This window comes from Sylvia atricapilla, chromosome 4 (assembly GCF_009819655.1).
Source record: "Sylvia atricapilla isolate bSylAtr1 chromosome 4, bSylAtr1.pri, whole genome shotgun sequence".
Lineage (NCBI taxonomy): Eukaryota > Metazoa > Chordata > Aves > Passeriformes > Sylviidae > Sylvia > Sylvia atricapilla.
In genome coordinates, this window is record NC_089143.1 from 49,519,658 (window position 1) to 49,641,553 (window position 121,896).

Here is a 121,896-nt window from a genome sequence, read left to right on the forward strand (position 1 = left end):
AGTAAAAAGGCGGAATTTAGTTGCAATGCTTTTATAATTTAAATGATGAAGAAATCTGAACCTCCACTAGGGCTGGTAAAAAAGATAAAGCTTGAAATATTTAAGTCAACATGAAGTAAAAAATTAAGTCTGCCTTTATGGCCATCATAGCACAGCACAAGGGCTAAAGGGTTGACAAAAAAAATCTACTTTGACAGAGACTGCACTAATAAAATTATTTTGTGTTTTCACAGCTGGTACATCAAGTCTTTCAGACAAAGGAGCAGAGGGCAATTGCAAAAGTGAAAACAGCAGAAACCTCTTCCTCTCAATGGACTACAGAAAAGATCCTGGTAGCAAATATGATATGATTTCACATGGAATAACTGATTATAGCACCTTCCGTGAGGTGCCCCATAGTAGTGCACTCCAAAGAGGAAGATCACTCCCTCTGCATTCTGCAATATTAAAAAGCCCTTCCACACATGAAGCTCATCAAAATAGAAACCATCCTCAATTAAAACAAAGACTCCTTGTGACTATAAAAATATCATTGTTTCACCCTCAGAAACAACAAAAAAGTAGCTCTGTAGACACAGCTGTTTCAGGATTCTCTAAGTGTGCAATCTGGCCACAAAGAAATGCATATATCTAAAGCTTGCAAGATGCATGATACAATAACAAACATAGTGCAACTTCTTACTTTTACACTTGGAACATAATGCACTATTCTCCAGCAAATTTCCACTTACAACCAAATCATTACAATGGATACCCTCTTCCCACACAGAGCAATGGATGGACTACATGATCTTAGGGAACTTCTCAAATGTAAATTATTCTATGATTCTCTATTAATTTTTAATCAAAACCTCCTGATAGCTCCATTCCATTGATTCTGAAGAGATGACAAGGGTTCTATTTTACTGTTCCCTACACAATTATGTAATATAGTCTAAAAATCAATAGAGTCTTTGAAAACAGACACTATCATTTCACTCTGTTATCCCTGGAAGCCAGGTCTGGGCAGACAGAGTTTTATGCTAGCATTAAAGGGGGCAAGGAAAACCTGATTTAAATAAACCATTGCTAAAAAAGTAAACTACTCTGTCTTCTGGACTATGAGCTCCTCTCCTTCCCAGGGGAGTTTTTAAGATTCCCACTAAATTAGATCAATTGGTAACTGAGCTACTTGAATTAAGATATTATCATTCTGCCCTCTTCCTGATTAATTCTGGAAAGATTTGAATAACTTTGTTTGAACAGCCATGATTTCCTTTGCATGCAATGCCTTTGAAAATCATTCAGCACACTTGCCTATGACCAGTTTAAACCTCACCACCAGATTATAGTTTTAAACTTTATGGTTTAAAAAAACCTTACCTTTAGTATTTTTGATTCATTTACTGTCAAGTTGATTTTTATTATTCAAAAAAATAATTTTTAGCTTTAATGAATTGGTATCTAAAGGCTGAATTAATACATTTATATTAAAAAAATTTCTTATCCAACAACAGTAAAACTGTTGCTATTACATCATCCAAAAACTATAGCCTGCCTCAACTTAATGAAGTTTCTCTATTCCCACTTTGTTTCTTGTTCAGTCTCTTAGTTCTTACAGATGCAAATAGAACATAAAGCTGAAAATGAAAAGTGAACTCGCTACAATTGCTTATGAAAGACCCCTTGCTGATGTTCATAAGTGTCTGCTGAGAAGTTACTGTGTTACCACTGTTGATTTCAACCAGTACACCACTTTCCCCTTCTACACTGAAGTAACCGAAAATTAAAATTGAAAGGGGAGGTGGGGGTTAGAGCCATGTACAAGTGCAAGAACAATCAAAGAAAGAAAAGGCTTTTTGTATTAATTTAGTTATTTAAAATATCAATAATTATTACTATATAGTAATACAATTCTCCTCAATGGATTTGAGATGTGAGCAGGCTCTGTATTTATTTTTAAAGTCTATAGGCCACATGCCTTCTGTTTGGATCCACATACAGGTACTAATTCAAACCTCTGTCTATAAAGACAGTTCATCTCCCAGCCTTTCCTTGTATTTACACTCAGTTAAATCGATTCTTTTCAGACTAAATTTATTGCCAGTGGGAAGCAATGCTGCCTGTACTACTAGCAACTCTCCTGTCCCCAGTTAGACAGCAACAATAAACCACATAGCATAACTCTACTCATAATTACTAAGCTTTAGTAGGGAAGGTTCATAGACAAGGTAAAATTTGGTGCTGCTGTGGGTTTCAGCTAAGCTGCTGTACTTTGTATCAGTCCAAGATCTGTCCTTACTCAGTGAAAAGCCTAGAAGAACAAACAACAGCTCAGGGTGAAATTTGACATAAACCAGCAAGTAGTCCTTAAGACACACATCTTTATTCCAAACAGGCCCTCAAATTTCAGTACTAATGACCAGTCTCTTGGCTTCTAAGGATTTGACTAACAGGGTTGCAAACAACAGAACAATCATCAGCTCTTATATTCCAGCATCTCTTCCTTGTAGACCAGATAACAAACAAAAGGTCTATCCCTTCACAAATATGTTGGACAAGAGTCAGTTAAAAGAAGATAACTCTGGATGTCATCACCTGAGCTGCCAAACTAAGAATTAATTGCAATTGTACATCTGTTTTCAACTCAAGAAAAGTAGAACACTCATAAGTCTCTCATTTAATGACTTTAACTTGAGCCCTTTTATCATAAAAGGTGAAAATAAGAAATGGGATTCCCTTTGGCTTCATCTGGAGTGCTGCAAGAAAACCCTCCTTAGACACTCTGTAAATCTGCAATATGATCAGTCTCTGTACTGTCCTGTAAATTAGCAGTAATTAAGCAGTTGCACTGATACTAGAGGCTGACATGTCACTGAGGCTGTAACCCAGTGTCTGCTATCATGAAGCCTTTATTTAATAGTTACAGATTCAGGCAGAGAATATTACACCAGTGACTCACACCCTGAAGATTTATGCCTAATCACAAGGATCATACAGTTGTTTAAATAAAGACTACACTCATCACAAGATACCCACTTATGTGCAATAAGACGTAATAATTCATTCAGCAATAACAACTTTGTCCTTTTTTCCTCTCCCCAGCAAAATCTGCATTCAAGCACTCCATTACATCTTCAATTGGAATGGACAGTTCTTCATCCACAATAAAACTATTGTATTTTAACAGTACAGCTAAGCTTTCAGCCCTCTCGCCAGCCTTCATGAAAGAAAAACACCTTGATAGACAGGCATTAAACTTTTCCTGAACACAATGGTACTCAAACTACCAAAAAGGAAAAAAATGTATGCATGAAATACCACTAATCATGAGAAAGAAAGCAAATTTAACACTTCTTGAGACAACAGAAACAAAGAAAAAGGTTTAAGTCCCTCACCCCACTCCCCAAACCCAAGTTTGGGGACTTCTAACCCTAATGACAAAAAAATGCACATTTCTCTTGCTGTCTTCAAAATAGTTCAAGTGCATCCTTTAGAGTTTTAATGCTGGGAGAATACATGTGCTAAAGATTTTTCTTCAAAAGTAAACAAGACATAATGGACACATAGATTCAGCAAGACAGCAGAGAATCAGCTGGCTATAATCTGTGTCCTTGCACATGATGCCATGCTGGTCCATTTAATTAAGGATTTAGATTGAGGCTGTCTTTATCCAAAAGAAAGGCAACATTCCTACCACAAAATGCTCAGGCATGAGGAATTGTAGCATTTCTTTAATTTAAATTTCATTTTAATTTTATGTTCTTCTTAATCACCTGTCTTTTACAAATGTTCTGCCTCAAACTGTCAGCATTACATGACAGCAATAATAAAGTGACTTATTGCTGACCTGTTATCTTAAAAGTTCCAGAATGTCAAGAATGGCTGAAAAATGGATTTTATGACATTCATTTCCCTTCTGTGAGAACAGATCAGACTTTTCTAATTTAGGAATTCTTTTTTCCACCAAACCAATCATCATCTAACTTAGCTGTTCATAAATAATGGCTCTTTCCCATTACTATTCACATATGAGGAAAAAAGTCTATTAAGAAATAATAACAAAAACAATTTAAAATGTGTATTGTTGCACAAACCACAGAACTGTTTAGCCGAGGAAAGGCAGAAACTCAGTAAGAATAGAATAAACTAAAGAAGAAAACAAACCAGGAATTAATTCATATGTGCAAAACCCAGAAAAACCTATTTCAACTAAATCGAACCTGAATTGACAAATACGTTGATATAAACTTTACCTCTGAATCTTTGGTATTTAAATGGCAACTCAATGCGACGTAACTTCAACCATGGCTTGTTGCTGTTTGAGATTGAAAAGTGCATTCTACACAGCAGCCATAAGGAACACCACACAGCTTGAGCTCACAAGGGTTTTCCAGGCGACTAGTGACAATTTGTCAATCTTTTTGATAAGTAACCCTTCATAGGTTACATGTAGTGCCACTGAGAAAAACTGAGATGCCCAAGGCTGACAGGGTTTAAAGACTTGGAGCTATAGGAGCAACAGGTCTAGACTAAAACATTTTTTTTGTTTCAGTACATACATGCATTCATCTGATGAATTTTCCAAAAGTTCATTACATAGCTCAAAGAAATTCCTCCCTACTCTCATAAAGCATTTCACAGCTTCACTTCCAGCAGCCATTACTTTTGCTAGCTTTGCATGTAACAGCAAGGTACCCTGCATGATCGTATTTTCCAGGATTTTAGTTGCTTTGTTACCCAGCTGGACCTTTTCAATAGTAGAATGTTACAGTCTGTCCAAAGTTTTCATTACTCTGATACTGTTAATTAAATTATTGGATCTCCAGGCATTCCACAAAGCCAGGCTCCATTTTCACCACCCTATTCTATCAATCTTTTTAAAAATCTCTTCTCTCTGGCTTACTTTTTCCATTTTGCCATTTCCTCTGTTGTCTTACTTTACCCTCACATCACAGTAATTTTTCACCCCACCATCATTATTGGTAATACCACTGTCATTTATAAACATTACAGGACTAAAAATTACTCCTCAGTCTCCCACTGAGACTGCTGCTTATTTTCCATTGTTATATTCCTTATGATACTTTAAAAAAAAAAAAACCTTATGATGACTGTCATGATTAGGCCTTACCATATAAACAAGTTGTTTTGAACTTTATCACAATTTAATTTCACACTTCATACCCAGCTGACATGGGTAATTAGCTCATCATGCAAGGAAACATGGTCTGCAATATTCAAGGGAAATAAACGCCAAGAAAGCAAACCTCAGCTGTCATCAGAAACCATGAAACCCAACATTATATGTTATGCTTTTAACTTTTCTTGTGCAGATTCCTTTTGTATACTATTATCCTATTCCTACATTAATCAATTTCTGCATTAATTGTCAGATTGCAATATTGTGCTGTTTGTGTCTTAAAACTAAAATTCACACAGAGACACACCTCAAAGGAATATTAATGAAGTTTGCTGATTACACTAAATCAGGAGGAGCTGTTGACTGTCTTAAGGGAGGAGAGACCCTGCAGAAAGATCTTCACCAATTAGAGAGATGGTCAACCAACAAGTGTACGAAGCTTAAAAAGGGAAAAGGTCAGATTCTGCACCTGGGGCAGGGCAACCCTGGTGGTGTGTGTAGACAGAGAAAGGAGAGGCTGGAGAGCAGTGCCACAGAAAGGGATCTGGCAGTCCTGGTTGATGGAATACTGAACACGAGTCATTGTGCCCCGGCAGTCAGGAGGGCCAAGCATGTCCTGGGGCGATCAGCCACAGCATTGCCAGCCAGGCAAGGGAGGGGATTGCACCACTCTGCTCTGCACTGGAGCAGCCTCACCTCCAGTACTGTGCGCAGTTTTGGGCTCCACAACATAAAATAAAGATACTAAACTATTAGAGAGCCTACAAAGAAGGGCCATGAGGAGGGTGAAGGGTCTGGAGAGGAAGCCAAATGAGGAGCAGCTGAGGTCACTTGGCTTGTTCAGCCTGGAGGAGACCGAGGGGAAATAGAGGGGCAGACACTGATCTCTTCAGTCTTGTGACCAGTGACAGGACCTGAGGGAATGGCTGGAAGCTGTGTCAGGGGAGTTTTAGGTCACTTATCAGGAAAAGATCCTTCACCACAGGGTGATTTGGCACTGGAACAGGCTCCCCAGGGCAGTGGGCACAGCCTGTCCAAGTTGAAGATGCATTTGGAAAATGCTCTCAGGCACATGGCATGACTCTTGGGGTGTCCTGTGCAGGGCCAGGAGTGGGACTCAATGATACCTGTAGGTCCCTTCCAACTCTGCATATTCTAACTTTTTATGGTGAGTTGCACTGGAGTCATTGCCCACTTGCTTTTCCAAAGCAAAGTTCATGCTAATTTTATATGCAAAAACTATGCTATGCCTTTTCTGTAAAAAAAAAAAAAAAAAATCAGTTTAAGAGAATGGCCTCTCTAGTAAGTAATATGCAATTAGCCCAAACACAGCTAGTGTCTCTGCTAAAAGGTTGTAGTAATATGCGTCAGATATTGCTTCATTGCATTTCATTAGAATATGGCATTTCATTAGAACATTGCTCTCACTGAGGTGTTTACTTATACTCAATATGTGGAAATAAACATAGGCCAGTCTGCTAGAACATATCATTGACAGAATGATTGCTTCAATCATTAGTTTAGTTCAGAGACCCTATAACTATAGCTTCAGGCTAGAAGTTCCTTCTCATTACACCTCTGTGTTAAATTCAGAAAATGTTTACACATATACTTCAACAGGAAATATTAGTTTACATTACATGAACAAAATTTGTAGCAAGTTCATTACCATAGATTCAGACCAGAATTAGAAAATTGTCTTGCAACATTTCCCACAAAATAATATTCTGCAATGCAGAAGAATAGTGCTCTTCGCCTTTAGTTACTAGTCCATGGGGTTAAATTGCTACCTGCCTTTTCTGTTGGCCTGTCCACAAAGCACAAACTACAGAGAGAAAAGAAAATATTCCTCTTCCTCCTAAGTCACACAGTGCACCTGTTAGCATTCACAACACAGTTGTGTGAATATAGTTAGTGTGCAGCAGCAGCCAACCAGGCTTTAGAATCTTTTCTGGTAACCATTTGGACAGTCTTCGAGTAATGTGGACATAGTGGCACTCCAGAAATTGATCCATTTTTGCTTTCTCTCTATACACAGCTTTACATATACTGACATCAATTGTCCATTCCAGGAGATGCAGGATAATGGATGCAATGGATCTATCACCGGTCAGGTATTTCACTCTAGCAAGCAACTAACAACACTTGGTATAAATCTAAGTTTATTGTATAAAGTGTGTCAGCCTCTGAAGAAAAACCTGCACAACAATTTAAAGTTTCTCCCATACTTTCAAGTTGGATTCTTGACTATTTATCTTCAATTGCTTCTTCATATCATGGTTGGTTTTCAACAGTTTTTCTCCTAGTATTTTGTCAGGAACATCTAGAGAGCTGGCAAAACTAGAATGCTGAAGAAGCAGCAAGCCTAAGGCCACCCCCTGAGCTTTGTCTGTAGGACAATATGAACAATCTTCGGCAACAAAATTTGAGAAGTGACCATCAGCCTACGGCACAAAGATGAGGACGGGCAGGGTTTCATTCCAAGAAACAGGGCTTGTGGAAAACAATCTATCCTTTTATCTTGCCAACAAAGAGTCAGGAGGTTAAAGGGAAGCGACAAAAAAGGATTAATTCTTTTGCTTACTTGATCTCCTTCAATCTACTGACCAGCTTCTGTATACTCCACATGAAGAACTTGGATCTACTCCACCTCAAAGGAGACTAAAGGCATATGAAATGAATACAAATCAGACCATTTCATTCAGAACTAACCAAAGCAAGAGACAAAAAACCATAAAAGTTTTGATCATTACCTAATAAACATTAAGCATCAGTTTTCAATACTTCAGTGGACTTGGTATCAAGGCAGGCTGTGATGGACCCAGAAGCTAATGGGACTTAGAAAAAGAAAAAGGAACCTGTTGGCTAGGTGGGACACAAGTCCAAGTTTTAGACTTCTTACAACTTTTTTGCTTTTGAATGTTTGCTTGTAAATATTGCAGTGAATCCTGGGTGAAATGTGAAATTACTTGTTCAAAGAGGAACTTCGATTGCTTCAGAGGACTAAAGAAAGCTGACACTTCTCAACCAGTGTCCAAAATGACAGCATTTTATCTGCTATCTGTAAACAGAAGAGGACCGAGTTTGTCTAGCGTGCAACTCGAATGTGAACTCCAAGTTTTTCCAGTACCACATGGCTTGATGCAATTTGTTTAGAGTATTGTTGATCTTATTATTTGGTTAGGTGTGAGAAATTAATGACGGAGAAGCAAGAGAATCTTATTCCATGTTCCCCAACTGTACTAAAAAATACCTGAATCCATAATTATTATTATGTCTATAATAACAGGAAATACATATGTCTATCTCCTGTACATTTTTATCAAAGAAATTATTTCTTAAGAAAAAAAGACAACAAAACAAGCATCTCAGGAAAGAAGAGACTTGACAACTGCTACATATAAAATCATGAAGTTTTCCTTTCAAAGACCTAAAATTCTACATTCAGACATATGGAATTTGGGAAATGATAGCATTCGACAGAACACATCAATTTAGGCCTTTATTTATCAATGACCTCTTGAAAAAAATGTTACAGATGTAAGATTGCTGCAGCTATTTGGAGGAATAGCCATCCCAAGGATGTCTTTAGGACTCAGGAGATCTGGTTATAACTCCCACTTTAGTCAGAGGCTCTCTGTAAACAGATATGTAAAATTTAGATAATCAAAATTAATGGAATAAAGACATTTAAAAGCATCACAGCTTCAGGGCCTCACTTTTTCAGAGCTCTGTCATCTAAGCATTCTCCTACTTCACCAGTGCTGAGAAAGAATAAATATATCAGGGAGTGAAAAGGGTTCATGTCATTGTGAATGCATTTTTTTTATATATATAATAATAGGGCTAGGCATTACATATAATTTGGAGTCTTATACATATTCCAATGCAGGGGAAATAGCAATTAGACCCTTACTGTGAAACACTGTAAACATACAAAGCACAATATGGTTCTCTACTAAAGAACTCACAGTGCCAGATGCTGATTCTACCATTAGTTATGCACAGCCATAACTCTTAACAACACAAGTAATCCATTGACTGATTTATGACTCCAACAAGTGTTTCTGCAATCAAACCCAAACTATTTGATGACAGGCAACAAGTGGATTACCACCTAGACAAGGAAAAATAATTTCTAAATCTTTTCTGAGCTGAAGCACATTAATAAAATCCCTTTTAAAACATTTTCGCTTTGATTTCCCAAGACACTACAAAATATCTATGCACCTAGATTTCAATTTAATGGGATTCTACTAACTAGCCGTCTCCCAAATGCAATCATGGAACTCCCCAGCACAGAAGCTAATTATCCAAAATACTGCTAATTGTGACTCTTATGCTACGCTAGTCAAAATGACTTCTAATTAATTTGTATTGCCTTGTCTGCACAGAAGCAATGAAGGAAGAAAGTTGCCATGTTGCACCAATGAGTATGAAAGGAGAACTTCAGCACCTCCAGCTATTTATGCACAGACAAGCTCTGTTCTCCAGGACACAGTGCTTCATGGGGCCTTCTCTGCTGACACTTTGTGGACCCCAATATCACCTTTACGCTCCCGAGCTGATGTTCAGATGTTAAAGCCTAACAAATCTCAAAATGAGGGAAGAGGCTAGGAGTTTCATTAATGACTCTTTACTGCTCTATTTATAGTCATAAAAATTATGCAATCCCTAATTTTCAGAGCAAGCTTTTTCAGTATGACTATTCTAAAACTAACATATGTTCACATCATAGAAACTATGGTCAATCATTTATCATAACTTTTTTAATGGATGTTTAAATGGATGCCTGGATGTTTTAGCACTTGTCAAAGTGAATTGTATTAGTGTATTGGTTCTGTTTGATAACCCTTCAGAGACAAGTCAAGAAATTCCATATGACAGTTACCTAGTAGCATCCATGTACAGATGCTTACTTCAGGTTAGTTTAAGTCCCCAAGACCAAGGTTTTGAATTTAAGCCAAACTCACAGGTTTCATCACCAGCCTCATATGCCTTACTTCCTTCACCGTTTCAAAATGCAGTTTACACAAAGCCCTAACTCAGCCTATCACATTCAGGCATTACCTTGCTTTGCTTCCTGTCTTTTGAGTCAGCATTTAATCTTAATTCATTCAAAATATGTCCTTTTAATTTTTTGTTCCAGGGAGCACAACAGAACTACCCTAAAAATAAGACTTCGAGACTTCCATCTTCAAGTGTGATACTTTTGAAACACAAGTTGACTCAACTTCTGTTGCAAGATGAAACCATTTTGTGTATCTGATGACCCATTGAAGATGCTTTCATTTATATTTTTTATACTGCTGATTTTTGTATAGACCATTATTCTGCTGGTTTTATAGTATTTACTTCCCAAATTACCGCTTCTCAAATTTTAAAAAGTTACTGGAATATAAGCAACCAGGAATTGAGAATCATCATACATCTGAACATACTACTTTAAGGGTGCATTTTTGTAAAAAATAAGAGAACAATTAAATGTAAATAGCTCACTTCAGAGTTGTTAAGTCCCTTGACAACGTAAACACACAAGGCCTTCCTTTTCCTATGTTATTGCTCTACCTGTCTGGCAATTTTAATCTACAGACAGCTACAGAACCACATCAATGTGCAGTGTGGTCTCCGCAGTGGCTGCACAGGTCAGTAGAGAGGATCCCAGAGCTGTGACTTCAGGAGTCTCAGATGATTCAGGATGAACGTCCCTGGAGTTCATCCTCATGCCTTCTGCTGCACCATGAGCTACAGCTCAGTGACTCCAGTCTCTGCTTTATTGGGACACCAATTAAGCACAATTCTGTGCTTACCCAAACCTTGCTGGGACTGACATGTTTGTTCTGTTACCCATCTCAAACACAGGGCTGAGATCTTTGAATGCCTGTGGCTAACAGCCCCCCAGATTCCTTAGCAGCATGATTAAGTCAAGGAAGATACTGCCATATGCAGAGCACAGAATTTTAGAGCACTCAGCAGAGGGAGTTAAGATTTGGGCTCCACATCTCTTAAAGAAATTAAGAATGTGGAAAACCACACAGGTGCCTTAAGATCTGCTGTGTTGATCAAGCTGAACTGAGACTTAAAAATGTGAGAAAAAAGCCTGTTAGTCTTTAAACACTTCATTTTCTTTGCATATTTATCAAAGTCAGGATGTGTTAGGTAGTCATTCAAACATGGAAATGAAATATACAAGAAAACCTGAGCAGCAGAGTAGGCGAACTCTGCTTTGACATGTCGTGGTCTTAGGAGGCATCTTGCTGAGGAATACAGATTGCTTTCATTTAGCTCAAAACTTGATAAATCTGGTACATCTGTGATGCAATTCCCATTTCTTACACAAGGAAAATTAAATTGAAAAAATCGGAGGCCACATTTGTTTGCTAGCTTTATGCTCATGCTTCAAAGCATAACACAACCTGAAGCTGACAGTGCTTATCTGACATACTTTTAATGTGTGCAGGGGAACAGAAAAACCCATTATTATATTGATTTTTCAAAATGTGTTAAATACCTGCCCACTGAATAATTGAACTGCATGTGGCATTTTAGCTGGTGGAAAACAGTGTTCTGCTCTCCTCTCCCTCTGAAGAGAGGGACTTCACAAAGACAACATGAAGGAAAACTTAACCTTTCGTGAGTCTGGATCAAAGCTTATTAAACTTTCACAATCTTTGGCTGCAAACTCCACAGGGATTTCTTTAGAAATCAAAGAAATAGCAATAAAGTCATTTTTCCCAAGAAACTGATAGTCAAACACAACAGCACCATGAAAGAAAACAGTAAATCAGACTCTGTGGCTGAGAAGAAACAGCCGAGTTAAACACCACTTTAGCACAACTACTGACATCTCTTTCTTTGCTTTCAGCAGCATGAAACATTTTCAAGAACCAGAACCTGAGCAAAGGATAATGATAAAATGCTGTCACACCAATCACATTTTGGCAGGAGGTCTTCACACCTTTTCTTATCAACTTAGGATGATAAGAATTAGGGCTTTCCTACCGGCTGTTTTATATTTCACTTTCCAGCTCGGCCACTATTATTATAAAGAAGCATCACAGCTACAAGCTCCAGCTGAAGGTTTCATTGAGATCTATTTGATTTATACCACCACTGGACATGAATTCATTAATAGCAGGGATGAGAAAGCAACTTCTACATAATCACCAGTACTAACTGTATCTTGCAATACTTCCATGTTCCAATGCAAGGTAACACCACTAAAATGACTTTAAAAAAAAAAAGGCTTGCTTTGCTGCTTTCTCAGAGCTGCGTGGTTTTGGACTCCACACAAGGCAAAACTGTTACTAAGCTACAAGTATTAAGAATAAAGTACTAATAAATTTCAAAGCCTTTAATCTACAGACAAAAAAAATCCAAAATAAACAAACCAAAAAACCCCAACTAAAACCAAACTCCTGTTGTGTCTCTATGTGTTCTTCTGATAAAAAGCATTTCTAAATTTGAAGATTTGATCAAATATCTTGCCAGCTTTACACAAGATTATTTGGCAAGTACAGAGCCTGAAAGCTGACAGCAGATAAAAAAAATATCAACATAATTTCATATTTTACTGCACTTCTGAGAAAACTCAGTTTGTATCTTCCTTGCCTGTAAACTACTAAAACCTATGAAGTCTTTTCAGGAGACTCATCCTGGGAAACAAAACATTCTTTTTCAGAGTAGTAGAATACTTGGTGATGGGGCAGGGTAGAAAGAGGATAACTCTGTTATTTTGAAGTTTTTTATTCCTACCTAAGTTCTAGCCAAAACTAGTTTCCAATTTGCTAGCAATTAGGAAATTGAGGATATCTTTTCCTTCCCTTTTATCTTCCCCAAGACACTATGTGGCTAGTTTTCTTCAAGCTTCCAAGTCCTGAGCTGAATGGCTTGCTATGCCCAGTAAACTGCACATACACATTTTATGCAACTCAAAAGCAGTGAGGTGACCTATCTTCCGTAATCGGTAGGGAGAAAAAATAAATAAAATTAATAGCGTATAACGGACAACAAGTAAAATTTCCCTACAGCATTTCTATCTCAACACAAGAAACAACAAAAACAATGATCAAGGATTGACCACGACTCCTGGTAACATAGGAAATATGTTACTGCAAGCTTTATTTGGATAGGTAAACTAGCAACCAAGTACTGATCACATTTTTTTTTAAGAATAAGCAGTTTCAGCAAAAGGGCTGGTTTATTTACAAAAGGGAAGGAAGTAGTAAAAGCTACCCTGAAACAAAATGATGCAGGCAATGGAGAATTACCTTATCAGGTCTCATGTTCTTTATGACCACACTAGTGAAACACCCAACACCTATACTCATGGTGGTACATTTTCATCTTTCAGTGGAATTATTTTCATGCTTAATTTTGAGTGAAGGTATGTCTGACCGATCTCTCATAAGCTGAAATTCTACCTGCTTTCTGGAGAGTTCTGCTCGCATTCAGCCAGTTGTGGTATGTGTGGTTGTGTGGGTGCAGCTTTCAACCATAGGCTCTGTGATGAGGAGGGTGCTGACGCGTCTCTGTCTGGCCCGGGTCTTCTCCAACTTCTCAGGTCAGGTCAGGTCCGGAGCCGGTTCAAACCTTGTGGGGGGGGGGGGGGGGGGGGGGGGGGGAGAGAAAGGAAGGAGGGGAAAAAAACAAACAGAAGCAGTGGGGGGAAAGAAAAACGGCGGCAGGGGCAGCCGGAGAGCAGAGCGAAGCGAAGCGAAGCGAAGCAGGCAAAAGCAGCCGAGCCAGCTGAAGCAAGAGCCGAAAACAGCCAAGAAGGAAAAAGGAGGCAGGAACTGCAGGCTCCTGCCCAAGAGGGCGGGATTCAGCTGCGAGACATAACAACATATCCAAGATATGGGATGGATATATGGGATAGGAGGCAGCTCAATCCAGAACAGCTGTGTACTCCTGAATGAGGGTGGTTAGCTCAGGCTCAGAACCACACTCATTGAAGGATATTGTTTTGGACAGCTTGAAGGGCACATGGGGTGAGATTATATCTGCAGGCAAATAACACCATGGACAGAGTATTATGTTAGATTAAGACCAGAGATCTGGCAGATCTAAGCTCTAGTTTTCAGACATCATGCCCCACAGGCAAAACTGCACATCTAGAGTTTATAGATGTAAAGCCTTCCTTAAAAGTCTTGGAAAGTTACCTGTCACTCATAGAGCAAAACTCATGATGGTCTTAATTTTCTTGCTGGAAATACTAATCCATCCTTTGGATAAAATTATATTTTTTTCAATTGCTATCTATCAGTTAATGTTCAGTGCTGCTCTGTGCTATCAGAATTGCAGCCCTATCCTATGAGGAGCTTTACAACAGAGATACACAACCCTATGTAGCTCATATTCAAGCAGAGCAGCCAGAAGGATGATAAGCTTATGAGTTCTTTGACTAATCATCATGATCCACGACTAATAAAAAACTGCTTATGTAGTTTAGACCAAATTTGAACTTGGAAGGATCTATTACAGCAATACCTCTAAATCAAGGAGACAACATAAGGCACACAAGGAAAGATTTTGGCATTTGAAAAAAAAAAAACCAAAGGACTGAATTTGGCAAAAATCTTGAAATCATACAATAATTAATCAAGATAATTAAGGAGCTAAAAGAGTGCATTAGCAAATCTCAGAAAAACTTAAGAATTGGTATCTTTCAGCTGGCATTCTAAGAAATGCTGTGTGTTCATAAAGAAAGTCATGATATACAATATTAAAAAAAAAAAAAACTAAGAAAAAGGCTCAGAAGTAGAGTGTGCACCGAAAGAATTTAAATCATGGGTGTAAAAATAAAAATCACAGTGGTCACCTGATGCTGATAGAGCCATTTGTCAGTGTGACTTTCAGGTTTATGTCCCACACATGCAGAGAACTGAGAACTGAGCACAGCAGTTCAAAACATACCTTGTACCAAGCCAAATCACTAACTGCTTTTTCCCCACCACTGAAGTCTCACAAGAAGTATGAAAGAAAAAAGAAGATACATTAAATATATTTTTAATTATAGGGAGGGGGTGTTTTCTTCTATATTGATGTTCTGTCAGTGTTCTTTTATCCTACACCAGTTCAAAACCAGAATCAGATCTTAGCCATGCCAGAACTGACTGTAAGGGAGACAAATTAAATTCACTGCTGAGATTCATAGGCACAGATGAGGCCTGACATTTTAAAAGCAAAATGAAAGTTAAGTGTATTCAAGTGCAAAGGCTCCAGGACAAGCTTAGACTTCAGCTACACCCCAAACACCCATGAAAGATACGGCAGAAAACTCCTCTCCTCTATGGCAGAATTAGGCTCTAAATTATGCTGAGAAACTATAACCAACACAGATAACAGAAAATAATCACATCATTCAAACTCAAACCAATTGAAAGTGCTAGGAGGCAGATATTCTCTACCCAGAGGACAGCTGTGGAGCAAAGAAAGGAAGACCAGGATGGAATCATCAAATGAATTCTCACATCATAATGGTACAAATAAACAACAACTAGCCACCCACATCTCTAATTTTTGTGGAAGAAAAACATCTTCCTTCCCAATACTCTCCCCAGAAAGAATAGTGTTCATATATCTTTTAATTCTTCTTTTATGTTCTGTAATAGTACTCAATGCTTGTATAGACAAACCAAAGATCCTTAATATTGGATTAAGGGATTACGTGCAGTGGGTTTTGCAACTATTTTCATTTTCTCACTTCTATTACACCAGTATTTGCCAAGCTGAAGTGGGCTGGAGGCAAGTTCAATTTCCATCTCTGCTCAGGGGAGTGATTAAATTTAGCTGATGCTGAGAAAACGAAATTCAGTGTGATGAACGTAGCAAGACTTGACTTGCAAGCCTGTGAGACAGAATTAGTACCACAAGCAAAGCACAGCTACCAAAACACCTGCAGAAAATACGGGGACCTACATTTACAAAAAGGGAGGAAAAAAGTATGAAGGAAATGGAATTTTAATCTTAAAAAAAAACTAACCAAAACAATTACAACAGCAAAACCCAAATGCTATCAGCTCAGGACTTAAGCACATTAAACTCAATTCTGTATTTCAATACCAAAGAGCATTCTAGTAAAATTTGAGTTTCATGAGAACCTCCTTTACTTTTGAGACAGTTTGGAATACATTTTGAGGTTTAGATTGTGTGGATAATATGCACCTTTCAACAGAACTGAAATGAAACCTAAGCGAATTCTACTAGTGCAGAGGATTCAAATCTTACAGGATTTATTTGTTCCTGGCAATAAGACATTAAATGGCTGCCTCTGTTAGGAAGAGCTATTCAAGCATTTGCTTGTGGCAAACTGGAATAACCTTTCCTATAAACTGAAACTTTCCCACTAACTGCAACAGCAGGCATATCTTCCCCCAAGGAAATCAATGAACCCTTCAAAACTAACCATTGCAGAAAAAGGACAATTTCTACTCATACAGTCAATTGAACACCTTATTTTGGAGTTATATATTAGCCTATTTTTTTTTTTTTTTTGTAACTTACTTAGATTCAACTGAGAGCACCACCTTGTCAAGACAGGCAAAAAACCCCCATATTGACCCAGCACAACTGTATTCCAAACTTTTTACTATTTTTACTATTTAGAAAGAGTGTGGTGTCATCTTAAGAACATAATGTCATCGTTGTCAGAATGAAGGATTAGAATGTATTTTCCAAGACTGAATCAAACATATGGAAAGAAGAGATTTTTTTTTTTTTAACCCTGCTTTTCCTGAAGAAGGAAAACACAAAAGGTGTTCTTGGATTCTTTTGGCTTTTTTCTTTTTTAAGAAAGCAAGCAGATCTTCTAGAGTTAAGGCCTTGTTAACTTGAGTAAAAGCTAAGGAAAAAAACAGACCCAAAATGTTTTGATTCAATTTTCATTAACTGTTGATTTTGAAAGCCTTCTCAGTTTTGAATTAGGAAAAATATAATAGTAATATAACAACTATATAATACATAACAATATTTTAATTAAGCTGAACTACTCATAATACTACGTCAGATACCAGCATATTAATATTAACAAAATAACCCTGTTCATCACAAACTGCACAGCACCATTTCTATTTAAAAGCAGGTCATCTTAATAAATTACCATCCACAACATGTGTGTGAATTTGTGTGTTTTAAAGAATGATCATATCCACAACACATTTACTAGTTTGCTGGTTTAAGTAATTTTAGTAGTAAAACTGTACTACTGCACAGCCCACCTACCTAAATAAGTGTTGTCTTATGTTTTGTCTTTTCATTTAGTCATTTAAGCAAATTCACTTGGTATGGGAAAAAACTATAAGCAGAGAAAAGAGTTCAGTTCAGCTACTCCTTCCAGATAGTATCAATGTGCTGTTATTAACATTAGCTATCTGCTCTTCACATAAGACTCAAGAATTAGACTTGAAGATGCTTGAAACACTGACCCATTGATCGACCATAAATCAATTCTTGCTACCATTCTGACAATCTCACACTAAGGATTAAACCCATTTCACCTGAAACTAACAGAGAAATGACAGAAATTACATATATTAAACATAAAATATCTTCTACAATAGAAGATAAGTATATTAGCGTATCTGTACTCTAACTCATATTAAGAGTGTTCCTGCCACAGTTACACAAGCACAGTGCAAGAAAATGCCCCATGCTAACACACGTGCCAGTTGGCCCAGCAGCTGCTGTAAGAACGAATTCCCATCTTCTACAGGTAAGATATGGGCGGGTGTTCCCATCTGCATGCACATTACCACCAAAAAATAAAGCAAATACACCTGCAGTCACAAATTAAAACTACTTAATGTCAAAAGGATAAGAGCTCTTTGGTTTTGCACACTGAGCCATCTGAGAAATAATGTTTGCTCTTGTAGCTCCCCAAAAAGGTACAGAGTTTTCCTAACTGCCCTTTGTATGAAGTTCACAAGTACATCTCTAACTTCAGCAATTCATCCGATTGGAAACTAATAAAATATTTTAATAATGAAATCTTTAATTTCAAACAGCATCACCTCTCAGCTCTTTCTCTCCTTATTTTGTCTCTCCTGTGTCTCATCAGATGGCATATAGATTATATGCCATATATAATAAGTCTCAAGTAATATAAAGAAATCTCTCACACTTTTCCCAGGAGGTTGAGTGAACTGTCCACTGGTGAGTTTTTTACATCATAAACATTTGTGACATCAAACCAGACAGTGAGCACATGTCACCCTAGTGAGTGCTATTTACAAGCTGGTGAAGGACAGAAAACATTTAGTTTCAGACTTACTTTCAAGTTACAAAACTCACTTAGCCACAGCAGTACCAGCCCACACTTTTAAACCTAGAACTAAAGCTAATCCTCTACAAGGCTTCACTCTGTCTGGGGATTCAAATCTCCCATGTAAATAAGGCATAGGATTTGCTGCCCTAGCCACTTCACATTAAGCAAGTGTGCAGTGCCAAATTTTAGAGAAACAAAACTGATTACAACGAAGTCAAGCAGAGAACTGTAAGGGTAAACATTCTAACTGGCTAAAAATCTAGACTAAATAAAAACTAAAATAAAGGCTGACATAAAATCCATAACAAGTAAACATTCTCTCACATAGCTGTTCCCTGTTCTATTTACTCCTGTGTATATGATATGAAGATTGAATACTTCCAAGCAGCTGATCTGTGGGGCTTGAGTTTTGGGAATCAAAAAATTTATTTACTACACACTTGTTAAAATATTTTCCACTCTTTCTCTAAAGGTATTAGCAGAAAAGTCTTTCAAGATTTTCCTTTCAAAGGTCCTTCTTCATAGAAGAGATATAAAAGCTCCTTTAGGACAAGTATTTGATACACAGAAACTAATGAACTATTATTTAACTTCATCCTAAGTGTCAGAAGCCTGAAGCAACAAGGCTTAATTAAGATGATGTGTGCCCCAAGTCTTCTCCCAGGAAACTGGTGAATCACAGCAGATTCCCCTAACTGCCGGATACATGCACAGAACTATCTGGACACATCTGTTAAAAATACATGAATAGTATGAAGTCTCCTGCTGTTAATTCAGATTGATTACTTGTTAAACACATTTAATTGAGGCAGAAGGGAGATTAACTGATGTTTACATAAATATATTTAAAATTATGGAGAAAAAGTACTTGCAGCATTTAAAGAGAGATAGAACATCAGATTTTATATGCGTTCAAATGCAACACATAAAATAACCATAAGAAAACTAACGTTTCCTTTTTATCTTTTACTCTTGTATATCTAATGATTTCAAGGCTGGAATAATATAAACTAGACACGGTAGATACTTCATTGTTTCTGACAACAAATAAATTATATTCCTTCATCAAGCAATGACTGTTTCTAAACTCTATTACTTCACTCTACAGGCTGTTTACAGAAACAAACGCATTACTAGACAAAACTTATGCTCCTGAAAGTAACATTACATCTAACCAGAGGAACGGTTTGTATAAATTTTGTGTCCTGTGTTCGTTGCCCTTCCATTGAATCTCAGAACCAGAAGGGATCTAGCCAGCTGAAACTGAAAGACTGCAAACATTCAGTTAGAGTCAAACCAGGTCTTTTTCAATTGCTGTAAACTGACCAGGATTTTGCCTTGATCCCTCTGGGCTAGAGCTTGGGAAACATACCAGAAAAGTTTCAGCTTCCTCTCTGGTAATTGTTGTTTATGCAGAAAGCTCTGATTCAGGAAATCCATTTTAGGAACACAGCTATTGTTACTGCAATCTCAACCTCTTTCAGGAATGTCACCTCTACAAGTAAAATAATATTGCCTTTATGTGCTGACTTTCAGGCAAGGTGTTTCAATGTCTTCTGGAATATTATTAGTCAAATCTGTTTGCCTTTCCTGAGACTTAATCAAACTTGTTAATAAAAACATCCATCACCTTGACACTTCAATCTCATCTTCTCATCTCAAAACACTCTTGATCCTTCACTTTGGAATTAAAATAGGTAGAGAAAGTTGGAAAGGAAAAAGATAGCAAGATAGTATTAAGAATAAATAAGGAGAGATTTTCTTCTACCAAAGGGATCCAGTTTTATGTATTGCAATAGAGCTGTTCTGATTCAAACCTGTTGAAAAATAGTCTTCTAATTACAATTGTATCCATTTAGAAAATATTATGGCTATTTCTCTCCCTCTCACTATTTTTGTCAAAATAAAATGTAAAAACTATTTTCAGTTACAAACGGGGTTTATTTAAATACAGTATCTTCAAAGAGTGGCACATTTACTGCTTTTTTTGCTAACAAGTGCTCTTCTGTTCTCGCCATAATCCAGGCAGTCATTTCTGTATAATTAAACTAGAATGAAAATAGGCAAGCTCTCTGAATGATTTTTCAGTTAACACTGGACCAAAAATCTCAAATCAGGGCAAAAGGTAATTTGTGACCTTACCGCAAGAAGAGATGAGAGAGGACAAACTCCATAACACAGTAACTGAGTTCTCCCTAGCAGGAAATGAATTATTCAACTTCCATTCCTCTCCCCACACATCCCAGGTGAACAGAGCTCATAGACCCAGAGTCACTCAAGGGCCAGTTCCACAGCCAGGAAGAGGAGACAGAAGATAGCTACTGGTAAATGAATTTATAACACATGCCTAGGAGGAATGAACAGCATATGGCTGCAGATGGAAGATTCACCTCAGTCAACAGAGGCAGCTTTCAAGAAAGGCCTAGGACCACAACTGAAAAAGGGAGGAGAGGTAAGGCTTAGGAAAGAAATACAACTTCTGGAAGATATCTAGAATTTCAGAAACTACACTATTTCCCAAAAATAAGATATCTGGCAAGTTTTGCCACTACTGTATTGATTCTTATTATATTTGGATTTCTATGGTTCTCATAATACAGCCAGAAAGCTATAAAATATCAGGATTAAGAGATGTAAAATTTAAAGTATGAATACTTGTATTTAGAAGCTTTTTTTCACCCCATTTTTCTTGTACTTCAGTATTAAGTAAATGAAGAGAAAGGTAACATGAACTGTACAATTTAAAACTGGACCTGATTTGGTTTTTTTTGAAGCACAGTGTCAAAATAATCTAGTTTTATTAATGCTTAGTTATCAAATGTTAACTTTCTGATCACAAAGTTATTTAATACACAGTGAAAAGCTGATTAAGAATACATGGCAAGAATTGCTTAATTATTAACCATACAGAAATCAATACAAAATCTATACCTCATTCAAATAAATTTCAAACTCTGGACTACATATTAAAAGAAGCTTTAGGTCTCTAAGATCTCAGGCTGAAGAAGTGCCTCTTAAAAACAGGTAGCATTCACAAACATGCTAATAAAACCAACTGGATGCTATTTTCATCTCCACAGAAAGAAGATTATTAATACACTGCGTCTTCAGGTGCTGGGTAAGCTAATTCAGAGTCATATGGTGAATAATTAAACCTATTAACTCAGAATTCCACAGCCATTATATGCTCTTGATTACAAATAACAGCATCTAAACCTATTCACAAAGGTTTTGATGCTTGTCTCAAAGCAGCAGGTAAAGCAGTACCTCACAAAACTCAGTAGCACTTTTATTAATAATCTCAGCCTACAGTACCAATTACCATCAGCTGTCAAGAAGAGTGGAAATGCAACACAGGTAGCAGGCATGTTAAGACTGCTGGAAGTTGTCCTGTTATGATTTATTTTCATCTGTAAATACACCACCTTATAAGTAAGAGGCTTGGCTTTCTTCTTTTAAACTCTAGCAATTATTTGTATTGCTTCATACCTACTTACAACTGTGCAAAAAGTAAGGATTTTTTTAACACATGAGCTTAGTGTGTCCTTCTGTGAAATTTCATAAATGAAAAAAAATGTAATGCAGATTCCTTTCAGACAAGACTTTGAGCCTTAACTGTCTTTCTGAGATAACTAGGCAACTCTACAAGGCAGCTTGGCCCTCTCAATGAAATCATGGTCACTTCAGGAAGCAAACCACTGTAGGACTCAGACTGTGCTTGGACCAAAATGCCTTATAAAGACAAATAAGCTCAATTGTGAATTATTTTAATGCCTGGACTTTCTGCTTCCCATGTTTTCTCCTTACAGTTATGATTGTATCCTGGAAAACCACTGTTGGCTGTGAAATGTGAGCACTCATTGCTTTCCTCTTTTCACTAACTGTACTGGAATAGCATACAAAATCACCCACACCTGTAGCCCAAGGCCATGGTTTTGCTTTATCAAAGATAAACATAAAAGCCTTGAATATTAAGCTAGGAAAAGGATAGCAGAATTTTGTAGTGTACCCAAGTCCCCTCAGACAGATCCAGTTCCCTTAATCAGATGAGAGGAATATGGTTTGAGTTTTAGCCTGAAGGGAATTGAATTCAGGTCTCACCCCTAGTGAGATCTACCCAGGCAAATATAAAGGGTTTGTGCCCCAGCACTTGCTCTTCAGAAAATGAGCCCTACTCATTCTTCTGGACAGTAAAAGAAAAAGCAGAAAGTTTCCTTCTCCAGAAGGAGATCAATAAATTTCGAGTCTGAAACAGACAATCGTGGCCCCTTTCTGTTATAAAGGCTAAAGCCTAAAGAGATGCATAATTTATAGCACATGATAACAGAATTTCCCAATTGTTCACCTAAGCAATCCTTGCTCAATGCATGGATTGCAATGTCTTTTTAAATTCCAAACATTTTACCCCATGCATATTAACTCCAAGCATCAAAGAGTTCTCAAACTCACTCCAGACAGCTATAAGTGAAATGCCACAGACCCAAAGTTTTATATACTTAAGGGCACATTTTCAGGTGCTCTTACATTTCCTAACCTGGAAACAATTTATTTTTTTTTTGTATTTTGACAAAGGAATACAAAAAAAATTATGGTTTATTATGAATGCTTTGAACACTTATTAACACTGCCAGCTAAAGAAGCGGTTTTCATCAACAAAGCATAGACAGAAACAAGTTTCAAATGCAAGTGAGCAAAATACTGTCCAGAATGGTTCTATAAATATTTTGTAAGAAAAGCACAGACTAATAGAATCTGTTGTACTATCTAAATTCACACTATATTTTCCACGGAAAACTTATTTACATGTAAAACAGGATGGAAAGTCAAGACATTACAAAGTTATTATAAAGCAAGAAGAAATATCTCTGAGATACTTCATAGGTACTCCCATTTACTTCCCCTAAACAAAATATTTTGAATGGTGATGCAAATTTTTTGCTTGTGCTTTCATAGAGGAGAAAAAGGACATGGTGACTAAACAACTAACTGCATATAAAAGCTCTATCCAACATAATAAACAGGAAAACAAAGAAGAAAACAAAATCAGTTTTCAAGTGAGCATGTTTGTTACTAGGAGAAGATTGTTTACAGGAAGTTCTACAAGTCTGGAAAAAAGAAAATTGTCTGAAACAATAGATACTGATCACAGACATCAAATTTACAACAAAAGAGTGTTTGAAATGGTAGAAATTATTTCCAGATAAAATGACTGATCTAATGGTATTCCATGAAAGCTCAAGGATAGAGATGGATTATTCTTTATTGGAAATAAAAGAAAATCCAATCAAACTGGAACTTCACAGGTTTACTTCCTCATTATGTTTTGAGCATTATTTCCAATTAAGAAAGCAATTGCATCATAAACTCAGTGAATAAAATTTAAACACACTATTTTGAGTACATTATCCTCAAACATGTCCATTATTATATATCACACAGTCAAAACACTGTAATACAGGACAACTTGATTGGGTGGTGTTGAAAAACAACATGGCCTGAAAAGCTGAATTTTTTAAAAGTTACATTCAGTAGCATGAATTTCATGGCAGAACTACAACATCAAAAGGGATTTTTGAGTAGAATTTCATATTTATGGAGTCTTAACATGGCAAGCTCCTCCCGTGAAGAATTAGGTTAAACTTACATATATTACTACAGCTAGTGAAACACTTAAACCTCTTCTATATATCCCTAAGTTCCACAAAACCCCACAGCCATTTCCATTTTCTCATGGAAACAATTCCATCTATGCTTCTGAAGGACTTGTATTTTAGAATATTTATTTTATAATTGGATTTTAGATTTTTTTTATAAATGGCAAAGGATATGCTTCTATCCTCCTCCTATTTGAAAGGGAAGCGTCAGGACTGATTCTCTATTTCTGCATGTTTTAGGTGGTTTTGGTAAAATACTGCTGAATCATTGCACCCTGTTTTACAATGCTGCTGCAGACTAGAGCGCTTTCCAGTGTAGGGGGCAAAATTAAAGAATCCATTCTCTCTACAATGAAAGTGCTGTGACACACACACAGCTAGGGAAAACCAAAGGAAGGACTGAAATTCTTAGTCATCTTCAAGTACTTGCACTTGCTCAGCTTCATGTAAGAATAAAACCTTTATATATATAAACATTGTAAAGGGAATGCAGTATCTAATAAATATAAAAGATGACTCTCAGAAATACAGCAAAATTTCCAAATCTGCAAAGTAAAATGTGAACCTGTCTTCTTGTAATGACAATAAATAATTGCTCCATTTTAACTGCTATTTAATTGACTCTTCACTGAAACAAAATCCCTAAGAGCTCCCACAATTAACAAAACCTCCCCTAATTCTAATCCATCCCCCCCAAAAGGAGAAATACACGTGCACAGCAAGGATAAAACAAGCCTGGTAAGGTTTCACAAGCCTTCAACCAGCCTGAGCAGAGGAGGGTACTTGACCCTAATCCCACCACACTACTGCTGCAGCAAAGGCCCTGAACTCCCACAGTCCAGTTTTGCACTGTTGAAACACAACAGTCAGGACCTATACTGCTCTGAGGAACAGACTGGGTGTCTTCAACAGCAACCACAGGTTCGGTTGATGAGAATAGTGCTGCAACATACAATCATGCATTGTCAGAACTTTTTAAGGGAAGACCCCATCCCACCAAGACATTCAGATTCCCCTACACACCAGTTGACAAGAACTCATCACAGAAGCTGAGCCTGCTCTATGTGGATCCAAAACAGGCCCATTTGAATCATGTGTCACATCTATAATGTGCTAGCAAGAATCACTTTGCCTTTCCTCCCACTCCAGAAAGTGTCACATGACTCCAAAATCTGCAGTTGTGACCTAAGAGACTTGTAGGAAATGGATGGCTCTGAGCACCAGCACAAAGCACCTCAGCTGGCAGTGGTTAAATTCAGCATTTATTAAAAGACACACAACTGCCACACTCTCTTTGCCAGAAACTTCAGCTTTCTCCTCTTAAGTATCAAAACCCACCACACTCTGATAGTACCGGCAGGTAAAGAAACAATAAATCAACATCAATGAAAATTACAATAAATTAGAGATACAGCACCTCTGAAGCACTAATCATGCAGTCCTGTGCAGTTTTTAGCCAGGGACACAGTGGCCAAAGCCAAAGAAACACCATCTCCTCCAATAATATAAACCACATGCACAAAGACAGTACATTCCAGAGTCTAAAAACTATGAGGTTCAATTTCCTGTGCTTCTCCTAACAAACATACTCACCATGTCACTGCAATAACTAAGTCTGAACAAAAGCTTAGTTTACAACAGAGCTCTAGAACTCAGATTACCTGGTGATTAAAAAAAAAATTCCTCCTTGAAACTTTAGTGGTCGATGCCAATGCACCATTATTTGTACCTCATAGTGATTTTCTGAACTCAGGGAATGTAAAATAGAGAATTTGCACATCAGGATGCAAAGTCACACTCCACATTAAGCACAAAAACTCTCCACCATAAATCAGAATTAAAACCAGTTTGTCTCCCAGCATATATCCTCACCTATGTCAAAACATGAAAATGAAATGACAAAGGACCTAATCTCACTTTCACAGAAGTCAGTAGCAAAGCTCCTGCTGACTTCAATAAGAGCAAAAGCCAGCACTAGAACTCCAAATATCATTATTATTTTCTTCACATTTCCTATCAGTTCCCTGCAGAAGGATGATGGTCTCTCAGCTTTTCCATAATATTACCTCATACAGAAAAGCATCTCAGACTGTCAGTGCTAATCTAATGTCTGTGACCACCTGAGGAATACAGTGTTACTTCAGCATACAGCCCAAAGAAGAGGAAAGAATCAGTCTCCCTTGTGAGAAGAAAGATGCATGCCTGCAGTAATGACTCAATGAAAATTTTGGAACCAACAGAACAAAGTTTGTCATATTTTAAGGAGAACATGTATGAGTCTCTCTTCCTCTCTACACAACAAACACATAAAATTCAAGGAATAATCTTTACTTTTACCAAGAACTTCCTTAGATATTTAGCAGGAAATTACTATCAGAAGTTAAAGATAAAGAAGAACCTTGACCAAATGGAAAACTATATCCTGAAAATTACACAGAAACATATTTTTATCCTCTTTGGGTTTAAAAAAATTAATGAAAGTGAAGACTCCACCACACAATTAAAAACACTGTAAGTTTAACCAAGCATAGAAATCACATGAGGTATTTTGGGAACTACCGAATGTCTCTAGCTTCTGAAATGATTATGTTTACAAAAAAAGAGATTAAAAAGTAGTTATGTAGTTAATATTCTTTTAACAAGAATTAACAAAGGCAGTAAAACAAAATCCATACTTTTCAAGTACCTTTTCTCTTGAAGTCATTTGGAAGCAGTCAGAGCAAGCATAAGTATTTAATCCATAAACAATGCAAAGGAAAAGCTGAAGATTATCTCCAGACCCTCTGGAACTGAGGTCCTCACCTCAGCATGCAGTTTGAAACCCATGGCTCAGGAAAGCTAATGAGAACCTACTATTTATGCCCTCCTCTTAAGAGACCTGCCAGCACACCTGCAACTACTTGATGAAACAAGCTCTGAGCAGAAAGCAACAGCAGCTGATTCCTATTGTATAGGCTGGAATTAAGCTAAATTTACCAGCTACACCAGCTGAGAGACCAGCTTCACCTCATTAGTTACAGGTGCTACTTAACTAGTCTAGAGATGAAGGCGTTTTTCTAGGAAGACACACGCGGGACCTGAATATGGGCTTTCCAATTCAATACTTGTTTGCAAAGAAATCAATAGAGCACATAAGGATTAGCAGCTAAAAACGAAAGCTTTCTTCACGTTGGCTGTCATTCCTTCCCAGTGCAAAATTCACATGTTCAAAATTCACAAATGAACCTCTGTAGAAATGCAACAGCTGTCCAGTTCCATGGGCAACATTTTATATCATCTGGATCTCCATTTCAAAGCCAGTAACAGGTAGGAGTTCAGTGGAGGAAAAAAATGAAAAAGGAAAAAAAAAGCTACGAAAAAGGAGAATTAATTCCATGAGACAAGAAACAATACTGGCCACAGCAGAGACAATACAAACCTCCTTTGGAAAGGGAAAACATTAATACTTTAGTTATTGTTCAGCTAATTAACCCATGCTACTGACAATAATCAGAGCATGATTATGCTGTAATATTGCACATATACATGTCCTACTTTTCTGTATCAATAAAAGACCATCCCAGCACCTTGGTGAAACATCCTTCTGCATTGATGCATTGTTTGTCCTGAGCCCTTACACATTTTACATGTGTCCTAACTTAAACAACTGCAACATAGGTGCCCCCAGTTCTCTTTCTTTGCTGAATAAAATTGAAAAGACAAAGCACTTGCCCTTTATTGAGCAGCTACTTCACTCAACACGTAAGCAGAAAGGTAAGAGTTCACACAGTTTAAATAGAAGTGAATTACTAAACAAGTTTTCCCATCAAGTATGAGATACGGAATCAAAGAGAATCCACAAGTAATTAGCAAGTACTGTATCGCCCTCTGCAGTCAATGGGTAAGTTCTGCAAAATTAACCTGGGCACATTCCTTGCAAAGATCAATTAAAAACCTCTACAAGTAGAAACTCAGCAGAACTAACCTTTTTTTTATAATAATTCTTACTTGTTGGAATCATAGGAACACAACACAGAAACTTTTTAGTTCTTGATATAAATGCTCCACCTGTTAAGGATGTGCAAAAGTATGTTCTGCTGCTCCTTCACAATCGGTCAGATTCCTCATTGATACTTCTAGCAATTATTCTCTCGAAATGTGACAAAAGTTTCTCACAGCTATTTCGTTTTTTTTTTTTTTTTTTCTGGTTGCTTCTAATAAATATCCAAAATAAACCACATTTTTTTAAAGGTATATTAGCTGATCCGTCAACGACAGAGAAGTATATTCTAGAGTTCAGGTATTGCAACACTTTATTTAACACATAACTTTAACAGGGCATTTTGCTGAGATTTTTACAGCACTGTATTAGTTTCACCCTGGCTGGATGCCAGGTGCCCCCCCAAAGTCGATTTTCTATCACTCCCTCTTTTGAACTGGAGAAGGTAGGGGAAAAAAAAAAAAAAAAAAAAAAAAAAAAAAAAAAAAAAAAAAAAGCACAACAGGTCAAGAAAAGAGCAGGAAGATCACTCACCTGTTACCGTCACGGGCAAAACAGACTTGGAGAAATAGACTAAATCCTTTACCAAGGAAATCAAAGTAGGATAATGGGAAATAACAGCAAATCTTTAAACAATGTAGTGTTTGAATACTGTTGCAAACGAAACTTAACTCACATTATGGCCACCTTAATTCTTAACTTGAATGTCTCCTTAATTCTTCACCTTCTCAGCCTGTGACAGGACTCAAGGAAACAGCATGAACCTAAGTCAGGGGAGGTTTAGGTCAGATATCAAAAAAGGTTTTCCACCCAGAGGGTGGTTGGACACTGCAGCAAACTCCGCGGGGAATTAGTCACAGCACCGACTCGGAGCTCACACAAAGCATTTGGACAATGCCCTGGGCACGGTGTGACCCTTGGGGTGTGCTGTGCAGGGCCAGGAGCTGGACTAAGCGATCCTCATGGGTCACTTCCACCTCAGCAGAATCTGTAATTCTCTTATTAACACTGATGGTGCTGCATGACAAAACTGCTTTCTATTCAAGCACCTTCTTTCCAACTTAAGTTATAACCCCTTGGGGTTTTTTCCCCTTGGGTCCATGAATAGAATCTTTTTTAACAAAGACCAGATTTTTCATTTTTTTTTCTCTTAAAAGAAAAACCTTTATACATTATGAACAGCATATGACCACTAAAATGCACACAAAAGTAAATGAAGGCAAATTAACAACCTTTTAAAACAAGATTAAACTTTTGAAGACCCACTCTCTTGCTCTCAGCAGGCGGCTGAAAGACTCGTATCACAAACGTTCGAGGGAAAGTGATAACAGCGTTTCATGGTTTCACAAGACAGGACTGGTTTGCCTTGGAAGGGACATTAGACATCACCTGCTTTTCACCTGGTGCCATGAGCAGGGACACCATTCACTAGCCCAAGTTGCTCAGGGCCCCCTACAGACCAGACTCCCTTTCCCCTCAGCGCTAAGTCCCGCTGACAGTAACACACAAGCGTTTATAAGCCCCCCGGACGGGGAGCGCGGGCCGGGGCGGGTCACTGGGGCTGCCCTCCCTCCCGCGGCCGCGTTCCCCCGGCGACGCCCCGCCCGCCGCCGCCGTTGCTGCGGAGGGGCCGCGCGCTGTCCCCGGGCCGGGCCGAGCCGAGCCGGGCCGGGCCGAGCCCCCGCCCCAGGGAAGGGCAGAGCCGAGCCCGCCCCTGGCCCGGACACGGGCCCCACGCCGCCCTCCCGCCGCAGCCGCACTCTGAGACCCTCATCAGCCCCAGAGGTCGGGACCTGCTCCCTGGGAATAGCAGGAGAGAAGGCGAGGGTCTGAGCTGCCACGAGGACTGAGGAAAAGCATCGCTCAGCCGCACCAGGACCCGCGCCGAGCACAGGGCCAAAGGGGAAGTGTCGGCCAGAGCCGTGCGGCAGCCCGAGCACGGTGTCGGTCACAGAGGCCGGTCCAGCAGCGCAAGCCGCTGAGCGGCTGCAGGTGCCGCGGCTAAACATCAGCCGGAGACGCGCCGGGACAAGGCTCCCGAGGCACCGCGGGCAGGGCACAGCATGGATGATCAGCCACCAGCATTAGACCCTCCGCAGGAACCAGAAAGTGCAGAGCCACAAGATGCCCATGGACGTGGCCATGGCCCTTACCAGCCACACGAACCGGGTTATGGTCTTGACCAGCCCGGATACAACCCGTATGAGGATGAGGTTCCCGATCCCCAGACTCGGATGCTGGCAATCAAGAATGCAAAAGCCTATTTACTCAAGACCAGCACGAAATCTGGCCTGAACTTGTAAGTCTGAAAAAGGATCACAGTCAAATAGGGTAGGAAGTATGAGGGGAGAGAAAGGTAAAAGGACAAAGGGAGGTACATATCGAATGGGATAATGTTACATCTGCAATATGTCATCACTAGTGATACTTGCATGTGTCCAACGTCTTTCACAACCAAAATTCCTAATGGAATTTTATAGAGAGTTCAAAAAGAAATCGTTATGATAGAGAGTAAGTTTAAATTCAGATTCAGCTAATAGACAGATGGGGTATATACTAGAAATGGAAGATGGGAATGCTCTTAAGTATAATCACCGTTGTTTTAACTCTAAATTGCCTTAATGTTCTATGATCCCCTTTCTTCTAACTATTCCAATGATTTCTCCAAAGATTCAGATGATTAGCCTTTACTTTTTTTTACTAAAATCATAATATTCTAAGACTTTTGTATAGTAAGCCAACAATATTTACATTTATATGACAGATACGATCATTTTGCTAATATACTAACAAAGGTCCTGGATGAACAGCCCACAAATACAGTAGACATAATTGAGAATATCAGCAAGGATGTGAAGTGGGCTCAGTTTCGGAAAAAAATGGACACTCTTCGAGATGAACCTCTGATCTCTCCAACATTTGAAGCTGCAGAAAAGTGTAAAGCTTTGTTCGTCAAGGAATTTGGAGATGAACATGAAGGAGTAGAAGAAGAGATGGTGAGTTATTATAGGAGTGAAACAGGTACCAAATATACCAGGGAAGACGTGGGCGGATGGTGGGAAGGGAAAGGAGAAAGGGAGGAAGTTGTGGTCTCTCCTGTAGTGCTGCCTCTCGTGACCATACAAATAATTGCAGTCACAGCTCCATGTACCCTCTTCACAGCTGAGCTCCTCCCATGTCTAGTTCCATAGGAAAAAAAAACCCCATCTGGTTACTTAATTGAGATTTTTTTCTTGTAGTAAATCTAATATCTTCAGCCTTTCTAATCAGGGATGTTTGAGAGGTGATAAACAGAAAGTAAGGTTTATAACATCTCCTGTATGCCAGTTCAGCACAGAACATTGCATCCAAGTTTATTTTATTCATATAAAGGGATGTTTCCTTATTGAAGTGACCATAGTTCTTGATACCAGTTAGACAATATTGTGCACAGCTGCTACTGTAAAATAGCAGAATGCAGAATTTTGTGATTCTTCCAGCTCCTGCTGTGGTTCCAGTCTGTCCTTCTCCAACTGAAACAAAATATGGTTTTAATGAAGAGCTAATACAATTGAAAAGCCACTTCTTAAAACAGGAGTTTTCATTATTCAGTTGCTTATATGCAGAAGCATTTTTACCCAAGGAAAAATGAGAATTCTAATAATGAGAAATATAAGAATATAAATGAGAATTATAATGGCCAAGGGGAATCATTCAACAAGATGTTGATTTTCATATGAAGTTAACCAGTATATATGCAAATGAATTACCACTGCAGAGTACAAATAGCAACCACAGAAGAGATAGTCCTTCATCTTTTCCATAGCTTGTTGTATATCTTGCATTAACAGTATAATATGCTGAAAATGGAAAAAAAGTAGGGTATTTCAGAAAGGAATTCTGAATTTTTCATACTCCTGTCAATCTTGCTTTGATATAAGAAATCTGTCAGATCCAAAGAAATTCCATATGAAACTAGGACTGATTCTTCCAAACTCCCTACCCTGTCATGTCCAACTTGTGATAACTCTCTGTGTTATATAATCACCTGCCTCCCCATTAAATGAGATGGGTGGTAGAGCAAAGGGAAATAATCAATTATTGATCTAGTTCTGCTTCTGCTGAAGCCAGATGGAGACTTACAATGGACTTTGATAAGAGCAGGGGGCAATATTTCAAAAAACTGCAGAGAGCTGTATGCCAAGCAACGTTCACCCCAGAGAAATGTTGCTGGTCAGGTGCCTAAATACAGAAAATCTGTATTATCTACAACACAAGGCAACAGAGTGTCACTGTTTGCAGGCATGGAGTGAGCCTCTTAGATGACATGCCCTAGCACTGAATCCCTTGTAGATCTTGTGTAAGAATGCTGACTTGCCTTATTTTGCAGTAATTAGGAGTTTGAATTTTGAAATCCTGTGTTCTAAGAGCTGCAGTTCATCTGCGTTCTCTTCTTTACCACTAAAAGACTTTTAATTTTTCTAAATGATAGTAAAAAGAGTAGTGAATGAATGTCTGCATAGCACTTTGAGATAATGAGTGGCACAACAGGAAAGTAAAGTATAATGTTCAGTAGATAACATGCTCAATTTTTTAAATTGATAATTATCCTATTCTTTAGCTCTAACTCTGAATCTTCTTTTCTAGGGACAGCCCACTCTACCAAATGTGATGGAAGCAGCCTTTTATTTTGAACAGGCTGGAATTGGCCTGAACAAAGATGAATCCTATTACATATTCCTTGCCCTTAAAAACCTGATTAATGTTCAGCCAATACAGACCTGTCGCTTCTGGGGCAAAATTTTAGGTCTGGAAATGAACTATATTATAGCTGAAGTACAGTTACGGGAAGGGGAAGGGGAAGAGGAGGAAGAAACAGGAGAGGAAGGAGAGGGAACTACTGCAGAAGGAGAGAAAGAAACAGGTGAGGCTGGAGAAGATGAAGAAAAAGAAGCTGAACCACCAAAGTCCACCTATAAACCCCCACCTCCGATCCCAAAAGAACCAAATGGGACTGGGACTAATAAATATGTCTACTTTGTCTGTAACGGGCCAGGCAAACCCTGGGTGAAGTTGCCTCCGGTGACACCAGCCCAGATTGTCTGTGCCAGGAAAATCAAGAAGTTCTTCACAGGTTGGTTGGATGCTCCTATTGTGAGCTTTCCTCCTTTTCCTGGAAATGAGGCCAATTACCTGCGTGCACAGATAGCTCGAATCTCAGCAGGAACCCATGTCTCTCCCACTGGATTTTACCAGTTTGCAGAAGAGGAAGAAGAAGAAGAAGAAGGAGCAGATACATATGAAGAAAACCCCGAGTTTGAGCCTCCTCCTGTGGCTGAAATGGTGGAGTCCCTGGCCACGTGGGCACACCATGTCAAGGGTATTCTAAAGCAGGTGTGTGCCAGCATAGCTCACATGGACCTTGGATACCATTCACATGCGCTTGTAGGGTTACAGAATGTGAATGACACTCCTCACCTGCACATGCAAACTATTCACAGAAATGTTACTGGGTTGAAAGATGTTTATACAGAAAATACATTTTATATTGTATATGATACCAAAATATCTTACACATAAAACATGTATTTTATATGGTATATAATATGTAAATATTTTGCATGTATTTGCATATACCATCTGTTTGTATGTACGTATGTGTGTGTGTATATATATATATATATACACGTATGTGTGTAGATACATATATGTGTGTGTGTATATATATATATATTTAGGAACCTCTAGGTTTAGTATGTTTTCCAGTGATCTGTTCTTGAGATTGAAACCTATCTTTAAATAACAGTATGGAGCTACACGCTGATGAATAACTATTATTTCTTGCAATCTTCTGTATTAGGTTTTCTGCTTTGAGATCCTTATTTGACAAAAATGTCAAATGTTCTCTTTTCTTGGGTAGGATGCTGAAAAGCAGATAGCTTATGCTTGTATGCTAAATAGAGCTTACTTGGTGTTTTCTTCTGGTTAGTTTTTTGTTTTATACTTTCTGCTGTGAAACATTCAAATGAAAAAACTTGAAAACATATTCTATCAGTCTAGTGCTAGAAAGAGGTATTACTAATTTGGTTTTCATTGCTGGACGGTTTGATGGCCAGTCTACCAGTTCAAGAATGCTAGTATAAAATAACAGCAAATGATAGGAAATCAGGTTTAAACTTACTACCAGCAAAACAATAGTTGTAAAAAATAAAATTTATATGCATTAGAATCTTAAGAACATTCTCTTATGTTTCTCTGACTGGTAGCCAAATAACAAGGCAGGTTTTAAAAAGAAGGGATAAGTCCATAGTTCATAGCAACTGGTAATCTTGCAAGAATAGAAAGCAAACTGGCCAGGAACAGAAGAATACAAAATGACAAAAAGCTGATGACAGAGGTATAAGGTTATTCTCAAACAGTACGCAGGAATGAATGAGGGGAGGAATGTGAGGAACATTCTGCCAGGAGGATCCATTATTCTGTTAACAATATACAGTTATGGAATACGTATTTTTCTTCTCCTTGTCCCTTTGCTGTGTGTGTGTGTGTCTGAGCCAATTGTTTTAATTAGTTTTAACTTGCATTCTTTCAGTGATCGCCTGTATTTATTACTTTTCCCCATCAATTATAGGGTCGTTGTGTTTGGATTAATCCTGTTCAAAAATCAGAGGAAAATGAAGAAGAAGATGATGAAGAGGAGGAAGAGGAAGAGGAAGAAGAACAACAGGAAGAAAGAGGACCACCCCTTCTTACTCTGATCTCTGAAGATGAAGGTATTCTTCATGGAATATTAATTTTTTGATAGAGAGTCACTAGGAATATTGTTGTTTAGCAGTAAATATTTGAAGTTATAGAACTCTGACTTCTTGGAGCAATGTACTTTGTCTGCAGTGTTTGAAATCAGTGCCTACACTTACTGTTTCTGACTTCTTGCTCTTTCTGTTGTGCAACTTAATTTAAACCTTGTTTGCATTCTGTGGAAGTCTTGTAGCTCAGTCTTAAATATTTTGTAGAGGCTCGTCAAGTCCACTTATTCATAGACAGTGTGTGTTTGGCTGTCTCCAGGCATGAAAGACATCCCTGCTTGGTCAACTCAGGCTTCTACAAACCTGATCCCGGAATATTCTGTTGCAATCCTGCAGTCTAACCGATGGCCTGGAGCTTATGCCTTTGCATCTGGCGGGTGAGAGTCCACCTGACACAGTTACAACACTGACTGTAGTGCTACACACAGGTGCCTCTCTAATACAGGCAGAGTTACTTCATTATTAATTCATTGAGTGAATTCTAACTATTCCAGAGAATGATGGGGAAGGCCACTTAAATGTGCACAGCAACAGTAAATATGTATTTAAGACTGAAAACAAATAATCAATGGAAAGGCTGGCATGAAGTTAATGGATATAATAACCATGTCAATATTTGAGCACAGTCCCTGATTTAGGATACATATTCTTGTGTCTGTGGGACTTTTTACAAAACCAGCTACATTCTGTGGTTCCAACGTTCGTTTGTTTCCACTACACGTGGTTATTATCTCCATGTATATTTCCACTACACAGTCATTCCGCCACACTGTACTGTAGTGCAGTGCAGTGACACTTCATCATTTTAAATAGAAGATGTATTAATAACCATTATAGCAGATAAAAAGAAGTGCCATGTTTAAAATTCTTCTGCTATAGGATATCTGCACCACAGTGACTTCTTGTGCAGCAGAGTAAGGATGCCTGAAAGTGTCTCTGCTAATGTTTTGTCAGGAGATGAACGTGTGATCTTTCACTTCTCTTCCTCAGGAAATTTGAGAATATTTACTTTGGCTGGGGTCACAAATACAGTCCAGAAAGCTACACTCCTGAACTGCCCCCGCCAGCAGAAGCAGAATTCCCCAGTGGGCCAGAAATCACTGAGACAGTAGACCCCACTGTGGAAGAGGAAATGGCTTTCAAGATTGCGCAGGAAGAAGCCTTAGCTGAAGCTGAGGAAGAGGAAGATGAGGAAGGGGAGGATGATTAAAATATGGAAGAAAACGAATTGATTTAAAGGTTTGAACATAAACAGCATTTTCATAATGTAGTCATTTATTTGCTGATCTCAAAAGAAATGCATTTGGAGCATGCCTTTTTTTTTTTTTTTTTTTTTTTCTGTAGGCTTTTCTTTGCAGCTATCATCCTCTCCTTCCCCACCCCTCAAACCTACCCACACTGGCATGAAGGCTTTTGTTATGTTTGTTTGACTAAGCAAACACAAACTTCCTAAACTGATACTGTTTTGAACTACCACCCACCAGATGTTCACACTGTCTTTCTAGCCCTCACTTCAATACATATATACATTTTACTTAAATAAATTTTTTTTAATTCCATGACAGTGTCATTTTTATGTGTAAAAGCGTACTATTCAGATTCAGTAGGCAGCTTATTGAGGTACGGGCTGAGGGCACGGCAGTGATACTGCTCATCATTAATGGCACTCGAGGGCTGCACCCCCAATCCCGTGCTCAGTTTTGGGCCCCCCACTGCAAGAGACATGGAGATGCTCGAGCGCATCCAGAGACGGGCAGTGGAGCTGAGGACGGGTCTGGAGCACGAGTGCTGTGAGTCGTGGCTGAGGGAGCTGGGGGTGTTTAACCTGGAGGAAAGGAGGCTCAGAGGAGCCTTCCTTATCCCTGTACAACTCCCTGACAGGAGGGTGCAGCCAGGTGGAGGTTGGCCTCTTCTCCCCAGTTACAAGCGACATGACAGCCTCAGGTTGCGCCAGGGGAGCTTCACATGGCATATTAGGAAAAAATCCTTAATGGAAAGGGTTGTCAAGCTTGGAACGGCCGCCCAGGGGAGTGGTGGAGTCACCAATCCTGGGGGTGTTTAAACGACCGGCAGTTCCTGACGTGAGGGCAGCGTTTGATTCCCGGAGCGCCGCCGTCTGGGCGCTGCCAGCAGGAGAGGGGGCGAAGGTGTCGCGGGAGAGCTCAGGGGCCGCTCAGCCCTCTGTGCCTGACCATGCTCCCCTCCAGCTTGTGCGAGTGGTGCGCTCCACGCACGGCGTGCGTCCCTCGCGGGCCAATAGGGAGCGGCTGCGGGCGCAGTTCAAACCGCGGCGGCGGTTGGGGCGGGCGCTCCGTGTTCTCGGCGCACCCGGCGTTCCCGGTCCCTCCGGTCCCGTCCCTTGTCCCTGTTCCGCTTCTCCTGGCCCGGGCGGGTATGGCGGACGAGGGCGCCGTCACGGTGTGCGTGCGTGTGCGGCCGCTCATCGCCAGGTGAGCCGCCGGGCTGGCGGCAAGGGGAAGCTCCCTCCGCACCCCTGGAGGCCGCCGTGCCGCCGCGGCTGGGGCAGGGAGGCGCACGGAGGGATCCGGAACGAGGGGCTGGCGAGAGTCGGGGTGAGGGGCTTGGGAGCAGAGTCTTCGCTCAATAAAGGTAACAGAGTGTCTCTTCTTTTAGAGAAAATGCCTCAGGAGATAAAGTGTCGCTGCACTGGAGAAGTGAGAATAATACTGTTTCCGAAGTGAATGGTACCAAAATATTTAGTTACGGTAAGAATGTGAAAGCAATTGCTTTGCTTAGATGCTTGCGCGGAACTTCGCCACTGTACTCTTGAGTGAGTCGATTGTGGTGAATGCCCTGAGCTTCCTGAAATGTCCCCCAACCTTCCCAGCTTCGTAATTTCGGAGTGTCATTGGGCACGCAAGATTTCGGGTGTAGGCAGTACTGGGATGTGCTTTTGAGGTCAGCTTCCTGATGGACGTTGTTTTCTCACTTCTGGTTCATGCTGTAGTAGCTTTAGAACGTGTGGTTTTTTTATCTGAAATCCAGTTACAAATGGACTAAACAAGGGCTAATCCAGAGCATTTAGAGAGAAAGGTATGGGAGAACCCAATCCCAAAAGTGACTAGTGTGAATGTTGTATCCTCATAACTAACTGGTTTCCTTTGAGTCTCTTCCTGCTGATGGACTCTACTTGTTTATGAGAACATAGCCACAACAAACATTTTTCCCAAAATACAGATTCAGTAAAAGCATGCACCAGGCTAGGAGTTTAACAATTAACCTGTATTGTTAGGCTTACCGTCCTTGCAGATTAATTAGCCAAAACATTTTAGAATTAAATGGGATGGCAGTTTGACTGTGTTCATCCTTCTTAGGGTTTTTGTTTTTTGTTTTTTTTACTTGTCTGTCATCTGTGTATTATGTCTTTCTTGGTTTTGTGCTTATTATGTGTTTTGAAACCAAATTTTTCAAGCTTCTAGTGGTGTTACAATGATATTTATATTTGAATTAACCTAAAAATAATTATTCAAGTTTACTGATTTTGAAGTCAGCAATACTGAATGACAGCTTGTTTTGACTTGCGATAGAGTAGATTCACATGCTTTTTTTTGTTTTGTTTCAAGATCGTGTCTTTCATTCAAGCGACAACACTCAGCAGTTGTATGATGGTGTAGCTGTTCCAATTATACAGTCAGCTGTGCAAGGCTATAATGGTAAGTTTTAAAACTCTGTTTAAATCCTTTTTGAAAAGTATTTCAGTGATAGTTGATAAAACTGAACCATCTTTCTAGGCACAATTTTTGCTTACGGGCAGACTGCTTCAGGGAAGACTTACACAATGATGGGGAATGAAGATTCCATGGGCATTATCCCTAAGGCAATTCAACATGTGTTCAAAATTATTTGTGAGGTGAGCAATTCTTTTAAACTGAAGTGACTGAAAGGGCCAATAATATCTGTGACAGTTACATAAAAGTTAATTTTAGTATCAAGAGGCTTACGAAGAAAATTAATTTATCTTGGACTATATGTTGCAGTTACTTTCCTAGCCTGGTAAAGATGAATGTTTCAAACAAAAAGCTGATGGGACTCTCTTAATTGAAATCAAATCAGAACAAAACTGAGGATGTTTCTTCTTAACCTTCCAAGGATGTTGAACTGATTACAAGTAAAAACAGGGACTCACTTGATAATGTAGTATATAAGATAATGTGCAGCTTTGTGTTTACTCTGCTGTTGTAAAAGTCTAAAAATTTAACAATTAAAGTCTTTTTTTTTAGTGGGAAGATATTATTTAGTTATTTCAGGCTTACAAAATAATTGCTAATTGCTCAATATTTATAAAAGTAAGGAGAAAATGTACATTAAAGCAGTGATTTCCAAAACATGATATGCGGAGTGCTTGCTTTTGCCTTGAGGGTTTCAGGTAATTGTTACTAGTGAAGTGAAATGATCATTGCTCCTTTAAGGAGATGCAGAGCACCATTAGAGGGTTTATAGAAGTAACTAAAGACAAGAAGATTTTCCTTGAGTCCATCGTGCAGCTTTTCCTCACCCCAATGTCCTCTACTGAGGAGGCAGGGGAAGAAGCAGCAGCAAAGTAAATCCAAGCAAGCAAAGAAAGAGAAGACAAGGTACTTCCTCAGAGAGGAAAGAGCCTAAGCAGGAGGAGGAAATTGGTTATGGAAGTGGCATTTAAGTAGGAGAACTATTGTCATGCTTCTGTAGGGCAGTTATCTTAGTTTTATAACCTGTTAGAAGTGGAATACCATTATTGCAGCTGGAAAGAGGTGGGATAGAAAAAATTATTCTTTATTGGTCGATGCTAATGTGCAGAAAGGATGAAGGGAAAGAAATCTGTGGAACAATGTCCAAAACTTTATCTCCAATTTAAGAATACTTGCATTAAAAGATATCCATCAATTAGTCTGTGTTTGTTTGTTTTTCTTTCAACATTAGATTCCAGACAGAGAATTCCTGCTGAGGGTTTCTTACATGGAAATATACAATGAAACAATTACTGATTTGCTTTGCGATAATAGGAAAAAGAAGCCTCTGGGAATTCGTGAGGATGTTAATGTAAGTGGATGTTATATATAAGTTTGTATCTACCTGGAGTAAAAGAAGTTGGGGAAAAAACAGTCTTCAGAAGCACACAGTGGAAAACTTTCCTGGGACAAACTATGTAATTGTATCTTCAGCATTAGCAGAAGGACACCTGATGTAGTATAATAATAGTGACTTTGGGCTTGCTATTGCTAGTTCATCTTTATAAATCTTTATAAAAGTAGACTTAATCTTCAGTTTAAGGATTAATGTTTTCCAGGGTGCTATATTTTATTTAACTTTCACAATAAAGACTCAAGAATTATTTAGCTAATGACACTTTTACAAAAATGACCTTAACCTCTATGTGCTACAAGTTTCTGACAGGTATACAGAGTTACTTTAGCATCATCTTCATATCATCTACCAAGTAGATACACTTTTCTTGTGCTGTGATCATAGAATAACCATGAGACTAGAACTACTCAGTAAGATGATCATTATAGAAAAAGAAATCTTTATTAACACCATCTTTAGTTTCTTTATATTAAACTGTGTCGGAAATAATAAAAAATATTGTTTTGGGCTTTGGAGTGGTTTTTTTCCTTTGATTGCCTTAAATGATCATGGGTTTGGAACACAGGAGAAGGGAAATTTACCTGTTGTATGACTGTGTCCTTATAAGAGTTACTGAGACATATACTCCTAAATTCTCTGAGAAAATGTCAAGAAGGATATTTCACTCAGTGGTTCTGTTTTTAGGAAACTTTCTCAATCTGTTGTTTGATTCTTGTGCCTTTAGGCCACAATTTTGGTCAAAGTCTAACCTTTACCTATCCCTTGCATTTGGACTAAAAAGACATTCAGCTTTTGAATAAATACCATAATAATTGCTGGTAATGTTAACTTTGTGTATTTTGGAGTTCAGTAAAATTTATTACTGTGTTTATTCTGTAGAGGAATACATATGTAGAAGACCTGATTGAAGAAGTTGTGGTTGCTCCAGAACAAGTTATGGCATGGATCAGAAAAGGAGAAAGTAAGTATTTAGACAATGTCAGCTGATAGCTTAAAAAAGTGTTGGTTAATCAGGTATATTTAGAACCACGGGGTATCCCCTTGGGTTTATATTCATAAACTGAAGTTTTCCAGAAAGTTTTAAAACTGTACTTTTAGTCTGTTTATCTCCAGTTTATCAGATTATAAGCAGAAGTATTCTAATACTGTTTTCTGACAGGAAATCGCCATTATGGAGAAACAAAAATGAACGAACACAGCAGCCGTTCTCACACTATCTTCAGAATGGTAAGAACTGTTTCACTACTGGGAGTGATTTTATTGTTTTCAAAGTAACAAAAACAAAACCAATTGTTCTTCATTGCATTTCTAGATCATTGAAAGCAGAGAACGAAGTGACCCTGCGAATGCAAACTGTGATGGAGCAGTCATGGTTTCCCACTTGGTAAATGTCTATTTAATACCTCCTTGGAGTACAGATTAGCAAGAGAATTTACTGTTACTGCCTGTTTGAGAGACTAATGGTACTTTACAATGCCTTAGAAGAATTCTTTGTTAACTCTGACAGATGTTTCTGTAGTATAGAGGGAGACTCCTCTGGCATTGTTTAGAGAAGATGTTCCCACCAGAGGGAATTCTACGTGACAATTATTCGTGCTGGATTGGGGAATGCTAGGATATTGAAAGAGACCATGTCAGAGTGTTCTTGCTTTTTGTTGAATATATATTCCCTACAATTGTTTCTGACCGCTGACAAGTCCAGCGAAATAACTTGTATCATGGGTAACCTTAAGACTTCCCTTATCCTCAGATTTAGTTGTTGTTAAAAGAATGGGTGGCCTACATGTGCAATTGCGAAAGATTCATTTTTTGTTTTCAGAAGTAACCCCACTTAGCATCTCTTTGGTGGATTACTGGTATATGAAATACCATTATCTGGGAGGAATACTATTGGATATCTCCAGGGAAATCTTCAGGTTTCAGTAGCCTTATCTACAGCCTTTTCTCCATTCTCAGAAAATTATTTGAAAAAACTGCATGAATGGAACCAATGTGAAACTATTTGAGCCTGCTAAAATCTGATGAGCACTCTTATTCAGAACTGGCAATAGCATTAAGTTAATCACATGCATTGTGGAAAGAGCTTTCTGTTTTGGCTTCATGTGAAAGAGCTCTGGGGTCTGAATGTGAACACTGCTCATGCAGTATCTCAACAAACTAATACCTACTTTTTGTGCTTACCATAACTTACAGTACCCACTCCTCCTGCACCACCTCCCTCTGCCCCATCTCAGTTCCCATTTTAGAGTAACCATGAATAACAGCAGTGAGGGCTTGGTCTGTTGCTGCTTGCTGGAGTTTGTACAGGATTTTATTCCTCTGAAGCAAAAATCAACTAAAGTGAGGGCTGCTTGCTCAGGCAAATAATTATGGGATGCCATAATGTTCTAATTGGCTTTGAACCAGGTTCAGAGTGGAGCTTTTCCTCTAGTAGTTCCTTTACTTATCTCCACAATGACAGGCAAGGAGAGACATACAACTAGCTTAGGACAGGACACTAGATAATCTCACCTAGGCTCTTTCCCATGAAAGATTCCTACAGCTGGAGTTAGTAGTTAACACTTCTGTATTGTGTAACTGTTTATCTTTTTGTGATGGAAAGTAGAGGTTGTTGCACTTAGAGTTTGAAACACTGTTTGAGATCGGATAATAGAGTTCATACAAACTTATGTACCATTGAAGGTATTGGTTGTATGTAGTAGCTATGCATCAATTCCAGTAATGACAGACCCCTTGCTTTTTTTTTTTTTTTTTTAAGCTTAACTTTATGAAATTCTTAGCAGAGATTTAGAATTACAAGGACTTAAAAGTAAATTTCCTCAGAACTAACCTGTGAAATATTTAATGAATTTGCAGAACTTGGTAGATCTGGCAGGCAGTGAAAGAGCTAGTCAAACAGGATCTGAAGGTGAGTGTTAAATGAGACTCCACTGACAACAATTTCTGTTAAGTAACCCTTATGAGAATCTGTGATAGAAAGGAAATTATGTGATCAATGTGCTATTGTGCTATTTATTGTTTGTAAATAAGGCCTTTTCTTCTTGGTAGGAAGGATCTACTCAGGAAAATACTGTAAATGCTGTGAAGTGCAAACAATTAAGTAGTAATATACCTTTTCTAGAATTGCAGGCCCAGCAACAGTCCTGCACTGAACTAATAGATTGGAGATAACTCAGTGAAGATGCACCTGTAATAACAAAATCACAAGAAGATTTTTAGGGACTTGTCTGTAAAGGTGAAGAGTGAATAGATGGCTCATTCTCTAGTTCAGAGGAAGCTTGTCTGTTAACAGTGACAGCATGAAGTTGCACATAAGTGCCTTGATCAGAAAAAAGTTATCTGAGAGGGACACAAGTAATGGTCTCTTACAAAGAATGACTAACCTAGAACTTGTATCTAAGACTGGTTTGTTACATGTGTACATGTGGGCATTTGGAAAATTTAACGAGGAAGCAAAATTGGTAGTTCTTATGGCCCCCAGATGCTTACTCTGTAAAGGTTCAAAATGTTTATTTTTGATTACTTTTTTTTATTTCAATGCATTTTGACTATCATAAAGGATTGGGTACTGCCTGCTGATGGGTCAGTAGTGCAGTGTGGCACTTAAAGTTTAATTCTTGGAACATCAATCCCTCTGAGCATAACATAGGACAAAAGCTTGACAGGTTGAAAATGTATCTTAATATTGTTTTAAATTCAAAATAATAATAATGAAATATGTGGTACCTAGGTGTTCGACTGAAAGAAGGCTGCAATATAAATCGGAGTTTGTTCGTTCTGGGTCAAGTTATCAAAAAGCTTTGTGATGACCCTTCTGGGTAAGCAACTGTTTGTATATCTGTTATAAGATAAGGCACTACTATACTAAGAAATTAAAATCCTTCATTTATAATCTTATCTAGGTAACTGTTTCAAATAACCTATTGCCTCTAGAAAGTATATTGTGTTTATGCAGAAATCTGAATTTCTTTTTGTTATTGCTTCTTTTTTATTAGCTTCATTAATTACAGAGACAGCAAGCTGACTCGAATTCTGCAGAACTCCCTTGGAGGAAATGCTAAAACAGTTATTATTTGTACAATTACGCCTGTTTCTTTTGATGAGACACTCAGCACTCTTCAGGTAAAGCTTTTCGCCTCTTCTCTAGCACGAGTCATTGTAGACAGGTATGGGGGTGGAAAATGTAATCTGCTGGATCTAAGTGACTTGGATCTTCTGAAGGGCCTCTCTATAAACTCAGACCTTGAAATATTTTTTTGTACACAGCATCTTTTCCCAGTCATGTTGTGCTAGGTTGTCTATCTAGAGCTTTTTGGAAGTTGGAACAAAGCTACTTCTCTCACTTTGTAGGCAGGAGATAACCACTCTTACAACATTTGCCTTTTCGAAACACAGGGAAATTTTTGCTAGCACAAGATGTTAGGCACTACAGGAATTGAACTGTTAATGAACAGTATATATTATTTAGGTAGGATTGTTTTCCTTTTTGATGATCTTTCGAGCTTTTTATTAAATAAAAAAACTTAGGATAGTCTTACTTAAATGTTATAGCTCATGTTTTAGGTATTAACATCAAGCAAGGAAAACTTAACCTTTTCAAAGTTGAGAATACATTATAAATAAGCTAATCCAAATATTTATACTCTATTATATCCTGCTCTTTATCTAATAAATTCTCCCTTTAATTCTGTTGGGAAGTGTGGGACAAAATAAGGTTTTTTAAATATTTGTTCTTCAACTATTGTCCATGAAAGACTGTTCTTTCAGTTTGCCAATACAGCCAAAGGAATGAAGAATACACCAAAAGTCAATGAAGTACTTGATGATGATGCCCTCCTTAAGAGATACCGCAAAGAAATTCTGGATTTGAAGAGGCAGCTGGAGGAAGTATGTAATAAACTCAAATGAATCAATCCTTAGTACTGATAGCTATTTGGAGACCCTGTTTTAAACCAAAAGCAGTTAAATTGGAGCGGAAGGTGAACTCTTTAAAGTGATATCTGCCATTTTTATTGGGAGAATAGAAATTGAAAAGGTGATGAATAGTCTAGAACAACTAATGATAGTCAAAATCTCTGTGCAAGCTAAGGCTGAATGAGATCAACTGACAGAATTGTTAATTGGCTACACCTAATCAATAGGTTAACATAATTAAGAAATAGAAATTTGTGATGCCTTATAGCACACTTTAACGGATTAAAAGAAATAGTTCATATAATTAATTAACCTAAGAAGTGATTGAACGTCTGTTCAAGATCCCAACTTCGTATTACCTCCCTTATTGATGTCTAACTTCAGTTTGAGTTGCAGGAAAGTGCAACTGCATAAATATCAGTGGCATAGCTTAGGTCATGTGTAGAAATTGTATTTATAAAATGAACAATACTAACTTCTTACCAAACAATGTAGTCTCTCATGTCTTTCCCTCACTAAAACCCACATTACATCAAAGAATGCACATTTTTTATTTCAAATTATAAATATCCTTAGAGAATTTTTAGAAAAATTATTTCTTATTTGTAATGATAATGAATCTACAACATTAACTTGGGAGTATGTTTCCTCTCTTTGTGATAGCAGGTAGTGATTTATTTTTGAAAGAATGCTTTTTTTATACCTAGAAAAATCTGAGGCTGTATGGTTTCTGGGAATTTCGACCACTTTTAAATACAAAGTCTGCAGTCAAACTGTAGATGAAATTGTCAGTTTCATTATTAAGGATTAAAGATTTCTCTTCCAGACTTAAAAGACTATATGTGTTGGTGGTGTTAAGTATCAGTAGTTGTGTATCTTCTGTAGGAGTGGTTTCTGCTCTTAAAATGTCAGCTTGATTAATATTCTCTTTATGGAAGGTGTCTTCAAAAACTCAGATTCATGCAATGGAAAAGGACCAATTGGCCCAGCTGTTGGAAGAAAAAAATTCCCTTCAAAAAGTACAGGAGGACAGAATACGAAATTTAACTGAGATGTTGGTGACTTCTGCTTCCTTTGACTCAAAAGAGAATGTTAAAGTAAGCACCTGTTCCAGATCTTACCTAATAACTCTGAAATACTTTGCAAAAGGTAATATTAAATACAGAAGTTTATATTGATAATGAAGAGTAAGTATGATGGGCAGTTTTCATTTTTTTTTTTCATATTTTTAAAGGCTTAACTTGTAAATTAACTTCGACTCTCAATTCAATGTTGCCTTATGGCAACACTGAGCAGACTTCAGGGACATTTTGCTTTCCAACTAATTTTGAGGAAACTGCGAAATACTGTGTAGTTAACTGCTGATACAGATAGTGATACAGAACTAGCCTGAGGCAACATTTACTCTCTACCTAGTGGCTTGGTTTTGTCACTTATTCTGTAAATACTTTTTTAAAGGCCAAGAGAAGAAGAAGAGTTACTTGGGCTCCTGGTAAAATCAATCAGGCAAACATGGGCTTTTTTGAAGTCTTTGAGAATGCAATGCCAACTGAAACAAAAAAAATGAAGTTGTCTCTGCCAGCACTACCAGATGTGGAGGACTGTAAGTAACTAGATTGTCTTTGACGTCCTTTCCAACCCAGACCATTCTATGGTCTATTTCGTTTTCTGTGAAATTCCTGATAAATAACTTTGCAAGCATTGCATTACATTTCCCAAAGAGAATAAGTTAATCCTTTGATAGCACAAGTTAACAAGGCTCCAAGTGTTCTTGTGCATGCTTTTCAATGAAAAATGCTTCTACCATCCCAGCTTCCCTGGAGATTAAGCTTTTAATTTCTTAAAACCAAAGGGGAGAGTTGTGAGGTAAATGGCAGGGTCTATGAACACTTGCCATGCAGCCTACCTACATCCCCTAGTTTTTTGACAAAGTGTTCTTTAACACAGACTATCCATTTTAACCCATGTTCTCTCCCCAAAAATGGAGAGGGGTGTGTGGGTGTGTGTGTGTGTGTGTGTAAAATCCCCAAATCCGCAACAAGAATAGGAAACCATTACTCAAAGATCAGACTGAGACAGAAATTCAAGGATTCCTAAGAGGAGTGAACTGAAAATTGAGCTGAAGACAAGAGGACAATTTAGCAGTACTGTTGCTGAATTACATCTTAGATCCTTTTTATCTCTCCTGTCAAACATATTTGCTTTTAAGTGGATTGTTCTGGGCTTTGGTGGGTTTTTTTTGTTTTTTTTTCCTGTATGAGGCTGAGGTGCTTTTTTTCCTTAAATCTTGCAGGTTACTGTTGAGTGGTTCTTTCTTTGACAGTCACACTTTTCCTAGCCTGTAATTAAGTATATATTCTGGGTTTGGTTTAGACACTAACATGTGATAAGATGGTCAACATAAGTATAGGTACTAGACTTCAGTGATGTTCCCTTTCATAACAGAAAATCATGAGAGTTAAAAGTCTTGCTCAGGGTGCTATGTTATTGCCATTGAATGATTGTTTCCAATTATGGTAAAATTATAAGAAAATTCTTGATGCTCAGTTTGAAATCTACTGGTACTTTTGTTAATACACCTTTCTTTTCAGCTGCCTTAGAAAATTCTGAGTATGACAGCCCTTGCCTGATGGGTCCTGATCCAATTTCAGAAGTAGAATGGATTGCTGGTCCGAACATGAATTGGGTAACATCATAATCCATTTTGACTTTCTGATACTGTGCATATGCATAACATGCTTCTCAGTGAGATCAGCCTTACTCTTCTGTAGAACACCAGTATTCACTGTCTGTAGAATATTAAATCTGGTTAGAAAGTCTCTTGGACATCTCTCTGAAGCTGTGGTATGGCTCTGTGTTTCTATGAGTTTGTAGCAAATGATCCAGTCAACTTTGGTCTTTAAACAGGACTAGCTGTGAAGGTAACATTTACCTCACTAGCTGTGAAGCAACAAGGAATGTAATACTCAACTTGCTTCATCTTGTAGATCTGCTAACTGAGAGTGTTTCTTTTTCTAGACCCAGAAAGACTTTGAAGAATCTGTGCAACTCTGTGAAGCATTAGCACTAGAAAAGGTAGATCTGTTCTGAATTTTCTAAAAATAAGGCTGACATTGCAGCAACAGCTTCTGAAGTTTCTTGTGCTGCTTCTTTAGGATATCGCTGTAAATGAAGTCAATGTCCTGCAAGCTAACTTCAATGACCTAGTGCTGGAAAATGAGCAGTTGAAATCGGAAATAAATGAAATGAAAGAGAAACTTAAGGAAAAAGCAGAAATAGATGAATTTGAAGCACTGGAAAAGCAGACACAAAAAGATCATGAGGTAAGGTGCATTGAAATAGTTCAATCTCTCTATCTATGCACAAAGGCCTTCTGGAGTTTATTCAGTGTACCTAGCCTTAAATGTTGATTCACAAATTGATGGTGTTATAAGCTATATTCAGCAACAGAATTAATGAACCCAGGATTTAAGCTGGATTTACCTGGAGTGCAGAATTCAGACAAATTTTTGGAGAGTTTCATAATGAAGCCTGGTTAAAAATGTATTTATGTGAATATGTATCTATATGTTATTTTTATTAATGTGTTTTGAATTTCACTCTAGACTTCTGTGAGGCAGTTGTTTTCTTGCTTAAATACATTTTAGAACTGTTTTGAAGTTAAAGTATGGTTGCTAAACCATGTTTTTCATACTTCTTTTGTGAAACGTCTTACATTCCAAGATAGCTTATTTTGGTAATCCATGGATGACATGAGTATTAACTTCCAACACAGTATTTAACTTAGTCATGAAATTATTTTTTAAATTATAGTAATAATAAAATCAAAACGTATTTTGTGCCAGGAAGTGACAAAACTGTGAAGTTATCTACTGGATAACTTAAAATATAGGAAATGCTGACTTTGAGTTCTCTTCACCTCTTTGTTGATGTTGTTCCTTGTTTGTCCAAATGTTTATATTCTGAGTCTGTAGTCTAAAATCCTTACCACTTGTATTAGGTTCTACCTGCCTAAAGACTGGACTGTGAAATGAGTTATGGCAAAAAAACCATCCCAAACTAACAGTAACTTGAGGTATTGAGACATAGATGTATTTTTCCATTTCTTTTCCTAGTACTTTTGTGGACATTACTTCTGCACATTAGTGTGTGTAATATCTTCTGATCATAATGCAAATGTTGAAGTTTGTTACATCCTTTTGCATTTTTTTATTTCAGGTTACAATTTAACAATATCACTGTTTATTTGCATTGTGTTCCCTACAATGATTTGTGGATCTTAAAGAAAATGGCTCCATAAAATGTCACCATTTAGCTTGTATTTAAGATTCTGTTTAGAACACCCTTTGTATGCTAGACTGAATGGGCTATCTTCCTTAGCTAATGTTTAACAAATCCTAAGTTACAGTTTTCCCTGCCAAGTTTTTGTGTATCTAATAGCAGATGTAATATCTGAAGTCGTTTCCACTTATAGAATTGCTTTTGGAATGACTTGTCTTCAGATATCTGAAGACAGTCAATCAAATATAAGCATTTATTGATACCCATGTAACAGAATAATTATAGCAATACTGAAAGGTCACATACTTCACCAAATACATTAGATGAAATATATCAATTTATACAGGTAAACTTCATAGGAATATCACAGGAGAGTACTTGTTTTAAAGCTTTTTCACTGATCTTTAATTTGCAGATTGCATTTTCTTACCTTTGCTTGTGGCTGTATATAAGTACTTGTAGATGTGTGATTATTGTAAAACTTTTCTAACAAAAGAAATTGAAAAAGCTCCTATATAATCTTCTAATTGTGACTTCTTTCAGAGAATGGCACTGAATGTGTTCATGGCTTGTTTTACTTCCATTTTGGCACCTTCTCATTCATTCCTGTTAGTGAATAGATTAAATCATAAATATCTACACTGTGTCATAAAAACCTGCTTAGCATGACTGGAATTTGAAGTGTTGTATCTGTACATTTTCTGCGTTAATTGCTTTGATCACATTGCTCTTGCTTGTCAAACTATTGCAGATTTAATTGGACTTGAATCCTTTCTAATTATTGGGAAGCTTAAACAGAGCTTTGCCTGTCATGTATCTATTTTGAAAGAGTATGTAGCATCTTGCTTTGTAGCTATTGAAGTAGATTCGTGAGTATATACTAATAAGAAAGAAAACACAGGATAGACCTGGCTTGGTTTCATGGTGTTGGCAACTAAAACTACTGGTGTGGGTGCTTTCTAACATCCTCTGCAATTTTGCTTTAATTTGCTCCACAGATTCAACTAATGCATGAAATTACCAGCTTAAAGAATCTAGTTTCAAATGCTGAAGTGTACAATGAGGAACTTGAGGTGAGCCTCTCCATGAATTTACAGGTAGTAAGGCTTGTGTGAAGTATGCTTGGTTTGTTTAGCTTGAAATACGTTGTCTGCTGAGGACAAGCTGGACATCATTGTGCTCTGATTAATCTTAGCAGCTATGAGAAAGATATGTCTAAAAACCATGAATGCTTTCTGCGTCGGTTTTGATAAATTCTGACCTGAAAAACCAAACTGAGCACTAGAATCTTCTTTCCCCCTTTTTTTTTTCTCCAACTTTTAGGCAGAAATAAATTCCAAACTGGAACAGCTAAAAGAGAAAGAGAACAAAATAAAAATATTGCAGAATCGTGTGGAGGAATTACAAAAAGCAGGAGTGGAAAAAAAGGAAACTTCTTTTTCAGTGGTAAACTTGAGTCTTCTATTGGGCTGAGAGATTACTTTGTTTTTTCTGAGTTGCGTTAAATTAGGTTTAGTCTTGGTATGATGAACATTTGCTTCCCTACAGATCTTGGGAAATATTGTTTTACAAAGCTTAAAATGCTGATTACTACATATCATAGCGCAATACCCTGGGGAAGTCAAGCTATGAGAAATGTTGCTGTTTCTCCCACTTCTCAGCTTACGTGCTACTCTTCCTCCGAAAGTAAATTATTGAGTTTTCTTAGCCTGCATTTACATTTTAACCACATTAAAATGAACGAGTTTGCTTTATTATGGCTCTATAGTTTCTTGCTTCTTTCTGTGTTGTCTTTTTCAGGGAGATTCTGATAAACTAATTGAAGAAATTCAGCAGCTGAATAAATCCCTCTTAGACAGTGAAGCCATAGCCTTGGATGCCAAAAAGGAGTCTGCTTTTCTCAGAAGTGAAAATCTGGAGTTGAAGGAGAAGATGGCAAGTACTTGTTGAACTGCATTTATAGGTGTACTAAATGCTGTTAAGGGCCTGTCTGCTTCCAGACTACTGAAGAAGGCCATCAGTGTGGTGGAACACACATCATAAGCTTTCTCCAAGTACTCTAAGTAATACTTTTATTATGCAATTTGTGGAAAATGGGTCTTCAGGAAAGCGATTAAAAGAAAGTAAAGGGGTTTTCGGTAGGAGTGGGTGGTTAGTTTTAAGTTTACCAGGAAAGAGAGAAAAGAAGCAGTCTTTAGGGTGTTATTAGGACATAAGACTTCAGACCTAATTTTACCAGAGAACGAAAGAGAATAAGAGATGTGGATCAGAAGTAGGATGGAGCTTACCTTAAGCTTTGAAAGAGTAAAGACAAAATAGTAGCAGCAGTTATGGCCCTGACTTCTAAGGCATGTTTTATTAGAGGACTCTGACAGGAATACAGTTGTTGTGCCTTATTCTGCCATATCAAAGCTGATAAATATGAGTCAGAGTGACAACAGAAAATGTACCAGATACATTATTTAAATGTCAAATACATAGACTTCTATTCTGTGTGTGACTTGCACATTGTATTGTTTTTCTGAAGAATGAACTCTTAAATAACTACAACCAAATGCAAAAGGATGTTCAATTATATCAGAGGCAAATAGAAGCTGGAAAGGCCAGTTACCAAAAAATGCAAGCTGACTTGCAGAGAGAGCTCCAGTCTTTATTTCAAGAAAACACAAGACTAACTTCACTGATGGAGGGTAAAGTTCCAAAAGGTACTGTTCCAGGTGGTGTCTTTTCCCTGGTCCTTCTCTCCTCCCTTTTCCCTGTAATGGTGGGAAGATAGGCAAGGCTTTGGCTCTTGTCTTGTTCAATACATGGAGATTCTGTCAGTATAAAGCAACCAGGGTATCTGGTATTGCTGGCATGGAGTAACTACTTGAGCACTTTCTTGAACATTCTGGAACATTCGAGCTTACAGAATATTTTGCACAGTCAAGCTAATGAAGATTGTTGGAGAAAAACGAAAATAAACTGACTATCAACCTAACAAGTACTGACAGAATTCATACTAAGAGCTTAGTTTTTAATTGTTGGCAACAGTAAAATGTACTTTCTTGAATTATAACAATATGATATTCAGAATGTGTTATAAATATTCTGCTTAATTTAAAACATGCCTTTTTTTCGCTTGCACTCACTCATTAGTCTAAACTTAATTTTCTAGATTTGCTTTCTCTTGTGGAACTGGAAAAAAAGGCAGCTGACTTAAAAGGAGAACTAGAAAATGCTTTGAAAGAGAATGTGCTTCTACAAAAGCAAGTAAATGAGCTATCAGAATCTCAATCTCTACCAAATACTGTTGAGATGCAAAAGAAAGAGGTAAAAAAAATATCTAACTTTTTTTATTGGTTTTTTGTATTGTACTTCACTGGTAATGTGCTAATGGAGGTTTATTGGATTTGAAGTTTTAAAGCCAAAAGTTGTCATCAGTCAACCAGAGATTTTTAAGTTTGTTAAATTGTTGATTCTCAGATATTTAATATGTACATAGGAATAAGTTTGTTTAGTTTAATATGTTTAGTCACAGATAACTACAATTAATCATGATTTCCTAATACAACATTTGCATGTCTAATTGCTATGGTCACCACTGACAACTGAATGCATAGACATAATTGTGTTTGACCCTGGACACTATTCTAAAACTGATTTTTTGTCTAACTGAGCAAAAGAGAAAATGTCAAGATCTCTTAGTAGAAATTCTGCTTGAGAAGTGTGAGATTTACCTTGCAAATTCTGGAAAACTTGTTAGCAAGCTTTTTTGTTTCCTGGCAGGTAAGGGGTTTGTAGGCTAAGTATACTGTCATGTTTTAAAGGGTTTGTTTGCAAACACTTTCTAGCTTTCTTTGTCCCAAGAACCATTTGCTACTAAGTATGCGCAGGGAAAATTATTCAGGGCAAGTAATCTACAAACTCATTAATGCTTTGCAAAAAGTTCCAAACCCTGCAAGGGTCTACTTCCACTAATTAACAAAACGTAATTAGGTGTTAACAACTTAATCTCTGTATTGATGCCTTAAGTTTTTAGCTTTTATATTTTTCAGATTCTGTACTGCATTAGTGTATAACTCTGAACTCTATGTAAAATGCTAGTTAGCTTTCTTCACCTTTCAGACTAAACAATCCTTCTGGCCTGGGAATCAAGGTCACACCAATTTGCCTCAGGCCCTGAGAAGTATAAACAAAAATCAGGTAGTGGGGAGAAGCAAACCAGGGGAATATGACTTAATTACCTGAAGCTATAATTGGACAATTAACCTTTGATTTGCAAATAGACCAAACTTAAAACCCTCTGAGAAAACCTGTGACTGTTGTGCATCTCGGATGTAGCCTCTACTAGGTTTTTGCACTGGACAAGGCATAGCCTTTGAAGGCCATTAATGAATACCTACTTTATTCTTCAACTCTGTTTAGCCTCTGTTCTACATAGCCAGGCCAAGGCATCAGTATGATGAAGAAAGTCTTGATGTATGTAAGTATGCCGTTTAAGAGTCTTAGCTCAAACACAGGAAACAGGAAGTATTGAAGAACATCCCAAGAATTACAAGAGAGATTTCAGGACTTGGCAAGCGGTTTGACTGCTTTCCTTCTCTTTTAGAGATGCTTTGCTAGACAGTTCCCTCCCAACAGAGTAAAACCCAGTGTATATTTGCCTGTACTTTATTTCCTATATCTTCACATGTACCTGTTTCTTATTATGTCATTCTCACAAATACTGATTTAGAAACCACTATATATTAGTATTGTTTTTCTGTTGGCAGATTCTTGAAAAATGTGAGGAGTTACGCTTATTAAAACTGGAAAATGAAAAGCTGCTTTCTGAAGTAGCTGATAATGAAATGAGACTTAAACATATGTCTGAAGAAATTGAAAAATCAAAAGACAGTCTCACAGATGCACAACTGAAATATGTGAAGTCTGATGAGGAATATGTAGCACTTAAACAGCTCCATGAAGAAATAGAACAAAAATATATAGCTGCATCAGAAACCAATGAACAAATGAAGCTCCAGATAGAATGCCTATCTAGAGAAGCACAAGAGTCTAAAACAATTTTGGATGAAGTGAAATTAGAGGTCAGTGTCAGCTTGCTCCTTTTTACATATGATACTTGAGGAATTAATGCAGGGTGCTAAAAAAAAGTTTTGGGAGAAATACTTATAAAGGTATAAATTACAATAGTACTGACTTCCTCTGGCATGAATGGGTATTACTTATTCCGTGCCAGGAGTATACTGAAGGATTAGTCAGCTCAATGGTCTCTTTTTGTAGTCAAAAAATATATGGAAATATATGCTGTCCCAGGTTCTTCTGTAATTGACCTTTTAATTCTTCTTTTCCCATTCTTAAATAATATCTTTATTGTGCAAGTTTTTTTCTATCAATGCTGCTCTCACCTACTTTATATATATCAAATCATAAACACAAAGTTTCCTCATAGGGAACTGAAGACCTTTTAGAATACGAGTTTGTCCAAACCAGACAGAATCACCACAGAAACTGGTCATTAGAATGGAAAAATAAGTATAAAAACATTAAAAAGTAAAGGAAGTTAAACATACATATTTTTAACAAAGTTTTGGGCACTACTCTGGCTGTCACATGCCAGCTATGGTTTTGATAACTCCTAAGCTATGCTACAGTTTCATGTGCATGTTTTAGTAAGACTTTTGCTGCTAGAGAGCCATCACAGGAAAGTTCCATTAAAAATGCTTATTTATTGTGGGCAAGAGTATAAGCAGTGACTTAAACAGAAATTATGGATTTGCTAGCTAGCATCTTTCATCCTTTCTAAGCTCATAAAAGAGCTGTGAGAACATGTACATGCAATGGGGTTCTGCACTACAATGAACATGTTTGTCCTTTTCCTTTGCAACCTAAAGCTCTCTAGCAAAATGAAAGAACTGGAAGAAAAAACAGCAGAGCAAAACCAACTTCTTGAGCTAAAAGAAAATCTTACTTGGACTCAGCAGAAGTTAAATGAAATGGAGCAATTAAAAGAGGAAGAAAGGATTAGTGAAATGAGATTGGAGGCCAAAGATTTGGAGATCCAGGCAGTCTTGCAGCAGCTTACAGAATGTCAGGAAGAAATAAAAACTCTAACCCAGGAAAGAGATGACCTGAAGCAAAAAGGGGAGTCTCTCCAAGCTGAGACAGAGCAACTCAGAGAGGATATAAAGGACACTGTTGCAATGGTAGGAATTTTGCATTTTTAGAAACAGATCATACATGTTAGGAGAAAAACTTACAAATGTATTAAAATATTTAGGAGTACATAGGAGTGGGAGTTCATGTGGTTGTTGTTAATCAAGGAATGCTTTCTAACAGTACAAAATAAATGTATTTTCTTTGTGGATTTTTCTTCTCTTGTATTCTAAAGAACATCATGGCACATGAAGATCTGAGAAATACACAAAGTTCTCTGAAGGAATCCCAGAACCTTGTCAAGAAGTTGGAAAAAAGTATTTCTGAAAAAGAATCTCAGATTCAGAGTGTTGAAGAGGCACTAGGAAAAACCATTAAAGAACTCCAAATACGGGTAAAACTTTGCAATAATTAAAACAAGCCCAGTTAGTCTGTTTGTAGTCTCTTCTACATGTCCTTAAAAACTTGCTGGGTTCTTGGTTGCAAGTGGGCAAGGAAACAGCACTGCCTCATCCAAGTCTTTACCACCTGCTGCTGTTTCTGTGGAGCTTCAAGGTGTAATGTGCAGTCTAATAAACCTTTCCTTAGCTTGTGTGCTCCGTGGTTGTGGATTTGAGTGGTGGGATGGGAAATGGAAGAGGAGATGAGGGTTACTTAAGTGTAGAAAGGAGGCTGATTTATGTTTAAGTTATGAATAATTTCATTATTTATAACAGTTCCAATGAGAAGTTGACACATGATTTTCAGTGGCAGCTCAGATCCCAATGTACTGCAAAAGGCTGCTATAAATACTGTAGGAGAGTGGATCAAACAAAACTTTGACATTTAATTTTATACTGAACCTTAACTGCTGTCTTTGCATATTTTTTATTAGATGTCAGAAATGACAGAAGAAATGAAAATCCTCACCTCAGAGAGAGATCAGCTTGCTGAGGAGAAATCAGAACATAATAGCTGTAGAGAAAGTGATCAGCTTCAGGTGCAAAAGGAACAAATCATTTTCCTTACACAAGAGAACCTTTCATTGCAGGAGAAGCTGGAGAGTTTACGTTTGAAAACAGAAGAATTTGGGGAAAGATCTTTGGTAATTATGCTAGAGCTCTAATGGGAAGCTTGCTTTATTTAAACTTTCACTTGAGTGAAATAAGTGCCAAAAACCCTACAGAAAAGGGTCGTGGTACTTCACTGCACCTCATTAAACTCGAAGTTTACTGTGGTTTATTGGAGATACAGGCTACCCATGTTGTTTATATCAATACATCTATATCTATATGGATGTCTAGTAGGAAAATGACTATAAATAGAATATTATCTTGATACACGATGGTCGTGATCTGCACAGGAATGTTCTATTAATAAGCAGATGAAGCTAAAAACTGCTCATCTGAAAAGGGTGGTTTGGCTCTTTTAAAGCAAATGTAGAATTGACTTTTTTCCAGGCAGTGAAAGGGACATTGCAACCAACACTTCCTGTAATTGGATGTGCTAATTAGACTTTTGTGTGTGTGCCTTTATAGCAGCGCGTCTGACTGTTATACATAATTAAGTTGTCAAAGGTGTCAGATATATTTTTCCTGAAGCTACTTCCTGAATCTGTTTACTTGTATCTCCTACAAAATAGATTCCACAGGTTCAAGGACAATCTATGGAGCAAGAGTTATCTCTTCTGAGAGAAGAGCTGACCCTGGCACAAAGGAAATTGCATGAAATGGAGGAAGCAAAGGCCAGTGACTATCAAGGAGAATCTGAACAAATGGGGAGAACAGGTGTCATTCCAAAACCACGTGACTCCCAGGAAGCCAGCAGCCAGACAGAAAGAGATGATGAGGAGGATTTTAAAATGCAACTGGAAAATCTCCAGAATGAGAGAGACCAGCTAAGAGGAGCTCTACATGAGACAATTTGCAAGGTAATGAAAGTTGTCCTCTTCCTGTAGGAGAACAGCTTTAGTGGATTTCTCTCTTAGATGTTGGAAGTGTTGTTCTGGTGTTAATGTATTTTAATTGTGTCCAAAGAACTCAGAGATGCAGGAGGAGTTGAGATGTACTCGAGAATCTCTTGGACAACATCAGGAGACGATTGTGGAGCTGAAAGGAAGCATTTCAGAGAAAGAAAACCAGCTCTTGAAGGCACAAGAGGCATTGAAGGAAAAAACTGATGAACTGCAGCAGAAGGTCAGAAGCAGTTCTCCCAAGAGAACAGAAGTTCTGTTGGGCTTGGCAACACTGTGTCTTCTGCAAACTTCAGTTTGTAGGGCTCCAGTAGATGTAATACAGAATCCCATTATTTATAACTCAACGTGTCTTGGTGTGGAATGGCTAAATATTATTCGGGGTCAACAATGCACTTTGGCCTCTCTGCATTTTCCTAGCCTTGAATTTTTTACAGTCCAATCATGTAAATTAGCTGTGTAATTCTGACAGCGCTTAAGCAACATTAGGACAGATTAGCATATTCTTTAATTTATTACACTATTATAAACGTGTTCTCTACTTTTTGTTTTCGTGTCTGAAGCCACTGTGGATTGTAGGCTTTGTGTTTAACTCACAGCTGATAGGAGACAGTAATGAATCAGTGGGTGCAGCAACTGAGGCATTTTTATGGATTTAGAATGTCATGCATGTTTTTCCATGTTTACTTTTGCCAGCCACTGAAACAAAAGCACTGACACTTGATTGGCTTTTAGCAAAATGGGGTTTTTTTGGGTTTTATACTTACTATAGTAGCAAACCATTGAGGATGTTATCCTTAAAATAGTCCTTTTATAACAGCCCATATGTACAGACAGTGCTTCTGAATGATGATCCAATAACATTCTTCCATCCAAACGTGGGACAAGAACTTTTGCGAACTTTGAGTGTTAGTGGTTTTTCACTCTCCCAAGCACCAAACTATTTTTGCCCTTGCGAGAGGAGGTTATAAATACCAGTTCTGGTTTTTGGTTTTGCAGCTCACTGAAGTCACTGAAAACCTGACTCGTGTCTCAGCTGAGTATGGCAACCTCCTGACAGAAAAGGAACAAGCTGAAAGGGCAGTGAATGAGCAAGTGTGTCAGCAGCTTGAGAGGATCACTTCACTTAACAAGAAGAGAGATGAGCTACAGCACCTGGTAGAGACTTGTAAAGAAAGGGAAGAACATTTGTTAAAGGCTCAGAGGCAGTCAGAGATTCTGAAGGACAGCCTAACAAGCAAGGTGAGTAGTTTTGGTGTTCAGTCACTGCTTTGTATTCTGGTATTTTATTACTGATATGCTAAACATTTGCACAAACTATTTAATTTTTAATTTGCAGCGCGTCACTTTTATGGTTGGTAAACAAACATGAACATGGGCAAAGAGTTTTGGTCGAAGTTTCTTAATTGATACTTAGCAATAACATCCTCAGTTTGTCTCAGCTTTGTGACCCGTTGGATTGGCCTGTCTTTGGAATGAATGTGAATTTATCAAATGTGTGTTCATGTTTAATATAATAATCAGTACTTGAACATGTATTCCAGCTTTCTGGTAGGTACTGGGTAGACAGCATGAACTTAACTAGGTTTTGAATCCTTGGTGTCTTTCACACTTTCTGAATACCAGACAATGTTTGAAAGTCTTGCACTTAGTTTTTGCCAACTCTTTCTTTTCTTAATGTGTACTTCTGACCTTTTCATCTGTCAAATTCTTCCTTTGTAGATCAATGTGTATCACTGCGGATTGCATCATTTTAGCAAATATTACTCTTCAGTGGAGGAAATACAAAAATATTGTCCCTTTTTTTGCTAATTTTCTATTTTATTTTAATTTTCTTTTATATAGACATGGGTTGATTGCCTTTTTCTTTGTTTTTCTTGCTGTACAGAAGACCAAAGTTGGCTGATGTAGGCTTTTTTGGTTGTCATGCTATTCCTTCTTGTAAATTTTTTTGTGTTATCAGAAACCATTTTTTAAAAAAAACTTTTCTTTTGGCTTGTGTGAATTTTAGTAATTAAAAATTGTGATTTTTGTATTTGACACAACTGATTTGACTATTGCATAGTGTGTATAAAGACCATGCCCAGCAAATTTTGTTTCTCCTCTGTTCATTGTAGATTCAACAGTTAACTGAGACACTAAATATCATATCATGTGAGAAGAACGAGTTATTAGCTGAAAGAACTAGTCACTCTTTACAACTTAAAGAACAAATCTCACGGGTTAATCAAGAAAAGGATGAGCTGCAAAAACTTCTTCGAGATGTCAGCTCTGAGCGGGACCATCTCAAGACAGAATTGCAAAGAAATTCTGAGATGGTGAGTTTTGCAGTTTGCATGCCTGTGTTACTCATAATCTTGAATTGGTACTTCAATATGTGTACTTTTATTTTAGTGTGTTGAAACCAAGGCAAAACTGGAAGATGCTTTAGAACAACTGAAGCAGAGAAACCTGAATAGTACGTCCGTTCAGGTAAACCCAGTGGATATTGCAGAGCAGGTGGCTGACAACGCCTTGAAAGAAAAAACCTTGAAAATTAAGGTAAGCTTATTTTTCTGCTTGTTTTAAGGATGCACATAGGAACTTAATGACATTTGTCATGGAGCATAAGCCTTTTGTGCATTTTGTATAAAATGGTTTGCACATCTTGCTAAAATGCTGCATACCTTGGGTTCAGTTGATTTGCTCTTGTTGTTCAGTAATTGCACATCTTGTATCAACTGACAAGTTTAATGTTCACAGAACATCTCTCTTGCTTTCATTACTGTCCAGCCACCCCAATGAAAATAACTAGTCACGTACAATCATAGAATCATTTAGGTTGGAAAAGACTTCTTAGGTTCTAGGTTTCAACCCTTAAACCAGCACTGCCATGATCACTGCTAAACTGTGTCTGTAAGTGCTGGATGTACCCATTTTTGGAATAGCTCCAGGGATGATGTTTCCACCACTTCTCTGGGCAGCCTGTTCAGTACTTGACAGCCTTTGCAAAGATTATTAGCAAAATTGAGAATGTTTTGCTAATAACCAGTCTAAACCTCTCCCTCTAATGAAAGTGCAATTTATCGCGTTACTGGAGAGAAGAGACTGACCCCCACCTGGCTACACCTTCCTTTCAGGCAGTTGTCAGGTGGTGATGTCTTCCTGCAGTCTCCTCCAGGCTAAACAGCCCCAGCTCCCTCAGCCACTCCTCACAGGACTTGTGCTCCAGACCCTTCCCCAGCTTCGTTGTCCTTCTCTGGACACTCTCCAGCACCTTACTGCTCTTGTAGTGAGGATTTGAGGCATGGCCTTGCTAGTGCTGATCCCTTTCCTAGTCCTGCTGGCCACACTATCTCTGACACAATCTGGGAAGCCCTTGGCCTTCTTGGCTGCTAGGGCACACACTGGCTCACGTTCTACCAGCTGTTGACCAGCACCTCCAGGTCCTTTCCTGCTGGGAAGCTTTCGAGGCACTATTCCCCCAGCCTGTAGCACTGCATGGTGGGGGCGGGGGGGGGGGCGGGTGTTGTGACCTGGCATTTGAACTTCAAATAGAACCACTTTGCCACTGTGGTTTTGTAAAATTCCCCCAGGTCCTCCTGTCCACTGTTCCCCATCAAATACATTTAGTATTGGTGACATGGTGTCACATAAATTAATTTCATTCAAGTGCTTCTGCCCTCAAAGTAAGCATTCCTCATACCTTTTGTTAGTTAGCTATCCTGAGTATTTTTTTACACAGATACGAGAAGTGCTAGTAACCTACTGAAAGCCAAAATAAACCAGGATTTATGAATGTGTATTGTTGCATGTAGGTCAAGCCTTATAAAATAAGAGCCTTGTTACCCTTGCAAAATCATGGCTCAGGCCTGCTACTTCTGCTAAGCAGAAGGGAACTGTGGGAGAGTGACTCAGCTGGAACAGGGGTAGAGAGATGTGAGAGACATAAGAGATGCTGCGTGGCTGCCTCATGTCCACATTGTGGTGTATGCTGGTTGGTTGACTTGGGCGTGTTGTGCCTTAAAACTATGTAAACTGTTTACCAGCTAACTGCTTCAAAACGCTTGCTTTTTGCAATAGAGGGCTCTTCTTTGCCTGCCTGGGGAGTCTGTTGCTTTGCATCATCACATCTGGCACCCAAACAAACAAATGAAATTACAATGAAAAAGTAAGCTACCAATAACAAAGCCTCACAAACTCAAAACACCAAAATGCCAAATTACAATGAAGAAATAAACCACAACTCAACAAAGCAAACCCTTATAACCCTCAAACTACAAACAAAGAGCAGAGTTCAAGCCCTACTACAACAACATAGAACTTTCTTTAAGAACCGCAATCCAGTGGAAAACAAAATACTAGCACAACTGATAATGAAGTTAACATCAGCTGATCCCTTTTAAGAGCACTCTCCCTTTCTGACTTCTGTAATAGACAGGATCTGGTCTGCCTTTTCCCAATGTTCCAATGTTTTTACTGTGAGGTGAAGAGTTAAGAAAACTAGTGAATCTTGGTTCTTTCAACTAAGAACCAATGATGGAGGGAGGGAGTATGTCAGGGAATTTTTATACTTAATTTAAAATGTGAAACAGACATAATTAAACATGATACAGGAGTTGCAGTTTACTGGGTCTTTAAGCCTGTAGCACTACTGAGCCTGCTCACTGCTTGTTCACACTCTCCTTTCCATGGCAGAGTGCTAGGACCCACTTCATGAGCCCTTTCCTTCAAGAAAGGAGAAGCAGATAAACCTGGGAGTCCATCCTGAAGGAAGGCCAGCTGGCGTTCTTGTGAATGAGCAATAATTTTTTTTCATGCCTGATTTACAAATCTTGATGTGGCTAGGCAATCTAAACCACGAAGACAATTTGAGCTTGTGAAATGACTTGCTGGAAAACTAAGAAATTATCTGGGTTTGTGCCTGGATTAGTGTTCTGTCATATCCCTGTGGCAAGTCAAAACTGAAGTCTTAATCGTAATAACTTTTCCTGTTGTAAAACCAGTACATACTGTAAGGGTTAGTCCTGGTGTCAGGTAATTAATTTTATGTTTCTGTTTATAGCTAATCACACTTCTCCTTATTGTGAACAAACTAATTTGTTTCACTTGCATTTAGGAGCTGCTTGAGAAATTCCCAAATATGGGGAAGAGATATGACTGTCTCTCTACAGCGTCTCTTAAGCTAAACAGTGAACTGAATAGTCAGAAAGCACTGATAGCTGTGATACTGCCTCAGCTTACATTGGAGCAGAGTAAACAAGTCAAAACACTTCAAACTAAAAATGAGGGAATGAACACTCATCTCCAGAAGTTATTGACCAAATTGAAGGTACCAACTTAAAATGCTGAATAAGTGGATGCTTCATATTGCTTGGATTTGGGTTTGGGTTTTTTTTTTTTTGTTAATATGCTCTCGATGCTAACAGCTAGGATTTTATATGCTCTATCTTTGGGTTTCAAGAATCCATACATTGAAGAAAATAACTTGATAGTAATTGCTTTACAATCTTAGAAAACTGGAACTACTTACTTGTGTAAATCAAACTTAGTTTTTAACTGTAGTTCAGCTGCTTTGCACAGAATTATTTCATTAATATTATTTTATTTTAATTGGGAAATGAAATTTTCTTTCTGTACTCTATAAATCAAATAATAGATGACTAAGTATGTATTTCTCTGTGAGGAAAAGAGACATACGAGATGGCTTGGAAATGCATGCTTACTCTGCAAAACTACCCACGTAGTTTGATTTTACAGCCATCAGTTTCTCCATTGGACTAAAATTATCAGCAAAAAGGTTAAAGATAGTTGTGAAAGAATTCCTGTTAGCATATGCCAAAGTACAGTAAATGAGAGTTTTTTCGATTTCTTTATTTACCATGAAATATTAAGGGCTAGGGTTTTTTTGGTTAGAGCATGAAAACATACACAGACCTAGAGAGAGGCCTGAGGCTCTTGAGAGTCAGTCATGTCTATAAATATCCAGTAACTGGGAAGTTGAGCTGATGTTCCAAAGAGCCTCATTTTATAACTTAGTGCAGCCGTTTTAGGTTTATTTTTTTCCATAGATGGCTTTTAACTTTCATGGTTAAAGATGTTTAAGATTCAACTAGCGAGCTCTGACAGAATACAGTTTTAAATCAGCATGGTGATACTATTCTCATAGATCATCTGCACTTTTCACAACTCCAAGAGAAAATAAATATAACAAAGAATGCATTACTTTTGTTTTTTTGAAGTTTAGATTTGTCTAAGGCTGCCTAGACTCCTTTGCTTTTTCTAGAGTCTGCAAAAAATAGCATACTGGAAAAGTGCTGTCTCAGCTAAAAGGCTTACATGCCATTACTATAACACACTTGTGAAACTAATTTTCCACATGTCAGCCACGTGTTAAGTTATCCTGGACATTTAGAGGCTCAGGGATTAAACAGGTTGAATTATAAAATACAGTGTTTTAGCTGGATACAGGGTACTGTTTCAAAACAGGCTTACTGATATATCCTGTGCTTCTGCAACAGTTTCTGTTCAGTACTGTTTGCACAAAGAAAAGAGAATATCACACTACCATTCACAAGTACGAAACGGAATTGCTTGAGGAAAAGAGAAAACAACATCACCTGCAATCCCAGATTCAATGTCTTAGGAAGATGAATTTGAAGCAGAATGAAGTATCATCTCAAGAGTTAAACAGCAGTGAAGGGCTGCAGAGTTTCCACTTGCATGCAGAGGTAATATTTGGGGGGAAAAAAAAAGACATCAAGACCCATTCCAAGGCATGGGTCATGTGTTGGTGGGAATCTAATGGCATTGGATTTATCTGTTAAAACTTCAATCAAGGAGGGGTTGAAGGAATAGATTTATTTTTTTATGCTACAATATCTATAATAAGAGGATTTTGCTTCATAAAGCAGCTGAAAATAAAATTAATAGGTTAGAAAACAGCAGGAATGTTATTTACTTGTTTGCCATCTACAATGCATATTATCCCATACCAAGATGACTTATTCTAAAACAATGGAATGAACTTTTGCTAATAAGCACTTTATTTCCCCATTTCCACCTGCCCCAAGAATGTAATTGTCTTCTTGCTTTCCCAGTAGTGTAGTTTTAAGTCTAGAAAAGCGCTTTTTGTATGATAATTAGATACTAAAACAGACTTCCTGCTGTACTGATAGCAGAGAGGACATGTGATAATCAAACCAGTATTTAATTTCTAATTCCCTTTTTTTTTTTTAAAGAGCATTCTCCAAGATGTATCAGAAATGGAACGTGAACTTCTCTGCATAGAAGCAGAGTTACAGCAGGGAGAAAGTGCTAGAAAAGAAACAATACAGTTCTGGGAAGCATGTTCAGGAACTCACTGGGATCCAGAGGAACTGAAAGAAGAACTAAAGAAAGATAATGAAAGACTCTTGCAAGTCTTTAAATTCTGGACTCCTAAAGTGAAGGTAAAATTAAATGTTCTAGAATCAGAAATGTTTTTTATGTAAGCACTCTGCAAATGCCTATGATTGAAAAAAAAGGCAAAAAGGCTCTTAAATGATCGTTAATTTATTATCAACACTTAATCATATATGAACTGTAAGACATAAAGGAATACTTAAAAGACTTAAAGATTCCTCATGTATCAAGCAGAGTTGGAAACTTGTTTTCTAAAAGACTTTCTAGGAAATATATGGGAGGGGGTGTGGGGTTGTTTATTTGGGGTTTTATTAGTTTTAATTCTGGAAAATGTTGCTTTTATTGCCAAACTTTATCAAAACTACTACAGCCATTTTTAAAACACAGTTAAATTTATATTTACACTTTTTTCTTCCTTATGCTTACCTCTTGCCTCTCTTGGAAACCTAGACAGCATTTTTCAGGGTTTAGTGCATCATGAACAGGATTTCACGAGATTTCATCTTTCTGATTAAATCTTATAATTAGTCTATTTTTGAAAGTTCCTCTTGTAGAGTCAATAGTCAGTCTTGTCTTCTTTGGGATTTTGCAGTGTTGGCAAGGTTTCTAGAAGAATTCCATGACCCTAATATTATGTCAATCAAAGTTTTTAACAAACAAAAATCTAGCCAACATTGCAATTTCCTGATAATTGTGAAGTTTTTATTTATCCGACATGTTAAACATGTGGGTTTCTAGAATAGTCCAATGTGTAGGTTTAATTTCCTTTAGTCAGTGAATACATTCTATTAAAAAAAAAAAAATCTGTGAATAACTATGGTTTTCTGTGGCTGACATTCAAGAAGTCTTCCCAATATAGTTCCTTTGTTTCTCTAATATTAGAGTTCGAGTTAACGCAGAAATACTTGTAAATCTGCAATACAGTATCATCTTCTCTTGTACCCCTTCCTGCCTCCCTCTTTTCTGGAAATGGAACCGTTCTTCTGAGTTATAATAATACCATTTCTGACAGCAAGCATTTTCAAATGGGACACTGAAACAAGAATGTGAAAATAATATAGGCTAAGGTACTTCCTCTTTCTTCACTTGCCGTATTTCTAGCAGATTAATAAATTATTGAAATTATTCTGTATGATACTGATTTTCAGATACTCCTTGAACTTTGTTCAGAGCTGGATGGCAGAACTGCCAACTATAGTAAAAATGCTGATGTCGAATTAAAACAGAGAAAAGAGAAAAATGAAGAGTTGCTTCAGGATCTAAACACTCTAAAAGAAAAACTGGCTCCTGGTGGCTCTGCCAGTCTGGCATTAGAAGAAGAAAATTATAGGCTTCATAATAAATTAAAGGTAGCAGAACAAGATAAAAAGGTAACCAGTATTTGTTTCTAAGGAAAACTTCTTTGATGTTTGCTTTCTAAGGGAGAGTACTCCAAAGTGAAAATAAGTATTGATAGCAACTGTAAATCCATGCCACCACAATAGAAATAGAGTATGCTTATTTTAGTAGCTTTTTTATTTCCAACGTGGAATTATGAACTCTTGCCTATAACATGATTATTTTAATTGCCTGATTTCTGTACAAAAATAGATTTCAGTTTAGAAATTAATTTACAAATGTTTTTATTTGCTTTTGAAGCATTGACTTTATTAGGGTGCTACTCTTGATGCTTCCTGTAAGTGTATGGTATTCATTATGTCAGACATGAAGCTGAAGAAGAATTCTCTAATCACAGGAATTGAGAACTCACATTCTCTCTCCTATTTTTTTTGTCACGGTTACCCTGCTCCAACGCACTTTTTCTTTTTTTTAGACTTGAGTGTTCTAGACTATTAAAAGGTGACCCAAAACAGTGACCTGGATATGAAGAGCTGCCATACAGCCTGTATTGTTAGATTTTTTGGCGTGGTTCGGGTGTTAGCTAGTTTTTGCCAAGAATATGACCATGTGCTGTTACTGTTACTACCTTTTGACATAACTGCTCATAACTGATTGGTTGATTGTTATATCTCAACAGGCTATGGAAGTAGAAATTCAGAAGTTAAAAAATGTAATAAATGAAGTAGGAGAAAGTGTCAAAGAGAAAGATGACAGGATAAGCAAGTTACAAGCACAGATAAGAATAAGAACAGAGACAAGTGAGCTCACCCAACTGCAAGCCAAACTGAATGAGATGGATAATTGCCTCAGGACTGCCTTAACAGAGAAGCAGAATCTTCAGGTATGAACAAAATACTTCACTCTTCTCTTTCTCTTCTGATGAAAGACACAAAGCATGCTTGACAAAAGTTGTAGGTGAAACTTAGCTCTCTGTAGTCAATGTATTCATTTTGTGTGGCATTCCTAGAGTAAAGCACTCCACTTGCCTGTTTGGCAGGCAGTTTCACATTCTACCAGTGGCAACATTTAGAATCCATATTATGATACTAGAATCTAAATGTGTGACTTGTATGTGATGCATTTCTGAAACATTTCAAATATTTAAAAACTTTTAAACTGAAGCATGAGGTATTTACTCAATGTGATATAATTGCACAGTTAAAATTCCCAGATTTATATCTGCACAGAAGTTAGCAAAACTTGCTAAAATGTGATTGCATGTAATACACAGAGTAGGACAACCAACTGCTACCATAGTGCTAGTTGGTAATGTGAGCCACCTTAGTGAAAAATAACTAACCAGTCCTGCTCTTGTCCTGCAAAATCTAGTCAAAGGAAAGACACAAGGGAAACAACCCTTAATTTCATTGCTAAGTAACGAGTTCTTATTTATACTATATATATATTTTATTATCAGGCAAAATTAGATAAAGGTGCTGAGCTGTACAAAGAAGAAATTGACCATCTCAAAACACAATTGGTAAAATGTGATTTGGAAAGAATGAAACAATCCAACGCCTTTGACGTGAAGTAAGTTCAAATTTTATCTTCTTACAATTCTCACTACTTTATTCTTAGCTTCCACTGCCCTCTTTATTTTTCCCACATAATAAGACGTAAGCATTCAGCTTGAGGTGTTGTAAATTTTTATGGTAGTTAGAGAAAGTAAAATCTATATGCACCTTGGGTTGCTTACAAAACTTCTTCCTCATACACCCACCACTATTTCTCAACCAACCACGTTCAACCATAAATGAAATAACTATTTTGACAAAAGAAGGCAAGTGGAAAGCAATAATTGAAAGCATTCTCTACTTCTCTAGAGAAGAGGGATAATTAGTCCAACTAATTGTCCAACTAATTAGTCCAACTTTTGGGTGCACTTCACCAAAAATGTTTGTGCACTTTACCCAAAATCTGACAGCCAGGTTTATCTTGTTTTCTTGTAAAACGTGGGTGTGTCTTGTATTTGATAGCTCATTGCATTTCAACTGAGACTGCAGTAACTATTCAACTGAGGTTTTCTTATTTTTCTCCTCCCTTCCTGCCTCATATAGACTTGCTAATTATAAAGCCCTTGCAGAACACCAACAACAACAGTTAACAAAGCTAAAAGAAGAACTGAGAAGAGCACACCAAGAGCAAGATGTTACTGGTAAATTCAAGATAAATATAAAGGACTCTTCCATGTTTAACATTGAGTTTTGAGGTTATATGAGTCAAGACGAGATTGATATGTAGGCCTTGTACTCAAAGGGTATGAGGAAAATGGGGTGCACTGGAAGAGGAGATGGAAAGTAGATTACATTAGCTGCATATGGACTGCACTAGAATCACGGTAGTTCTTGTGTTTTCCTCCAGCCACGTTTTCCCTAGTGGAGGGATAAGCTGCAGTGCTGGTAGCTCGTGTTGCCACTTTTTCCCCCACTTATGAATACCTAATTCTAATCAAAGCTATGACATACCTGGAACAATAACTATTTTACCTCTAAATAGCCCAGTGAAGAATCCGTCATGTTTCTAAATACCTGGCAGTGTGAATACTGGGAGGTGTGCTTTGTGTAGAAAAAAGAGTAATTTTTGTAATGGCACTTGTAACCTAGTGAGGTTTCACATGTAAGAACACAAGAAGGAATAGGCTAAAAATATATTGGCTTGGTTTTGAGCACTCTCCAGATAATGCACAAACACGTATAAATCTGTTTTCTAGTGCTGAAAGAAGCAAATCCTCAGCAACCCCAAATACCCCTAACTTGTGGTGGTGGCAGTGGTATTGTGCAGAGCACACAAATACTTGTTCTAAAATCTGAACAAGCTAAGCTACAGAAAGAGAACTTGCAGCTGAAGAAACAAAATGACCTTCTACTGAGGTAAGTGGACAGCTGACTAGCAACACGTCAAATCATTTGTTGTATTTATGTACATCATTAGTATTTCTTTCTGGGAGACCTATGGAAGTGAGTATCCATTAAGTTTAGATTTTACATCATACACTTTTATTTCAAGCTAGTTTTCTGCCTTAAAAAGTAAGGAAAGCCTTTTGAACTTGAAATTGCTTGCTTTCTTAAGAATCTTAAATGCTGAAAGATACTCTTGAGTTGCATGTTGGAAGGGATTTCAGCTTAAAAAAAGTCCTCTGAAACCAAGATACAGAGCTGTTGTATTGCCATGTCTGTGATAAGTCATCTGAAAATACAGGAACTGTCAGTCCTTCAGGATTTTTTCCTTAAAGAAACTGCTTTAAACTTTTCTTAATTGCATGCTGGGGTTCTTTTCTTTGCAGTGATGAACTTGAACTGAAAGAGGAACTCAGGAAATGGAAAGAGAGAGCACTAAAATGGAGAGAACGATCTTCAAGAGAAACTACTAGAGAGATTGTTCCAAAGTCTCCTAAGAAGGCAGTGTCATATTTCTATAAAGAGCAAACGCCTTCACCCTCTAAAGCAACTGTTTCTCAGGAAAGAGTGACTCAGGATGTACTGAAGCCTCTGACTGGTCCAACAGATTTCTTCAATAATTCCAACTTGGGTGTGCCAACAGGTATGTAACATAGCAGTAGTGTACTATAAGATTTGAAGATGCAAAATGTAAGGAATGGCCTGAGATCTGAAACTTGCATGTTAATAGTTTTCCTGACTGGTTTGTCATCTGACGGTTGAAAAGCTGACCATTTGAGTTGTGAAGCTCTACAGAGCTTCATTGAAATGCCAAAATGAATCCTTCACCCACTGGATAATATACCAACTCCTTTTTCCTTTTCTGCTGTGGAAATATTGATGAATGACTTCTAAAAGTGAATCAGCAAAATATTATTAGATAGCTGGTGCTCTAAAATGTTTTGCTTTTGAACTTTACATTGGTTAAGCACAGATTTCTGGTAAAACTATATAAAGTTAACTACTGGTTAACTTTTTTCTGAAGTTTTTCAAAATGGTAGCTTTAGGTTTTGATGCTGCATGTGCTACTCTGCCTAGCTCCAGCTGCAATAATAGCTGTTTTGATGATAACTTCTGTTCCTCAGCCTCACTTCAGATTTCTTATATCTGGGCTGCTGGACTTTTAGATCACCTTTTGCCCTCATGCTTCTCACAGAAGGCTCTTTCAGAAGGCCTCAGCAGGCATGCTGAAGAGTAGCCAGTTTTTGAGGTATTAGTAGCAGACTTCCAGAAAGAACATGACTCATTGCTGGCTTTGTGGTGGCCGACTTGGTAATAGCACAGCTTTCCTCACAACACAGTGTTCCTCAAAGGAAAGCTTTCACAGCTGATGTACAAAACACTAATCAAGATTAAATCACTGTATTCCTGCTGCTTGTCTAACTGAGAAGGGCTTTAACGTTCTTGTCTTATGTACAGATACACGACCTGCAGGCACAGAGTCCACAGAAGAGCATCTTAGGCGCTTGTTTGGGACTTCAGACGAAGATAAAGCCCCTGACTGTAGCACCCAGTAACAATGCTCTTTCATAAGCTGCCCTTACAGTGGCTACAGCCAGGATCTGGAGATACAAAAAAAAATTGCTTCAGATTAAAAACCATCAGCCTCTTTCATCTTCTTGGAGTTTCTACTTCCCTCACCTGGGAAAGCTGGAATATGAGGACAAGAATGGAAAACTAGCTGTTGCCCCACAACCTGCTAATCTGCTGATGTTCTATGTGGATATGTGGTTTTGATGGCAAAGAGAAGCTAATGTATTGAAGAAAAAAAAAATGGAAAAAGGAATGGATCATGAACTAATCTACTGTGAAACTTCTCAGTCTCGAACTTTACATTCTGTCTTTCCTAAAATAGCCCTTTTCTGGGGCTTGGTATTTGTTGGTATTTGTATCTTCAGAGTGCTGTTGACTCAGCAAGAGATAATTCCTTTTGTTTCTTAGTATGTGGTTTTTATACCACGCTTTCTTTAAGGTAACAGAAACTGCATTTTCACCACAATCTTAACTTCTTTGGACACTGCAAATGAAGTTACTGATCTTCTGTTTGTAGAGCACACAATCAAGGGTTCCTCTTAAAGTCCTTAAAAGTTTCTGCAGATGATCCAATTATGGTACTGTAACTGATTTTTGCATCACTTTTCAATATACCTGTCTGAAGTTGTGTATTGGATTTTTTTTTAATAGCAAGCAATGGACTTAACACTTTCCTGCTTCCATAGTGAAGGTAAGACAAACAAGATCATTGAGGAAAGATGGACTATTGTATTAACTTACTTATCTATATTGTGAGACCTACATTTTGTATGTTTTATATAAGAAATTTTAACTTGACAATAAAATTTTGTGTTAAATATGTAAAAATGGTCTTGCTGTTTACTTGTGCTATGATCCAAGGATGCTGATTACAACATTGTGGGTAAATGCTACTGAATTACTATATTTTATATTTCATCATTTCCATCATTGTTACGCTTCTTGATTCTGTCTTCTATAACATCGTGCAGCAATTACTTGTGCAGAAGTTTCCTGTTGTCAGATTTTTATTTAATTCTTTGAGTCTTGTCAAAAAATTACCAAGTCTAAATCATAGATCCTCCTCCCTTTCCTCACCTCCATGCCCTCCATTGCCAACTAAACAGGAATTGGGCACTCAGAACCTGAGATCAACTCCATTAAGGATGAAATCATCATCATGAGATGTGAAAGTCATACCTCAGAAAGATACCTGCATCAAAAGCATTCATCCTTGTTTTATAGGAATAAATCTCTCAGTGATGCTCGGTCCTCTTTGTGTCACCAAAACTGACAAGCAAATTGCTACACTGACCTGTTCCTGAACATTCAGGATTTACTGGAATTGAGGGAGTCACACAAGGATTATTTACCTGATAGAGGTACTTCTTTAATAAGAACCAACTTTCTATTTACTTTGAATGGCTGAAAACTGCCAACCACTCTACCTGCTAAGAAGTTCCAGGGATTTATCTCAATCTCTGGCCTGGAATGTAGTTTGGGAAACTTTTAAAGGCATGATGAGCCAAAAATACACAGGTTCTAAATACCATGACAGAGCTGGGCACTGCAATGTCTTTTTTCTGACTACAGCCACAGGTATTTATTTTCTGACAGGGATAAATGCACAGTGCTGGTGTGTTTGTGGCGGGGTTTTTTTGTTTTGTTTTGGAGGGTTTTTTTGGTGGTGGTTGTTGTTTTGGTTTTCTTGTTCTTGGGGTTTCTTTTGAGGTTAGTTGGAAGTTTTCTGGGTTTGGTTTGGGCTGTTTCTTGGTTCGATTTTGTTTTGTTACTTTTTCATTTTCCACTATGATAAAAGAGATTTCCTTTGGCTACCAGCATTTTGGTGTTCTAATAAATGAATTAGACTGACTTTTTTTCTTCTAGGATTGGGAAAGAAGTTGTATATATTGATCTACCTCTTCCATATACAATTTCCAGTGTTTTTTTTTTTTTGTTAATTATTACTTGCTTGGAACACTAGATTTGGTGGTTGAACTAAAAAAAGCAGAAACATATTGCAACAGGTCTGTGGCTGAATTCAGGTGGCAAAAGCTTAGGGGCAGAAGAATAAATGCTTTTAGCCAAAAAAGTCATCAAAGATTTTGTTTACTGGGGAGCTGATTTAAAAAGCATTAAAAGCTATCATAGTTCAGCACAAAAACAGGATAAACTGAACTTTTGTGTGTGTCCCAGTTTATCCAAGAAGTGGCTTTTCTGAGAACAAACTAACTGAAGTTTAGGTTGGACACCAAATTCTTTAATAATACTATCTGGTACCTTTCCGTCTGTCCTGAGCTTATAGCTAAATTAGTTTGTCCTAGAATTTTGTAGTCTAATGTTATTAATTCTGCTTTAACATATGCAAGTTAAAGCACTAGAAACAAAATATACATTGGTTAATTTCCAGTTTAACAATAAATTAAAAAATCACATAAGTGTTGTCCAGGTTTGGAATTTGACAGTCTATATTGCAAAAAGACTGCTTGGAAAAACATATTTGTGGCCTTTTGGTGGGAATCCTGCTGACCTCTTGAATTCCCATTGTAAGAGAGTCAGCTGATGCTGGTGATACTCTTTTGTGTCCTTTCTTGTGCAGAAGAAAAACCACAGTTTTTTAAAACCCTGAGTTTCACTAGATGGCAGCATCTCAATGTTTCAACAGGAAATTACGTTCCTATAGGGAAACTTAGCAGTTGGACTACAACTCCCAACAAGCACAGTAAAAAAAAAAAAAAAAAAAACACAAGCCTGTAGAACTTCCTTTCGTACAAGGGTCAGTAAATATAACAAAGCTGTTTGAGATCTCTTGGTGAGTGTCTATATTAATGTTTATTTGTAAATGCTTCATAGAATCGGTAGGGCAAATGTTCATAAAACCCGATTGTTAGATTGAAAAACGTATTTATAATGCATTTTGCTTCCCACGTGTTAAGGTGATTTGAGGAAGTAGTTAAACTGATCCAGGTGACTTTTGAAAAGAAAAGAATTTTTTCGTTGTGTTGCTTCAGAAGTCTAATTTGTAGAATCTGTAACCTTCAGGAAAACAATTATGCTACAGCTTTTGTCAGGGAAAACATCTAATAAAACTGAATCAATTATTCTTATTTTGATCAGAAATTCCAAGGGCAGAACACTAAATTTGACTCAGTAATCTGACTCACAGCGTGGGTTTGAGCATCTCTAAAGGACAGCATTGGCTGTTAACATAGGGAAGATTATGGCACCTTTATTTTAATTTCCCAGTGAAGGACTTGGTGTGTTGGATTTGTGTATATTTAAAGACTTTGTTCTTATGACACCTTTCTATACTCATATCTACATAGACCAGGTTGCTCAGAGGATTATGAAAATGCAAAAGTTTTGCTTATGGGAAACCCAATTTACAAACTCCAGATACTACACTGTGACTGGAACACAGCAACTTCACTTTTTAAGAAGTTCTTTGAGACATGGCGTTTGTATTTACTTGTTTGTCTGCATTTTTGCATGCTGTATTTCGTTAAAACTAACACAGCACCTAAACAGGGCTGTATTTTGTCTTTTGGCTGCTCCATCCAGACTGAGGTAGCAGCTCCGAGAGGTTCCCTGCTGCCCTAAAGTATGGTCAGTGTTCCTTGAGAGCAGGGAACAAGAGGCAAGACCGGCAGCTTCATTCCCCCTGCACTCTCCTGCTTCACTGGGACTGGAAGATTCCTGAGACAACAGAGGACAGATACCAAGGCCAGGGCTTTGTATGGAATTTATTGCAATCTAGGAAGTTAAGCATTTGTAGTTTGAGAGAAACAAGACAGACCTGCTTTCTGAGAATACCATGGAGATTGTAAACATTGGATTACAAACTATTGTACTGCAGTTTCATCTTGGCTATTTTTTTGCCTGTTGAAGAAAAAATCCAGTTTCTGTTATAATGAAACAACTTCTGAGCTCAAAGGCCTTTTGTCTGCTTGAGGTCCTTATGTATAACTGAAAAAAAAACCCCAAGGTCAAGGTAGCCCTGCCCCTCAGAATCCTGGATAACTGAGGGTGACACAGCAGCCAAACAGGCAGAGGTATCATGTCTAGTTTTGGGAATGTATTTGCATCTGATTCCCAGGGATGATGTTGGCTCATCTTTGTTAAATTTCTGTGCCATGTTGTGTCTGCACAGGTCAGCACCATGGGGCGGCTGGATGGGAAGATCATCCTATTGTCTGCGGCAGCACAGGGCATTGGCCAAGCAGCTGCCATTGTAAGTTGGAAAATGTTTATTCTGCTGTGCCTGTGCAAAGTCTCTCATTTTAGCTTGTCTAATGATACTAGCACCAAACAAGTTCTTGAATTAATTGACTGTAGATAAGGCCCGAACTACCCAGTGAAAAAATCAGGGAATAATGTAGCCACAATGTTGTATCATGCAGGCTTTGTGCTGTTTGAATTTATGAAAGTCTTCAACTCCTGAGTGGAGATGTTAGATAAGGATAACAGCAAGACTTGAGGATAGCTGCAGCTGCTTTTCTAACAATATATGGTTGGTATTAAAGGTACTGTCTGTACCTCTAGTCCAATATCTCTGTTGCTTTGTTCTGGGAGAAAATAGAGATGATAGAAGGAATATTTTCTGGTCTAAGGCTGGATACTGTGAGGATCCCCTACAGTAAAGCCAAGGTATTTTACCTATATTCATGACCAAGTTCACATGATAAGTAACACATTGTGAACAATGAGCAACTGTAAGAAACCCTTTAGAAATTTTGTTTGATTGCTGTTAAACAGAATTCAAGGTACATATTAACTTTTTAGTTAGCTTGTATTAGCTTGTAACTCCTTTTGACCAGTTCTTCTCCTGCTACTTCCCTTTTCCATGGCAAATAAAAAACCCAGTAGAGTTACCTCGCTGTCTCTGTAATGTAATCAACAACTCAGGAAAAGCTCCTGTAGCATTTTTACCAGACCAGTTAATTTCTCATGCATGTGGTTGAGAACACAGAAGGCTCTTGGCTCTTAGATAAATCAATCAGCCCAAGGAGCAGGTAATCTTCATGATGGTTTCACTTTGTAAATACCCAACAAGCCGTGGAAAACTGGTATGTTTAATGTCACTATCCTCTTAAGCTGCACTTAGGACACTTATTTTGAAGGTTAGGGGTTACAGTCTGAGATGTCAGAATACTTTTGACAGACTTCATTAGCTGTTGATTTATCAGTAATCACACTAAAAAGTGGCTTTTGAGGAGACTGTCAAGAATGAAGCAGTGTCTCTGGTTAAATATCAATAGTCATGCTGCTTTTAATATTGTTCTATTCCATTTATTTAGATACAAAGGACTTTATTAAAAATTTTAAAAAGTCCTGGTTTATGACTTCTGCCTTTACTTGGTCAAATATCATAACTTCATTTAAGTCTAAAAATACAGATAATTCTAGCCCTATTCCTTAGTAGTGCAGCTAATAAGGGCAATAATAATATCCATTATCTTAGTCTAGTTACTGTTCTACTTTATTTATGGATCCCTTCCTTTAGGGAAAACACCTGAAATCTATCTTATCACACAAAGTTACATAGTTGCGTGCAACTCCCTGATATGCCCTGAAGGAAAATTGAGAGATGAGCTGCCATCGGCTTGGCTTGGCTTCTATTTCAAGCCAAAAAGCACCAGAAAAGAAAACAGATTTTATTTCTGGTATGATCTGGAATATCTAAATATAAACTTCTCTTGTGTTCTCCAGGCTTTTGCTAAAGAAGGAGCCAAAGTCATTGCTACAGACATCAATGAGTCTAAACTGCAAGAACTGGGGAAATATCCAGGTAAATGGCCATACAGTAGGCATTACCTCAGCTGTTGCAAGTTTTGTGTAGCTGTCTGAGATACATTTTGAAGATAGGAAAGCTTGAAAAAGACAGAAAAAAGGAAAATATCCAGACTAATTATTTAGATGTTTGCATTGCTTTTTTTCTGTGGTGTGAAATAGCAGAAATACGGCATGTAAAATATTGCAGCATCACCGTGTCAGAGTATGTGCAATTCCAGATGTGGAATAACTGATTTTCTTGTGTCATAGAAGAAGCTGATACTTGTTTGCTAGAATGGCACCCATTTCAATTACCGTTTGGCATCACTAGGCTGATTATGAAGTGCATGGAATGCTTTTCTCTGATCAAGAGAACATCCCACTATACAAAAAGGTAGACATAGTGTCTTGCATTTCTATGGTCCATACTTGGCTTATCCTTTTAATGTGTTCCTTACTGTCTTGTAGAATCCATATGTCTTCAGAAATTTAATTCTAGCAACACTAGATACACCTCTTCTGCTTGTACAGATGTTCAGGCCTGAAGGTTATTTTTCTATTGACACCACAGGAACATTCTTGAAAGGAGCAGATTTTGCACAGATGTGTTTCAAAACACAAGTGACACAAGTGGGACATTATGTTAAAAAGTATTTTTTCAATATTGAAATTAAAAATGAGACTTGAATATAGTTTACAGCTGAAATTGCTTTTAACTTGATTTGAGAGAAGAAAGTGAACTTAATGAATTCCTACTAAAGGCTGACAGTAAAATACACAAAACCACAGCTGGCACAGCTTTTAGCGTGAATATCACTGCCAACTGGAATTCACCACAAGCAATGCCTTTGTGATTGTTTGGAAACTTGAGGGCTTTTCAGATTCCTTTTGAGGGTGTTTGGGAAAATGTTACATTTTTTCCCTCTGCTAGTATGCTCACAAGGAAAGAAATTTTCAGTCTTCAAATTTTATTCAGGAGAGGTAATTCCAATGTGGTGTTAATCGCCAGCTTGCAGTCAGATTGAATACACAAATCTCTTCAAAAGTGTTTCTATCATTTAACTAAGGCACAGAAAGCCTATTCATGGGCTTGTTGTTTTGGTTTCAAAAAAACCAAAACCCAGAGTTTTATCCATTTCAAATCAAACTCTCCTTAAAGTTATGCTTCAGATGCTTTACAGACAGCTTTACAGCATTTCATGGAATCGTATCTGCTGGGTGAGACTTCTGGAGGCCATGTAGTTCCATCTAATGCTCTGAGTGGCACTGGTTAAAGCAGGTTGCTCAGGGCTGTGTTTACTCAAGTTCTGAACATCTCTAAGGACAGAATTTCCTCAATAACCTCTGCAGGACCCTGTTCCAGTGTGACTGCCCTCATGATTTTAATAGTTTATGCAAAATTATTTTTCCTTATTAACTAAACTATATAAAGCTCATTTATGGTATCATCAACTGCACAAAAGAATGTGGCATGTAATGGCACCGTAAGACACATGTAACTAGTTCCAAGTGTTATTCTAGAGCATGAAAGTTCATTATGATTATATAGGTTCTATAATTCTTCTGTGTGAGAGTATAGTGGAATTCAAATTTATTTGGAATGTTTTTATGGTAAATTAAGCTAGCTCATATGGTCGTGTTATGCTGTATAACAATTAAAACAGTTGATCATTTTAATTCTCTCCTGAAATTTTAAGTAGCATGACATGCTGTCCCAGATTAATCGTTGCACTAACTTAATCACTGAGTGAATTGAATTGTAAGTGCTATCCTCAGCACATCAGAAAAATAATCAGCTAATCCTTAGTCAAATACATTGAAACCAATGCCATGTTTTTTCTAGGCATTCAAATACGGGTTCTGGATGTCACCAAAAAGGAGCAGATAGAAAATCTAGCCAAGGAGATTGAAAAGATTGATGTCCTCTGTAACATTGCAGGGTAACCAGATTCTCTTTGCTACTACTATTTTTCCAGTTTTTCCTGTCCTCCAGAACTATTTTCTGCTACTTCAAAGCATTTTATTTATTATGGTTTAATGGATTTTATACTCTTAATGCAAAGCTTTGTGTGTTTTCATCAAAACTGAACTTTTTTTTGCACAGCCACATAACCCAGACCAAGACAGAACAGCTCTGGAACTTATATATTCCTTACTCTATGGGTACCCTGTACTGATGGCTTTGGCCCTTCTAGCACAACAGTGAACAAAGCTTAACAGTCTGCTAGTGGTTTGGTGGTGGGTTTTTTGGGTGTTTGTTGTGGGTTTTTTTTTATTCTTCTATTGCAAATCATTTTGTTGCACATATTGAGTCTGCTTTGCATCCTCGATACTTACCAGAAGAAATACACTGCTGCTTGCATTCTTCAAAGGTGCTTTTATCCCACTCTTTCCAAGGTTAGGAAAGTTAATTACTACAAAATAGTGGTGGAAAAAGAGCCATGGAAATGTGAACCACAGACAGTAATCCACCTCACGCGCTCATTCTAGGTTTGTTCATCATGGAACCATTCTGGACTGTGAGGAGCAAGACTGGGACTTCACGATGAACCTCAATGTTCGCAGCATGTACTTAATGATAAAGACATTCCTTCCAAAGGCAAGGCTTGGCTGCCCATGACCTTTTGGTCTCTGCTGCATTGTTTGAAGTGTGAGAGATGAGAGTTGTTGCACTGTGACAATATACAAAATATAAACGTGCTGCTTTGGATAGAGGAGCTCTTTAGATTACAGTGATCCTATTGCAAAACATTCTCTGCATTGCATAATATTTCAAGTAGACAATTTATCTAAAGGATATGGTAGAGAAGATTTATTTGGGGAGTTGGCCTATGTAAACTAGCTAAGGTACTTCAGACTTTATGCAGAGCAGTGAGGGAGCCATTGCATTACAGTGCTACTGTATTATACTACAGCACACACCTGCACAGTACCACTGCTACAAAATATTTATAAATAATGTATACTGACATGAATTTTATACAGCTCTGGAGATTATGTTAAGACAAAATTCAGGAATGCTGATGCAAACATGCTGACTAGAGCTCAACAATTCAATGAATGTAGCAGCTTGAAGATGCTTCTGGGTTTTACATAATCACTAGGTTTGGGTCTACAAAAACTTGTGGTGTTTGCATTCCTGTAAATGCAAAGGCCAGACTTGAAATCTCTGATCATGACTGGATGACAACTACTCTTTTCAGTATTGTTCCAGTTCTTTTTGCTTCCTTGAGGGTGGGTTTTTCTCAGCTAAACTTAATTTTCAGAGTTTGGGGTTTTTTAACAACTTCAGGCATATCAGGTTTTAGGATGCCTAAAAATGTCATAAATTAAAGGAAGTTAGCTACAATTCATAGATGCTAGACTGTTGTGCTTTATTCTTCTCCAAAATGAGAAGTTTTGAGCGTGATCAGTGAGTTGCTGCTTTGGTAGATGGTATGGTGTCTGTGTGATGTAACTTACTGTCATGACAAGAGGGCAGTGACTGAGACGTGGTGACCTAGAGGGAAAAAAAAAAAAAAAACTTTCATGGCATAGTTTTCAATCCTGATATAGGTATGGGGAACTGAGTGAGAATTTCAGACTCTGCTTTTACTCAATGGCACGTACCCATGCCAGTTAAGCTTTGTTGCCCTGTGTATCAAGTGCAAGCAGGGCTGTCCTGTGAGTTGCTGTGGGCTACTTTGCTGAACATGCAGATGACAAAATAGTTTTCATTTGATTGACATAAGTACTCTTTTGCAGATGCTTAAGCAGAAATCTGGAAATATTATAAATATGTCTTCTGTGGCATCCAGCATCAAAGGTCAGTAGCTTGCTAGAGCTCCTTATATAACTTTTTAAGATGATGGCTATAAAATACATAGGTTGTGCAACTTTGAACTTAAGAGGACATTCTAAGTTCAAAGCTCTTTCTAAATCCTGTGGTGGGATCAGAAAAAAAACCCATGAACAAATTCAACTCAAACATGACTGCAAGGACACAGATGGAAAATTGTAGAAATTCCAAGATCCTTACCTCTGAGCTTTTTCAATGTTTTGTAGTATCATTTTTACTAGTATTTATTAACTAAGAAGGAATTGCTTCCAGTGGTATCTTGATACATATGTTCTTCAGAGATATAAGGAAGAAATTAGAATTACATAAGTGCTTTCAAAAGAAGCCTGATCATGACTAACAGATGGATTTCTGCTGTTTCTACATCTTTGCTGTTTGTTACATTTTCTAGACTAGCTCCCTAGTCTGTTTACACTACTAGTCTACTTACACAATTGAAAGATTGTGTACTTTCCTGTGGTGTGTACCTGAGTAGAATTCTGGCAGTTGGCATTCCAGCTAGCCTGGCCTTATGGAGAGGCTTCAGCTGCTACAGGAAAAGCTGGAGTCCAGAAGCAGGTGCATATTGAACAATCTTAGCTCTTTCTTTTTTTTTCTTCTTCTTCTTTTTAACTACGTTTCTGTGCTGCCTTAACACGGACCTTCTGTTAGGGGTTGTGAACAGGTGTGTCTACAGCACTTCAAAGGCTGCAGTTATTGGGCTAACAAAGGCTGTGGCTGCTGATTTCATTGAACAAGGCATCAGATGTAACTGCATATGTCCTGGTAAGTGTTCTTACATTATTCTGTGAAGGAGCAAGGAGCAAATGCTAGAAGGCCAGATTGAGTTTGGGCTTTTTAACAAAGAATAGACTTGCAAGTGGTAACTAAAGTTACCAGCAGTCTACAAGAACAGAGCATGCTTGAAAGGTTTCATATAGAAAAGTTGTTATTCTGTGGTTAAACTGGATTTTTAGTCTGATTAAACTAGTATCTGCACTTTATACATACATTACACAGTATTTGAATGGTTGTTTTCAAAGATGCAGTCTAGGAAGTTAGAAGCAGGTACAAACTAGCTAACAGTGTTTAACCATCCAAAAAGTATTCACTCTAATTCTCAAAACTCTTGCCCTCTACTGAAATTTAAAAATCTGTGCTCTATTGATAGTTTTGCAGTCTTTCTCCTGAATTATATTCCAAAGTTACACATAGGTGTTAAGACATACAAATAGAACAAATAAACTTTTATCATGATTGCTAATACAGTTGATTTTTAACATGAATTTTAATTTTTGCTTAGGAACTGTTGACACACCATCTTTACAGGAAAGAATTCAAGCCCGGCCTAACCCAGAACAGGTGAGACAGCAATTTATTAGCTTGGTCACATGCGTATATTTGTTTAACTCTCTTTAAAAAAAGAATATATAGCTGCACTTCTGCTCATATTTAAGAATGTCCTCAATCTCAGAGTACTTTGGATAACTTAATATTGCTGTCTCCTTTGAAAGTGTGGTCAGCTTGAAGTTGACACAGAAGCCTTAAGGCCAGACCAGAACTGACGCCTCAGAAGGATAATACTGCTTAGTGAATCTAGAAGGTCTCATCCATGGAAGCAACTCCAAGTGCTGGTTACAGTATCCAGTGCAAAAGCAGAGGACATTTTCTATTGTGGCACATGTCAGCCACAAGGTAGTGCAAAAACAATACAGACAGGGCATTCTGGCCTATGCATTTCAACCTTATTTGGGATGCTTAACCATCCTTACTAGATAATGGCAAGTTCTCATTTGAAGGACATGGGAATATTTACTACCAAAGGAAGAAGAATTCTATGTTGGCTTTATTCTGGAACTAGAGATTTAGGTGCTTTCTAAAAGTCTCCTAATTTCTTTCAACCTGAAATTCACATCCCTGTTGAATTTATGTTTTTCCAGCTTTAATTCCCTACTCAGAGCACTAAAGCAAGTTATTACTAGAAGCCTGTTTCCAATACTGCTCTGTACCCGTCAAGAGGTTAAAATAATAGCTTTTTTGTTTTTGATATACCAAACAATCTTGTATATCCAGGCATTGCAAGATTTTCTAGCCAGACAGAAGACTGGCAGGATGGCTACTGCTGAAGAAGTGGCCCATCTCTTTGTGTACTTGGCCTCTGATGAAGTAAGTATAGACAATAAAATATCCTGTCACAGAATCCCATGATACTTTGTTGCTTCACAGTAGAGAGAGTATTTGTTTCTGGATAATTTATAATTCTCTTTGGAGCTGGATTATTGCAAAAATAAAAACCGATCTTGTTTTACTGAGTTCATCCTGCAATACAAAAGGTATTCTGAATGTTGACAGTGATTGCAAGGCATTACGTATTTGGTGCCATAGCCTGGTGGTTTCATGTCACCTGAGCAAACTGATTGACCCCAGGTCATCCTGCATGGTGAAGAGAAATGAGCTTGTCAGCTTTACCAAGCCTACACCACAGATAGATCATGTTTTAAGGAGGTAGAAATAGTAGAGTTGCTTGAGATTTTAGCAAATGCTCAGGGTGAATCTGCCATTCAAAGTGTGGTTGTTACACACCAGACTCTTGATGACCACTGCAAACAGTGCCAACATTAATGAGCACACACCAACGTTATTTCAGCTGCTATAAATTTACTGAGATTAAAAAACTAGACAGGATTTGTCTGGACATGTCCAGCAGTCCTTATGTCCATGTCAAAATACTTCAATGGATTTTGTTCACTATTAATATTGCTATCTATCAGTAGTCTGTTTCTCTTGGGTTTAGTATTAATAAATAATATTAATATAAATATATTAATAAATAATATTAATATCATCTTGGGTTTAGTATTTTCATAATGCTAATAATTTTTTCCAGTCTGCTCACAGGGTTTTTAACCATGTGTAAACAGAAATCCATATTTTCAATATATTCAGCATGTTTCAGCACTGACATAGGGAAGAATGTCAACAGCTCAGTTATCCCACTATTTGTATCATCTAAGTTTTTAGTTAGGTCCCATTATAATTATTGGCTCATCTGATCAGATTCTGCTTAGCTGGGCAGACCTAATAACATCATAGTGTGAGGTATTTATTCCTGCAGGTAAGATACCTAAAGTCTAGCTTTTGTAAATTTATACTCTCAGGATGCATTCTCACCTTAATGCCTGTAATACTACTTTTGCCACACTTCCTTGAATTCAGTAAAAAAGCTTTAATTTCTATGTTGGTTTCTATTTAGATATTCTATTACTTACTCAGGTATTTTTGTAAAACAAAACAAAAATGTATAAAAAAAGCAGATTTTTTTAATTTAAAGAAAAAATGTTTCCCTGTAATTAGCAGCCATGAAAAATTACTTGAAATCATTGTTTATTTTATGTAATTTCAGTCTGCCTATGTGACTGGCAATGAACTAATCATCGATGGAGGATGGAGCTTGTGATTGACTCTACCTGCAAATGGAAATTCATACTCTGATGGGCAAAAAATGAGGATGGTGTTTCTTGCAAAAATTGAGATCATGCATATTATGTCTTTCCAAACAGATTTGCTGCTCTCTCTCTCTGATTGATCTTACTGATTAAGTTTTCCTTAAATAGACAAACTGGAGTAAAACATACTTCATGTGGCTTCAATTTATGGCAACTTGAAAAATATGAAAGAACAGCAGTTTAATGTTTAAGATTTCAGGAGGCCAAAACTATTAATCAAGTTACAAAATCTGAGTTGTGTTATGAGCAAAAGGAATTAACTATGATCTTTATTCTCATCTTACAAGGTATTTAGAAATTAATACTCACACTTAAACTTTCATGTACAGGAGCCACTATGCAAGGGCAGTACTCTAGCAGGTATGGATGAGGGTATATGTGAGAGGAGGATTCTTAAATACATTGCTGGATCTTCATAAATATGCTTGACTTGTAGCACAAAAGCAAAAGGAGTGGATTTTACCACTCTAGATAGAGCCAATATATTCCTCTCCAAAATTATGTACAAATATTGGACAAATTCAGAGTAAAATCTGTTGCTAGGCACTACACATTGATGCTCTATGCCTTATTCTCAAGTACCAATAGAGTTCACACTAAAGCGCAAGGCAAAATTTTTCTGAAAAGGACTGACTATGAGTATTCTACATGAGTATGTGCTAATGTCTTTATTGTGATAGCGCATGGTTTTGATGGTAGCTTTGATTCATGAAATAGAAACCTATTATTGTCAAGTTTCATATTCTGGGAAAAAAAAAGAGGTCCTGACCCGAAATGTAAGGCAATGAACAACCTGAATTCACAAAGCATTTGTTTTACTAACATACTGCTTAAAACCCACATAACTACATGGTGACTGCCTATAAATATGGTTACTTTTAACATAGCTCCATTTATCTAGTTCACAAATGAAACTCTATGTAATTTAATACAAATCTTCATATACATTATATACATATATATGTGAGGGAGGAATTAAGGATTAAATGCTACTGAATATGATTGATCAGTAATCAAAGCACAGAAAAAATATACAATATTGTGTTTCTGTAACAACTGCCATGTTTATAAAATTATTGCTTAAGCTTTTCAGTATCAGCTGAAGCATTAATCTAAGCTATTTGATTTCAAATATAATGAAACACATCTAGGTAAAATCTGGCCTCTTATTTTAAAATAATTGTATGTAAATGTAAATCTTACAAATGAGAAAAGTATTGTGGATGTTGACTTCACTGGGCTCATTAGGGGTTTAACATTTACCTTTAATCATGATTGTAGCATTCTGACCTTGTAGTTTCTTTATTAGAGAGAGATTTTAGAGAATCTAATATTTCAATCACATGACCCTAGCAGCCAAGCAGGAACAAGTTGGAGCACAAATCCAAAGTTATCCAAAATGGCTCCAAAAATGTTCACTGACATAAATTCAAATATTAAAAACTCAAGCTGGCAGGACACGGTTTCAATGGCTTCAGAGTTTAACATGAAGGCCAAAGTTGTCCTTTTGTAGTAGGTGCAGAAGGCTTACCTTGAAAAGAGAAAATTTCCCTACTGCAGTAACACAGAGAACAATATGTAGTGTGTGTTCTGAAAATACAATTAAGAATCTGAGAGAAAATTCATTATACTTATTGCATATTGACCATCATTACTTAATGTTTCTCAGCTCACTTAGAAGTGATTGTAGGTGATTGTAGTACACAGTTGCTGCTCAAAAATGGTGCCTGCTCTTCTTGTCAAAGCATTTGTGCAAGAAAATTAGTACCACCTGCCTTTAAACTGCAGTAAAGGCACAAAGGGCTTTTTAGTAGTGGTAGGCCAAGAATCTGCTGGACCAGAAAAGTAAAAATCAGCAGAGCTTGCTGCCTCTTGCCTTATTAGCCGTGCTTTTCATGGAGATGTTAACAGTTGCAACTCTGAAATGTGTTCCAATGTCATGAGTTTTTCAGCAGACTAGCAGGAATTATTAAAGGAAAATGCTTAATGCTCTTGTGACCTAATTCACTGATCTGTTTTTAATGGGACTGGGTAACTCTTGGTTTTCCTTCTACCTCAGTGATAATATAAAGAGGCTATTTGACTTTTCAGAGTCTAGGTCAAACTTTTCTCTTGTGGGGGAGGGAGGAATAGACTTCCCTGATTGTGTGTCCTTTTGGAAAATTTAATCTGATCAAAAAACGCTTTTATTTTCTCTTGGATTTGTAGTCAGCTTAGTTCTATGCGATGATACCAGGAGCAAAGTAGTAACATGTGGTATTTGACTCTGCTTTCACATGCACTCAGTGCAGCTTGCAAATTTAGGGTTGAGAAAAAGAGAAGATCTGTCCCATTACCTCATGTGCACTTACAAATAAGGTGGATAAACTTGCTTTATCTTTAAGAAGTTGGAATGTCGGGATGGGAACAACATAAATATGTAAGTTGTGTTTGTTTGGGGTGGTTTGGGAGATTGGTTGGTTGGGTTTTTTTTTTCAATTCTCATCTGCCCCAGTGCATTTTATCTGTGTGCACCCAGTGCAGAATCAGCAACAGCTCCTTACCCTTTCCTTGCACCAAATTTCCAACTCCTCCAGTGCCGTAGGCTTGGTTAAAGGATTCCGTGTAGCTTCCCCGTGCATCTTCCCACAGCCATGGGAAAGGCAGCACAGAAAAAGAAGCCTTTTTCGTCTGTACCGGATGCAGTGAATGTCATGAGGGACTGGCTATGAAAGATAAAATTCTGCCTCCTGTGTGCCCTGACGGGTATCCAGAGCCTTGGATGGGCTCGGGTCTGGTCCCTCACTCCCACCAACCTGTCAGGCCAGTCTCCTGCCGCCTTCCCGCGGTAACCCATCCAGCGAGGCGTGCGGGCGGCCCCGTGGGGCATCCCCAGCTGCGGCCGCGGAGGACGGCCTGTTGCAGCAGCAGCGGCGGGGAGGAGCCGGAGCCGGAGCAGCGGAGCTCCCGGCTGTTCGCTCTCGGTCCCCGCCTCGGGGAGAGGCTGCACGCCCCTTGCTCTGGGCCCCGCCGTGCCCCAGGTGAGTTTTCTGCCCCTCCTGTCTCCTCGCATCCCCATCCCCTGCAGCAGGAGGGGTGACGGGAGCGGGGCTGGGAACTGAGAGCAGGCTTGGCAGGCAGGAGGCTGCTCCCAGTTTTACTTAGCGCCTTTTTGTGGGTAATGATGGTTTGGGTGTTTTAATCATTATTTATTCTGAGTGCCAGTTGCTCTGGTGGTGTTTGTGGTATTTTGATTTGCATTGCTTTCTGTACCTTCTGTGTGCAAAGCAGAATGCTGAGAGTCACCGAGGCAGCAGAGCTCATGCCGTAGGCATGCACATGCTGTCCCTGTCAGTCAGCTCTCCCTCACTACCCATTCAAAAACAACTGAAATGAGAGGATCTAATACCGACCTTTCTGCTTTCAAAACGAGAAAAGTCTATTTTACAGGGAGGTACTAAAATAAGTCTATTATTGGCTGGTTTCCATGGGATAGGCCTTAACCCTGAGGTATAAATTCTGCTCACTGATTTCTCAATCACTGGTTTTTGTTGGCATAGAAAGTGAAATTGAAAAACCAAAACAACCCCATCTTCCCCCCCAAAAAACCCCAAACCTGTGAGCTTCCAAAAGACCCTGCTAACTACTCACTTTGGTCCCATTGATCCGAGGGACACTTGTTGAAAGTAGGTTCTTGATCCTGCCCAACACAGTGAAGACCTGCCACGAAACAGATAAGGACAGTACTGTTAGATTCCTCATTCATTCCCTGACACTATTGCTGTTAAACAGAACATTCAATATCCCTGCTTAGTCAATCTTTCCTGTCCCACAAGCTGCTGTGAACAGCACTTTCGGGAGGTGAAGCTGTGGTGAGGTGGACCTGCCTTTCTCAGAAGTGTTTGTGTATTTTGTGTCAACAGCTACGTGCCTGATCTGGGATGCTGCCTGTGCAAAGCTGGAAGGAGAACAATATCCTTCTGTCCTTTGCATGCACACAAACCAAGGGCAAAATTAACTATATATATCCACCCTGGGAAAGTGGTCAGTGAAGCAAAGGAGGGAGGCACTGGTAGGTTGCTGATACTTTCTATTCCAGTTAGGAAGACTGGCATTTGTGGATTTCCCAGCACCGATGAAAGGATGAAAAAAAGCAAACCCAAAGTATCGCTGATGTCATTAAAAAAACTCCTAAAAACATAACTATTTGGTTCTAAAAGTACTAATTAAAAATACAGAAAAGTACTGAAAATTGAGTAAATAAACACTTTACCTTTAAAAAGGAAAAGGAAAAAAAGCAAAACTATTAACATAGAACACACTGAAGGTGTTTGCCTATGGCTCTTTATTCTTCTGTGCCTTGGTTGTGCCTCTGGCCAGTTTCATATCAGAACAGCTCAAACAAAACCTCATAGGTGTTAGAATGGCCCTTCTTTATGATATCAGCCATTTCCAAATATCAAATATTTCTTTTTAAACCTGAGCCTTGGTAATTGTGAGAATCAGCTCTAAATTACTTCCAACCATCTAGAAAGAAAGGAATTTCTTGGCTCAGAAGTTCTGGCTTAACTTCACTGGTGTTTTATATGGCCAGAGTAATGTAAAAGACTTGAAAGAAATTTAGCTAGCTGATAAAGAATATATGCCAACCTTTGCTGTAAGAGATAACACTGCCAAGCCTTGTCTCCAGGTATATGCCTGCCTCCCTTGATGGCTCACACTTGTGAAACTACAGTAAATATGTGCACCAAAAAATACTTGACATAAAAATAAGTACGCTGCCATTTCTCGTTAGAATCTGTGGGACAAGTGGACTAGTTGGAGTGAGCAAATACAGTGTTAATTATCCACAAATTACTTGGATCTTATTTCCCACTCTGGGAAGTATCTCCATGGGATATAATCAGTAAAAAATAGCCCTGATTAATCAGGCTGCAAGCTCTGAAAAGTCCTGATCTTTATTCAAACAGGCATCTTCACTTTCATAGATGCTCAGTCAATGTGTTTGTAATTAGCAGCATCTGACAGAAACACATTCTTAAATTTCCTGTGAAAGTCAACCTGGATCAGTCAAGCTGAAGTTAGGGAAAAGTGTCTTCTCCTGAAACTTTAGAAACCTCTTAGAGTTTTAGAAACTACTGTTGTTCTAACTTTATTAAATGGTCACTTGCACTGACACGTACACAGGGCCTGTGACACTTTCAGAACTAATGGTCCTGCTAAGTGATGCTGACAGCAAATGACCTTTATTATGTGCTGAAAGGAGGCGCAAATAGATAAAGATGTATTACAGCCATACTTTTAAGAAGGAATGAAGATGTTAGCACAGATAATTGTGATTCTAAAACTTTTTTTTTTCCGTGCTTGAATTTTTAAGCTTAATACTATTCTTCAGTTAGTTTCTGTGTCCTGTTTTTAGGTACAGTATACAGAGGGACACAAAAACAAAAACCATTAAACTTGAAACTGGGCTGAGATAATTTTCCACCTGATCTGTAGGGAAAAGACAACATCACTGAGAAGTCATCCATTTGGAATATAGTGATTATTTGCTTCTCTTTAACTTTTCCACCATTATTTCTTTCTTTAGGTTTGCAACAATGGTAAAGGAAGATGTAAATGACACTGAAGATTCTGAACCATCAATATGTGAGAGAAAGGGCATGATTCCCATGCATGAGCAAAGTGAGGTAATTAACTAGGATCTCAAAGTATCATTCTAATAAGAGAGAACCCTCCTTTTTTAAAGAAAAAATTCTTAATGTAAAAGGCACTTAAAAGTAAGCATTTAGTATTGCGTGTATCTCATACAGGTGTCTCTATGGCACATCTCTATGCACATGGTGATCACGGGATTGTGGGGTGAATAAGTAACTCCATGCTGAAAGCTCAGGAGATTTGTGTTCCAGTCATGACTCTGAGTAAGGAATATATATATAAAGAGAGAGAGGGAAAAATAATCAGAAATGTGGAACTATTACTGGAGAAGGGCCAAACCACATTATAAGCAGAATTCCATGTCTACAGTATGACAATATGCTGACATGAATAATCATACAGGAAAGCAGATGATTAACTTGTCAAAAATTATGCTAAAATTAAGTGAGGCATATCCAAAAATGGTCAAAAAGTGCTTTGGTTATGAATATGGATAAATAGATGTACTGGTATAAGAGAAGAGCTTCAAGAGAATAGCTCCCAGCATAGTATGTCTCCATCTCTACTTTGACTTGCCAACTTGAGCCTTCCAGCAATGGATCATGTGAGTAAAGCTTGTGCTGGCCAGCTGTGGTCTTTCTTTCATCTTTGTTTTCTTATTTTGTTTCAAGGCTTTGCAACAGAAATTATTTAGGTGTTATATTAAAAGCTCCAACTCACTGGAATTATGCTAATCATTAACTGTATTGTGAAATCCAATCTGAATCCAGAACCTTTTCAAATTGTAAAAAATACTAATAAATGTTTAGTTTTGTACACAAGACAAGCTGAGCCTGGCCTGCTTCTTCATCAAATATGCAAATACTATTACTGCGCAGGTGCTGCATCTATTGGAACAGGAGCCCTGTCAGTTGCAGATATAAAGGCAAATGTCCTGCAATTTCTCACGTGCAGTTCTTTGTGCCACACAAAAACAAACACAGAGCCAAAAATGTCAAAAATACATCTAAGCTGGACATTCCTATAGTGGTTGTTTAGTTAACGTAGTCATCTGTAGCCAGTGTGGATCCAGTGCACCTCAGGTGTTGCACACTGCTTCAGATACATACAGTGCCACTTCTGAGGGAGTCTCCTTGTTTGTGTTTATCAGGGACCAACAGCAGATGCCAAAGGTACTGATGGGAATGTACAAACAGAAGAAACTGCTCTCTTGAACCACTGTATTCAGCAACCACCAGAACCAACAGCAGAGCCTTCAATACCTGCAAGAACATGGAGGCAAATGTTTGCTTGTCCTCCTCAGGGTTTACTCGCCCAAGCAGTGACAAATGGTAGGTAAGAGAGACAGAGTTTAATTAACATGAGAAATTGCAAATGAAGTACCTGTTTCTCTGAATGGGATGATATCTGTCCACTGTCCTTGAAAATAATGAATGGAAATAGCTGTGTTTTACTTATCACAATGTTGTTTGAATGTTTTAGCCAGAGGAAAAAAAAAAGAAAGAGGTTTGAATGTACAGTTTTTGTTTCTCCAGTCTCATGTATGTACTATGATAGGTGTGTTTTTGCACTGCAAACTATTTTTATCAGAAGAAAGACCTCCTAATTTTTGTCTTGATAGTTTGTTCTTAATACCACAGGCTTGAAAAGCTAAGAGTCCTCACTACAAGGCAAACTGATCTATTTCTAATCTATGTTGATTAGAATTTGTCCTAAACTAAAAACTCCCAAAAGAGATGCCTGGCTAGCCAAGTATTTAAGCTTTTTCCTAACAAAAGAGATTTCATGTGTCTATGACTGCTTCCACAGCCACTTGGAATTCTTAGGCTTTTATGTTTGGAAATCTACTGGTCTTTCCCACCTGTCACCCTCAAATAAGATTAAGAAAACTCCAATCTGAAAATGCAGGACATTTATTCAAGATAGTTTTTTCTTCTCCTTCAGTCTTCCTGTTTTGTATGTATGCATGTCTGTTCTGATTAGACAACTGTAGGAACAGATTTTTGAACCTTGAAAGAGCATAATATTTTCACATATTTTATAATACTTTCACACACTGTTCTTGTGATATTTTTCAGCATTTTTCCCCCTCTGTATTATCCTGCTTTGATTGCTGTGTCAAGGGAAGTATTTGTACTCCAGATGTCCAGAGACATGATCCTCTTCAGAACTTTTTTTTTTCCTCAGGGATAACAATGTATTGCACAAACACATTCAGCCAAAAAAATTATGATTCAATTCTTTTAAAAGTTAGACTGGAGCTGCAGTCATCAGCTTGAAGATATGCTAGGCTGCTCAGTAGTAGATTTTACTGTGGTTCTGAAGTAGCTGAAGGAAGATAAGGAATTGCAAGATAAATTAGTGCAAGTCTTTGCTTTATGTTTGGAACGTGTGAAGTGGTTTAAGCAGTAGTTGAAGGCTCACTAAATTTATTTTGATATTTAATGATGTTCCTGTTACCAGCTTTAAAGTATTTTAGCAATATTTTAATATTTTAGCATCTATAAAATCAGAATAAATATCTGTTTAGGGACCACTGTTATAATTAAACTAATTTTTAAGGTAAGTAATTTGATTTCTAAAAGTCATGGCTAGCTTTTTTCTTTAATAGCAAAACAAATATGATCTAACAGCAAAATTGTTTCTGAGAGATGATTAAATAGTAATTATTCTTCATTTTGTTCCAGTTGCATTTGTAGTCCTGGTTTGGGCTGTGGTTTGGTCCATAACTGGGGCTGAGTGTCTCCCAGGTGGAAATCTCTTTGGAATTCTGTTTCTTTATTTCTTTGCTGTCATCGGAGGTAAAATTTTTGGATTCGTTAAAATACGAACACTACCCCCTCTCCCTGCTCTTCTGGGTAAGATATCCTTCCTTCTTTCCTTCCTACATATTTTGTGTTGTTTAAGCCATCAAGCAGAATCTGTACGGTAGACGTGTTTGGATTGGAAATAAATAAACTGTGTCATATTCAAAATCTGTTGCTTTTCCAAATGACTTTTTCTGGTCCTCTCTGAAAAGATGCAATATTCCCCAGATTAGCTCAGGTGAAATCAACTAAGGATCTCTTCTTAATTCTTTGTGAGTCAGAGAATTGTATGCCTACAGACTCAAAGTTTATTGTCCTTCAGACCCTTCTGTCACAGTTACTTAAAATTTGGGTTTAATAAGACCAAACAGGAATCTTAATCCAGACATCATCCTACAGTAGAATAGTAATCTCTTTACAAAATTATTGCTGAGCTGTTTCTTTAGTATCTCACACAATGAAAATGTTTTCCAAAGAAAACTTTACAGCAATTCTCTACTACTAGTAGTCCAAAGGATTTCTTTCTTTTCCTTCCTTTATCTCAAGATAATTGAAACCTGAGAAAATAATTTCACAAGGAATAATTCTTCTGCAGAGAGTTATTCTGATTCAATCATAACATTTTTTTTTCACATCAACATCCTATTTTATTTTACATAGAAATGCAAACCAGAAATGGGAGATGAAAATAATGTTAATTCGGACATCTTTTCAAGCTTCTTTCCTAGAGGAGATATTATACTTGCTTAGATGAGTGCAGTATTTTGAAGTGCTCTGATGTTAGTGAAGCTGGTAACAAAGCTCCGGGTTCTTTTCACCAGCTGTATCCTGTCTCTTCGCTATGTTAATACATAAATGAGTAAAGCTGTTGACAGTAAAACTCCTTGGCAGAGTGGGCTTGCAGTGCCCAGGTGTGATTCTGTAGCCTGCACAGCCTGCACACATGTAGCTGTGCCTCATGCAGGAGCTCCACACACGGCTCTGTCCAGGCAGTGTGTGTGCTCTTGTGCTGCTTAATTTCACCAGAGGGAAAAGAATTCAAATGAGAGGGAAGGAGGTTTTGCATATGGAATGCATGCCTGCAATATGAACTCAGAATGTCACACACAGGGTGTCTGCCCTTTTAAAGTAAACACCCCTCTTAAACAAATAAATGTATTTATGACCATTTGGATTCTGCTTGTTTGAGAGTTTTTTAGTTACATCTGTATCTAAAAGTTATGAGTTGAGCATGAAACTGCTTGTCAAACAGGTAATACTGGACAACAGAAACTTCAGCATGACAGCACATGTCTCTTGAGTTGTTTAAGACAGAGTTCATTGTTCCAATCCTCAGTCTTTGAGGAAAATTGGAGAAATCTATGACTCAGACAGACAAGATAAACAATGTCTGTGAATATTCTGTTTAGCACCTTATTGTGATCCTCTCTCTCTCTCTCAGGACAAAAGAAGTGAAACTGATACTGAAACAACCACATAATATGTTTTAGGTGCATGTTGCAGAGAGGTCTCTGCAGCAGGAAACGGTGCAAACCAGTGAAGATATCCTTTGGGGTGGACATTTTTGCTTTGTTAAGTAGATTTCTAGATCAGGATAGCCCCAGTGACTCGAACCTCATGCAAACATTGCAAGGAGCATTGTGATCACAGTGCCAGCCTGATATAATTGTCATGAGGCACCACAGATTAATTACGACACTGTTTTTTTTCCAGGAGGTGATAGAAACAGTGTCTAAAAGTTTAGAGTGTCCCAGGACAAATCAAGTTCACAGTCAAGGCTCACACAGAGCTGGGACCAACCTGAGCACACTGATTTGTTTACTTTTTGTCTTTTTTTAGTTTCCTGTTTCTAAACATGACTAATATAAAATAATGCCACAAAAATGTATCTTTGAATCATCAGGACTCACAATGAATCTCTGTGAATCCATATTTAAAGTCAAGTTTTCCTGTACTTTTCCATATCCTTCCAGATCTGTGGCTTTGATAGCTTTGCAGGAAGTCTTTGGACAGTTTTACTAATATTTGTAAAATGTTGTATCTTGCAGGCAGCTCAAATAGAGGATAAGACAGTTTCTGATTCCCCTTCCCCTTTTTCTCCCCTCTTCATGTAAGAGTTTCATTGCTAGAGCACTTCATAAAATGTTTAAGTTAGTCCATGATGAGCTGGTTTCGATTATATTTCCTAATGAATGCAGCATTATGGTTCCCGTGATTCCTGCATTTCTTACTCTTAAGAGAATTTTTAACAGTTCCCAACTTCTGAGTTACACACAGAATATTAGATGATCTTATTTTTATATTAAAGCAAGCTAACAAGAAAAAATCTTTAAGGATGCAGAGGTATCTTTTCTTATGGTAAGTATAACTTGCACCTGGTAAACAAAGCCAAATTCTTTTGACTCAGACTAAAACTTTATATCAGCATGCTGCTGATTTATTCACTGGTGACCTGCTGTGTCAGATGTATTTCTCTCTTCTCATGCCTCCATCTCATTGTTAAAACATGACTAATAATTCAGAATCCAAATAGTTTCTTTTTCTCTCAGAAAAACATGATATAGTGTCTATTTTTAAGAGTGCTATGCAAGCTTTTCTTGCGCAACAAAAAAAATCATTTGACAGGAGCTTATTTATTTTGACTTTAGGGATGCTACTTGCTGGTTTCCTAATCCGAAATACCCCATTCATCAGTGACTTTGTCCAGATAAACCTACGCTGGTCATCAGCACTGAGGAATATTGCTCTTTCCATTATCTTGACCCGAGCAGGACTTGGCCTGGATCCAAAGGTATGGCACCATATGTGTGGTGGACTATACAACAGCAATCAAAAAAAAATCTGAGTAATTGTTCCATTAAAAATATTGAACTGCTCAGTCTTGGAGCATCTGCAGATTAGATCATTACAGAAAGCACTGTTTCTGTTGTATAATTATATGTTTATTAATATTGGCAGTTGGATTTGTACAATAGCCAAGCAGTCAAAAAAAAATCACCTGAAGAAAACTGATATTATTATTTTCATTTCCTGAATTTTGGGAGCAGAACAAATTGAGGATATGTGCACCATCATGGTCTGTCAGGAAGAGTTTACACTCCCCGACAAACTCTGTTAGTTTATACTGAAAATCTGAAGTAATGGAAGGGATCCTCAGTCCTTGAAAGAGAATGTTTTTGTGTGGCCAAAAATCAAAAAAACCCAACCAACCAAAGAAGTGTAAACCCTGTGTGACTTCTTTACTTTTTTTTTTTTAATCATTGCCATTTTAATGCAAATTTGTTAATGCAAAGATGAATCCTGCTGTACTACTGAAACAATAATTCTCATCATAATGAAGCCCATAACAGTCCTGTGAACAAAGAATAGTCTCTGCACCCTAAGAAACATGATATTTCATAAATTGATGAAGGTAGGATTTTGTTTACTCAAAATGAGCCAGCTGAAGTAAAGCCGTACCATATTTGCCGCTGCCTGCTGAAGGAACCATTCAGAGTTTATATAAAACTTAGGTATTGTATGAGTAGCTTAGAACATGTAAACTGATTTTTCTTAACCAAGAAAAAACTAGAGAGTTGCCAATGCTTCAGTTATTTAGGAAAATAAGGGCTTGTCAGTATTGGAAAATGTCTGTTTTCCTGTTATCATCTTATTTTCCAAGACACTGAGGCTTGTAGGAGCATGGGTGTTGTTAGACACAGCTTGGATGTCCAGTTCTGTGAGACTGCATTTCTTTCTATTTCATGACTTTTTTTTTTTTTTTTTTTTTTTTTTTTTTTTTTTTTTTTTTTTTTTTTTTGTTGAGGGAACTTCCTTTTTGACTGATTTTTCTTCCATGTGGCAATGAAACTCATTTGGACTCTGTGTGTGGCAGTGCTTTGATGCAGTTAAAATTGTTCCTCATGTAACTGAAACTGTAAAGACAAAGAAGTCAGTTTCTCTGCTCAACCCTGATTTTGCTGGGCTGGTAAACTGGACTGGTAAAAAGTGGAACTCACAAATTTTTTTTTTTTTTTTTTTTTTAAATATATTCCATGTCAAAATCAGGGACCTGTCCTAGCAGGCTCACGTTTGTGGCTAACTATTAAAGACAGCTGTTACAAGCAAATATGCCAGTTTAGAAAAATATTTTTAAAGTTGCTGAGCCAAAAGGAACTTAATCTATGAATGTCAAGTGAAAGACAGCTGAAAGATGTTTGCCTCCTTGTACCAAGTTGATGTAGTTCTACAACTTTTCATGGTTTGTTCATAGATTTTAGGACAGTTCTGGGCAGTGCTCATGCAACTTTTGGGATTATAGTAAAATCTTCTGTGGGTAGAGCAAATGACAAGAAGCCAAACAGAATTTTCTGTTACTCCTTCCTATGACATTCAGGAACCTTGTCAAACCTAGATTCACTGCAACACTTCAAATTTTATATCCAAATCTGACTGGGCTTGTGCCTATCTCTAGTTTAGGCCATGTCATGTCCTAGAGTGCAGCTCAGACAGGATTCTTTAACAAGAATCAGAATCCCAGATCAGATTGTAAATGTTTTTCCTCTGTGTAAGGACAAGGGTACTGACACTATTGTCTGTATGATTGCAGGCTCTTAAGAAGCTCAAAGCTGTCTGTTTACGGCTTGCTTTCGGACCGTGCCTCTCAGAAACAGGCACAGCTGCTGTCTTTGCCCACTTGTTCCTGCATTTGCCATGGCAATGGGGATTTATATTAGGGTAATGTACTGCCTTTTCTCGTGTAGGACAAAAGTGCTGGTTTTCAGGCTGCAGCTAAATGATCCAAGTGTTTTTAGTTCTCTGTGCCAAGCAGAGACCTCAGTTCAGTGCCATTTGGGAAGCTATGCTTAGCCCCTGTTTTGCTTACCATTTGTGTCTGGCTCTGTGGCTAATTTAAAGGTCATATTTTCAGGCTGCAGAGTACTTGCATCATTATTCTTCTGTGTTTGTGACATAAGTACTTGAAGAAGGATAGTGCAATCCCTGAGTCTTGAACCACAACATAGGGTTCTTTTTAGAGACAGAAAATTATACCACAGCTTGGAAAAATTTCATACTGGAATTCAGAACTTCCACGCAGAGAGATGCACATAAGACTGCTTTCCTGTCACAAGTCAAGGATAAGGTTATGGCATGGTATATTCTAGAGTAACATCCTTGAAGAAAATACCTTTTCCATCTAGTCTTATCTAAATTGGTGGCCTTGGGCCAGACCCATACACTAGGAAAAATGGGTCAACTCCTTCTCTGGCACATGCTGAATTTTATGAGAAGGAACTGGGCTACAGAGTCATAAGCACATCTAAACCAGGTTTCCAATCAAGGAACAATTTCCAATCAACCAGGGACAATCAAGTCATCTGTCAGGGAGCGTAACTGGCCTGCAGTGGAGACTCCAGTTTTAGTCTGTGGAGCCCTTTACTTTTAATGTTAGTGAGTTGGGCAGAAAGTAAGAGCTGATTGCAGATCTGCATAGAAACATTCCTGCTTGTAATTAGAGGGGAAAGGTTAGGAGAATACTTTGCATAAAGGTCTACTTATTTATATTTCAATAGAATTAAGGTCGGAATATTTTGAAGTTTTTTTAGTTCAGTGCTTTCTTTTTGAGATGCTGAACCTATGTGTTTTCAGTTTTGTTCTAGGTGCAGTCTCCCCTGCTGTGGTGGTTCCCTCCATGCTGATTTTACAGGCTGGGGGATATGGAGTGGAGAAAGGTGTCCCAACTTTGCTCATGGCAGCTGGCAGCATCGATGACATTCTGGCTATCACAGGCTTCAACACTTGCCTTGGGATGGCCTTCTCCTCTGGTATGCTGGTTAATCTGTTCATGATGAAATGCAGAACAGTGATATTTTGGAGAATGTGTATTCTATTATGGCTGACTGGTTTGTAACTTAATGGCATCTCATTATAAAATTCATGTATAGCCTTAAATACTGAGATGGAAATTACCCATGTTCAAAAGCTGGTGTAACATGGTCAGCTCTGAGTTGTGGGTCACAAGAACTTTAAGAGAACATTTTTCCCTGACTGCTCCCTTAGCTGCCAAGTCTGGGCCCTGCATGCCCAACATAATGCTTTGAAATTTCACTGGGTTTGGCAATGCTCTTACAGTGGCTCTTCCTCTGACTTCTCTTGCACACTTTCTTGGCATGAGCCTTTAGAGAAAGAAAGTTGCACCATCCAGTTCCTTCAGGCCCATAGGTTCCCTCCTGAACTTCTTTGTCCCAAGTAATTTAAAGCGAACACTGTCCTGGAATCACCCTCATAGGTCTAGAGCATGGCTTGAGTGAAGGTCTGTGTAGGGCTTACTGAATATGTTTTTCTTTTGCAAAATAGGTTCTACTTTGTACAATGTGCTCCGTGGAGTGCTGGAGGTTGCTGTTGGCATAGCAGCTGGGGGAATTCTGGGAATGTTTATTCGATATTTCCCAAGCCGTGATCAGGTAAAAACCTACTTAAAAAAAGATGACAATAAAGTGATTCTTTGCTAAGGGATTCTTTTTTTCAGTTATTAATTTCCAAGCTTCATGTGAACTGGTTTTGGGGGAAGTGCTAGCAGCTTCCACATTGCAAAGCCTAACAAGTGAGGATGTGTTTTAAAGGTGATGATTATTGGTGCAGTAAATAAGTAATGTATGATCTCATAGTCCTTTCTGATGGAAAGTCAGAATCCAGCTCACTATCTTGCTCTCACTGAAGGTAGTGGAAATGGAGGAAGGGTCTGATACCCATTTCAGACAGTAAAATAATTATTTAATAGATTGATGCAGGACACATTTACTTCTTTAAGATGTATCCAGTAAGCCTAAGATTTAGAATTAATAAAGCAGATGTATTAGAGGTTTTAAGTGATTTATCATATCATTAGTATTAATTAGAATGTGTTAATTTCCATAAAAATCACATTTATAGAAAGTGGTAGATGAATTTTCTATCGAGGTGTAATTAAATAAACAGAAAATTGTGGAAGAATGTAGATATGCTCTGGACTACCAAAGTCAGTATTCAGAGCATCTACTGCCCTCAGTGGCATCAAATTTTCTTACTAAATAATGTAAGAAGTGTGATACAGGAGCTAAACAGATAGAATTAAGGAACAATGGTAGATAACTGTCTGCTGTGAGACTGAATGAAATAAAACTATAGATTATTCCTGCCAAATGTTTGACTTGTCCTTAAAAACATCTGGTGGCAAAGATTTCACCGTTCCTTGGATAAACTGTTGTAATACTTGACTACACAGGTAGAAAATCCTGCTATCGCAGAGCTGAGGCAGAGCTGCTGGAACAGAGCATCACATTCCTTGTGATAAAAATAGCCTAGTGGCAATAAGAACTTGGATGGGCAGAGGAAAAAAATTACATTTTCAAACTTTGCATTCTTAGGAATTAATGTCTGAAAAAAGTCCTCAATCCAACTGAGCAGTTCAAGTCTCAATTGAAAGCTTTGATTCCTCCAAAATTATTAATATTTAATTTTCAAGTTCTTATTTTCAAAATTAACAGGAGTAACTTTTTCCCCCATTTCTGAAAAAAAAAATCACTTTTTTGTTTGTCTCTTTCCTTGGCTGCAGGCGTCTTTGGTGTGGAAGAGATCATATTTTGTACTTGGACTGTCTATGTTTGCTGTTTTTGGCAGCATCTACTTTGGCTTCCCTGGATCAGGAGGGCTCTGCACATTAGTCTTAGCTTTTGTTGCAGGTGTGGGATGGTCGGATGAAAAGGTGAATGTTTACATAAGAAGCATACCATATCCAAAGTCTGGTGAATGTACAGCCTGGCAGGAGCTTGAATTTCTGTCAGGAGTGGTAATGGTATATTTGTGAAGCGTTAGAGGGTGTACAGATTTAAAAAACAAACAAGCAAAAAAAAAAAAAAAAAAAAAAAAAAAAAAAAAAAAAAAAAAAAGAAACCAAGCTGCACATTCTACATTTGTTTTGGATATCTTTAGCATTTTCCATGCCAGAAAGTTACCATGTATGTCAGTAGAGCAGTATGTATGCCAATACAGCCTGGTATACTGATTGAGAAATGCTCAGCTTTTCTTAGATGTCTAAGCCATATGAAGGAGACTTAGTTGTGAAGGCACTTGACAGTAGCAATGCAAAGCTTTAATTCCCAGCTCTGTGAGTGTCTGTACACTGTCACTTTATGGTAGAATTTACAGACGGGTGTCCAAGATCCAGTTGTGGACATGGCCTGAATGCCCTGAAGGTTTGTTCACTGTGGTTTGGAGGGAGTGAAATGAAAAGTGATGATTAACTATCCTCTCTCATCTTTCCCAAAGCCCAGCCAGTGTAATTTGGATAAGTTAGAGAGCAGGGTGCATGCAATAAATGATGATGTAAGGCCATACAAAAGACTGCTTTTTAATCATTTTCTCTTAGGTACTAGCCTACTTACTGCTGCTTCCCCACTGCCTTTCTGTACCTTGCTATATCTGACTGCCTCTTTTCCTTGATATCATCTACACTATGTTTTGAGGGCGTCTTTCTCTCCACAGCTATAGCTTTGTGACATTCAGGAGGAGAAGGGGAAGAAAAAGGAAAGGGGATTAGATATAGTAGAGACCATGTTATTATCCCCATCTTGACTCTGACTTTACTTAGATCTCAAGGTCTGTTATAACAATGAAAAGAAACTAAGATTGTCCAATTTTAAAGGATGAAAAATTCTTCTCGGGACTTTACTAGTTAAAGACATTACAACTGATCAATCTCCCTACTGAAAAGCTTTTAAATCATTTCAGGAGGAAGGAATTTAAACTATTATATGCAGTCTATAAAGGCTTAGTTTAAATTCTTTTAATCTGTGAATGAAGCTTCATGGCCTTAAGTATATTGATGTCAAATGCCTTAGCTCTTTTTTTTTTTTTTCAGACAGAGATAGAGGTGTCTGTGTATTCAGTATATTCCAAAGGTTTTCCTGCTGAGCTTCTCAAAGGCCGCTGCCTCCCACTGTCCATGGTGGAAGGCACTTGACAAACACTGTCTAGAGAACAATGAACATTGAACCTATTCCTGGACAGTCAAATGGGCAGTAAATAGGCTGAAATGTTTAGATATATATATATTTCCACCTCATTTTCTTTAAGGTTACAGAAGTTTTTGTATTACTGTAACCTACCATTCCGCTGACAGAAGAGCAAGAGGTGTTACAAGATCAGTCCCAAATAGAGTATCAAGGATGGACATGTCTAGACCCTGGATTGATTATTAAGTGACAGAGCAAGCACTGCACTTATACTTTCCACACACTCTAGCCTGAAGGTTCATTTGCTGTTGTAGAACTCAATTAATTAAAAGACAAGTGCTATTTGATATGCTATGTGTACCTTTTCGTGTAAGTGGAAGATTCCTGTTTATCCTGCCAGCAGTTGTTTTAGGAAAATTGTATCAAGTTCAAACATGAGAAAAGATGGTTTTGCCTTTATACACTGTATTGCAGTGGGAAGTTCAGCATTTGTTCCTGGTATATGATTTCAGACTTGCTCACACTGCTGACATGGAGAGAGGCCTCTGAGTGCAGCACACACAGAGTTAGGTCATGACTGAAACTTGGGAGAGTCTGACTCTGCCTAGCTACAAATGGAAGAACATGTTTAGGCATGCAGTTCCCAAAGGCTCAGAAACTTCATGGCAAAGCTGTTGAAATTACATCTTTCTAAATACTGACAATCAACAATGCTTTATTTTCCTCCTCTTGTCTGCAAACTGCTCTGTTACTGTTCAAACAACAGTGCTTTTTATTTCTTCTCTCAAGACATCAAATATTTATTTACTAGGACAGCTAGATGCAGTCTGACCTTCAAAAGGTGTGCAACGGATTCTGAATATTTTAGTATTAGCTCAAAGAAAGAGGAGCAATTTTGGACAATCTTTATGAAACATTTTCATTTTGTCCTATGATTACTTAGCTGTTGTGTCTGCTTGACCATCTTTTTGTGAATTTACAGATTATTTTTTGTTTTATTACAGAGGGAAATAGAAAAAATTGTGGCAGTTGCATGGAATATCTTTCAACCTTTTCTTTTTGGTTTAATTGGAGCAGAAGTATCCATTACATCTCTTAGGCCTGAAACTGTTGGTAAGATCATTCACAGATTACCCAGCTTTCATTACTGTCTTCAAAAGAATCTCTATAAAGAAATCTAAAACAAAACAGACGATGGCTAACCCCCCAAAAATCAAAAAAACAGAAGCACCTATGCACAGAAGTACTGAGAAGTGTTTTGTCTCTTGCAGGGCTCTGTGTTGCTATATTAGGCATTGCCCTAGTTGTGCGAATCATAGCAACGTTCCTGATGGTGTCTTTTGCTGGGTTTAATTTCAAGGAGAAGGTATTTGTCTCACTGGCATGGATTCCCAAAGCCACTGTCCAGGTAAACCACCCAACATCACTTTGATTCCAGGCTAAATCTATCTTCTTTAGCAAAGTTCCCTGTAACTAGCACAGCAGTAAGCAGGGAAAGGTTCAATGACAGCTGAGTATAGTACATTGACTGTTCAGACTCTAAAACATTCTGACTGCTTGAAAAATGTGTGGAGAACCTTCTGTGTGCAGGTGTTTTGCTTGCATCCTGGGTTTACTCTTAATAATGGCAGTGAATTGTACATAAACCACAGGAAGTGTAACAATTTCTCAGCCATTGCTGATTACTGTGCCTTCACACACAGATTCTAAGAACTCTCAAAGGTGAAAGCATTTCCCTCTTGCACATGAAATGTCTGCAAGGACAGTCACATCAGAACTCAGAATGCTCATTAACTCATTAACTTGGGAAATTCCAAGCGTAGTTGAGTGAAAACTGTTCTCATAGGTGTAATATAGTGTTTACTTTGCTATGTACAGCCTAGAAACAAATGGGTTGAATATACTAAAAATGTCAAATTTGTGTGAAATGTTGACTAATGATAGGGTCCCTTTTTTCCTCATTCAGTGCTAAAGCTTACTTGCTCCATCTCAGCAATGTGTTCTTCCCTGCAGGCTGCAATAGGTTCTCTTGCCCTGGATACAGCAAGACAACATCAAGATGAGCAACTGGAAAAGTATGGAATGGATGTACTGACAGTGGCTTTCTTGGCTATCTTGATCACTGCTCCAGTTGGAGCTCTGGTTATTGGCTTGGCAGGGCCCAGACTTTTGCAGAAGGCTCAGACAAATAACAAGGAGAATGAGGAAGGTGCAGAGGTTGGAGAAGAGGCAGAGGCCTGAGAACCTTCATAAGATGGACAATTACAGCAGTCTTGTCCTCCAACCATTGACGCTTTTGTTGAGTAAAGATGGCATGTCTCTGGTCTTGCTGGAGGAACCTAAAACTATCAGTTGCCTCTATTTTAAAAGCAGCCCTGGTGGAGTTCTATAAAATATTTTTATGTGATGATGGTGCCTCGATATGGAATAGCTGAATATATAGTGAATGAGATGACCTGGAAGAGTCACTGAGAAGTTAGCAGTCAAGAGTTACTTGAAGTGTGTGGGTGGTGAGGCCAGGGAGAGGGTCAGAACTGTTGAGGCATGGAGTGGAGTCATGTGGTAGAATATAAACAGAAAAAAAAAAATTGAGACTAATGTGAATAACTTGTTGATGGTTGAAACTGTGCTGTGAGGTGTCAAGTTCCACAACGCAAAGAAGAGAACTTCCAAGTAAGAGATTGCTGATACATAGTGAACAAGTCCAGCCATGGGTTGGTGATTCCCTCTCCTTCCTCATTTGCATTCCAGAACTTGCCTTCTTCTGTTGCTGTTCTTCCTCGCAGCTGAGGCACTCCTTTGTGCTTTCAAGGACTGTCAGCTTTGGTCATAGCAAGGAACAGCAAGTGGTACTTACATGCTCAAAGAGACAGTTGGGCCATCATAGACTGTGGTAATAGAGATGTTGGTGCTGACAGAAAAAAGGACGGAGCCTGAAAATGAGATGAGGGTTATGGGATGGTTATAAGGACTGAGGGAGGGTTGTATGGAATTCTACGTCTTCACCTGTGTACCTCAGCCTTCACACAACATGTCAAGAGAGAGATGCTGTCCTACAGCCAGGAGTAACCTCTGTGGATCAAAATCCTGCACTTGCCTTTTAGGTTTGGTACCATTTGACAGATACCAACAAATTTGTCTGCCTCTGCTGCATTTTGTACAAGTAACTAGCTCCAACTAAGTTGTTGGTAACTCCATTCTGAGGCATGGGGTCAGTACAGCATCCCTCAGAAACTGGAAGTTACTTTGGTTTTTTCTGGAAAGGCTACTAGATTGTGCCTGTAAGTGAGGTGGACAACACCCTCCTGCAGATTTCTACACTACAGTTCACTGAACTCATTTTACAGGATACTGTATGGAATACATTTGATGGTGTCTAGATTTTGGCATTAGTAAGAACTAATCATTTCTATTTTAGCTTTTAAATTTTTACTATGCAAAACCAAGTACGTACTACAATACTTTTAACTACTTAAATACTTCTAATGCTGACTATTTGCAGAGAGTCATATGCCATACAGATGAGCTGTGTACAGCTCAAAATGCATGCCTTTGTATAATACTTACTCTCTAAGCAAAAAGAAAGCTTCCTGAGAAATACTTAAATTTTGTAGCCTGCAGTTCCAGCACAATGATAAAAATACCAGGAAATTCTTCGGTAAGTTTTCCCTTAACAGTTGTCAAGTACATTATATTTTTCTAATTATGCACACTGCTGTTCTCTCTGCTTCCTCGGGAATGTACCATCTTTAGTTCAGTTTGTCTCCTGACCTAAAAGGAAGATACTTTCAAACCACCTGAGGGGTTTGAAGCTGGAGCAATGGTTAATGGTGCTGTTCTTGGTCATTATTATAACATCCCTGGACTTCTGTACCTGTTCTGCCTACTTCACCTGTACTCCTGGTGTCCCCCTGGCCCAGTCCTGTTTGGTATCTTTACTGGTGATCTGGATAAGGGGATTGAGTGCATCCCCAGTAAATTCATGGACAACACCAATTTGGGTGGCAATGTTGATCTGCTGCAGGGTAGGAAGGCTCTGCAGGGGACCTGGCCAGGCTGGATCAATGGGCTGAGACCAACGGAGCGAGGTTCAACAAGGCCAAGTGCTGAGTCCTGCCCTTGGGTCACAGCGACCCCAGACAGTGCCACAGGCAGGGGACAGAGTGACTGGACAGGGCCCAGTGGAAAAGGAGCTGGGGGTGCTGGTGACAGTGGCTGAACATGAGCCAGCTGTGCCCAGGGGGCCCAGAAGGCCAAGGGCATCCCGGCCTGTATCAGCAATAGTGTGGGCAGCAGGAGCAGGGCAGTGACTGTGCCCCTGTGCTGAGCACTGGTGAGGTCACACCTCAAGAGCTGTGACCCGTTCTGGGCCACGCACTACAAGGACATTGAGGGGCTGGGGAGTGTCCAGAGAAGGACAGTGGAGCTGGGGAAGGGTCTGGAGCACAAGTCCTGTGAGGAGAGGCTGAGGGAGCTGGGGGCGTTTGGCCTGGAGAAGAGGCAGCTCAGGGGTCACCTCACTGCCCTACAGCTCCCTGACAGAAGGAGCCAGGTGGGCGTCAGCCTCTTATCATGCAGAGTGACAGGATTAGAGGTCAGAGTCTTAAGCTTTACCTGGGGACGTTTAGTTGGACATTAGGAGGAATTTCTTCACAGAAAGGGTTGTTAAACAGTGGAATGGACTGCCTAGGAAGGTGGTACAATTATCTTTCCTGGAGGTGTTAAGCAAAGACTGGACATGACACTGAGAAGCATGGTCTGGTTGACATAGGTCATGGTGGTCAGAGGTTGGATCCAATGATCTCAGAGGTCTTTTTCAACCTCATTGATTCTATGATTTTGTGAAGTAAGTGTAGTTTTAACAGCAGTTTAAGTATTTGGAAATGGTAATGTTGGTAAAGCTAACTGACAAGATGAGGAAATACAGTGTTCAGTTCATCAGTGACTGTCTATAAAATAGTTCAACTTAAGTAAAACTTACAGGACCTCACTTTTTTGTGAAGTTTTATAAGAAGTAGAATCCTCCCACAGGGATCACTATGCCAAATTTGGAGTGTGTTCTGTAACAGGAATGTGATGTTGTAATGATTACAGCCCTTTAAATTTGGACACAACCTTAAGTAAAAAAGCAAACCTCTGATGAAGAAAAGCAAACCTCTGTTGTTTGTGACAGCCTCTAATACCTCCTCACCAGCAAAACAGCATCTCATAAAGGGGATTTACCTGTTCACTTAAACTCAGTGTGCTCTCGACAGTAGATCTCCAAACATCACCTCCACAATTGAGTGCCTGAATAATACCATATATCAATGAAAACTTGGCATCTTTTTTGCTAATCTAAGTGAGATTGAGTAATTTTTTCTTTCCCTGACATTTTATGTGGGTATTTCTCATGAGACTCCTTTCCCCCAGCTTTTATTAAATCTTCAAAAAGTATCAGATTGGAGCTATTACAAAGACCTGCAGCTCTAAAATTAAAAACTTTAATGCTTTATAATTTCCCTTTCCTTGTCTTCCAGAAAGGAAGAAAACACTTGCATCTTTTCATTAAATGACATATCAGGACTAAGACCTTAAGAGACTAGGTTTTTTTAGCAAGTATCATGACAATTTCAGCCACTTTTAAATAGCAACTAACTTTGAGAGATTCGATTTCAGTTTTTATCAGAGTATGGGTGAAGCATGACATTAAAAACCACCTCCCTTTTAACAAAATGCCATGAAAATCATTATTCAATAAGGCATAAATTCAAGCCAATAAAATCATTGTGCCATGGTAGTCTCTTATTTGCAGGAAACAAAATCAGAGCACAATGTGCAGTAACTGATAACCAGAGTCCTGCTGTCATGCAGACATAATCACAGGCATAGTGTGGGGGACCTCTGACTGTGCTGTTCCAGAACATTCACAAGAACCTCTGCAGCAGAAAGGTCTGACAGCAGAAAGCATTCCCAGCAGCCAGCAGTTACAGCAGGCAGCATATGGGAAAAGACAGAATTTTCTGTCTCAAGCAGGGAGTCTCACAGGCCAGGGGATGTGATGATGATGTGATTATAATCACTGCTTACTCTCTCTTTTTCAGCCAAACTGAGCTTTTTATGGAATTTAAACTGAAGTCTAAAATTAACTGTGAAACAGTCATGGTGTAATACAGCCACAAAATGGATGATAGTTTCTGCATCTTGCTTTTTAAATGAAGAGTGCGAGAGATCAAATTTTTGGTCAATTGCACTTCAATTACACTTACTTTGTCTAGTAGTTGCCCGAAGTCAGACACCTTTCTCTAAACCTGTTTTACAAATTTACTCCTGTGTGGAGCTTCCCAATTAAATTAGGAGAAGTCAGGTAACTGGTTCAACTTCTCAATTCTGGTGAGATACAGACCTGTACAGGCACTTAAGCTCTTAGCTATCTATCTCTGTAGACTTAAGATAGAACAGCTTAGTAAATTCTTTGGGATTTTCTATAGAAAGTTCTGCAGACATGAGACAATTACCCTGACAAATTTTGAAATGCAAGGAAATTATGACTTGCCTTACTTGTGATTCTCATTATATTATTTTGTGGAAATTTGTAGAAATAACATTTTAGTAAAGAACTGTGACTTCCTCTTGCAACACCACAAACTTGTTCCATTACGTTACAGATATAAGAACAAAACATAAAACTGTCCCTGTTTATCCTATAGCCATGTTTGTAGATTGCTGTTGAACTATCTCTTTTAAGAGCAAGTAGGGAAGAAAAAAATAATTACTTAATCAAGTTCTCTTAAAGAAGGAGTGAAGAGGTTAAACCTTACACTTTTTCTCTTCAAAGAGCTTTTTGGGAGAAACAAAACCATGTTGCTGTATTACTCACTTTAACAAGGTTTGTCTTAATTTAACAGGTTTGGTTGTGATTTCAGAGGAAACCAAACTGTTTGAATACAAAAGTATCCTGATAAAAGCTGGAAGCACATACAGGCCTGTGTCTAATAAGTATGCTACAGTAGACTGTGGGTTTTAAACCCTGAAAAAAAAAATGTCCAAGATAGGGCTTTACATTTCCCAGTAATTTCTTCACCAAACCCAAGAACTGGGGTTTGATATTCTATATACATCTGTAAATGAAAACTGAGTATAAGACACTTACCTTTATATATTTTTGTCTACTGTAAATGTTTATATCCTAATACATTTATGGTTTGCTCATCCATTAAGACCACAATGAAGCATTTAAACATTATTATACCATGGTTCTGTTACATGCTTTGTAAAAGCAGGCATTTAACACAGTCACATCCTAATCTGCCATCTTTTGCTGCAAGGCAAGAAGTTTTGGAACCAAGAAATACAACTGTCACAAGTGGACAAGGAATGATCTACCTTAATTCTGCTGCTGCTGCTGCAAGAGCCCCTATGTGACAACAGCTTTCTGACTCGCTTTCTGTTTCAGCACTGTGATCAGCTTTGGCAACAGCTCTGGGGCTTCCCACCTAACAATGGGTAAAATGAAATGCTGTTAACGAATGGGTGCGATCTGTCATGGTACCATTGTCTAAAACTACAGCATGGACCAAATTTTTATTCTGAAACTGATATACTGTTTTATGAGAGAATGAAGCACTTGAGAGTAATTAAGTAGAAATCTAGCAGTTAAGTAAGTAGTAATTACCTGCATTTCAAATTAAGCCTCACCACAGCAACATTCCGACTTGCCTAAATAATAATTCTGAATGAGTAACAAGACAAGAGAACAGCTCAGCTCTGCACCCTCGGTTCTGTCTCTTAAGCCATTCATCCCTTGAAAACTCCCATTGCAAGAAGTAGTGACTATAATGCAAGTGAACTTGCAGGAGGCAAATTTGTTTCCTTACTATCAACACAGGGCCCAAAATACAGGGGTGATGTTGGTGGCTGACCTGCTCAGTAGTTTGGTTTATATATGGCCTGGAATATATATGGCCTGGAACTGCCAGCACTCCACCTGGGGCGTTTGTCTGAGCTGGGCTGCTTTGTCTAAGACCAACAAACTGCCCACTTAGGCACCACATAGGCCAGGCCTTCAGCTTGCATGATTTAACACTGATCTGCTGCCTATATTCACAGAGGAAGTTGGTAAATTTTTCTCCCTCACTTAAGTACATTTAAATTTGTACCTGAAAAGCAAAGTAAAACATGATTCCTCAGCAGAACAAACTCAGCAGAAAAGTGCCTTTAACATCACTTGAAATGGAGACATTTTTTATAACTTTATGTTTATACAAAAAAGGCTTAGTTGTAGAAAGTCAATTTATTCTTGAAATAAACGACTTATTTACAAAGATAGGTACTTTACAGTTTTACAAAGCAGGCAAAATTCTTCTCAGAATAAGGTACCAAAACAGTGACAAATTCATCACTGTCTAAATGCAGTTTATTCCAAAAAGAAATCTACAGCAATCATGAAACTAAATCATACCAATCACATAGTAAAACGCTGTCCCTTGCAACTACAACAGTATAAAAGACTTTTTATCAGTCATGATCTAGATTAAACATCTGCTATACTTCTTTCTTCTTGAGTATTAGTGGACCTACATTATCTCCTGTTAATTCATTGTGCTTGTTGTGGGAGCCATCACAGACAGGAAACTGGAAAAAAACCATAGACAAGGAATTAGCATAATTCTATACAGCAGTTGCATGATGATTTCTGTATTTCTTCCTGCACCCTGAGTGCTCTGATAATGTTGCTAGTTCCTCCTGTGATGTCCTGGTTCAACATCAAACTCCCTGCCTCCTATCAGGCACAGGACACTAAGGAAAACAAACACTGTTAATGGGTAGCTACCATTTGTGAGATCCTAAAATAGCAGTTCTTAGACACAAAGTCAGGGACAAAGCCTTTTCCATGAAAGAACAGCAAACAAGGCAGCTATCACAGCTACAAATGGATTTATTGTAGACCTAGTAAGAGTGCTCTTAATAGATTTAGTCATTTGCAACCAGAAAGTACTTTTTCAAGAAAAGCTGAAATAAGTGGCTGAAGTGATTAGTCCAAAGTGAGAATAGCTGAGTAAGCTTCTTCAGTTCAGGGAAAATTTTTGTTTTTATTAAAAAAGGAAAGCTTTTGGTCCAAAGAGAACAAAACCAGAGTGTGGTAAGGACATTCAAAACTGAATCAGGAAATGAAAACTGAGGCTAGATGAAATAAACTCATTTACATGTAGCTGATTTGGGGGATATGGAATATCCCAACCAGTCATCTCACTGCTCTGGACCAGATGGGAGTCTCCCTCACCAACACAGGCCCAGCCTTATTTTCATTCTAATATGAACAATTTTCTAAATATTATTTTTTGCAAAATAAGAGTCGTTATCTTTTAATTAGTTGCAATGTATTTCCAAATAGTAAAACAGGTTTGCTTGGTTTATTCTACTCAGGTGTGGTCACTCTCTAAATGTTTCTAGAAAAACCCTACTGTGTTACTTTCAAGTTTCTACAGTTGCTTTCTTTATGTAGATAGGTTTGTCCCATTCTACAACATTCAGGAACATGTTCCAACTCCAGACAAAGGCAACAGCTCAACACAGAGCAACCCACCACCAGAACATTGATAAAAATATGCAGTCTTTAATCCTGCAGTAGCACAATGTCTTACCGTCTTGGAACGCCAACACCTGCAGTAAGCTTTAGTGAGGCACAGATCTTCAATGTTTATCTCATTCACTACTTTGGGATTTTCCTTCTGGATCTTGAGGTTAATCAAGCTATCCTTCTGCTGTTTCTTCTTGGGGAGGAAGGGACGAACAGCAAGGTACCCGAGCAAGGCCAGCACGCCCAGGAACGGCAGTAACCGCAGCCATTCTGAAACTAAAGATAAGGTGGGATTTAGGGCGGCTCCTGACACCACTCCGGGATAGTGCAGCATCAGCTACTTCCAAATGGCTTAGGCTGGGGGGATGGAATGGGACTGCTCAGTCAGCAGGGCCCTCGGGGTGGACGAGATTCCATTGGTGAGTCTCAAGGAGAAAAAAAAAAAAAAAAGACATGAAGTCCTAGGATTTACCCCAGCCAAAGTAAAAATCCGACTCCTAGAATTTAATCTGATATTGAATTTCATCACTCTAGAAGATGATTCAATGCAAGATAATGAATACAAAACAAATAAAAGATTTACTGAAATGGGCAGCCCTAAAGCACTGGCAAAACCTTCACCAATCTTTTTGGTTTTATTTTTTAGACCTTTGTTAGCTCAGAGATCTGCAACCTGTTTCTACAACATAGAGAAAGAAAGACACTGAAGATCAGTAGGTCAAGTCACAGAAAATTGCTTTTTACCAAGGTAAGTAACTACTTTTGAGTACAGGTAAAAAATAAAAGTGTCCACTGCAGATCTGCAGGCCCTGCTACATTATTATATATCTTCTAGACATACTGGTGAGAGAAGACTTACTGGACCTTTTAAGAAATGCATCAGTAATTGGCATTTATATATATATATATATATATATATAAAAAACATAGACTATCCATATACGTAAGGTGGACCCACTTTTCCCGTAAAACATGCTGTGACAATACTCCAGTACAATTTAAATACCATGGTGCACTAAAATTTAAGAGCATTTTTCTAAATTTCTGGAGAATATATTAAATCTAAACGCTCATACAGAAGGGAGTTTAAAAATATTTTAGAAGCGAAAGAAAAAAGTATAAAAGCTGGAGCACAAATGGCTGCACAAGCACTTTTTAAGACAAGACACTAATCAACTTACTCTTCTAAATTATTTTTATGCTAATACTTCTCCAGTTAGAATCCAGTGGATTTTTCTTAAGGATCTGAATTTTCTGGAACCAGACCATGTAATGAAAATAATTTGTGGGATTAATTTTTTGTTCTTTGTTGCCCTTGATGTGACAGCCACTTTAAGTGCATTTATCTGGAAATGTGTTAAAGCTGCATAAAAGCTCAAGGCACTGCAAGAAGTCTCAGCAGTCATTTCCCAACTGTACCTGCAGCAGTCTTTACACACCACAGTCCACTAGATTCACCAGTACTCACTGCACTACATTAATCTCTCTGATGCACTTTCCTTAGCTCCTCCAACAAGCTGCAAGCCCTAAATAATAATGGACACTGAGATACTTAAATGTTTTCAGCTACACAGAATCAGGAGTTTCCTGGAGAGCAGTGCCTGTTTGCCTTTTCTATCATTACTTTTCCAGAACACTCCATCAGGAATCCAAATGCATCTGAAGGACTGACTTGAAGTGTACTTCAAAAGAGAGGAAAAATATTTGGTCACTGAAAAAAAAAATTCCAAACTTTATATTTAACCTGACTGTTGGTAAAAACGTGGATTCCTACAAATCCACTCCTCTGAACTCCAAGACAGAACAGACATTCCAAGAGGCACACCAGGACCAAGGGCATCTATCAAGTGTGTGGTGAACTGGGCTAAGACTGACACAGAAGGACACATCTAACACTCTGGTACAGGATCAAAACCAGAACAGTGGTCATGTCTGTGTATTACTCACAGCCAGTTGGGTTCACTTAAGTGGAAGAGGAATATGACACCTATAACCTCTGAGAAGGGAAATTCGAAATAAACATTAATAGGACATACAAGGATATTATTTAGGATAGTAATTATTTAATATTTGTACCAAGATAACTGCTGATAAATAGTTTTGTCTTCACTAGCCAGTAAATTCTTTGCTTACTTTTAATCTGGGAGTCTCTGGACAGCCCCCAGTTATATTCATGTGTACACTAATCATAAACTGGCGTGTTATTGCCAAATGACTGCCTGAAGCTCTTACGTTTAAACGGAAAAATCAATGTGATAATGTTTTAACGCACAAGATACAAGACACTGTCAGAGATCTTTAGGCTGGGTGAGCAGGGATGGGAAAAACCTTCATCCAAACTAATGCAATGATGTCTTCCTGCAAGTGTGGACTGCTCTGGTTGTGAAGCCATTCATATCTTTCTGAAGCAGAGGTAGGGCCCTTCACAAGACTTTTTATTTTCCCAGCTGACAACTCAGAATTCAGCCATTACTCTGATTCTGGAGATTCTTTATCAGTTCTACTGCATGAGGAGAGGCAGACTTTGGAGACAGAAATGAAGAGTAGTGTTACATAGAGACCAATCCCAAAGATAAGTCCTGGAAAGTATTGGAAACCAGAGAATTCTAAGAAGCTGAGGCTGCAAGTATTTTCAAGGAGAGGTTGTCTTAATTTTTAATCCGACAGTAACATGTCCAAAACCAAAAGAAACACATACACTATGAACAAAGGTACAGACCAGCCACTGAGAGGAAAATCAAAGCAGGTATTCCCTGCTTGTCTTCCATCAACTACTCCTTTCGTATCTTTGACTTATGTGTCAGCTACTTTTTGTGGAAATAACCCAATGCAGACCCAAAAGCAGCTTCTTAGAGTAACAGCTCAACTGCAAAACAAAATTTTAACAAGTATTAACTACCAGTCAAAAGGAATATTGGAACTGTACTTGTATATTTTCTGATTACATTCTTCATGCATTTACTATTTACAATTTACATTCTCTTTACATTTACTAATTTACTAATTATATTCTCTTCAGAACTAATAAGCAGATCAATCCTGGTTTTGGTTCTTTGCTATTTTGAGGTGAATGTCTATGCCATATGAATGACATCTTCCAGGACAAAAAGCAACGCTGGCATGAGACAACACTGTTCATTTCACTGAACTTGAGAAGGGAAGGCTAAAGAAGCAAAGACAAGACACTGAAAGAGGCTTCTGAGCAGCACAGCGTGATAATTTAGATATCCACTTTCAAACCTAAGGTCAAACATTCTTTCCTTCCTCTTGCTGCTTTTACCTTCAGGAGGTTATGTGAAGGTTACATGCACTGGACGTTAACAGACTTTCTCTTCAAACATGCAGTTTTTCATTCTGGTTTCATAAGGTCAAAACAGACAACAGGTGTTCAGATCTTTAACCAGAACACTGTACAATATCCTATAAAAAAAACAAGGTGCTCCATATACTTTTGGTCTGTTGTTTCTACAGCTGATGCATGACAGGAATTGAAGTTGCATCTGTCTGCAAGCTAATGAGAGTTAACAGAAGCAATAAAAGAGTTAAGAAAAGACTGCACTGTGCCAAATCTGGATTCTGGCCTGCATTTGCAAACAAGGTCTATGCTGCCCAGTGTATCATAGTGCTGGTCCCTGATAAAATTCAACAGATGCCAATAAAGGGCAAATATTACTGCACTTTAAATGTTTTTAGACCAATGTTATTTCTCACTTTCCAAAAAGAAGCAAAGTATGTCAATTGCCAAATAATGCACTTTGTAATTTGTAATACTTGCAAACACAAAAGGGAACATTAATTTTCTCTCTTGTCTAACAGTCTTTCCCTAATGATAATTCACTGCAAAATAACCTCAGGACTGGGAATCCCCTGCTCTTAGAGGATTGTAACTTTAGGACAGGACAAAGACCACAACAACATGGAAGAGGCAGCACTTGCTCAAGCAATTTTCTCAAATGAAACTTAAGACTGACAGCAGCTCTGCGTGCAAGTAAGTACACGACTCCTCACTGACCAATGACGTTTCAATGACTTTCAATAACCTTTACATGCTGAGATGGTAATTTTTTAATTTAAGTGCCTAGGATGCAGTGTCCTGCAATATCCTTCTCAAAAATCTCACTGTGTTGCATCTACCCTATGCCATAACTTGAAGCACATGTACAGTTTTGCTTTTTTCTCTTCATTTTCATTTATATTCACCCTGGGAGGAAGATGTATAAGCATGGCAGCAGATAGTAGTCTACCTTGCTACTGAAAAAAAAATTAAAATGTAAGAATGTTCTCTCTATAGCCATGTATTTTTAAATATACCTTTGTCTCCCGTTTTTAGAGTCCATCAAAAAAGATCACTAAGAACTAGAGGCAGTGGAGTTTTCAGGTATGCTCATTAAATCCTACCAGTTCTCAAAAGCAGTTTCTGACTCAGCTCCTTCTTTTACTTTTGTTTAATATTTTTGAGACTGACATTTCACATGTTTGGTCTACACTTAAGAAGTCAGTTGTTTGCTTATTGCCCTCTCTCCAAAATCGAGGAAGTACCTCGAAGTCAATGGGGTAAATAATGTGAAAACAAAACAGTTCTCCCCCACTGATCATACTATGTAAAAACCCCAAAATCTTGATTTTGGTCTACAGACCAAAAAAACCTTTCAGAGGTTTTCAGAATAAATCACATTACTACTACACATTAGGAGTACAGAGACTGTACAAATAGAATCCTGTTACAGAAAGACACAGTTAGACAAGTGAAGCAGTAAGATACTAAAATATTACTAAGCTTAACAAATTTTAAGACAAGCTGTGGTTACAAAGGCAATTGGCTTCATTAGGAAACTGCCAAATACTAGAAATAGGAGAAGATGCATTGTTCTGTAGTTTATGTTCCCTTACCTCCCAACTTTGTAGCAGCTGAATTTCTATTTGGTAAATATAATTAACAGCTTTTTCATATGAGAGAGTAGTTGTGGAAGAACCATTAAATCAGAAGAGATCTGATTATTCCTGAGGAAGATAATGAGACTTGCAGTTCACAAGCAGCATGAACATGCTGGGAAAAAAAAAGAAGTGCTCAAAGCCAGCTTTAAATAAACTGCCTGTTCTAAATTTAACAATTTTCCAACACTATTACAGTCATGGTGTTAGTGCTGCAAGATATTAAGGTTGATTCTGCACTTGGATAACTTTTTCGACTTCTACTTTCCTTGGAGAGCATTCCTTCCTTCCTGTCACCGAACTAATCCCGTCACCGTACACTGCCTGAGGGCCCGCCTGTGTTATCACCGCCGAGCCTCAGTGTGCGAAGTACTGAGCACCCACACAAGTCGTCACTACTCACTTTCCTTTCTTCTTCATTCTGTGACACGGCTACAATCAATGAACTGGTGTTTCTACTCCCTCACGCAGAAAATACTTAGATAAATCTCTAAATTAGAAAAACTACCCTAACTATATGTATTGTGGCAGGTTCCCAGAAAGCGGTTTCTTTGGTTTAACTCGGTTCAGACGCTGTGAAGAAGAGGAAGAGGCTGTGCTTTAGGCCTCTGGTTAAATTCCAATCCGTCTCGGCGCACGGCCTCTGACACCCCGGCATTGGTTCCCAGAGGAATTTCAGACGCGAACGTTTTATTCCGTCCCTGCACTTCATCTGACAGCTCCCCCTGCCCCACACGGCACCGACACCCGTCGGGTCATCCCCCTGCTGCAGCAGTCCCAGGTTTGGGGTTCCCCGTTCTGTCCCGCGGCCGGGAGTCAGCCAGCGATGCCTGGAGCGCGGGGTGCGAGCCGATCCCAGGCAGGACCGCCCGCGCCGCCGGGGCGGGAAGGGGGTCCCGCTCCCCGCGCCTACCTGTGAGGCGGATGAAGCCGCCGACGCTCTCGGGCAGCGGCAGGCGCTTGAGGTAGGCGGGCAGCTGGACCTTGACGATGCGGGCCAGAGTCTCCAGCACCATTGCCGGCCGCTGCCGCGTCCCCCCGCGCGCCGACCCGGGATGCGCCCGCCGCGCACGCGCCGCGGGGTGGGGCTGCGCACGCGCCCTCACAGTCGGGCCCCCGCGCGCCGCTAGGGGGCGCTGCCGGCGGCGCGGGGAAGGGCGGAGAGTTCCCGCCGCCAGGGGGCGCGCGGGCGGGGAAGGGAAGGGACGGGACGGGACGGGACTGGAAGGGCGGGGACAGCTGGGGACGTCAGGGACCGTAGGGAATGATATATGGCTTGTGCTTTACAGGTGTTATGTAATTACCTGTCATCAACCTGCTGCATTCAAGTTGTATTCCATGTTGATGGTCTTATAAATATTGAAGTAAAAAGACTGAAAATTTTTCTTCATGTGAATGAGGTAGGATAACATGAGTGCTGAGAGGTTTAAAGTTACAGGGAGAGGCCCATCCACCTCGTGTTTGGCAATAATTCGCACAGAACAACACCTATCACTTCCAGTTGTTCATTTGTTTGTTTTCACTTCATTGTTGTGTCTAGGAAACTGGTCATTTTTTGTCATAGAAAATCCTCTGCAGAGGCAGATGAAAAAGTGGGAAGCATGTAGCTGTTCTGAGTCAATGTAGACAATCCATCCAGACCTGGAGACTCTAATGTTAATCCCTTGGTCATTACAACACCATTTGGTTCAAGGTGCTTTGCTACCCTAAGTGATCTATCAAGTGCTAATAGCACATAGCACAAAGCATGTGAAGGAAAGCTGAAGCAGCGCAATCCTACAAGAGCTGTCTCCTTCCTTACATGATCCTGACTGAAGCACAGTTCTCCCTCCTCCCTCAGCATACTGAAATCCCACCATATCTGCCCAAATCAACTGCACTTTTCCTGCTGAAAAATGTGGGAAGGTTAGTTTAGGATAAATCCAATTCATTTGTGTTTCTGGTCTATTACTTTTCTACCTCTGACCCTACATTAACATTTCCTGATGAATCATCATCTTTAGCTAGTGAATATTCCTGTAATCTCAAAGTATCTAAGTTCCCTACCTCACCTAAATTTATCAATGTAATGACTGTGTCTGATGTCCTAAGATGATTCCTTCTTTTCTAAGCAGATGCTGGCTATTAGACAAGATAATGAAAGAGTAAAACACTTGGTTATTCCTGTAAAAAATGATATATCAGATGTCATGATGGTACCTGTGAGACTTTCTGAGGGAAGAATACATAAGGTAAATAAATACTCCATGCTTAATTCAAACAGCTTCACACTGAAGTAGAGAACCTCTGTCCTACCCTCGCCTCCCCAAATTCTTCTGCTCTTTCAGCCTTCTCGGGATGCTGGGAGCACAGCTGACATTTTGGGGAAACTCCTGAGCCCTGCTGTGCTGCCTTTGATCAGTGCTGCACTGCAAGTCCATCTGCAAATGTTGCAGAGAGGAATTGCTCTCCCTGTACCCCTCCTGTTGTGTAAGGATCAGCTGACATGAGTCATGGATAGGTTTGGTATATCAAAGTCTGAAAGTCATAGATTACGGCAAACCTATAAAGAAAATGAAACCTGAATGAGATGCTTAACCAAAGCAGAAGGGAAAAGTGGTCTTTAGAAATTCAGTTTGAGCCAGAGCACAGGAGATGTATGTTCACCCTGCAATTTGGCTGCAGACTTCCTGTTTGCTTTAGGGTGGAAAATGTAAGCTTCAGGCTTGCTCAGTACTGCAGGAAAGAACAGGGGTTTACACATTAATCCATCTCCAGGGACCATATTATTGCTTCAGAACTTAAGATTAGTCAACATTAGGAGATTTAGCAGGCAAGTGACATCTTCCTTCTGTTACATGTTTAACACCCTAGGTGGACATACTTATTCCAGAGGCAGATTGCTTCTTCAGGATTTTTTCAGTGTATTTTTCAACTCAAATATCAATATTGTTTGGCATCTGGAAAATTCTCTCACTTTTTTTAGTGGGGAGGGAGAGTAACATGCAACAATTCATTCTTGTATATTTAGTTTCAGTCTGTGAGCTATTAAAAAGTAGAGATTGCCTCTGTGTGTTTCATGCTAAATTTTGCCACTGAAACCCTGGTATTGGGAGGATATGTAGAAGTTGCTGTAATAAAAGAGCAGCACAAAAAGCCTAAACATAGATACTTGAACAGAACCTAGGTCACTGTATGGAGAGATGAATATTGCTTTCAGCACTAGGTATCCTCTATCACAGGGATTTTTATCTAGCAAGAACATGACAGATAAAATGGAGCATGGAGCCCACATGAAGAGATCTCCATCGTTAGGGCTAGCTCAGGTCTTTGACATGGAATTCCCCAAGCATCACCCAAATGAGAACCAGCCCATGCTTTGATAAGAATGGTAGAAAAGTTCGTGGTGCAAATGAGTTTTGGCAGAATTTGTTTTTGTCACTACAACATCGCTGCACTGGTCCAGTTCACAGCAGAAATAAGATCTGCCTTCAGCATCCACAGCCTGGCTGGTCCTGGTCCAACAGACTGAGGATAGATGAAAAGGATCTGTTTGTGTTCCTCCTTCTGTTACCCTTCAAAAATTGCTCCTTTCCCCTCTGCCCTTAATTCAGCTGTAAAATGAGATAATATTTACTGGTCTGTCTAGAACATGTGAGATTTGCAAAGGAGAAGAACATATATAAATTACATTTATTTATTTTATTTTACCAAGTATATAACAGTAAGGATAAAAGATAGTATCTTCTGAGGCAGCAGACACACTGTTTTTACATCAGTAAAACAAGCCTAAATAGCACAGTAATTTCCTCAGTACTCTTTCATGGTAATGAGCTTTCTATCAAGAGGATGTCTGGTGTTGTTTCAACCCTTTTCTTGGAATTGATATTACCATTTCCAAACTGACCACCTGGAATAATCTCTGCAGCAGGCTAAAGTACTACTGCTAACTAAAAACTACACTCTCACTGAAGGGCTGGCTTCTGTGATCAGCAAACACAAGTCTCCTGTTGAGGAGGAAGCTAGATCTCTCCCTTGGAGCTCGAATCATTTCACAATGGGGTGTGAAATGCTGTTCCTGCTGTATGCAAAGATCTCTCTCTCCCACTTCCCCAAAAGCAAGCACAATCATTACACCCCAGAAGAGCTGCAGGGACTGTGATTCACTTCATGCAATATCTCCATCAACTAGCTATGCAGCACTGTCAATATCCAGCTATTAAATAATTTCATCTCAAAAACTAAGCAGACTAGCTTAAAATTGGACATAAGACCATGTAAATACAGTTACTTTCCTGTATTTTATGCACAAGAACGTTGCAAGCAAGTTACAATTGGACTGCACACAGGTTAGGCTTCTATTTCAGATTTTTACATCCAGAGGTTTAGTTGCCCAGAGGAGAAGGCTGAGACAGTTGTGCTTTCACTTGGCTCTGGGACCTGGCACCTTGAGTGGCTTCTGCTGGTGTTTACTGAAAACAGCTACCTGTCCATGGCAGGCAAAGTGTTCAAGAGAAAAATAAGTTAAGGAAACAAATCACATTTGTAACAAAATCAGTAGGGTAATCCTGTGATAGCATAATGTTCATATTATAAAATTATTACTAAAATGAGCATGATATTACTTTCTAATCTAGCTAATGTCCAAGAATTTTTGCAAGGTAACCATTATGTTTTGAAAGGAGGTGCTATCATAATTGCCTAAGTAACTGCAATGTCTCCCTAACAGCATGTATTATTGTTGAATTTTAAAAATCTCTGCAGCTTAGAATGGCACTTATGGTTGGAAATTGTAGAGAATTAATTTTGAAAAGAATTAAAACAAGAATATAAAGAAAAATGGCAAGACTTCTAAGAATTGCATCAGGTTCCAACATGGCAACTTTGTGCATGAGAGAACAGAACAATAGACACTGATTTTATTTATTCAAGAAAAATGCCATGTGTTGATCACTCTCAGCCATGGGTTTAGCACTTTAATTACATTCTCTCTCGCTACTGCTGGGGAGTGGGAAATGTTACCCATGAGTTGGGCATAAAACAAAGTTGAATAAATCCCCAGCTCAAGAAAAAATAAGTGTATTCAGAGCTAACTTCCCAGATATCCCCAGCCAAAGTCCAGTTACTTTCTACTTGCATTATATGGGTTTTTCCAGGCTGTAGCTGTCTTTTTATTAACTGGTTATAGTGGGAGTGGTTTCTACAGCTACTCTAACAGTTGCAGGAATAGCAGAAGATGAAGCTGTGAATATCCACTCAGTTACCCTAAGCTGAAATTGCGTTTATTTAAAACATAGAAAGCAATAAGTTGTATGACACACAACTGTTGTAAAAAACATCAGTCAAGTAACACTAACAATGCACAAGAAAGTACACAGTAAATTTGATATTGCAATGATTTTAAATTTTGACCCATTGCACAAATCACCCAGTCTTTCCATCCACATTAGGTAGCTGATCCAGTACCTACTGCTCATGAAGATCCAGAATAATCTGATCACATACAGACTTGCATAGATTTGAAACTTCATTAGCTTCCAGGGAACTGCTATTTCACAAGTTTTGCTCAAATCAGAACAAGTATCCTTAGGATTCACTAAAATGTTCATAAGAGACCAGATAAGTTATTGATTTGTAGCAGGTTCTGCCTGATTTGTTGCAATAAACCAGACTGCAAAATCTCCAGATTGTCCCCTGGGAGGAAGCTGCAGTGATGGAAAACAGATACATCCTCCCCTTCACTAAAGGACTTACAGAGGACAAAGCTGACATGATCTGGGAAGTACACACTGTTAAATGAACAGATGTGAAGTAAAACCACTATCAAAACACTACAAGCTGTGCTCATGATGGCAATTCTGGGGACAAGAAGCTATATATATATATGTCAGTATATTCTCAGCAGCAAACCACTCACCTTTTTTAAACTGCATTGATGAGTGACGACTGTCTACTCTTGAGGATATCTACATCTGAGGATATATTTTTTCCCTTAGTACTTTACTCTTGGCCTAAGAGCTGTCACTGAAAGATATTTCCTTCATTTTGGAAGGCAAAGGTAAGAATGCCACAAGATTAATTCCTGTGACGTAGTAATGTGCGTGCTCTGGTAACTGGCTAATTATAGCACAGAAAACTAACAGCTTTCCTGCTGAGGACAGAGTAGATGATCTCTGCTATAGGACTGCACTCTGCTCTTAAGTTCTTCCTGTGTCACAATGCCCAGTGGCACTGCAGTGAAACAGCAGTTTGCCATCCCTTCGCAGACGGCTGGGCAACAACAGCGCTGAGGAGATTTCTGAGCCTGGCTCCCCTTTTCAAGGTTAGCCAGGTCTGGCACTGGCAGTAACCCATTCTGATTCTCCGTCATCTCGCAAGAATAAAGAGGAGTAAAAGAAAAACCTCAACCCCAAAACACCATGCCTCTTTAATTTAGACAAGTGTATGTCCAACAGATGGAGATGAAAGCAAGGAAAAAGTGGCTATCTTGATTCCAAGGCAATGACATGGAATAGTATTTCAGTTGGTAAA

General features: G+C 38.3%; 5 protein-coding genes across 5 annotated transcripts; 4 read left to right on the plus strand and 1 right to left on the minus strand.

Annotated features, from left to right (window-relative positions):
• Nucleotides 1-30,051: 30,051 nt before the first annotated feature.
• Nucleotides 30,052-36,275, plus strand: LOC136359967 (radial spoke head protein 6 homolog A-like). Its single transcript, XM_066316848.1, has 6 exons — nucleotides 30,052-30,318; nucleotides 30,784-31,015; nucleotides 32,646-33,392; nucleotides 34,630-34,771; nucleotides 35,064-35,181; nucleotides 35,795-36,275. Exons 1-6 carry the CDS (start codon nucleotides 30,083-30,085, stop codon nucleotides 36,012-36,014), a joined length of 1,695 nt encoding a protein of 564 aa, XP_066172945.1. The 5' UTR covers nucleotides 30,052-30,082; the 3' UTR covers nucleotides 36,015-36,275.
• An 811-nt stretch (nucleotides 36,276-37,086) lies between these two features.
• Nucleotides 37,087-71,233, plus strand: CENPE (centromere protein E). The gene is made up of 41 exons (XM_066317857.1): nucleotides 37,087-37,254; nucleotides 37,439-37,530; nucleotides 38,389-38,478; nucleotides 38,557-38,675; nucleotides 39,725-39,844; nucleotides 40,769-40,850; nucleotides 41,049-41,116; nucleotides 41,202-41,273; nucleotides 42,746-42,797; nucleotides 43,620-43,707; nucleotides 43,885-44,011; nucleotides 44,657-44,776; nucleotides 45,742-45,900; nucleotides 46,262-46,406; nucleotides 47,395-47,489; nucleotides 47,822-47,878; nucleotides 47,959-48,126; nucleotides 50,083-50,157; nucleotides 50,408-50,530; nucleotides 50,885-51,019; nucleotides 51,612-51,789; nucleotides 52,242-52,396; nucleotides 53,839-54,153; nucleotides 54,961-55,272; nucleotides 55,458-55,616; nucleotides 56,097-56,306; nucleotides 56,844-57,131; nucleotides 57,238-57,396; nucleotides 58,173-58,415; nucleotides 59,291-59,491; nucleotides 59,568-59,714; nucleotides 62,272-62,484; nucleotides 63,674-63,883; nucleotides 64,394-64,603; nucleotides 65,705-65,926; nucleotides 66,574-66,777; nucleotides 67,354-67,466; nucleotides 67,994-68,091; nucleotides 68,647-68,806; nucleotides 69,220-69,476; nucleotides 70,292-71,233. Exons 1-41 carry the CDS (start codon nucleotides 37,199-37,201, stop codon nucleotides 70,387-70,389), a joined length of 6,195 nt encoding a protein of 2,064 aa, XP_066173954.1. The 5' UTR covers nucleotides 37,087-37,198; the 3' UTR covers nucleotides 70,390-71,233.
• Nucleotides 71,234-73,141: 1,908 nt separating this feature from the next.
• On the plus strand, nucleotides 73,142-85,482 carry BDH2 (3-hydroxybutyrate dehydrogenase 2). Its single transcript, XM_066317858.1, has 10 exons — nucleotides 73,142-73,196; nucleotides 74,535-74,615; nucleotides 76,094-76,172; nucleotides 78,000-78,096; nucleotides 78,647-78,755; nucleotides 79,901-79,961; nucleotides 80,646-80,759; nucleotides 81,277-81,335; nucleotides 82,047-82,139; nucleotides 83,377-85,482. Exons 2-10 carry the CDS (start codon nucleotides 74,544-74,546, stop codon nucleotides 83,428-83,430), a joined length of 738 nt encoding a protein of 245 aa, XP_066173955.1. The 5' UTR covers nucleotides 73,142-73,196; nucleotides 74,535-74,543; the 3' UTR covers nucleotides 83,431-85,482.
• A 3,570-nt stretch (nucleotides 85,483-89,052) lies between these two features.
• Nucleotides 89,053-103,767, plus strand: SLC9B2 (solute carrier family 9 member B2). The gene is made up of 11 exons (XM_066317860.1): nucleotides 89,053-89,148; nucleotides 90,267-90,447; nucleotides 91,804-91,974; nucleotides 94,572-94,714; nucleotides 96,512-96,639; nucleotides 97,552-97,727; nucleotides 98,260-98,366; nucleotides 99,497-99,646; nucleotides 101,900-102,008; nucleotides 102,167-102,303; nucleotides 102,909-103,767. The coding sequence occupies exons 1-11, from the start codon at nucleotides 89,059-89,061 to the stop codon at nucleotides 103,134-103,136; spliced, it is 1,620 nt and encodes a 539-aa protein (XP_066173957.1). The 5' UTR covers nucleotides 89,053-89,058; the 3' UTR covers nucleotides 103,137-103,767.
• Nucleotides 103,768-109,152: 5,385 nt separating this feature from the next.
• On the minus strand, nucleotides 109,153-116,452 carry CISD2 (CDGSH iron sulfur domain 2). Its single transcript, XM_066317861.1, has 3 exons — nucleotides 116,300-116,452; nucleotides 110,519-110,730; nucleotides 109,153-109,508 (listed from the first exon to the last, which is right to left on the minus strand). The coding sequence occupies exons 1-3, from the start codon at nucleotides 116,400-116,402 to the stop codon at nucleotides 109,419-109,421; spliced, it is 405 nt and encodes a 134-aa protein (XP_066173958.1). The 5' UTR covers nucleotides 116,403-116,452; the 3' UTR covers nucleotides 109,153-109,418.
• Nucleotides 116,453-121,896: the final 5,444 nt, after the last annotated feature.

What these genes read in the sequence shown, in the direction of transcription:
- LOC136359967 (XM_066316848.1), top strand. Translation starts at nt 30,083, where the DNA reads ATGGATGATCAGCCACCAGCATTAGACCCTCCGCAGGAACCAGAAAGT. An exon ending in AAGGAGTAGAAGAAGAGATG is followed by an intron (nt 31,016 to 32,645) that starts GTGAGTTATTAT and finishes CTTCTTTTCTAG; the next exon opens with GGACAGCCCACTCTACCAAA. An exon ending in TATGCCTTTGCATCTGGCGG is followed by an intron (nt 35,182 to 35,794) that starts GTGAGAGTCCAC and finishes TCTCTTCCTCAG; the next exon opens with GAAATTTGAGAATATTTACT.
- CENPE (XM_066317857.1), top strand. Translation starts at nt 37,199, where the DNA reads ATGGCGGACGAGGGCGCCGTCACGGTGTGCGTGCGTGTGCGGCCGCTC. An exon ending in CTGATGAACTGCAGCAGAAG is followed by an intron (nt 57,397 to 58,172) that starts GTCAGAAGCAGT and finishes TTGGTTTTGCAG; the next exon opens with CTCACTGAAGTCACTGAAAA. An exon ending in CAGAGAAGCAGAATCTTCAG is followed by an intron (nt 66,778 to 67,353) that starts GTATGAACAAAA and finishes TTTTATTATCAG; the next exon opens with GCAAAATTAGATAAAGGTGC.
- SLC9B2 (XM_066317860.1), top strand. Translation starts at nt 89,059, where the DNA reads ATGGTAAAGGAAGATGTAAATGACACTGAAGATTCTGAACCATCAATA. An exon ending in TGGGATGGCCTTCTCCTCTG is followed by an intron (nt 97,728 to 98,259) that starts GTATGCTGGTTA and finishes TTTGCAAAATAG; the next exon opens with GTTCTACTTTGTACAATGTG. An exon ending in TGGGATGGTCGGATGAAAAG is followed by an intron (nt 99,647 to 101,899) that starts GTGAATGTTTAC and finishes GTTTTATTACAG; the next exon opens with AGGGAAATAGAAAAAATTGT.
- CISD2 (XM_066317861.1), bottom strand. Translation starts at nt 116,402, where the DNA reads ATGGTGCTGGAGACTCTGGCCCGCATCGTCAAGGTCCAGCTGCCCGCC. An exon ending in CGGCTTCATCCGCCTCACAG is followed by an intron (nt 110,731 to 116,299) that starts GTAGGCGCGGGG and finishes CCTTATCTTTAG; the next exon opens with TTTCAGAATGGCTGCGGTTA. An exon ending in GGTGTTGGCGTTCCAAGACG is followed by an intron (nt 109,509 to 110,518) that starts GTAAGACATTGT and finishes GTTTTTTTCCAG; the next exon opens with TTTCCTGTCTGTGATGGCTC.
- BDH2 (XM_066317858.1), top strand. Translation starts at nt 74,544, where the DNA reads ATGGGGCGGCTGGATGGGAAGATCATCCTATTGTCTGCGGCAGCACAG. An exon ending in AGAACTGGGGAAATATCCAG is followed by an intron (nt 76,173 to 77,999) that starts GTAAATGGCCAT and finishes TGTTTTTTCTAG; the next exon opens with GCATTCAAATACGGGTTCTG. An exon ending in TGTACTTGGCCTCTGATGAA is followed by an intron (nt 82,140 to 83,376) that starts GTAAGTATAGAC and finishes ATGTAATTTCAG; the next exon opens with TCTGCCTATGTGACTGGCAA.